Source organism: Erpetoichthys calabaricus, chromosome 3, assembly GCF_900747795.2.
Source record: "Erpetoichthys calabaricus chromosome 3, fErpCal1.3, whole genome shotgun sequence".
In the NCBI taxonomy this organism is placed as follows: Eukaryota; Metazoa; Chordata; class Cladistia; order Polypteriformes; family Polypteridae; genus Erpetoichthys; species Erpetoichthys calabaricus.
Genome location: NC_041396.2, coordinates 268,128,283 through 268,264,750, shown reverse-complemented (window position 1 = coordinate 268,264,750; position 136,468 = coordinate 268,128,283). Strand labels below are relative to the sequence as shown.

General features: G+C 38.6%; 2 protein-coding genes, 1 long non-coding RNA gene and 5 other non-coding genes across 8 annotated transcripts; 4 read left to right on the top strand and 4 right to left on the bottom strand.

The window, feature by feature from the left end:
- Window positions 1-2,472: 2,472 nt before the first annotated feature.
- On the top strand, window positions 2,473-2,554 carry trnas-gcu (transfer RNA serine (anticodon GCU)). Its single transcript has one exon. It is a non-coding gene; the product is annotated as a tRNA-Ser (tRNA).
- A 325-nt stretch (window positions 2,555-2,879) lies between these two features.
- Window positions 2,880-2,961, bottom strand: trnas-cga (transfer RNA serine (anticodon CGA)). Its single transcript has one exon. It is a non-coding gene; the product is annotated as a tRNA-Ser (tRNA).
- Window positions 2,962-8,605: 5,644 nt separating this feature from the next.
- Window positions 8,606-22,302, top strand: LOC114647601 (transcription factor HES-7.1-A-like). Its single transcript, XM_028796206.2, has 4 exons — window positions 8,606-8,912; window positions 12,355-12,450; window positions 17,948-18,035; window positions 21,294-22,302. Exons 1-4 carry the CDS (start codon window positions 8,874-8,876, stop codon window positions 21,794-21,796), a joined length of 726 nt encoding a protein of 241 aa, XP_028652039.1. The 5' UTR covers window positions 8,606-8,873; the 3' UTR covers window positions 21,797-22,302.
- A 6,696-nt stretch (window positions 22,303-28,998) lies between these two features.
- trnat-agu (transfer RNA threonine (anticodon AGU)) lies at window positions 28,999-29,072 on the bottom strand. The gene has a single exon. It is a non-coding gene; the product is annotated as a tRNA-Thr (tRNA).
- A 356-nt stretch (window positions 29,073-29,428) lies between these two features.
- Window positions 29,429-29,510, top strand: trnas-uga (transfer RNA serine (anticodon UGA)). The gene has a single exon. It is a non-coding gene; the product is annotated as a tRNA-Ser (tRNA).
- Window positions 29,511-36,282: 6,772 nt separating this feature from the next.
- Window positions 36,283-36,356, bottom strand: trnat-agu (transfer RNA threonine (anticodon AGU)). The gene has a single exon. It is a non-coding gene; the product is annotated as a tRNA-Thr (tRNA).
- Window positions 36,357-51,441: 15,085 nt separating this feature from the next.
- zgc:152891 (uncharacterized protein LOC767741 homolog) lies at window positions 51,442-131,330 on the top strand. Its single transcript, XM_028798233.2, has 15 exons — window positions 51,442-51,616; window positions 78,885-79,037; window positions 85,655-85,862; window positions 87,969-88,050; window positions 97,154-97,243; window positions 99,596-99,714; window positions 102,489-102,661; window positions 102,770-102,913; window positions 103,949-104,152; window positions 105,492-105,578; window positions 107,751-107,920; window positions 115,136-115,257; window positions 119,722-119,822; window positions 120,931-121,101; window positions 129,564-131,330. The coding sequence occupies exons 2-15, from the start codon at window positions 78,885-78,887 to the stop codon at window positions 129,741-129,743; spliced, it is 2,004 nt and encodes a 667-aa protein (XP_028654066.1). The 5' UTR covers window positions 51,442-51,616; the 3' UTR covers window positions 129,744-131,330.
- Window positions 131,331-133,615: 2,285 nt separating this feature from the next.
- Window positions 133,616-133,847, bottom strand: LOC127527226 (uncharacterized). The gene is made up of 2 exons (XR_007934535.1): window positions 133,697-133,847; window positions 133,616-133,647 (listed from the first exon to the last, which is right to left on the bottom strand). It is a non-coding gene; the product is annotated as an uncharacterized LOC127527226 (long non-coding RNA).
- Window positions 133,848-136,468: the final 2,621 nt, after the last annotated feature.

The following is a 136,468-nucleotide window of genomic DNA, read 5'->3' as shown; positions in this document are numbered from 1 at the left end:
ACTTTGGTTTTCCAGTATCAGACTGGTAACCTTTTTGGTGAAAAATGTCAAATGCTTTTATACAGCTTTCTTGATAAGTGAAGTACTAAATCACTATTACTATTGAATTACATCTGTATTATATACAGCATGTAGTTAACACAATGACCTGTTCATTGATGTAAAGCACATTGATTGTGGATAAGATAGATGGTACACCAAAAGACTGCCAGCTATATTCTTACAGTTGGTTCAGTTTTTGCAAAAAAACTTCTACTGCTCTTCTATTAATGTCTGGAATCCTCAAGAATTACAACTGGACTGATTCCCTGTTCGAGATGTTTTGCATTACCTGCAATGATTACATCAGACATAAGTCAGAAATATTTGCATTCCTACCAACAGGCAGAACACATGGAGATAATTACTATGGTGTTACACTGGTATATGCCTTCATGCTGTGCATTGCTACAGTTCAAACATCCCAGGTCACATTTAATACCAGTGCACTCGTAGCTTAATGTTGTATTAAACATCAGCATTAAATAAAACAAAAACTATTTAAAAAGTGAATATTTGAATTTTAAACATACTGCTTTGACTACAGTTTTTACATTTTGTTGACTATGCAAGCTGAAATCAGTCGGTCAATGTGAGGATACCACAGCCTCTCTAAGGTATTAACACGATGGCAGCAGTTCAAATTACTGAGTAGGGACAATGTAAGCCATAGAATTTCACACATGGTTCTAGGAACTTTCAGTAAGAAAAAATAAGTGGGAATTAGGCCTGGTTAATGATGTTAGTTTAAAAAAACAATATATCTGCTCCTAGTACCTTGCAAACATTCACTCTTTACTGTTTCTTTAAGGCACCTTGTGATGGATTAGACTGCAGAAATGTGATGTAGCATCACATTACTTAATTTGGGGTTACATGGTTGAGAGGACAGAGCCTTTCCTAGCAACATGTAAGGCAGGACCTCACTGCGGATTGGTGCCAGTCTACCATATGTCCACTCACACACACAAAATTACATCTGACTTTGAACCTACCATGCAAGTTTCTGTGGGTATGGGAGGAAATCTGGAGTTTTAATACATAACTGTAATTTGTAGTGCAAATAATAGAGATCATGTCAATGACTGGGCATGAAATTTGATCTCAGGATGCTGAATGATGAGGCAGTAGCATCAGCACAAAGTACTATTCCACTAAGTCAAAAATGTAAAGTAAGTTTTTCTTTTCTTTTTTTTTAATAGCATCTATAGGTTCCTCCAGGTGAATTTCAATATTGACCGACTATAACGCAAAAGAATTACAGCCATCCTTTCTTCTTATTTTTTCAGTTTATAAAGCAGGAAATGGATACAAGAATGAGACCTGGGAAACCTGTATGCTGCAGAATACAGAGAAGCCCTGACAAGCCTTTTTTCAAAAACACCTCTCCTGATCAGAGGCGTAGCTAGGGTTCAGCGACCGGGGACAACTGAAGATTTCGCGCCCCCTCCTGTTTGCCAAAATGCAATGGGGAAGGGAAATTTGGTGCCCCCTGGATGCTGCACCCGGGGACAGATGTCCCCCCCCCCCTTGCCCCCCCCAACTACGCCACTGCTCCTGATATGTGGAGATGAGTTAGTTATGATAGACATTGCAGTCTGTTCCAAAATGTGACATCACATACTGTAGCACTCTCAAATCCATTTATTCCAAATCAGGGTTTGCAGGGGCCTGAAACATATCCTTGCAGTACTGGGTGAATACCAGAACGTTGCCCTGGAGAATGCAGAGCCCACTTCCACTGAGAAACTCTTACATAGAGAGAACATACAGACTCTTCACAGATAACTATCAAATGCAGGATTCAAACACAAGATCCTAGAACCATGAGACAGCTGCTCTACTGTTCAAGGACAGTTGAGTGTATCCAAATTTTTCTTTCACAAAAATGGAGCCTGAGAGAAGCTCATTCTACCACCTCCTTACTGCATACTGAAGGGGAACATACATGTCCCATTACAAAGTATATATCAATGAATGATTGTGTCTTATTATTTAGTATGGGGATTGAGCTCACTAATTCATACACACAGGAGGGAGGGGTAGTCTGAAATCCCCACTATGCGGATGAGGTAAAAGATAATCACATCACTAAGGTATCCAGAGGAGCCCACATGCTATGCAAGCTGAACACAATTTCGGATTTGGACCAAGCTTCCTCTAATATGTTAAGAATAAATTCAGACTGAAACTTTTGGAAATACTTTAAATCGTATATTCCTACAAAAATATGAAAACACATGATCAGAGTTAAATTAGGGTTAACCATTGACCATTTCACCAGATATACTTTCTTCAATTTAGACAATGAAATGTGTAGAAGGTGGTTATTATTGTACTACATTTACAGGCTACAGTAAATGTTGTATAATAGTTGAAAACAGTAAAATTACAAATATATATAAAAAAAACTTCTCTGTTGCTTCTCATGAGGACGAGGTGGCCGAGTGGTTAAGGCGATGGACTGCTAATCCATTGTGCTCTGCACGCGTGGGTTCGAATCCCATCCTCGTCGTTGAAGGTTTTGCTGGGCACATTTCACTCTAGTAGAATTGCAATATAATATATATGGGCATGACAGCGATCAATAATTCGCTAGTTTAGTGCAGAAGAAGTTATATTCAGGAAATAATTCTTAAAATTTCAGGTAGCAAATATTCAAAGTAATGTTTCTAGAAAATGCAGAGTACTATCACAACAGTTTAAATGGCGCTGGACGAGGAAATTAACAAAGCTGTAATAACATGCTTCCAGTTTATAGTACGAGAGAAATGTGTTAATATCTGAGGAAAGGTTGCGTGGAGATCAATTAATTACTGAGCTTTGCGTTTAAAAGCAGCCGCTGCGAGCAGGATTCGAACCTGCGCAGGGAGACCCCATTGGATTTCGAGTCCAACGCCTTAACCACTCGGCCATCGCAGCTAACTTGGCCATTCATTTGTGATGTTTTAACTGATGTACCTTATTCCTAAAGCAATGCGTAGGCACCTTCGTGTAATATGGGTGCTCTGGATAAAATCGTTTAAACGTTCTATTAAAAATAATAATTTATAGACCTTCAGTCTGAGGAGAATGCTTCCCCCTCCCCCCTTTTTAAATGAATGCGTATTGTATGTGAGAGACCTACTTATGCAGCCCGATATTCTTACTAAATTTAGTAAATCATATGCTGCTTTAAGTCTTTAAACGATGAAGATCGCAACTGAAAACACGTTATAATTATTTAAGCTTAGAATACAACATACGACTGATAATCTGTTCTCCAAAACTGAATAATTTTACTCCTTACTTAATTGTCTGAATTCATTTTTTCCAGTACATGGTCTCGTCGAAAAGGAGCACACAGCGCGTTGCCTGGGAACTGAACGCGGTTCAAATATACTGTTATTTTATTTACAGTCTTTAACAACAAAATTATTTATACACCTAAAAACTTTAATATAAGTTCACTAACCGAACTGCAGAACTACCTGGCGTTACCCGAGTATATTTTCGTAATGTGTAAGGTTAAAAAGCAAATTCATTCGTGCAAAATATGTGCAACCTTTGGTCATTGCTCTGTTAAATGTTAGGTTCCCTTCCATCATCTACACTACCTCGCTATCAATCTGTCTGCTCTAATAAATTGTCATTTTAGTGTATGATTGGTTTCCGTAATTGTGGTAACACCTAGCTGTAATGGAACCATGGACACTTATTTGTATTAGATAGTTTACTGTCCCCGTGACCCTGTAGTTAGGATATAGCGGGTTGGATAATGGATGGATGGGATGGATACTTTACTGTGGTTTCACAAATAGAAGTTTAATCCCGCATTAATAAACTGGATGGCTTGTTAAATAGTTGAATAACTTATTTGTAAAGTAAACTGTGCAAAACTACCATTTTTATGTTGTTTCCTGTATTCCACCCCTATTCATGATGAATCCTTTGAAACTCCATATGTTAAGCTGGACTAACTGTAATACAGGATACTGCAAATTTTCATGAACATCCTTTCAACTGTTTAGGAATAATGTATAGTTTTTTGTGGCGGTGGCCCAATGAAGTTCTTGAAACTCCATGAAGCATATACATCACTCAAAAAAATTAAGGGAACACTTAAATCACACATTGGATCTAGATAAACAATATATTGAAGTGGAAAACCTTTCCTGAGCAATACTGTGTAATTCATTGAGAACAAAAGGTATGAAAGGTATGCCTCCTAGTGCCATCAGTGACCCACTGCGAAGCCAATCATTCTGGATGATGTTGCAGGTTGCATAACAATCACCAAGGATTCTCCAGACTGTTTCACATCTGTCACATCTATGCTCAGTGTGAAACTGCTCTTATCTGTGAAGAGAATGGAGCACCAATGGAGAAGCTGCCAATTGTGGTATTCTCTGGTGAATGTCAATTGAGCTGCACAGTGATGAGCTGTAAGTACACTTCCCGCTAGAGGTCGTCAGGCTCTCATGCCATGGCTTTAATGGTCTTAATTTTAGGTTACATCAACAGAATTATGCATGCAAAATTTCATGAACTTCGACTGAGCTGGTTTTAAGTGATGTATTTTTTTTGCCACACCCAAATTCTATTTTCTTGATGAATTGTTTAAGATGCGTCATTTCTTGGATTTTAAGTTGGTTTGGCTTTAATCTTCTTCTCCTGTTAGGGGTTGTCACAGCGGATCATCTTCTTCCATATCTTTCTGTCCTCTTCATCTTGTTCTGTTACACCCATCACTTGCATGTCCTCTCTCACCAAATCCATAAACCTTCTCTTAGGCCTTCCACTTTTCCTCTTACCTAGCAGCTCTATCCTTAGCATCCTTCTAACAATATACCTAGCATCTCTCCTCTGCACATGTCCAAACCAACGAAATCTCGCCTCTCTGATTTTGTCTCCCAACCGTCCAACTTGAGCTGACCCTCTAATGTACTAATTTTTAATCCTGTCCATCCTCATCACTTAATATACATGCAAAATTTCATTACGATCGACAATTTAGAAATAATGCACAGTTTTTGGGTTGACAACCCGTCTACATTACAATCCTCCTGCTCAGTGAAATTTTTGGAATGTAGTTTATTTTAAGTTAGACCAATGAAATTGAAAATTTAGTGAAAATTGATTCAGTTGTTATTGCATTATTAGTGAACAAACAAACTGACAAGGTGTTTTCTGACGGTTGAAATTAGGCCTTTAGTATGCAAAAATAGCATCTAACAAAGCCTAAAACTTCAAAAGACAGTCAGAGAGTGTTATTATTTTACTTATATGCACTCCTAAAAATAATTGTTCTTTAATGGCATGTTATAGTTCTGTATCGGGTTGTGTGGTTCCTCTTGATGTAGCACCATTTCATTCTGGGACAGATTCTTTGCATATGAAGTTGGTTCTTTGTGCTTTGAAAAACTACATAACATGTTATATATATATATATATATATATATTTTTTTTTAATGTATAATTGAGTATATCTAGCATGACACCAACAGATTAAGAAAACTGTGACTTAGCCAGTGTTATTGTATGCGGAAGGAGTCTTTTTAAAATTATGACTCATTGATATTTCGCAGCTATGTTATGATCTATTCATGGTTATTTACTAGACTGTTATGGATCTAGGTAAATCAAAGGTTCATTCTGAAACCTTCATGTGGATGGGTCTTTTGGGAGCCAAAAATGGTTCCCTTATGGCATTGCTCTAAAGAACCACTCTGACACCTACATTTTTGAGTGTATGAACCATTCCAATATTCAAATGTCCATTTCTCCAGAACAATTCCCAGCAGCAACAGGCAAAATACTTCCTAATTCCGATGGGAAAACCAAGATTAATATTAATTTTAAAACAGGATCTATAACTAAATCCCAAATAAATCTACAATGTGCTATACTGCATCATCACATACTTTGTAGATTAAAAATGACAACTGAAGTGTAGTTATATTAAAACGATAAAAGGTTTTATTTTTTTAATGCAATAATAATTTAAACAATATTACCAACACAAAAGTTATAATTCCAAATGAACCGGGAATATTTTATACGAATGCCATCGAGTGAGAAGGCGAGAGCCGGAAAACCTACACGTGTGAAATAGGCGCCTAAACACCTCAAAGAACAGATGACCTTTGTCATGCAGGTCAGCGTGTGTTAGCAGCGCTTTGCCACATCTTGCAAATATTCAAACCTTCTGGCCAAGAAGATGCCGCCTTTTGATGCATCCCTCAAAATGCTTAAACTCACACTTCAAAATTGCCAGCCTGACACGATGAACTATTTACATTTGGAAGAAGTCAAGGGTTCCCACGGGCTAAATTGCACTTCACTCTTTAATGGTGGAGATTTTGCTTTCTCGTACACAATAAGTGAGAGGTAAGAAAAACATATTCCGGGAATCCAGTCTGTGGCTGCTTTATTACATTGCAGGTCCTCATCAGCCTTCAATACACTTTTTGGTAATAACAATAAAAGATGCAAAAGCATTCATAACATCACTTATGGCACATTTGAAACAATACGCCGTTATTAATGCTGTACGTGGATGCATATGACCTTATAGGTTTTCAATAGGAAAAGCTAAATTAACTTTATTACAGAAATATCGAATGCAAAGAAAATCATAAAGAGTTCAAAAAGCATGAGATGCTTTAATGAGAAAAAAAAAAGAATGAATACAGGTCTAAATAAAATTAAATCTGTAGTAAACCATAATAGAATTACGAATCGAAGCGTTTAATGTAAGCTGCTAAACGTCCACTTGTGCCCATTTGAGTTTTACGACATTTAGGCAGCCAGTATCTTCTATCACTTTAAAACTTTCCCACGCGTTCCTTTCTTTGTGAAAGGTGTCACGCTGGTAGCCGCACCTTCTCCTATCCTTCTGGAAGTCTTTTATAACCTTTTCTTCAAAGCAACTCACAAAAGTTGTGTTTCACGGAGTGGTGATAATGTTCTCAACTCGTCTGTAGCTCGTGGCTGAAATGTATTGCCGCATTTACAACTGCCAAATTCTAACTCTCACATGTCCTTGAAGTTAAGAAAAGAGCATATTCCCAGGGTTAAGCATTTCTAAAAACATTCCCACGGAACTGATCCACCTGTAGCATTTTCTACTAGAAGGATATTGCTAATGATACCAGTTATTAACAATTTTTAAATCAATAAATACGTGTATTCAGTAAATATTGAGCGTTTGGATAGCTGATATCTAAGAATTTTACATACGTAACTTGTAATCCGAAATCTATTTGTAATAAAAACGGGTATTTTAGTGGTATCCATTAATTTTAATAGAAACAACCATAATTGCCATGTTTAATTCTTTCGGGTATTCCGATAATAAAACTCTTTCTTTCTTAACTTCTTGAACATTTCTTCTCGTACAGACCCATTGCTTGACAAAGAACCATTTCATTCTGAAAAGGTTCTTTGCATATGCAGTTAATTATATGGATTTTGAAAAGGTTCCTAACATATGGATAACAATGAAATATTTCATATATAGCAGGGTACAAGTGTGATATAACATATCAAGAAAACATCACAACTGAGCCTCTGTTATGCAAGAGTCCTTTTAAAATCACGAACCCAATGGTATTTCACAAATCTGTTAGCATCTATTCTTTGTTATTTTTGAATATATATATATATATATATATATATATATATATATATATATATATATATATATATATATATATATATATTCAATTTGGGATGGTCCATTTGTGAACTAAAACAGGGTCCCCTATAAGGAATCGCTCTGAAGACCTCCTTTGGGACCTTAATTTTTAAGAATGAAGATAACAACAACAGCAGTAATAGTAGTAATAGCACGGCTGACACGTTGCCGTGTAATTGACTCTTTCTTGATTCTAACATTGAGCCTCCGCGGCCCTAAAACGACTGGATAACTTAGCCATAAGCTAATCAAAAGTGTTGAGTGGCTTCCTCTTTGTGAAACTCCATTCATTTAGATAGATAGATAGATAGATAGATAGATAGATAGATAGATAGATAGATAGATAGATAGATAGATAGATAGATAGATAGATAGATAGATACTTTTATTCTGCTTCTCATCCATACACCAGTTCAGGGTCACTGAATCAGATCTTAGCTTCGAACGCATTATGCTCAAGACTGAAATGAGTAGAGTATTAGTCAGTCCATGCGCGTGCACACACTCAATGCTAATTTTGCATAACCTATATAATTTTCTCTTTTTTCATAACAAGTTCCATTAGTATACAACGTTTTCGTGAGTGATTATTTACGACCAACAGATAACACTTTCAATTTAACACTAACTCAGCCTACACAACATTTCTGAAAGTGTTTTCATAATTGCATTTACCAACTCTGTTTTGGCGATCGGATAATTAATAAGTATTAGTTTGTTAACATAAGTGCTGCTGTTGTGTTAAATATCTTTTCCATTGTACGTTGTTTACTTGTATTTTTGAGATACAATTATGCACTGGCTAGTAATCACGTAAAAGCGAATAAACACATCGCATGGATATAATGAAAACGACAGGAATTGTTTTGTCATGGAAGTGTGACTTTTGGCATTGGGGTTTCCATACATGCCAAAAGTGTGAATCCCTATACGAAATGCAGGAGTCTCAAGCCACGCTTTCACACCTTGTTTTAGCACGTGTAATCTTAAAAAAATCACACGACCGTCCCCAGGTCATTTGCATTTGTCACCTTGTGAAGTGTGCTTGAAGCGTTCGACGAAGCAAACGGCTAGGTGTCCTCGCCATATAAGCCTGGTCAAATGTACTTTAACCTGATTAGCCTGGAAGAGCAAGGAAATCGGTGAGGTTCTCAAGATGTCCAAGACAGTCGCAACATTCAGGACTTTGAAAAAAGTAAGGCTTGCATACGCTAAAATTAAATAATAGTATAAGGATTATTTTACTCATGTGATCATGTTCAAATATTTTTAGCAATTTGGTTTGTTTTTACCCAGGACTTGCTTTTAAAATACTAAGTCAGTAGTAGAAAGTGGGGAGAAACAAGGCAGTAAATTCATATATAATAGATCAAACAGAGAGAAGGATCTAGATGCATCCCTGTTTTCAGATCACTTTATTAATGGATAGAGTGTTCTGAGTTTGAATCCTTTCTCATTATATATGTGGGTCGTCCAGCCGCTGCATCTCCAAAAACGTATTGTACAGATTAGTTGAATCAATGAGTGAGCGAGCCCTGCGATAGGCTGGCATTCTATCCAAGACCGCGTTCTTTTTGCGCCCAGTGCTGTTAAGAATAGACCCGGGCTTCCCTAGAGTTTGAAATGGGTTTTTAGGGTCTGTGTCTGGTATTCTCAGATCAGGTATAGCAGGTTGACATCACATGGATATATTAAGCGCTTTTATCCTTTTTTGCACCGTATATGCTTGACTTGGCTCTAAGGATGTGCCGTGTTACACTGCTCAGCAGCTTTCAAAATCAGGAGTGGTGCACATTTATAATGACATTCAAACTTCGGAAACTTGATCTGTAAAAGTGCAAGTAACCGATGTACAGCAAAAAATAAGCCCTATGGTTAAATTAACACAATTCTAAATAGCTAAATTTCCCGCAAATTATTTGTAGTACTAGGGTGTTGTACCGTGTTAGCCATTATGAATGTAGAGAAAAGCCAAGCAAAATGACACCTTGTATTAGCTAACTAAAAAGATTACAATATGCAAGCTTTCGAGGCAACTCAGGCCCCTTCTTCAGGCAAGATGTAGCTTGCATATTGTAATCTTTTTAGTTAGCCAATAAAAGGTGTCATTTTGCTTGGCTTTTCTCCGCAAATTATTTAATGCTTAATTAACATCTGTACATAACCGAATAATCATGGACAGAAAACGGTGCTAGAGTGGCGCAGTGGTAGCGCTGCTGCCTCGCAGTAAGGAAACTTGGGTTCGCTTTCCGTGTCATCCCAGTGTGTAGTTTGGATGTTCTCCCCGTGTCTGTGTGGGTTTCCAGTCCAAAGACGTGCATTAGCGATCCTCAGTGCATGGTGGGCTGGCGCCCTGCCCGGGATTTGTTTCTACCTTGCGTTGGCTAGGATTGGCTCCAGCAGACCTCCGTGACCTTGTGTTAGGATATAGCAGGTTGAATAATGGATGGATGGATAACAGATGATGAATACAGTTTTTGCCTATTTTCGTATTTTGATAAATACATTTTCTATGATTCTGTAAATGCCACTACCGATTTTAAAAAATATTGTACTGAATAAATCAGATAATCAGATACCTTTAAAATGTAATTTGGCACATCTCAGTCGCTTGTCATTTCAAAGAAGATGAAAGACGTGCCTTTGTGGGCTACACATCAACTAGCCGAAGGTATGGGGTTCTTTGTTTACTTTTGCGGCGTTTTTTTTAAACCAGAAACTAGCCCCACAAGTACTGAAAGACTAGTCCCATATATAACATCCCACTTAAACTCACCACAGCGAATCGTGTTCTGCAGGGGTGCCCAACTCCAGTCCTGGAGGGCCACATTGACTGCAGGTTTTCATTCTAACCCTTTTCTTAATTAGTGATCTGTTTTTGCTGCTAATTAACTTCTTTTGAATTCATTTTAATTGACTTGCGGTTTTTAAGAAATGTTTCACTGAATTTCTTTATCGGTCCTCTGAATTGATTCATTTCTTTCCTTAAATGGCACCCAAACAGAAATGAAATGTGAAGTGAGTGAGCCAACAGAAGACCAACTAAGTCAGGGCCTCAAACTCCAACCAATTTCACTCCAACCAGATGCTTAATGAGGCGCTGAGTCTTGTTGTTAATTAAACCCATTTTTTTACTTCCATGGCTTGTTGCTTCTCTCATTGTGCAAAAGCCGTCATTTCCAAAATTGTAGATTTTCTCTTTTCTAAGAGCAGATCAGCATTCCTGAGACCTTCACCTTTCTTTATTTTCAGATATTGTATGATGGACACAGTTTGCTGGTCTTGTTCTGGCTCATTTTGTATCTCATTATTGTTTGGATGCTAATTAAGAAAAAAGAAAAACATTGAGGGGTCTTCAACAGCAAGTCAAATAAAATTAATTCAAAAGAAATTAATTAGCAACAGGTCACTAATTAAGAAAAGGGTTACAATGAAAACGTGCAGCCACTGGGGCCCTCCAGGACTGGAGTTGGGCACCCCTGTTCTAAACAATCCGAAATGCCGATTATGCGGTGACATGCGTGAAAAGTGGTCATACTGCGAAATTTAATGTAAAGCGTATTTGTTTGGAGTTACTGTGTACCAACTTAATGCAACTAAAGCAATGGGAAAACAGTAAAATAATAACTTAATGAGTATAAAAAACATGTTCCTTTATTTAATGTAGTTGGGTATGTGCAACAGTACTCGAGAGTTAAGTCTTTATTTTAAAGGCAATGAAATCGGATGGCTTTTTTTTATTGTCAATTAAAATTGTTAATGATGTTTGCGAGATTTGTGTCGATTGTGTTGGAAACGAATACCTAACTCCACCAAACATAGCCATTATAATTAAAGAGTCTTGAGCTACCTACTGTATATAAAAACAGAAAATCATAGCATAAAGGGCCATCCTTAATGAAAAACCCGAAACAAGTCGTGACACTGTAAAAGCAGCAGCTCATTGAATCTTCTCCCATGTAAAATGATCTTCTCTCTAAAAATGTCAGTAAACAAATGTATAAAGTCGGTTAATTCACCAACATCAAAACTTTAACTTTTTTAAAAACTTGAATCAATTTTATCTTGGAGAATGGTATGAAACAGAGGGTTACAATTCCATTTTCAGAGTAAGGAGATAAACAAAGTAAGTTTGAGAACATGTAACAAGTAAACATTGTTTGCGATAACTTACAAATGTGTACAAATGTATGAACTTACACGTGTACTGTTACCATCTGTTCATGGCTACTCATCTAATATGTTGCTGATCTAAAAAAAGAAAAAAAGGTTCTTTCTGGAACCTTCATGTGGATGGTTCTTCTGGCAGCCAAAAATGTTTTTCCACTGTCATCGCCCTAAAGTATCTCTCTCTCCCTCTATGGTACAGTATATATGTATCTATGTATTTGGAATGCTTGATCATTAAATGCAGCTTGTCGTGATAATTGTTGCTCATATTGGAAAGGAATATAATGGCTTTAAATGACTATGGTTAACACAAAGATTTGTATAAACATTTCACCCCTGAATAAATTACATGCTATTTATTCACAATATTTATATGATGCTGTGACTTTTAAATGTTTCTTATTGTTGTTTTAAGTTGCATTGTGCCTTCGAACATTTGTGTTTCTTAGTCTTTTTTCACTATGTAGATTTTAAAGCCTCTCACAGAAAAACGGCGGCGTGAGCGAATCAACGTGAGTTTGGAGAGACTAAGGGTTCTACTGCTAGAAAACACAAATGATGAGGTCAGTATTATCTCTGCCTTCCATCACAATATTAGACTCTTTAAATTTCAACAAATCTTAATCCATTCATTAGGGAAGGTAACTACTATATGTTGTCTACTTAATTAGTTTTGAATTCTGCACCCCATTTGTTTTGGTTAATGTAACTTTTCCTTTAATAATTGTTTGCAATTTCTGTATGTGATTGTGAATGGGCAGATATTTATTATTGAAGGTGCAAACACCATTATACAATGTTCACCAGTTCCAAACAAACTGTGTGTTTGGAACATCAGGAGGGTTATTATGTAAGCTTAATTCAAACATAAGAATGCCTGCATATTAAAGTAAATAATGGAATTTTTTTTTTTTTGGTAAGGGTATAGTATGGTATTTGAAAGTATCATATAACAGATTTGTGAAATTTCAACAGGTTCCTGATTTTTAAAGCACATATGGTGTATACAATAACACAGGTTCAGTTCAAGTTTTCTCGATCTGTTAGTATCCTGCTTAATTGCCTATTATAGATTAAAGATTTCTTATTTTGACTACATGCTAGGGACCTTTCCAAATCTTGGAGAGTTAATTTCATATGTAAAAAATCCTTCCTAGAATGACATGTGGTTCTTCAGAGCAATACCATAGGAAAACCACTTTTGATTCTCAAAAGACCCATCCACATGAATGTTCCAGAAAGAACCTTTATTTATTTGGATCTGTAACAGGTTTCACAAATACCCATGAAAAGATGGCAACAGATTTGTGAAATACCAATGACTCATGCTTTCAAAAGGACTATTGCTGCAGACGTAGTGTCCTGCTAGGTCACCTACCATACATTAAAGATTTCTTTTCTTTTTTTTTTTTTTTTACATAATAGGATGTTTTTAAAAGCACAAAGAACCAACTTCATACACAAAAGAACTCTTCCCAGAATAAAATGGTGCCTTGTCAAGCAAATTTGCTATAAGGAACCGCACAACCCAATTAGGAGCTATAAAATGTCATTAAAGAAACATTATTTTTAATAGTGTAAAGTGCCATTTTAGAGCCATTACTTTTAATAAATGGACCGGAGCAGAATCTTTAATGTACAGTAGACTACCTAGCAGGATACAAACAGATCAAGTAAACCTGTGCTGAGCCTCTGTTATTGTATGCAGTAAAAATCCTTTTAAAATTAAGAACCAGTGGCATTCGCATATCCGTTATAATCTAGTCATGGCTGTTTATGGAGCCCGTCACATATCTAAATGTACAAAGGATCACTCTGGAACTTTCAAATGTATGGTTCATTTGGGAGCCAAAAATGGTTCCCATAAAACATTGCTCTGAAGAACCACTTTTGTACCTTTATTTATAACAGGGCAAGTGCCTATACAGCCCTGTTCCTATGGGGCAGATGAAAATTGGTAATGTCTGTTCAATAGCATGATAATACGCCTGTGGCATACCTTGTATATGTCTGTGTGTAGCTAATGCAAAGTGGGTAATTCTTTTAATCTAAAATGATAAAGTTATGTGTTTCAGTCCTAGAACTTTATGTGATACTGCAAAAGATAGTCTGCATTCTTTAAAACATATATTTTAAACATCTCTGAGGTGTTGCCATTAAAGAACACACCCAACCCTTATATGACACTGATAATGAATGTCTAATACAAATAAAGACATTAATTGCTAGTAGCTTTGAATATCTGGTATGCAAAATTTTGAGTTGTCTTGTAGTTTAAACCAGGCATGATAAGATGAATAATTAAAAGGCATGGCAACAAAATGGTCAGCACTGCTACTGAGCACTTCCTGATTAAATTCAAGTTGACTCATCTTCTATTTGTAGTTTCAAGAATCTTCCAGTATTTATAAGAACATTCAGTTTGGTCCTGTGTATTCACAATGACACACATATAAGGTGAAAGTAGTGTGCGTGATTGTGTCTTGTGATGGATTTTCATCTCTTTGATAGTTTATTCTTTCTCTGCACTAGAAGTTGCTGGGATAGACTTCAGTTCACAGATATCCTGTAAAAGCAGGTTTCTGTTCTGATGTCAAACTACAATTGCCCAGCACAAAATTACAAATCTAATCTAAAAACATTAAGGAGCTGACTCAGTGATTTATCTTTGCTGCAATATGGTTCAGGAGATCCACTGTATCTGCTCTTATTTTTTGCAAACTACCTGTTATTAAAATTTGTTATCTAGCTCCGACTTCAGAAAGGATAAATCTTTTTCAAATGTATGATTTCTTCTGTATTGCTCACAGCAGCACAACTCAGCATACAGATGAAGAAAATCTTTCACAGAGGAACTGACTCAGTAATTTATATGAAAAAGCTTAAAAAGACAGTGGTTCCTGTGTGTAGAATTAAAGCTATCCCAGTCCATCTGTACATTTTTCAGCCCATTTTTCCAAGCTCATGGTAGTAGGTTAGAGGTATTTGCCGAGAAGCAGTTTGACCTGCAGGCAAACAAAGTGTAATATAAAATTGGAGCCTGTGAACATCTGTATCCCTTTTTAATATTGTGTGCATATGTACATCAGTTCAAAGTTGTAACTGCCAGTATGCAGCTAAAAGAGACTGTAAAACATACAAGCAAAGAGGAATATTTTGTTTTTATTTTCCCAAAGCTCACATTGCACTTAAATTAATTAATGTTCATTTTGTAAATTAAAAGTAATTTTAAAAGTTCTATTTTTGGTAGTTGTTATGTTGATACAGACAGCTATCTGGTGCATAACACTTTGATGGGTCATTTCCACCTAATTTATTTCATGTACAGTAATAAGCCATTTTTCTGAAACATGACATTATCAGAATCTAACACCGCATAAAGTTTTAAATAGCAACAAATAACATGGAAGTGTATTGTGTACCTTTTAAATGATATAATCTAAAAATTAAATTAATCCACTTCAGTCTTTTAGTCAATAAGTTTGCCTGTTTTGGGCTTTCATTTAGAAAAGTAGGAATTCTGTATTTATTTAACACTAGACCCTACAAACATTTATTAATCATAAAAAAGAAAGCATGAATAAGCTGGCGTGTAGGAGATCATGGGTTTGCACCATGTGCTTGGTGCGTGTTCAATGAATGTAACATGTATCCAAGCAGGAATTTCAGTTTTATGACCATCATCAGCTTTCAAGCAGATAATAGCTTTAAAAATCAAATATATTTATGTGTTAACAAAATGCATACTGATTGAAGAGAAGGTTATGCTTTACAAACTGACTATTTACAGTATGTAAACATGTTTTAAAACTAAACAAATAGCAAGTCATAGATCATAAAATTACCCAACAACTAGTCATGCTGGTATTTGCATTTAACTGCTAGTCTGTGGGAGCAATGCAGGTAAAAATATCACTATTCTGTGTGTATATGGTAATAAACTTGTATCTATTAAAGTAATACAATAGCATACACACATAATTATGCTCTAGAATAGTGTTTTTCAGTTTTCCTCCTCTGTAAGCATTTTAATAGGCCCGCGTCTCTGATATGGATATGAGCAACACTGGAGCACCATATGAGGAACAGTCCTGTCTCCTTTTTTTCTGCACACTTTACACCTCAGACTACAAATATAACACAAGGTCATGTCACTTGAGATATTCTCAGATAATTCTGCACTTATGGGGGGTATCGAAGGTGTATGTGTATAGGAGTCAGATGGAGAACTTTGTTTTTTGGTACCGAAAGAATTGTCTGCATGTTAACATCAGCAAAAGCAAAGAACTGGCTATTGACTTTTGCCACAACAAACAGCCTTTACATTCGTTCACTATTTAGGGAGTGGATGTGGAGGTGGTGCATTGCTAAACTACTTGGGGGTCCACATCAATGAAAGGTTGGACTGGTCTAGTAACCCAGCGTAAGTACATAAGAAAGAGCAGAACAGGGTCTTTTTCTTAGGAGATTGCGTTCCTTTAATGTAAATAATGACATCCTTCATACAGTATATTCTTTATAATGGCCAGTCAGATTTTTCTATGCTGTGATGTGCTGAACCAGAAACATCACTTCAAGAAAGGCCCTCTGAGTCAACTAGCTAATTTAAAAGGGTAGGCTAAGTTAAGGGATGCACTCTGGACCCACAGAAGTAGTACAGGAGGAGAGGATGAAATAAAACTGAGTACCATTATGAACAATGCTTCACATCCTCTCTCTGACACACTAACAGTGTGGATTTCCAGCAAACAAATTATTCAGCAGAAGTGTCAAGAATTGCTACTTAGGCTCCTTTATACCAACAGCAATATGCCTGCATAATGTCTCACTGTAGCTTTAATCGCCAAGTCAGAAGTTTTTTTCTTTTTAGTGATTCTGACCTGTGTTCAATCTGTAGTGTGTTTGTAAATACTAATATATACGTGTGTGTGTGTGTGTGTGTGTGTGTGTGGTTTGTGTGTATTTATTTATGGGGTTGAAATCTAAGTAATTACTTTATAACTCAGCATACAGTATTCAGCATTAACGTTTGCAGTTAACCATCTATTGGAATGCATTTTGTGTTGCATGCAGAGACAAAATGCCTTGCATTTGTCATTCCACAGGTGACACATCATAAACATTACACCACCTTTTCCAGTATATATCTCTGCAGCCATTCACCCTGGAGCTCCAAGTAGGTGGAGATGGCTCCAATGGACACCAAAAGAGTCTAGCTGCAGACCTCAGAGTTTTGCCCGCTTACACTGTGGTTAAGATTAGGGTTGTTGGGAGGCTTTTCTGACTCAAATAATGATGACGTCCATTAAGTCAAATACATGTACATGAAGCTGCAGGGTGGAGGCTCCTCACTGCAGAGATTACCAACTCCTGGCTTTTTGAATTGTATTTTGTAATCCATGTAGTAATAAATTGCATTGCATTTTTCATTCCAATAGTTGACATATCACAAACATTAGCACTGCTTTTACGAATCCCATACCAAACGGCAAACAACATAGAAACAGCAACTGGACAGTCACAGAAATACCCTCTAGACACATACATAGACACCTATACTTGTATTAAGGTGGATGAGCTTTTGCTAAAAGCCAAATTTTTCCTTCAGGTACAAATAAAGTTCTATATAATTTCTAAGAGGAGCAATTACGTAATGGGATTTTGACACAGCAGATAATTAAAATAAAAGATAAAACTTAAGAGAGAAAAATCAATAAACTTGTTTAGAAGTGCCTGTGTTTAAAGATTATAAGTAATGCATTGCTATATACTTTCAATATCATTAAATAACTGCAAAAAAACAGGCACTGAGTTTGAAAAATTCAGCTTAAGGCAAGAACATTTTTTTTAGAATATTGGTGAACATGAAAACATGCTCTTGCAGTGGTTGTTAAGGACCAAAGTTGAGGATTTCTCTTTTAGGGAGGTGGCGGCTCTGAACAGGTAAAGACATTTTTTTTCCTATAATCATAGTGTATTGAAGGCTATCAAGGGAGGAATATCATTTGATCACCAGAATACCTATAGAAGTATTTTTGTGTATTTTTGTTTTGTGTGCAGCGGCTCCAGAATCCCAAAGTGGAAAAAGCAGAAATTCTAGAATTGGCAGTTCAGTTCATTGGGAAGAAAGAAGCTTTAAAATCTCAAGGTATGTTGAAAAAACCCAAACTTTTTCATCTCTAAAAAGTGTAAATTGTAAAATAGATCATGTAAAGGTTAAATTCATGCTGTTGAATTGACTGACAACCCTAATAGGTTCATTGTGGTAGTGGGTGTGAGATTGCCCTACAATAGAGTAATATCCAGTTCTGCATCAACAGTCCTTGTGGCGCTGTACAAAAAAATACCATAGCAAAGCATTACCTACAATGACATGCCATGCCATACCTTACCATTTTATACCATGCAGTCATATCATACCATTTTGCAAGCCTGAATCCAGAGGGCGGCAGCATGGTGGCACAGTGGTAGCGCTGCTGCCTCGCAGTAAGGAGACCTGGGTTCGCTTCCTGGGTCCTCCCTGTGTGAAGTTTGCATGGTCTTCCAGTGTCTGCGTGGGTTTCCTCCCACAGTCCAAAGACCTGCAGGTTAGGTGCATTGTCCCTAGTGTGTGTGTGCCCTGCAGTGAGCTGGCTCCCTGCCCGTGGATTTGTTCCTGCCTTGCCTGTGTTGGCTGGGATTGGCTCCAACAGACACCCATGACCCTGTGTTTGGATATAGCAGGTTGGACAATGACGGACTGACTGAATCCTGAGTGGGGTCACGAGGAAGTACAAAAAGAGTAGTCTAAGAAAATGTAAGGGAATTTTATTCCTTTAAAATTTCTATTTACTCTTTTATATCAGGAGTCAGCAGAAATAAACACACAAAAAATATGCAAATCCATTTGTAAGACATCTACAGTGCATCCGGAAAGTATTCACAGCACATCACTTTTTCCACATTTTGTTATGTTACAGCCTTATTCCAAAATGGATTAAAAAAAAAATCATTTTTCCCTCAGAATTCTACACACAACACCCCATAATGACAACGTGAAAAAAGTTTACTTGAGGTTTTTGCAAATTTATTAAAAATAAAAAAATTGACAAAGCACATGAACATAAGTATTCACAGCCTTTGCAGTGAAGCTCAAAATTGAGCTCAGGTGCATCCTGCTTCCCCTGATCATCCTTGAGATGTTTCTGCAGCTTAATTGGAGTCCACCTGTGGTAAATTCAGTTGACTGGACATTATTTGGAAAGGCACACACCTGTCTATATAAGGTCCCACAGTTGACAGTTCATGTCAGAGCACAAACCAAGCATGAAGTCAAAGGAATTGTCTGTAGACCTCCGAGACAGGTTTGTCTAGAGGCACATATCTGGGGAAGGTTACAGAAACATTTCTGCTGCTTTGAAGGTCCCAATGAGCACAGTGGCCTCCATCATCCTTAAGTGGAAGAAGATTGAAACCACCAGGACTCTTCCTAGAGTTGGCCGGCCATCTAAACTGAGCGATTGGGGGAGAAGGGCCTTAGTCAGGGAGGTGACCAAGAACCCGATGGTCACTCTGTCAGAGCTCCAGAGGTCCTCTGTGGAGAGAGGAGAACCTTCCAGAAGGACAACCATCTCTGCAGCAATCCACCAATTAGGCCTGTATGGTAGAGTGGCCAGACGGAAGCCACTCCTTAGTAAAAGGCACATGGCAGCCTGCCTGGAGTTTGCCAAAAGGCACCTGAAGGACTCTCAGACCATGAGAAAGAAAATTCTCTAGTCTGATGAGACAAAGATTGAACTCTTTGGTGTGAATGCCAGGCGTCACGTTTGGAGGAAACCTGGCACCATCCCTACAGTGAAGCATGGTGGTGGCAGCATCATGCTGTGGGGATGTTTTTCAGCGGCAGGAACTGGAGACTAGTCAGGATAAAGGGAAAGATGACTGCAGCAATGTACAGAGACATTCTGGATGAAAACCTGCTCCAGAGTGCTCTTGATCTCAGACTGGGGCGATGGTTCATCTTTCAGCAGGACAACGACCCTAAGCACACAGCCAAAATATCAAAGGAATGGCTTCAGGACAACTCTGTGAATGTCCTTGAGTGGCCCAGCCAGAGCCCAGACTTGAATCCGATTGAACATCTCTGGAGAGATCTTAAAATGGCTGTGCACCGACACTTCCCATCCAACCTGATGGAGCTTGTGAGGTGCTGCAAAGAGGAATGGGCGAAACTGGCCAAGGATAGGTGTGCCAAGCTTGTGGCATCATATTCAAAAAGACTTGAGGCTGTAATTGCTGCCAAAGGTGCATTGACAAAGTATTGAGCAAAGGCTGTAAATACTTATGTACATGTGATTTCTTAGTTTTTTTATTTTTAATAAATTTGCAAAAACCTCAAGTAAACTTTTTTCACGTTGTCATTATGGGGTGTTGTGTGTAGAATTCTGAGGAAAAAAATGAATTTAATCCATTTTGGAATAAGGCTGTAACATAACAAAATGTGGAAAAAGTGATGCGCTGTGAATACTTTCTGGATGCACTGTATATTAGGATTACATTGACCAAAGTGTTTCCAGCAGTATTGGGGGGCAAAGCAGGAACTACGCCTAGATGGGTAATCAGTCCTTTACAGGGCACATTGCCACACATACCAGAAAAAATGCATGAAAGAAAAGTTACAGGTTTTAAAATATTTAACTTCCTAGTTTAAATTCACCTGTAGCCCATTTCATTCCATGGAAAACAAATGACTAGAATTAAATTAAGACAGGGAATTCCAAATATATTCACGTGAAGAGGTTGAAAGGGGGCTCTTTCAGGATTCTCAGGGTACCTAAAGCATTCTATATCATAATATGGATTGTTCATTTCGGTTTTGTAAGATTTTCTGCAAGTAACTGGAAAATAGAGACATTACTGCATTTTGATCATTTTTATGGCATTTGAATTTAAAGGTGCCATTTCAATACCTTCCTGTAAGTCAGAGCAGTATTCTGAGCAAGTCCGTTAACCTGGCTATGTTCAGAATGTTGAAAATGTATCCTATACAGTATGTAAAAGCAAATAAATAAATAAATAAATGTATTCTGATTTTTTAATATGTCTTGGGTAAAGGCATATGCCAAAAACTGAATAATAGCTGTATTTAAAATCTTAATGCTTACCATATTAAAGAAAGCATGCTATTACAGTTTTTAAATAAACCCCTTTTGAAAACAGAACTCACTTTATTTTATTTAATTAGAAAGAAGGAGTAAAATAATGTAAAAAGCTAACAATAGCATTGGGGTTTCTATTTAGCTGGCATAAGTTTTTCTTTACAGTGTGCTGAAATTGAAATGATGTGAGATTCCATTATAATTTTATCTTACACAGCTTTTATTTTTCCAATGGTGTTAACATTTGTTGAAAAAATGTTCTTTGGTAGTTACAGAAAATTTACAGGACATCAAAGAAGAAAGCTTCAAGAAAGGATTTAAAGGGTGCTTGAACCACATGTCCAGCTTTCTGAAAAAAACAGACAAAGGCAGAGGGCCCAAAGCAAAAAGAAAATTGCTTTGGCACAATTTTCCATCCCACCTCCACAAAGATGAGAACAGCTTCTTAAATACAAGCATTGACTTTATGCCACTTTCCCCAAGTTTTCAACAGAATCAACCTGGACTAAGGCAGTGTAAGGTGCCTGTCCCGGCTATGTCACCTTTTGAACCCATAGATGACTACAGGCCAATGAATCAAAGGCCCATGACTTCAGCATTCTGTCATGCCACACAAATCGCATGTGCACCCTTTACGCTAAACACAAAACACTCTGAGGTACCTACTTTTAAAAACAGTCCAACAATGAATGACACAAACAGAAATGGCACTTCAATATCATTGATGGGAAGAAATATTCCTTGTCATAATGTGTGGAGACCTTGGCCATAAATGATCAATTCAGTCTCTGGCACATTTTTAGTTTTTCTGTGTTTCTACTAACTTCATATGTATATATTTAAATGTTCTGTGTTGTATTGTGAATTTGTTGCCAATGATATTGTGAAAAAAATGTCTTAATTGTTTATAGCATTTTTTAATATTCTGGGCTGTGTTACGTGTTTGCAATTATGACAATACTATTGTTGATAGTGATGTCTGGCTCTGTGAGGGTAAGGGTTTTTCAAAATGCAAAGAACTTTCATTTAGGCAGAATCCTAAAATGCTCAAATACTGCTGTTGTCTAAACCCAGGAGTGTGTTTTAGTGTTAATTTATAGGGATGGATGCCCAGAGGATCTGCATTCATGTATCACTATTGAGTCACTGTGTCACCCAGATCAAGTCAAGAATAACTTGCATAAACAGGGATCTCTGTGAAAATTGTATTCTACACATAAAGCACTTCTTCTGTTGTGTGCACCATGGTGAGTGTTAAATAATAAATACTGTTGCATTATATTGAGTGCTAAATAAAAATAATAAATTTCCTGAGTGTCTGTTTTCTTACTAATGTTCCTTCCCTGTGACATTTTTTTTGATTGTAAAAGTAATTGAAAATTATTACCCAATGCTTACAGTTAAATAGAGGCATATAGACAAATCTCACCAGCTTTGAAATAAAAGTAGCTCGGAGAAAAAAAACTCACAATTTCTAGAAACATTAGACATTGTTTATATTTATTGCAGCCCGACAGCAAGCACTAATATATTATAAACCTGATTGAACTGGACGTTTAGAAACATATTTACCCAACAAATGTATTATTACTTGGGAAACAATCCATTTTTTCATAAATAAATAAGGCACAGTAAAAACTGACAACTTTGCCTTGGACTAGAATAACTATAGATGTTGGGGGCAGCAGGTGAACTTTCAGCTGACATTAATGTTGAGTTGATTGCTAGACCAAGGGCAGCTGAGTTATGTTGGATTCAGGATTTTGTGTTGTAGATTTAACTTTAAATGGATAAATATGCATTTTTTCCTGTCAATGCATACTAAATAATCAATAATGTCAAAGTGAACTTATATTTTCAGAAAGGTTTGAAAATTTATTAAAAATTAAAAACTGAAATTTCCGATTTACTGTATTTAAGCATTCAGACCTTTAATTCAGTACTTTGTATAAGCCGCTTTGGCAGCAATTGCAGTTTAAGCTCTTCTTGGGTAAGCCTGTACAAGTTTTGCACACCTGGATTTGGGCACTTTATTTAATGCTTCCTGGGAGAACTTCAGATTGGATGGGATGAATCTGTGAATGTTTGTCTTTAGGTCTCACCACAGATATTCCATGGGGTTTATGTCTGTGCTTTGGCTAGACCACTTAAGAAAAATCAGAGACTTGTTCCAAAGCCATTCCAGTGTTATCTTGGATGTATGCTTGAGGTGATTGTCATGTTGGATGATGAACTTATACCCCAGTCTGAGGTCACATGCAAATTTTTCTTCAAGGACCTCTCTGTATTTGGTGGCATTCATTCTTCACTCAAATCTGATCAGCCTTCCTGTCCCTTCCACTGAGAAGCGCCCTGATGCTACCACCACCACGCTTCACTATAGGGATGGTATTAGGTATCCACCCGACATAGCGCTTGGAGTTCTACCTCATTATACTAGAGAATCATTTACCTTGTGCTCTTAGAGTTAAATGACATTTAGCAAATTCCAAGTGAGCGTTAGCCACTCTACCATCAATATCTGATTAATGGAGTTCTACTAAGATGGTTCTCCTACCTTGAACATAGGAAAGGTGCAATATAAATAAAATATATTATTATTATTATTATCTCAGCAGAGGACTCTGAAGATCTATTGAAGTGACCAATGGGTTATTGGTGAACTTCCTGACCATGGCCCTTATTACTTGAGTAACCAGCTCTAGGAAGAGTCCTGTTGGTTTCAAACTTCTTCTGTTTCACCATCATCCGAGCCACTGTGGTTCTGGAAACACTCAAAGCTTTTTTAAGTGTTTTTAAAATACTTCCCTGTTTTATGCCTAACCACAAGTTCATTACAGAAGTCTACAGGGAATTCCTTGTGCTGTATGGCTTCTTTTCTCTCCTGTATGCAGTGTGAATTGTGGGACCTTCAATACACAGTTGTGTGTGCCTTTTCAAACAATGCCTAATCAGTTCAGTTTTTCACAGGTGAACTTTAATCAAATTCTTGGCACATCTCAATGATAATTAAAGCAAACAGGATCCACCTGATCACAACTGTAATGACAGATTTCAGTTTTTAATTTAACTAAATGTGCAAACCTTTCTGAAAACACATTTTACTTTGTCATCATGGGTTATTGGGGTAGATTGATTGGCAAAAATTGAAATTATATCAATTTAAAATTAAATCTACAACAAAATAAAGTGTGCAGTAAGTGAAGGGGTCTGGATACTTTCTAAATGCACTGTATGTATCAAGAAAGTAACATAATCTTGTAAAAGATCTTACATTGTCCTAATTGTCCTAATCCTAAAGTGAACTATGTTTACTAAGATGTGTACACTATGTGCCTTAACAGGCTGTAGAATAGTTGGTTAGGCGCAGTAGAAGGCTGAACTGTGTCTCTTAGGGTTACAGATAGGTATGTTTTGTCCAGATATGAAAGTGTGAAGCTTTGTCCAATTGGGTGCTCTTGGAATTTTAAAAAAGTCTCCCCATAACTCCAAATTTAAGGGTCTAGACAGTATCTTACTTCGCAGCTGATTTTAAAGGATCAGTCTCTCCAGTGTTTATGCTGTGTTCACATACTATGGAAGATATAGGAAGTGCAAGCACTCTTTTGACTGCCCTGCAACATGTTATTTACCATAATACTTTCTTACCAGGTTTTGCCAAGCTGCAATGTAAATTTGACATCTCTCCTTAATTTATTGTACAAAATTAGAAAAAAATGGTATTGTATTTAGATGTGGAAGATTGTGGGTTCGCTTCCCGGTTCCTCCCTGTGTGGATAGCGCTTTAAGTACTGAGAAAAGCGCTATATAAATGTAATGAATTATTATTATTATTATTATTATTGTGATTTTTGCCTAACGAATGTTCTCTATTTTTTATTTTCATTACAAATTGAGGTCATATCTTTAATTTCAACCTTGTTTGTTGTCTGCCATTTTGTTCTCCCAAAGCTCCAATTGGATATGTGGGTAAACGGAATGAAGTATGATGTCACACATGGTAAAAAATTCACACAAAATTTGAATGCATCATTACTTAAGTAAAGTCCACAGTCAAAAGCATGTGTTCCTCCTTGTTAGGAAGGTGATAAGAGAGTAAGAGCTGAAGGAGAGGTGGGGAGAAGTTGTTATTGCCATTTTGGCATGAAAATTCTGAGGGTGGGGGCTGGACCACTATTTTCCTTTGTGATTGTGGACTCTATGTTAACATTGATTTATGTAATTAATAAAACATGTTTTGCTTTTGCTAATGACTCCGTAGACGTGGAAGTTAGTACACAATTCATGTCACAAAAAGAAAAAAAAGAAACGAAAAAAATTAAACAAACAACGGGATGCTAGTGCCTGGTCCATTGGCACCAGATCATTGTAATACCATCTGACATCATTACCTGAAAAATACTGCTATGTAATAAGTAAATTGAGAGCCTTGTTACCATCCACTGCCCAGGAAAATTTATTTTGCTATGAAATGTCTCAGTTGAAATAGCAAGACCTCCATTTTAGATTTGAATGGGTTTGATGTGAAAAAGGAGAATAACACAGAAAGAACATGCAGACTACACACACTGCATGACTCAAACGTGAAACTCTGGGGAATCCCAATAGTAGAGCTAATCACAACGTGACCAGGTTTTTGCTGCAGAATTTGGCAAATAATTGAAAAAATGATTGGGTTAGTGCTTCTTTCCCATAAAGTGGAACAATGACTTGTTAACTTTGATGGATTTTTCAGTGGTGGATGAAGATCAAGATGCTGCTGAGACCCATCAATGTAATGACTTGTGTTCAATGTGTATTAACCTTTGGCTACTTTTGAGGGTACAAATGATGGTGGGCTTTTACTACATCTTCACTGGCTTAGGTTTCATAGCAGCATAGGTGCAAATGTATAAAGAAAGTACAGTAATTCCAACAATCAGGAGACTTCTAGCCTTCTAGCCTCATGCTGCACAACCACACACACCCACACAAGATTACAGTAAATGGAGAACACTGTATGGCCAATAGAGGTAGCCCCTTCAGTCAAAACAGACTTGCAACACACAGTATACAATAATCACAATTCCACATATTACAAAAACAATATTTTCCAAAACAAGAAATTCTGAGCATATGATATAAAATTGGAAAATTTACATATTTACCAGGGGAGCTGTTCAGGTATTTAAACACACTCTTTGTTCTTCTGATCAGTTATGATTTGTATGTCAAGTGTAAACATAAAGCATCCTCGACCACCTTAAGTTTAGCTGACTTTTGACTAGCAGTGATCCGCTATCCGTACAATAAGAAAAATGTGAAATTCTGTCAGCAGGTTTGTCTGCTGACGTTTCCTGTTGGAAGATGTATAAAATGTGTGCATTCCACTTAAAAGTACAAGAAGAAGAACCTTGAAAAAAGATGTCTGCATGTCATTTGTACTATGATTACAATGAGAATGCAGTCTGGATCAGAACAGGCGATTTGTTATCAGCCATTGAGTGAATGTGTTTAAAGCTTGCACAATAATATGGAAGTAAGGACTTGCAAAGTCTTCTATAAGAATTTGAATTTTCATTATATGCGTCTACGTTACTAAAAATTAATCACTGTAAAATGCACCGAAGCACTGTAACTTTTATCACTATGTGTAGAGTGAGGTTACTAATGTTAATCAACTCTAACAAAGCTCTGTTGTTGTTAATTTTTAAAAATGCAGCACATTTATGAAAGGCGCAGTTGTCTGAAAACTAACGGGCGTGGTTCATTTTTCCTATAGGGAGTATAGTCTGAGATTTGTATTATAAAGTTCAAAGTCTCCTGTTCAAACCACTCAGCAGAATATAGACGAGCACAGGAAGGCACCATAGTCAATAAAAGAGTGAATGTTTCACGTAAATCTAACTTACAACATTGATTTTCACAATAGGTTTAGAATAGTGAAAAACAAAAATTTAATGATTGAAAAATAATTTTTCAGTGTGTTCTAAATGTTGTTTGTGGTTATGCAAGCTTATTTATGCTGAGTTGTTTTCAAAATACTGACAATACAATACAATACAATTTATTTTTGTAAAGCCCAAAATCACACAGGAAGTGCCGCAATGGGCTTTATCAGGCCCTGCCTCTTGACAGCCCCCCAGCCTTGAATCTCTAAAAAGACAAGGAAAAACTCCCAAAAAAACCTAGTAGGGAAAAAATGGAAGAAACCTTGGGAAAGGCAGTTCAAAGAGAGACCCCTTTCCAGGTAGGTTGGGCGTGCAGTGGGTGTCAAAAGAAGGGGGTCAATACAATACAATACACAGAACAGAACAAATCCTCAATAAAAAATTTTTTAGAAGTGCGGAGCAGAATTTAACAGTAGATGATATCACATAATAAGATTTAGATAATTTTAGACTCCTTGGGACCTCATCCATCAAGCTGCCTCCCCCATTTGGCCATTCCACGGCTGAAACAGTGTTGGGCCAGCCAATCTGATGAAAGGACCCCTCTTTCTCACGAATTCTGTGATCCTCCATCAGGGATGACTTTGACTTAGGCAGGCAAAACAACTTGGCAGGTGGGCCGTGTCACCAAGTGCCACATTTGAGTACTGAGAAGAGAAACAGAATAGGTGAGGGTTAGTATCCAATTCTAACTATCATGTTACTTATGTTTTAGTGCTAATGACTAACAACAGAGATGCAGTCTGTACAGTTAATCAGCAGCTCTAGTCAGGATATACTAAACTGAAGTAGTGAGTCTTCAGCTGGGATTTAAAAGCTGAGACCGAAGGGGAATCTCTTATAGTAGAAGGCAGACCATTCCACAGTTTAGGGGCCCTGTAACTAAAAGCTCGACCTCTCATTGTTATTTTATTAATCCTTGGAACCTTGACAGAACTGTAGCATGTTATATTTCAGAAAGGCAACATTTCTTTCTCCTCTGGACAACATGAATTTCTTTCTCTAAACATTGGATTACAATCAATGACTAACATAACTGACTATTGACTTCTTTTGAAAATATATATTACCGTAACTGCGGTGGGTTGGCACCCTGCCCGGGATTGGTTCCTGCCTTGTGCCCTGTGTTGGCTGGGATTGGCTCCAGCAGACCCCCGTGACCCTGTGCTTGGATTCAGCGGGTTGGAAAATGGATGAACGGATGGATGGATGGATATTACTGTAATTAAGTGCTGTTGTTAAACTGCGCCTTGCGTATGGGAAAGGCGCTGTATAAATAAAATATATTATTATTATTATTATTATTATTATTATACCGAGAAAGGAAATTGGTATTGAATGTATATTATAATTTAAAAATGACATAATTGAATTATTTAGCATGAGATGTTTTGATTCGGCATAATTGTAAAATGGAATATAAAAACGGAATGAAACAGTTTGTTAACTTCAATGAAGATAGAATTGCAGTTGTTGACTTCAGTAAGTATTATGAGAGAAACCGTACACTGGTCAATGCTCCTGACAGTTTTTGAAGGTTAAATAACAGACAGATGTCTTAGTGTTCTGAACCGTGATCTGTCAGATTGCAGAGGACTGGTACGGGAGTCGGTTCGTACAGTTTCCCAGACCAACAGCTCGCAGCCAGGCACAATCCCCCACCTTCAGTCAGTGTGGAATGTCTATCCTTAAATTTCTGCTTGTTCTCTTCCCTTAAGGAATACCTGATTCAATTTAAATACAATAAAGTCATGTGAAAATACTGTCCATTTTAATACCCAATTTGAAGCTGGAATTTTCACAACGGAATTACTTCCCCATCCCCACCCCAAAAATGTATGGCGATTACTAAATAAAAAGTATCCACTTAAGTGTTTGTTTCTTATTAAAGTAATATTACCTTCAGTACCTTGATTTTATTAAGTTCCTTTTCCTAGATACCGTGACGTCTGATACTTAAAGACACTGTTCGTTTGGTATTACTACGTTTAATTTCCTAGATACAGGGACGAAAGACATACAGATCTGATATAATCAGTTTAAAAGGCACCGCTGGGATTCGAACCCAGGATCTCCTGTTTACTAGACAGGCGCTTTAACCAACTAAGCCACGGCGCCATTAATAACAGTATAAATCCATTCTTATCTAATTTCTTACCTATCTGTCTATCTAGAACTCTATTTTGATTTCCTTGTTATATTTTCGGGTCAAGTAGATAGGTGTGTGATAAAATTTGCAAATGATGAAGTGCTATGTAACTTTTCAATTGTCTCTTCATGATGAATATTACATGACGTTTGTTAACAAACGTCATGAGAATTAATCAATCAATCAATAATCCCGGACACCGTAATGGTCCACCTTTTATAGATGTAATGAAAAATCACAAAATACAAAATTCAGAACAAATCCCAAATAATCAATAAAAAAATGAAACCTGGTTATTCTAAGTGGAGTTTGATGGTGTCGTATGGCTGTGATGGCCGAGTGGTTAAGGCGTTGGACTTGAAATCCAATGGGGTTTCCCCACGCAGGTTCAAATCCTGCTCGCAGCGAATCTTATGTTATTAATGCCGGCTTTCAACGGCAATCATCAAAGATGGTGAAGCATTTCCTTAATTTTAAATTTGCACTTTTAATAACACTGTTTCATTCCTGTTTTACAACACACATATAATGGCAACTCTTTCACGTTACCTTTCTTGTTGAGCTTAAATTTATATCACAGTGTTGCAATTTAATTTGTTGCTCTGAGCACAGTTTCTTAAAGTATGTGCTGCGTTGAGGCTTGCGTGTGTTAGTTGAGGTATAGCTGTGATTCTTGAGCGACGATCTACCAGAAATTACTTCAGGGATGCTGGTTCAAATCCCGCTCATGGTATATTACTGAATGGAAGAATATATCTCTAAAATAAAACAAAAACTCTCTTCAACGAATGGTGCTTTGAATTCTACTTTGCAGATTTAGTTGTTTATTTTTCTTTTTTGATTAAACAAAAACTGTTTAATGAATGATTGATTCGTCAAGGAACACATGAACAATAAGCATAGTTAAAATCACAATTAAACAAACTGCCTGCAAATTCTATTGAGTCATAATTATCCATCCATCCATCCATCCATTTTCCAACCCGCTGAATCCGAACACAGGGTCACGGGGGTCTGCTGGAGCCAATCCCAGCCAACACAGAGCACAAGGCAGGAACCAGTCCCGGGCAGAGTGCCAACCCACCGCAGGAGTCATAATTATAACAAATAATAATGCATTTCACTTATTTATATAGCACCTTTACCAGGGTCGCTAATGGTCCTGACTCGCCGTTGTATTTAATAGGAATGAGTCGCGTACGGTTTACGAAGTGTCTCGCGATGACTTTCTCAGGATCTTTATGAAATCGGCTTTGACTGTCGGCGGGGGACCCTAACCTTACCTCGAAGACAGCAAGGGTCGCGAAAAACAAAGTTTAAGAAAGTCTGCGCTACAGTTTTACATTTGCTTCAAGGAAAAAAACACTGCAGTAAAACAAAACATTCCTGTTTAGTAATTACTGTATTTCGATTTTATTGGAAACACTTCGATTCTATTCTCAATGAAAAAAATAACATAGTTTGAATATACTTGTGACAAAAGAGCTTGAAAGTTATTAATGTTCATTTTCATGCTGAAAAAAGAAGACTAAAGGGACTATTTCAACCGTCAAGCATTCAAACATAAGAACAAATATATTCGAATGAGTCATACAGTCAATTAATTTGACAGTCGTTAATTTGGATGCATGGTACGTTCAGACTCCATTTATTCATTCATTTATTTATTTATCTATCTTACTCATATTAATCAAAGGTTTCATGTAACTTTCTTGATTATTTAGCCTGTTAACAAGCAAGTTTTACTACGCATAAGCACAATTTTGTAAGCATGTAGACCGATGGAAAATATAAATCAAAACCAAACTTATACAAATACTGTGACCGTGCAAAAATTCGTTCTTTTCCTCTTATACATTTTCGTGTTTCTTGATTTCCTGATAAGCCTGCTGGTGAAGGGAGTCCGCTATCTCACCTTACCAGAATCGAACGTCAGTTGTTCTTGGTTCTCGAGTGACTTTGGTAGCGTAGCAGGGGAGTGCTCGATGTGTAGGAAGGCACTCATAGATGGTCACCCCAGTTTGTGGACAACTTGCCATTTTTTTAATAACACAACGGTGAATATACAACACTGAGATACCCAAGAATACTTCTCCTCCCTTCTACAGTTTCACTCACTAATTGCTCCTCTTTCATTTTTTAAAAAACATCACTAAGTTTATTAAAACTTCCTAACATGAACTACTACGTGAACTACATTCTTAATGAAACACGCAGATTTAAGTTTCAGTGACGATCTCAGACGTGAAGAACGCAATATGAACTTTATTGCAAATTGGAATTTATTTAGAAAGTGTAAACGTTCTGAGATGGTTTATGCAACCATATGCTCTCGATGCATCTGAGAAGATCTGAATGCTTGGGTTTCTCGAAAGACACGTAGCGCTGTGTACGACGTTAACTTTTATTTAAGTACGTGCGTGACTAGAAAAGTGTTTCCCCAAAACTCTTGGTAACTAAAGTAATAAGTTAAAGTCATTCGTTAGTTACATTTGACCCGGCTCCTAAAGTATATAGTACAAACAAAGACAGACAGAGGCTTCCAAAGAGAACGGCAGGAAGTAATTGCATAACACATTGCAGTATTAATGTGTCACATTAAAGTATTAATTAAGGAAAACCTTGCATATACAGGAGCATCTCAATAAATTAGAATATCATCAAAAAGTTAATATATTTCAGTAATTCAATTCAAAAAGTGAAACTCATATATTATGTATATTCATTACACACAGAGTGATATATTTCAAGCGTTTATTTCTTTTCATTTTGCTGATTATGGCTTATATCTAATGAAAACCCAAAATTCAGTATCTCAGAAAATTAGAATATTAAGAAAAGGTTCAATATTGTACAACAACAACATTTATTTATATAGCACATTTTCATACAATGTAACTCAAAGTGCTTTACATGATGAAAAAAGAGAATAAAGACAAAATAAATAATTAAAATTAGGGAACACTTATTAACATAGAATAAAAGTAAGGTCCATGGCCAGGGAGGACAGAAAAAACAAAAAAAAACTCCAGACGGCTGGAGAAAAAAAAAAATCTGCAGGGGTTCTGAGGCCACGAGACCGCCCAGCCCCCTCTAGGCATTCTACGTAACATAAATGTCCTCAATCAGTCCTCATGGTATTCAGGGTTCTCATGGAAGAATTTGATGATGACGGTCATGGGGGCTTCTGGCCTTTAATCCATCAATGTAGGGACATCACGGTGCTTTGATTAGGTGGTAGTGGCACAGATCGCCACCACAGAAAACCAGAAAAAGAACAGAACAGAAAGTGGGGGTTAGTACGGATTTTGGAGCCACCAGGAATGATAATGATAATTAATTGAATATACAGAGCATCAGGATTCATGTTTCCCTCTGCTGACAAGCTTTATGGAGATGTTGATTTCATTTTCCAGCAGGACCTGGCACCTGTCCACACTGCCAAAAGTACCAATACCTGGTTTAATGACCATGGTATCACCGTGCTTGATTGGCCAGCAAACTCATCTGACCTAAACCACATAGAGAATCTATGGGGTATTGTCAAGAGGAAGATGAGAGACACCAGACTCAACAATGCAGACAAGCTGCTGAGCTAGGCTTCCATAACACCTCAGCAGTGGTACAGGCTGATCGCCTGCATGCCACGCTGCATTGATGCAGTAATTCATGCAAAAGGAGCCCCGACCAAGTACTGTATATGAGTTACACTTTTTGAATTGAATTACTGAAATAAATTAACTTTTCGATATTTTAATTTATTGAGATGCACCTGTAAGCACCTAAGCAGACACCTTTGCTGTATTCCTCTGACTCAATGTAACTACAATATAGAAACTATCACCTGCTCAAGAAGGAGACAATCCCTGAAAACATATACTTCAAATACTGTCTTTCAGTTTTACCTTTTTTGCCCAAATGTACATGAACACGCACAATTTAATAGAAACAGAAGTAGTAAAAAAAATCTGCCCACTCCTTCATCGTATTAATTTCCACATAAACAATATGAATAATAACACATCACAGGGAGTGTTTCTGGACCAAAGACAGAATTTAAACCCCTAAATAAAGGAGCTAAACAAGTTTGTTGACAAACTGCTTTGCTACACTGCAAATGCATTGGATAAACTCTGTAGAAGTTTATCAACATAGAAGCAATGCTCTATGGAGTGGTAGACATCTTCACCCTGCGTACTACTGTTGAAAATATTAATCATTGGGCAAATGTAGCACAGCAGGTGCCACATGTTGTGCCAAAGGGTAAGCTATGCCATTTGTACACATCACGTGGTGCACTGTGGTTCTTGTCACACCAGAGAAATCATAGAAGGTTGTGTCTTGAACATACCTTTTATGTCAATACTATTCCCAAAAGCAATGAAGCACACCTAGACAGATAGATAGATAGATAGATAGATAGATAGATAGATAGATAGATAGATAGATAGATAGATAGATAGATAGATAGATAGATAGATAGATAGATAGATAGAATCCCAAGGGGAAATTCACATAGCAAAATGGAGCCTAAGGTGCTCATTCAGAGTCTGACCTTTAAACATGAAGGAGCAACTAAAATCTATATTGTTTGCATTGTGGTGGAGTAAATAGCATGGGATGTACAAAGAGTTGCTGCTTCTTTGTACACTCTTAAAATAAAGTTGCCATAGTGGTTCTTCAGAGAGCATTGTCATTGTCATAAGGGAACGGTTATTTCTTTAGATCTATAAAAGGCTCCATATTGTGAATAACCACAAATAAATGGTAACAAATTAGTGAAATTCCAAGGGATTTTAAAAGGATTCCTGCTGCATAGAATAGCACAGACAAAGTCCAGGTTTCTTTACCTGTTAGTTCCCCGCTAAATAGTCTACCATTCATTCAAGATTTCAGGTTTCTTCTACAATTTAGGAAGTTTTTCAAGGCACAGAGAGCCAATTTCATATGCAATGAACTTGTCCCTGAATGAAATGGTGCTTTGTCAAGCAAAGGCTCTTCTGAGGAACCACACAACCTAGTAAAGAACTGTGTAGTGCCATTAAAGAATCTTTATTTTTAAGAGTGTACTGTGACATTTTTTTTCCATCCAGGAGCTTCTTAAATTTCTTGTTCTAGGCATCTGCACACTCTCTATACTTGACAGATTTGTTTTTCAGTGCCACATAAATGGCCTTACACAGACTGTTTAGGGGTTTGAAGAAGTGGAGGATGTTCTTTCCACAGAAGCGGTGTGGCATAACACTGAACCACATCTACATCCACACTGACTGTCTTTTCCATCTGCAATGTCATTGCAGGTGCATCTTGTTTTGAGTATGTAATCAGTTTCTTGGGATTCTTTGAATCTTTGGATTTGAAAAGGTTTCTAATATGTGCACAAAACAGAAATCTTTACCTTATATTAGACTATGTGGATGGATACTGACAGATCAAGAAAACCTGAACTTAGCCTGTGTTATTAAATGCAGCAAGAGTCCTTTTAAAATCATGAACCCATTGGCATTTCACAAAATTTATTATCATCTATTCATTTATAGAACCTGTTACAGAAAAGAAGGTTCTTTCTGGAAGGTTTGTGCTGGTGGGTCTTTTAGGAACTAAAAAAATCCCCTATGGCACTGCTATGATTTTTTAAGAGGGCACAGATTTGTCTGTTAAACACAGTTTTGGCCACTGTGAAACACATTTCTATTAGAATCATGCAAAGTTTGTTTTCATACTCTTCGAAACCTGCGCTCTGTACTTGTGCCAAACCTTTTAAGAAATTTTTAATTGTGCCAGTGGAAAAATACACTCACTGAGTAAATTCTTAGGATCACTATACAGATAATGGATAGAACCTGATTTTTCTCTCAAAACAGCCCCAGTTCTTATATGGTGCAGGTGGATTATCGTGCTGAAAGTAACCATTAGAAGATGGGAAAGCTGTTGCAGTTAAAGGATAAACATGGTCAGCAAAAATGCTCAAATATACTGTAGGCTGTGGAATTCAAGCAATGATTCATTGGTATTAATGGGCCAAAAGTTTGTCAAGAAAATGTTCGCCACACTATTACACCATTACCAAAAGCCTGGACTATTGACACAAGGCAGGGTGAGTGCATAGATTCATGCTTTTGGCATCACATTCTGAGCCTACTATCTGTGTTTCTCGTCTGAAATCGAGATTCGCCAGACCAGGCTATGTTTTTCCAGTCTTCAGCTGACCAGTTTTACTGAGCCAGTGACCACTGCAGCTTCAACTTTGTGTTCTTGGCTGACAGGAGTGGAACCAAACATGGTCTTCCGCAGTTGTAGTCAATCCACGTCAAGGTTCAATGTGTTGTGCATTCTGTGATGCTTTTCTGCTCATCACAGTTATACAGAGGGGTTATCTGAGTTATCATAGCCTTTGTGTCAGTTTGCACCAGTCTGGCCATTCCCATTCTGTCATGAATAAGGTGTTTCCATCTGCAAAATGGCCACTGAATGGATATTTTTTGTTTCTTGCACTGTTATGATTAAACTGTAGAGTCTGTTGTGTGTGAAAATCGCAGGAGATCAGCAGTTACAGAAATACTCAAACCAGCACGTCTGGCACGAACAATCACATCACAATCAAATCAGTGAGATCATAATTTTTCTCCATTCTTGTGTTTGATGCAGCCATTACCTAAAGTTGCTGACCTGTATCTGCATGATTGTATGCAATGCACCGCTGTCACATGATTTGCTGATTAGATAATAGCATGGATAAGCAGGTGCACAGCTGTTCCTAATACTTTGTCCACTGAGTATATTTCTTTACATATTCACAGAACAGTTACTGGGACATTGCTTTGCCAATATCTTTTCAGGTATGGTATTATTGACAGCAATCAACACTTATAGCAATCTTTGAAAGTTTTGTTTCTGGCTACCCCTGCTTATAAAAAAGGCTAATGTATCCCACACATAATATGTAGCACTATGGGACTCCTTGCCCATTCACACTCCACTCCTACCTTCCACTTAAAATTTGAAATCCCTCCCTGGCTGTGCAAAGATCTCTCCTTGGCTATGCTGTACAGGTTCTGCACGTTACAGTTGTAGGAAGGGTCATTTACAGCAACTGGTAATAATGAAGAGATGTCGTTCTGCTGATGATCATTAAGTGATAACCCTTAAAGGCATCGCTTTAATTGTGAATAATAACAAAGGCACCGCTGGGATTCGAACCCAGGATCTCCTGTTTACTAGACAGGCGCTTTAACCAACTAAGCCACGGCGCCAACCGGTCAGATATATTGAGGCTTTTTTCAGTTGAATTCATTTACATATCGGGTCTGCTTCGCGAACTGTCCAGATGAATTTACATCAGTGTGCTATTGTTAGGTAGCTCATGTACGATACCAAACACCGTCATATTTGGCTTATATTTGCATATATTTATTCAGCTGAGTTTTCATCCAGAGAACAATGCAATAATTGTTTTTTTTTTTATTTATACAGCTGCAGGATTAACAAATTAAGTCAGACGCTCGGTGTGACACTGTGACTTACCAGTAGGCTACATCTGAGGGTTAACATACAAGGCATTCTTACATTCGAAAGATACACATATATCATTAATTAATTAACTTTCGTAAAATTACCTTTTCGAGTTCACAGTTCTGATGGCTTGTGGGCCAACTCGATAACATCTGGCGCAAAACAGGAAAAAAACTGTCGACGTGCTGCCAGTCCATTTGAACCGAAGATGCACCGAGCGATATGTTCGGCTGAGGCGACGGACCCCTAATAGTTACGCTGATAATCCAGGGGCACACGTTTGACCTTAAGGGAACACTTTGGCAGCCAAATCTCGACATAAACCTGAAATTCTCAATACCAGTTTTTTTATATGTAGACAGTAAGAGGGCTATAGGCAGCTTCACTCTGTTGGTTACACCCGGCACGCTTGAGGCAGCAACAGTCTGCAACAGCGCCCAAGACGTCTAAGCGCAATTCACCACAACTGAGCGTTTGCTGCCCTCTTGAGGTGTTACAGCTAAATTGACGATTTAAACATGTTTTTCGGACTAAAAAGTAAGAAATGAAATTGAAACGGAACCATATAAATAAATGGACAATATTTACATAACGTCAACCTTTATTAATTAAAAGGTGTTTAACACTACATACAAAATGTGGCCTGGTAAATGTAGCAGATGGTGCACAATCAAATACAATGGTAACTGTTGCATACTCAGCAGGGTAATAAGAGGATAGTTTTAATACTTAAAAATAATTTATCGAAATGATATATACGGCATAAAACGGACACAATGCAACTTAAATCGTTTCCACTATTCTCCACCCAAACAGGTACAGTATAGCCTTCTCTCATGACGAATATAAACTATTTACCAAAAGTAAAAAAAAGAGAGTGTTGACTATTAACCAACGCAGTATAATAATAATAATAATAATAATAAAGTCATAACCCCAGAAGCCTTTTCTCCTAACACCAAGTCCACGGTCATTTGATTTTAAGTACTGTAGCGACCTCACCGTGACAGGATCGACAAGGAAGAAACACAGCAGGACGAAGAAGGGACTGCCGAACAGTTTACTCAAACAGTCAAAAAAGTACACGAAGGTAAAAGCAAAACGAACAACTTTGAACTTGAACTATTTACATTAATCTCTCAACGTTATGGCCCTGACAGAAGCCGTCAACGGACCAAACAAACAATAATAAAAAAAAACCTCCGGTTCCACATCCGTAACCCAACCCACTTACCAAGCTCAACTCCCCCTCCCTCTCCTCCTTTGTTCCTCGAACCATCCAGAAATCACTGTCCCCGCCCCTCCGTTCAGGGTGCCGCCACTCTTCTTCTTTTCTATTACTGTCAATCAAACCCCCAAAGTCAGTCCTCCGCCCCGTTCTCCGCCCTTCCCGCTCGACCCAACAGTCACTTTCCCTCTGGGCGGCACCCCGGCCGGATTGTTCCAGTACCTTGGAGTGGACTCTACGCATTTTTCACTGGCTGCTCAAATAATTCTTTATACAGCTTTCAGTTATCTCAAATTGCTACTGCAAGAAATATTACAGGAACAACAAGACATGGACACATAACTCGGTTTCTCAACTTTTTACACTGCCTCCCGGTTAAGTTTTGGGCAGGTTTCAAAATCCTCCTTTTAATATATAAAGCCATAAATAGCCACGTCTCTGCTTACTTATCTGAATTGATCATTACTCATAAACCAGAGTGCACATTAGGATCTCAAGATTCTGGTCTCCTTATACTGTAATTGCAGGGATTAATAAAATAACAGTGGGAAGTCAAGCTTTTACTTACAGGGGCCCAAAACTGTAGTGTGATCTGCCTGCTACTATAAGAGGTGCCTCTTCAGTCTCAGCTTTCAGTTCCCAGCTGAAGACTCACTACTTCAGTTTATCATACCCTCAGCAGAGCTGCTGATTAACAGTTAATATTGCATCTCTGTTATTAGTTGTAAGTCTTCTTCTTCTTCTTTCGGCTGCTCCCGTTAGGGGTTGCCACAGTGGATCATCTTCTTCCATATCTTTCTGTCCTTTGCATCTTGTTCTGTTACACCCATCACCTGCATGTCCTCTCTCACCATATCCATAAACCTTCGCTTAGCCCAGCGTTTCTTAACCTTTAAGTATTTATGACCTGAGTTTTCATAACAGTTTTAATCGTGCCCCCCTAACATTTTTTTGAAAGGAGCCCACTAATACCAATTTATTCTTTTTAAATTAATGATATACTGTATCATTGATGCGTATTTTATTATACCTACTTAACTTTTATCGACATTTATCTAACTCTATATTTATTTTTCTAGTATCAGAATGTAGTTTAAGTTAATTTGTTTTGGTTTCAATAGATGTATTTTTCATATTTTCGATTCTTGTTTTCTTTTTTTCACATCTTCGCACACCCCTAAGGGGACCCGCCCCACAGTTTGAGAACTTCTGGTTTAGGTCTTCCTCTTTTCCTCTTCTCTGGCAGCTCGATCCTTAGCATCCTTCTAACAATATACCCAGCATCTCTCCTCTGCACATGTCCAAACCAACGCAATCTCACCTCTCTGACTTTGTCTCCCAACTGTCCAACTTGAGCTGACCCTCTAATGTACTCATTTCTAATCCTATCCATCCTTGTCACACCCAGTGCAAATCTTAGTATCTTTAACTCTGCTACCTCCAGCTCTGTCTCCTGCTTTCTGGTCAGTGCCACTGTCTCCAACCCATTTAATATAGCTGGTCTCACTATTGTTCTGTAGACCTTCCCTTTCACTCTTGCTGATACCTGTCTGTCACAAATTACTCCTGACACTCTTCTCCACCCATTCCACCCCACCTGCACTCTCTTTTTCACCTCTCTTCCACAATCCCCATTACTCTGTACTGTTGTTCCCAAGTATTTAAACTCATCCACCTTCGCCAACTCTACTCCCTGCATCCTCACCATTCCACTGACCTTCCTCTAATTTACACACATGTATTCTGTCTTGTTCTTACTGACCTTCATTCCTCTCCTTTCTAGAGCATATTTCCGCCTCTCCAGGGTCTCCTCAACCTGCTCCCTACTATCGCTACAGATCACAATGTCATCAGCAAACATCATAGTCCACGGGGACTCCTGTCTAATTTCGTCTGTCAACCTGTCCATCACCATTGCAAATAAGAAAGGGCTCAGAGCTGATCCCTGATATAATCCCACCTCCACGTTGAATGCATCTGTTGCTCCTACCACAGACCTCACCACTGTCACACTTCCCTTGTACATATCCTATACAACTCTTATGTACTTCTCTGCCACTCCCGACTTCCTCATACAATACCACAGCTCCTCTCAAGGCACCCTGTCATATGCTTTCTCCAGGTCCACAAAGACGCAATGCAACTCCTTCTGGCCTTCTCTAAACTTCTCCATCAATATCCTCAGAGCAAACATTGCATCTATTGTGCTCTTTCTTGGCATGAAACCATACTGCTGCTCACTAATCATCACCTCACTTCTTAACCTAGCTTCCACTGTTCTTTCCCATAACTTCATGCTGTGGCTCATCAGTTTTATCCCCCTGTAGTTACTACAGTCCTGCACATCCCTCTTATTGTGAAGTTCCCCTTGGGATTAATAAAGTATCTATCTATCTATTCTTAAATATTGGTACCAGTACACTGCTTCTCCACTCCTCAGGCATCCTCTCACTTTCCAAGATTCCATTAAACAATCTGGTTAAAAACTCCACTGCTATCTCTCCTAAACACCTCCATGCTTCCATAGGTATGTCATTTGGACCAACAGCCTTTCCATTCTTCATCCTCTCCATAGCTGTCCTTACTTCCTCCTTGCTAATCCGTTGCACTTCCTGATTCACTATCTCCACATCATCCAACCTCTTCTCTCTATCGTTCTCTTCATTCATTAGCCTCTCAAAGTATTCCTTCCATCTGCTCAACACACTCTCCTTGCTTGTGAGTACGTTTCCATCTTTATCCTTTATCACCCTAACCTGCTGCACATCTTTCCCACCTCAGTCCCTCTGTCCAGCCAATCGGTACAGGTCCTTTTCTCCCTCCTTAGCGTCCAACCTCTCATACACCTCATCATATGCCTTTTCTTTAGCCTTCGCCACCTCTGTCTTCACCTTGCACCTTATCTCCTTGTACACTTGTCTACTTTCTGCATCTCTCTGACTATCCCACTTCTTCTTTGCCATCCTCTTCCTCTGTATACTCTCCTGTATTTCCTCATTCCACCACCAGGTTTCCTTTTCCTCCTTCCTCTGTCCAGATGTCACGCCGAGCACCCTTCTTCCTGTCATCCTTACTACATCTGCTGTAGTTTCCCAACTTTCTGGTAATTCTTCACTGCCACCCAGTGTTTGTCTCACCTCCTCCCTAAACTCAGCCTTGCAGTGTTTCTTTTTCAACTTCCTCCATTTGGTCCTTGGCTCTGCCCTCACTCTCTTCCTCTTCTTGATCTCCAACATCATCCTACAGACCACCACCCTATGCTGCTTAACTACACTTTTCCCTGCCACCACTTTGCAGTCTTCAATCTCCTTCAGAACTAAAATATAAGTAATATGATATTTATAAACTGTTATTCACCTGCCCCATTCTGTTTCTCTTTTTGGTATTGTCATGTAGCACTGCTCTACTGCAAAGTTGTTTACCAGAAGAGAAGTCATCTCAGATAAAGAAGCTCTGGAAACATGGAGTAGAAGAGTTCTTTCATCAGATTGTCTGGTCTAACATTCACTCAGCTGTAGAATGGCCAGTGGAGAGGAGGCTGTTTGTTGGTTGAGGTGTCCAGGACTCTGAATGTGTCTGGCTTGTCTGAATTCTTTTCTACAATCTGGCAGTGATTCCATAATTAGCTGATAGACAGATATTGCTGTTTTTCATTTATGTTAATTCATTTCTACTTTGAATTTGATGTACAGGCAGTCCCCGGGTTACGTACGAGATAGGGATTGTAGGTTTGTACTTGAGTTGAATTTGTATGAAAGTCGGAACAGGTACATTATTTTAATAAATGCTATTTTTGACCGACTGTAACCAAGTGCTCTGCCAATGAATGATGGAGTTTCACCTCTCTCTAATCTTTTATTATTTCTACTTTATTTTCAAAGGTGATAGTTTTTCTCTTCTTTACTGTATCACCAGCACTTGCATCATATTTGTGTTTCAGAGACATTGTTGAAGGGTGAAGACAAAAGGTTAAGATGAGCTCTTCTGCACAGCACTGTACACGCTATCACAGCAGGAAGGCACCAGTCATCAACACGTCTGATGTACTGACAAGAGACAACTTCCTGCTATGTGTGTAACAATACAAGCAGGCTTGCTATCGAGAATGAATGGGGGCGGCGAGGGGCGGTTCATCACCAGCCCACCTCACAGTCACCTCCACTACAGTATGCTGTAGGACGAACACGGTGCAGCCAAAGGCGAGCAGTGAATCGCCCAACCCCAATACAACAGGCAGTCATCCGAGGCACACTACAATGCTACCCCTGCCGCCCCCGTTCAGCCACAACCAGGTCACCGCTTCCAGCATTACCAGCCGTATGTGCTGGGTGGGCAGTGAAACGCCCCACTCCGCTCCATCCAGCCTGCGTCCAGTCTGAAGCAGTAGCTGTGGCGGCATATTGGGCGGGCAGCGAACCATCGTCCTGCACACGAGTGATAGCTGTGGCCCCGGTGACTATGGACCACGGGTCACCGCTTGCCGCCGGGAGCTGCCCGAGGGACACTACACTGCACGAGCAGCGAAATCGCCCCCCTCCAGCCACCGCTTGCAGCATCCCTAGGCGGAAGATGACGGAGCGGCAGTTACTGAGGCGCATGCGTTGCAGCTGCGTCCTCATTCGTAAGTCGTAGGTCGGATGTTCGTAACCTGAGGGCTACTTGTATTTGAACAAATCTGTATCCTCATATGTGATAGTTCTGTATTAGTGAATTGTATCATCTGTTCTTGCATTTTGCCTTGTAGTCTGTACATTTGTATTTTATTTCTGAGGTGACTATGATAGACTGGCCATTGTGAATGAAAACACAAACTTTGTATGTTATAATATTTTGGCAATCACTTGGGCTTACATGACAAGCTGTAGGATTTCTGGAGGAGGCCAGCGGTGTAGCCTGCAGGGCTCCGAAAGATAAGGGAAAATGAATACTTAGCTAACAAGCCGCATGTAGACAGGAGTATGAGTGTAAATGGGGGAATGAGGCTTTAACTAATTAGAGTTAGGAATATGAGGCATCCAGTACATGGCCAATGCATGAGTTTTGTGGTTTAACAAATCAGTGAAGCATTATGCTGTCTGATCAAGGTGCCTTATTTTTGTAGCCAATAAGATGTATTCTTTTGTATTCTAATGAGATATGCAAATCTGTTATGTGAGTAGGCATAAATAAGACTCTTTACTGACCATCCCTCCTTCTTTTCCATTAGCTGAAGGGCCATCCCTTTTCACGAAAAGAAATAAAGAAGCTTCATCCTTCTTGGTTCTTTGGTGTGATTATTTGCACCAAGTAAATTTTGACCACACTATCTATCTCAGTGAAATGGATTGCTTATGTTCTGTTTTGTGTATTGTATTTTTTGACACCCACTGCACACCCAACTTACCTGGAAGAAAGTCTCTCTCTGAATTGCCTTCCCAAGGTTTCTTCCATTATTTTTCGTACAAGATTTTTTTTTTGGGACCTTTTTTCTTGTCTTGGCTTGGGAGCAGTCACCAAAAGGGCCTGTTAAAGCACATTGAAACATTCCTTGTGTGATATGGCTATACAAGAAATAAATTGTTGTTAAACACAAAGGTTCCTTAATGGCTCTTTATTGGGCCTTGTGGTACTTTGTAGAAGCATTTACATATAAAGAACTATTTAATTCTGGGGAGGGTTCCTTTGGCTTTGAAAAGGTTCTTAATACATGGGCAAAACAGCAATCTTTAATGTGTAGTAGGCTAACTAGCAGGGTAGTAACAAATCAGGAAAATCTGAACTCAGCCTGCGTTATTGTATGCAGAAAGAGTCTTTTTTAAAATTATTAACTCATATGTATTTCATACATCTGCTATCATCTATTAATTGTTATTTACTATATGGAGCAGTCACAGATCTAAATAAACAAATGTTATTTGTAGAACCTTTCTGTGGATGGTTAATTAGAGAACCAAAAATGGTTCCCGTATGGCATCACTGTAGAGAACCACTCTGGTGCCTTTATTTGTAAGAGTGTATTTAATTGCTCTGATTCCTATCGCTTTGTTAATTTACACAAGAATATGTTATGAAGAGGGAGTGCTGGCAACCTAAAGTAAATCTGTGAAGTGACCACCGACATGTGTTGTCAAGATACACTTGGACACCATTGGCTTGATTATATATCATATTGCATGACTATATTTGCTGTGTCTTGTGTTAAACAAAATTGCCAGATATTGTACTAAAATACACAACTCCACTTCAAAAGCATTTAAAATGAAATAACCAAGTTAAAATATATTAGTCCACGCGGCCCGCATGGCAGATCCTAGTTAGCACTAAACACTGTGGTACCCGGATGGGTGTGGTACCCAGCCGGGACGCCCGAGAAGATCGGAGGAGGGCTTGTGCCTCCTCCAGACCTCGAGGGGGTGACCACCCTGGGGGCCGCGGGTACAGAGCTGGGAAGCTCGACCCTGTAGGGGCCCATGGTCACCGCCAGGTGTGGCGGAAGTGCTGGGGGGAAGAGGAAGAGGGACACCCGGAGTGCTTCCGGGGAGACAACCGGCACTTCCGCCACACTGGGGCGTGTCGGTGGGAGATTGCTGGGAACACACCTGGAGCACATCTGGGTGCTTATTTAAAGGGGCTGACTACCTTCAGAGATGGACTTGAGTCGGGTGGAAGAAGGACAAGGTTTCTGGAGGAGAGAAGGAGGTGGTCTGAAGAGACAGAGAGAGAGAAGGCATTGTGTTGGCCTGGACTGAGGGGTATTGGGGCTTGTGTGAGTAGTGATGGAGTGTATCATGGAAACCCTAAATAAACGTGTGTGGGGTAATTTAAACGCGTCTGCCTGTCTGTGTCCGGGTCATATTCCACAACTTGTACAAAATGATTACTATCGTTTGTGATTGAATCATTCTGTATCTTTGGTGTTACTTATTGACTTTTCTTACTTCCACCTTCTGACAAAAGCGCGTTTTCCCATGGTATTACGGTACCAGAAACATCATCTGCTAGTATAGTTGCAGCTGCGGCATCAGCTCCTTGATACCCTAGGCATGACACTGCTCCAACTTGAATTACTGAGCAATGAATTCAGTGAGTGTTTTCATGATTTCAGACTGTCCCGTTTCACTGTTAGTCGGGGATAATCTGATTCAAATATGTTGTGTTGTCCGTATGTGTGGGGTTTTTGCATGATCTCGAGCGTTCGTTTTTGGTTGCTCTTCCGTTTTTGAGCCTCAATCTCGGGCTCGATGGGTGACCGTGTGTGGAGTCCGTAGTCTGTCCCGTTTCACTTTGGGGTGTGTGTCTGACTCCTCTTTTTTGTGTAATATGGGCGCGTTGCCTCATTTCTTATTTCTGTTACTGGAGGGGTGCTTTGTGTCTCATTTCTTATTTATGTTAGTGTGTGAAATCCGTAGTCTGTCCCGTTTCGTGTGCTATGGGCTTTGTGTGGCGCTTGCGTGTGATTCCTTGTTTTTGTGTGCTAGGGGCGCGTTGCCTCATTTTTTATTTCTGTTAGTGGAGGGGGGCTTTGTGTGTCGTGGGTCTGAATCCTCCTTTTTGTGTACGTCCCGTTTCGTGTGCTATGTCCGTAGTCTGTCCCATTTCGTGTGCAATGGGCTTTGTGTGGCGCTCGCGTCTGACTCCTTTTTTTTTGTGTGCTAGGGGCGCGTTGCCTCATTTTTTATTTCTGTTAGTGGAGGGGGGCTTTGTGTGTCGTGGGTCTGAATCCTCTTTTTTGTGTGGGTCCCGTTTCATGTGCTATGGGCTTCGTGTGGCGCTGTGTGCCATGGGTTTGTGTGGCGCCTGCGTCTGACTCCTTTTTTTTGTGTGCTATGGGCGCGGCGCCTCATTTCTTATTTTCCATTGCTTGGAGGGGGGCTTTGTGTGGCGCCTGCGCACTACGTCTTTTCTTATTTTCCGTTGCTTGGAGGGGGGCTTTGTGTGGCGCCTGCGCACTACGTCTTTTGCGTCCATGGCCCATGTCCCTGCGTCCATATCCGGTTTACCATTCTCGTTTAGTAATATGGATAAGCAAAAAAAAAAAAATTCAGATCATCAAAGAACACTTAAACACATAACACCGGAGGAAGTAACATCAAAGAGAGTTCTGCTAACTATGATGTCATCTTGTTAAAATTAGACATTAACTCTGTGGTCTTCCCTGCACCACTGTGGTAGCACCTTCATAAATCATTTAAAACTTCTATTAATTTCAGTGAGATTTCTTGACAGGTGGTCATATTAGACAGGCTGCTGAGCTGGTGTCTTCTACACATTGACTCCTCTGCAGGTGTTTACTCATAAATCACTTATTTTCTTACAAAATTTTGTTTCTCCTTGAAGTGATTGAAACTTCTCCTCCCTTCTTACTGTGGTCAATTTAATTGACTGGACATGATTAGGAAAGGCATAGAACTGTCTGCATAAGGTTCCATAGTTGATGATGTGTATCAGATTAAAAACAAGGCCATAAACTCAAATGAATTGCCCGCAGAGCTTAGAGACAAGATTGTGTCGAGGCACAGCTGTGGAGAAGGCTGCAAAACAAAAAATAAAAGAAAAAAGGAAAAAAAAATCTATAGCATTGAATATTTACAAGAGCTGAGAAGGCTCCATAATTCTTAAATGGAACAAGTTTAGAACAACCACAACTCTTCCTAGAGCTGGTCATTTGGCCAAACTTAAAAATCATTGGAGAAGGTAAGAGAGGTGACCAAGAACCTAATGGTCACTCTGGCTGTGGTCCAGAGAACCTGTGTGGTGATGGGAGAAACTTCGAGATAAACAATCATCATTGCAGCAGTGCACCGATCTGGGTATTATGACAGAGTGAGACACACAGAAGACTCTCCTCATTTAAAGATATCCAGAAGTCTGCTTAGAGTTTGGAAAAAAAAAAACAAAACAAAACACCTAGAAGACTCTCAGACTAAGAGAAACAAGATATGATGTGTATGATGAAACCAAGATTAGCATCATTTCTTTGACATTTTGTACTTTGAGTTGCATCCAGTGTATCAAAATGTGCTATAGAAATAAATGTTGGTAAATAAAAGGAGAAAACAAGATATAAAGGGGCAGATTACTAATAAAAGGTTTTCCATGCCTTATTTGCACTCACTTGAAACTCTCTATTCATGTTTTATTTAGTCTGGATGAAACCAGGCACCACTCATCACCTGTGTAACACCATTCCAACAGTGAAGAATGGTGGTGGCAACTTCACGCTGTGGGGTTGTTTTTCATCAGCAGGGACTGGGAGAGTACACAGGGTTAAGAGAAAGCTAAAGGAGCAAAGGATAGAGATATCCTTAATAAAAACCTACTCCAGAGCTCTCCAGACCTTAGACTGGGCTGAATGTTTACTCTCCAACAGGACAATAACATAAAGCAAACACAGGAGTGATTTAGGGACAGCTCTTGGAATGTCCTTGGATTGCCCAGCTAATCTAACCTGGCAGAGTTTAATAGAATTTGCAGAGAAGAATGTCAGAATGGCTTGTTGCATAATACCCAAAAAAATCCAGATACAAGAAGACTAAAACAGGTGCTGCAACTAAGCAGTGAGTAAAGGGTCTGAATATTTGTGTCAATGAAAATTTTCAGTTTTTTATTTTTAGTAAATGTGCAAAAAAAGCTTGGCAAAGTATATTATTCTGCTGAATGTTACAAACAGGGTGCAGCAAGAGAGCAAATGCCTGTAAGCCCCTCACTCCATTGACTTGGGTATGTGGTTGCCAGTGATTGCAGAATTGGAGAAACTGAGTGCAAGTTGTCCAGTAAGGCAGTGCATTGATTTTACATTTAGTCATAAGTAAGAAAACTATGGAAGTTTGGGACTGTGCGGATGCATTTAATCATGTCTGATATTGGAAAAGATTCACTTTGTCTTGTGTTTAAAAAAGGGTTTGGAAAATTAATGGACGTTACACAACAAAATTTGAAGTTTATCTCTAGCCTGCTTTTTTTAAGGAAAATTCTTGAAAAATAGCATTTCAACAGTTAAATGATTAAATAAAAATCTTATTCTTAATAAGTTTCAGTCAGGTTTTAGACTGCGTCAGCTGGAATTTTATGTATGTTATGACCATAGAATCAGACTTATCATTACAATGATTAGAGACATCCTTCCATCCATTTTCTGCCACTTTTCTGGGTACATGGTTGTGGGGGCAGCAGTCTAAGCACCTCTTCCAGCTCCTCTGGTGAAATACTGAGGTGTTTCCAATCCAGCCGAGAGATATAATCACTTCCCTGAGGTCTTTTCTCAGTTGGACATGACCCAAAACACCTCGGAAGCACACAAATGAGATACCTGAACCACCTCAACTGGCTCCTTTTCATGTGGAGGATCAACAGCCCTAGTTTGAGCTTCTCCTGAATGTATATGCTTCTCATCCTATCTCTAAGGCTGAGCCTAGACACCCTATGACCGAAACACATTTCTGCCACTCATATCCATGATCTAGTTCTCTCAGTCACAAACCACAGCATTACTGCAGACACCACTCAAATATGCCTGTCAATGTCCAATTTCCTTCTTCTATCACTCATGCACAAAATCCTAAGATACTTGAATTTTCCGTGTGAGGCAGCCTCACATCCCTTTTTCCACTGAAAACCATGATCTCAGACTTGGTGGTGCTGATCCTAATCCCAGCCGCTTTAGACTCAGCTGCAATATGTATGTGTATAAGTATGTGTAAAAGGTTACAGCTCGATGAAACCAACAGACCACATCATCCACAAAAATCAGAGATGCAATCCTGAGGCTGCTGAACGGAACACGTGACAATCCTTGGCTCCACTGCTGACAATGTGTTTTGCTGACAAGATCGTCTTTCAGGCATGTAAAAAAGGGAAGTATTAAATACAACATATTCAACAAACCCTATGTGTTTAGCTATGTGCAACTGAAAGTTGCTTTGGGCAGGACATATAATAGTGTATGTTGATCTATCAGTCCTCTAAACCCACTTATCTAGGGCTGGGAGCAGCAGGAACTTATCCAAGTAACCAATAAGCGCAGGCAGGAGCAATGTCTGGACAAGACACATTGCAGGGTGTACACAAAAACATACACACACACACATCAGAGAATGATTCACATAACCATCTTTGGACAGAGTGAAGTATCTGCAGCAAACCCTCACAGACCCACGTTCAAAATTCCTGCAGGCAGCATCCAGGACGTGACCCCCCACCAGACTCTGTTACTATGAGGCAGAAGTGCGACTATGAGTCCAATGCAATGTACCATGTACATAATTACTTGAATAATATATTTATTAACTGTGGCCTTAAAAATGAAGAAAAGCTACCCTTTATATGCATATTATTTCAGTAAACATAGTGCACCAATTTTGGAGAGGGGGCAGGCCCCTTTGGCCTCTTTTTAAACTTCACAAAATATCAGTTATACCTCAAGTTCACATTCACTGAATTTTCTCTGTTCTCCCATGGTTTGAAATTAAACATGTCACTCGGGAACATGGCCACATTTATATGGTGACTAGTTCCTGAATATTCAAAATTGGTATTTTAACACCATACATGGTTACTGCTTGGAGGTGATAAGCAGTAGCTGAAAGTATGTACAGCATGGTATTTAGTTCATTTGAGATTTACAAAGGAAGTTGTTTTTTCAAATTTGATATTTTGATATTTTTTGTGCATATGCAATTTTTACCTTTCTAATATAAACAAAATTTCAGTATTCAATCAAAAAGTCCAAATCAGTATTCATAAAACAGAAAATTAAAAAGGTACTCACAAATATGACAAAGACTTTACATTCCAGAAAACATGAGCAGATTCAAATGCCTCAGCTTCAGCATTCACACTTTTGCAGGCTTACATTATATAGGCCTGGAGAGTGGTCTCACAGCTGCACCAACAGCAAGCTCCATATCCTTATCCCCAACATAAAGTGGATAAGGAATGTAAAACAGTAGATAATATTAATTAAACAGGAATGCAAAATAAAAACATAAAGATAAATACACAATATATGTGTGTATTAAGATCTCAAGATGCCCGTCTACTTAAGATTCCAAGGATTAATAAAATAACAGTGGGAGGTTGTTTATAGTTACAAGGCCTTGAAGCCGTGGAACCACCTGCCTGGTTCTATAAGAGATGCAATTTCAGTCTCAGGCTGAACACTCTTGAAGACACTCTACACTGTTTTAGTCTAGCATACCCTAACTAGAGCTGCTGAGTAGCTGTGCATGCTGCATCTTTGCTTGTTAGTCATTTAAAAAAATATAAGGAATATAATACTTATAAACTGTTACTAACCCTCTTCGGATTTCTTTCTTTTCTATGTATCCTGCTATGGCACTTGGTGTCACTGTTCAACTGCTAAGCAGTTTAACTGCATGTAGAAAGATATCTGAGAAATTGGGAGCCTTGGAATCAATAAATGAAATATATTCTGTCATCAGATTAGATGGCCCAGCATAGTAGAATACCCAGGAGGGGTTGGCGGCCAGTTGGCTGAGCTCTCCAGGACGTTACCTCTAGACATTGACTATTAAAATTGACCATACACCCCACAGAGGTTTGTTTTTCCCAGGGATGCTAATGAGTGCAATTTTTGTTTTCTTTTCCTCCATTATCAATTAATTAAGGGACAGATATTGTTTGGCTTCATTTATGTTAATTAGTTTCAAAACACAATTCCTCCTAACCCATTAACAGCTGTGTTCGGTGTTCTTCCAGACGGACTGGAAGTGGAGAAGGACAAGCAAACGGTGATTGCATTCACTACACTTTTGGCACGCAGACTTATTTTGTTAAATTGGAAGAATCCTAACACTCCTCTGATAAGTCAGTGGGAAACCGATGTTTTATATTTTTTGAAATTGGAAAAAATCAAATTCTCAGTTAGAGGATCTGTACAAAATTGTTTCAAAACCTGGCAGGATCTAATCAATATTATTTTAGAATAAGAGAAATAACTATTACCGCATTTAATTCCCTTCTTCATTTTTTATTTACCTATATATATTTCTCCCTTTCTTTTGTTTATTGTTGCCTTATTAAAAAGCCCTAAGCAATTCTCCTTTGGCTAAGCTCTCCTTCTCAGGGGTGGGGTTTGATTTGTCCTCAATTTTGTTTGGTTATAAATTGATCTGTTTGTATGGAATGATTACAATAAAAAGTAATAAATAAATTAAAAAAAATAATAATAATTAGTTTCAAAACTAGAACTAGAGCCAAGTATGAAATTCTATCTGCGCCATAACAGTTTTGCCATTCATTTTCTACCACTACAAGCTGCAGAAATACAGTAATAAAGATTATAAGAGTGAAATATTAAGTAAGGTAAACAACTGAACATTGATGGAATTGACCTCTTTTGTATCTGTAATTCTTCTTCTTCCATTCAAAATAAAACTGCATATTCAATAATAGTGCTTTCTTTTTACCCAGAATATATTTTTGAGTCTGTGTTTTCATAGACTTTTAATACCTGCAGTAACTAAATGCTGAATGTCTGAATGTCTGAAACAAGCCTGTTTCCTTATTGAACAATACTCCTAAAGCTAAAATTGTTTAGCTCATGAGGAGGAAGTAATGGCTAAGTTGACACTGCCTGGTTATCACTGCTGCGTGGGTTGATTGGGAGGATGATTTGCAACATTAGCAGAAGAGACACAATGCACCCATTATGAAGACGCATGCTGCTGTGTTTCAGATGTGACAATATTTAATGCAAAATATATATAAAAGAATATCAGGAAGATCCAAGTCAAACTGCAATTGACATCAAACAGGACCAGACACATAGAAAAGGTAGGATTTGGTTTGCCTCAGTTACCTGTACAAAAGAGACTAATTTAAAGCTGTAAAATAAAATGTAAGCTTACATGGAAGGAAAATGCAAGCTGAATGTGCAGACTGTAGAAGGAACTTCATTTGCATTTTTGTTCTATATTTATTTTCTTTGATCTACAGTATATGCTATTTCCTTTACTGGAAATATTATTATGTGGGCTTTATATAGTAATCAGTGTTATTCATGTACAGTACAGTAGAATTAAAAGAGATAAAATAGTAGTTAACACTTGCAATTAACAGTATTGAATGAAGTGAAGTTTAAATTACTATTTACAGTACATACTTGACAAAATACAAATAGAGCAAATTATTTTTCTGGATTAACATGATTTTTAAACGATTAATTTAAAAATTTAAAAAGTTAGCGTTTCTATCTGAATTCTAGGAACACATTTCACATGATTTCTTCCTAATGCTGGTGCTACTGCATGTTAAGCGGGAAAATACAGACAAGACTACATGATCACACACCATTCACTCAGATTTCTTTCATGGACTAGATCCATACTAATAACAGCAAACAAAAAAGGAATTTAGGGGACTTGTGCAGAAATTACTCAAACCAGGCTTGTGATCTTTATTTTTTATCTTGCCTCTTGATAAATATTCAGAATTTATTGGAGTACTGTGTTCACCAGTGGTTGGAATTGACTCTTTCCTTATTTACAAAAAAGTCAGCAGACTGTATTTGCATGAAATGGTCAATATGGATACATGTTCTATCTTGCATTTCACACTGGGTGACATCCCTGTTGCCAATAAGCACATACATGAAGGACAACAGACAGGTGTGGAAATTCACAAACTTATTAATCAAAGCTTCAAATGCAGGCTAGTCTTCAGTTTACAGTCATGCCGATCAGGATCAAAAATACAAGTGGTCTGAAATAAATAACATGGAGGCTTGTTAAATTATACCCTACACTTTCAATTACATTGCATTTCACTCGGTGTTAAATGACATAATACATAACATCGTTATTTTAGTATAGAGTGATTCTAGGTTGACAATATCACCCAAAATATAGCCCCTTAAGAGCACCTAGACTTCTAAAGAGATGTCAGATATCCTCATGTTTGTGTGAAGACTCCTCAACCTCAAATCTTTCCACACACATTCTGCTATGATCATTGAACAATGCTGAGGAATATGATTCTGTGAAGTTTGTGGTTTGGATCCATCCTTTTGTTCTTTGTTATAGGAAAAGAGAAGTAACAAATATTTTTAGCAATTTTTTAAACACAGTTTGGATGAGACGTGCAGTTAGGTGTTTGGCACTGCTGCCTTTCTGCTCCTGGCACCTGGATTAGATTTCAAGAATCCAGGATATGCTTTTGCCTATGCCTATGTGAAATTTACATATTCTGTAGACACTTAACGTTTTCTCCAACATTTCAAGGTGTTTATGTTAGATAATTTGGCACCTGTAGTAATATTGACATTGAATGAGAATGGGATTTTGTGTGATTCTGTACAGTAATGAAGGCTACTGCCTTGCAGTAAATGCTGGTGGTATAGATTCTGATTACCCACATTCTGCTGGGTTAGGTTTGGATTCTCTGCAAAAATTGAATTAATTATGTGGTGAAAATGGTTAAATGTATGAACATTTCCAATAAAGGACAACTTTCCTGTCAATGAGTAAAGCTACTGACTCTCAATTTTAGTGATTTAGACTGGATTTAGCCTACAAGATATAGAGAGTCAATGGATTCTTCTCAAGTTCACATGGGTTTTCTAAGGAGAGCAGTAACAGTTGCAAGGCAAGAATTATACCAGAGCAGGCTACCAGTCCATCACAGAGCACACTTTCTCACGCCCGCATATCTCTTTTCTCTCTACATATATAAAGATAAAACATCTGCTCTCCATCCATAACCAAGTGCAATGTCATCCAGCATCCACAGGAGGGTTGGAATGTCAGATGAATAAAGGCAACAAGATGCATAAGGAAATAGAGAAGTAAGGGCTAATATCCAGTGAACAGAGGCACTTACCTATGTACTATTGTGGCCTTTTTTAATAAACAGGCATTTCGCTGTGCTAGTATTAAATATTTCTAATATCTTTCAGCCTAGAAATAGCAAATGCTGAAAAAGCATCAGACAAACAGTTCACCTGTGATAATTCTGTCTTATTTTGTGAAAATTGTGAAAGAGGAACAGTGCCAGTAATACATAATTAAATTGGGGAAACTGGTTTTCTAATAGCAACTTCAGTTTTTGTCTATCTAAATGAACTCTGACCTGGATTATAACAAATGTGTTTGACTTAGAAGTGATATTCATTAACTGTCTATGCTTCTGAAACTGCTCATAATAAACTTGAATTAATATTTAGCTAAATAAATGCACAATTTTTATTTCTAACTACATTAGTTAAAGTTTTTGGAATTTCAATGCAAAATGCCTTATTTATTTAATCTTATGGTCTTAACACATATCTTAATCATGATGTATCATCCATAATTGTTTCTACTTTCATTACAGTATTGTTGGTGCCATTGAATAATCCATAAGAAACGTCAATATTTCATATTATGATTTATGTTACAAACATTATTTGCAGCTATAATAAACATTCTAGCATATTGGTTTTCAGATACCATATTCTGGCCACAGTTGTTAAAACATTCATACATCTTTGTCCAATTCAGTGTCATAGATCTAAAGCCTATCATCTATAGTTTCTGTTGTCGTGTATTTGTTTCTGAAATTCCCTTCTAGCAACAGAAGTCACAACACTCATCCATCCATCCATCCATCCATCCATCCATCCATCCATCCATCCATCCATCCAAAAGCCTTACTGAATGATACCAGGTGAAAGGCAGAAACCCAATCATGAACGGATGCCAGTATATTACCGGGCACCTCTACACACACATACGACCTCACACCACACTTACACTGGGTCTTTTTAAGTCATCAATTAGTCAAACATGAAGGAATGATTGTAGAATCCAAGAAAAACAGAAACAAACAGAGAGAGGACATGTAAAAGGAAGAATCCCCCACATCAAGTAAAGGGTCCTCAATTTTAACCCAGTATCCTGTGCCACCATGTCCATAAAGCTCCAAAAAGTGATTTACAATTTCCATGCACTTTGAAAATATACCTGAACTCTTACTGCTGCAACCTGTCAAGTTCTGGGTTCATTTAGCAGCAGCTTATTGAAACGTGTTTCATGGTTTTAAATAAGTACACAGTTTTAAGTAATTTTTTGTGACACTTTTCTGATCTTTAACATATCAGGATTGGTCAACTTTGGTCCTGAAGAGTTACAGTAATTGCAGGTCTTTACATTTACAGTATTTATCCTGTGCTTCATTTTCTAAATCATGCTTGGTTTTGCAAAAACTTGAGGAAGTAACAACATTTTCACTTATCTACTTTTGCACTGAAAAATAACTGACCAGATAAAAATTGTTTCCTCTGTTATATAAATGCAGCTTTGTTTGCTGTTGCAGCATTGGCTACAATTAGAGAAGTAATAGGCCAGTTTTTAATAGTAAGTGGCTGGGATTGACAATTCAAAAATACATTCCCCAAAACAACAAACTCCTTTGCAATTAATGCTTTTTCAAATTGCAACTGATTATTGGAGAGAAAATACCCCACAATAGGTCAATTAATACTGTGATGTAATTTAAGTACTAAAAAAGCAACACAGATCAGGATTATTATTCTATAAGAGAAGAAATCTCACATTGCCAGCTACTCTAAACATAGATGTGACTCAAGAAAGCATTAATAGATGATTAAAAACTGTAAGACTGCTGGAAATCTTCAGCCTTTAAGTATCCCCAGAGATTTTTCTGCCAATTGTCAAGAAAGAGAAAATTCTTATACTTAATAATTTTGTAATTTAAAGGAAGTCAAAATGCCTTGTAGTTCACCTTAGCAGCTCATTTTAATCTTTATCAGAATTACTATGAATTAGAATTATGTATTACTTAAATGTATTAGAATGCACTACATCTGTGCCAAAAATCCAACATCAACAACAAAAAAGAAAAGAAACAAAAAATAAAACTACAGCAGGGTTTCTCAAATTTGTCCCCAGTGGATGTAAGTGGCTACTGATTTTATTTTTAATCCAGTTTCTTATTTAGAAGCAAATTGCTGCTCAAGGAAAAAAAAATGATGCTTCTTTTTGTTAACTCACTTGTAAACCACTATCCATCCATCCATTTTCCAACCCGCTGAATCCGAACACAGGGTCACAGGGGTCTGCCGGAGCCAATCCCAGCCAACACAGGGCACAAGGCAGGAACCAATCCTGGGCAGGGTGCCAACCCACCGCAGGACACACACACACACTAGGGCCAATTTAGAATCGCCAATCCACCTAACCTGCATGTCTTTGGACTGTGGGAGGAAACCGGAGCGCCCAGAGGAAACCCACGCAGACACGGGGAGAACATGCAAACTCCACGCAGGGAGGACCCAGGAAGCAAACCCAGGTCTCCTAACTGCGAGGCAGCAGCGCTACCACTGCGCCACCCCTGTAAACCACTAACTATGTCTTAAAAAGTAGCATTTATTATTTTTAATTTCTTATTTTCTCAACAGTTTGCCACTTATCAATTAAATACAGCTCACTGTCTAGCATTCATTTATTTACAATTGTGTTCATCACAAAGATTTAGTAAAATATTTGAAAAGAAATTAAAGAGAAAATGTGAAGAACAAGGAAATACTAAACTGTGCCTGTCCATAAATTATTTGATGTTTACTTGGTAAGTATTTCATCATCAAAAAGGACAAATCTACACTATAACAATGACCCAACATGACAGAATGAAAACACTAAAAAGACGTAACATTTTAAAAGGTCTGTTAGATTGGCTTCTAATTAATCAATTGGGTTGGAAACAAATTTGCAGCCACTGCGATGATGCATTGCCCACTTTAGTTTGCTTCGGCCAACAAGTCCATTGCTTAAGATGCAGCTTCCAGACCCTCTTTCATCAGAATTTAACTTCAGCTCAACTTTCAGCTCTCTCATGTCTTTGGAGTGCAGTTTCTTGGTTTTGTTTGTAGGACTAATCAATCACAGATAGCTGACACCCAGAGATGTCACCATGATGCACCATTTAAACATCTGTCAGTGAACACAGAGCCATAAGTCAACCTTTGCACCAACTATCAACCAAAAGGTTGGGCTTATGTGCTCCCAAGAAATCAACAGCAAAATGGCCTCTTCTTCCTTTATAACCCATTGCAAGTACTAGATCTGGGCTCTTTGTGCTGTCTCTGCTCTCCGCATGATGGTCCATAGCAGGACCGCTATTGCCTAGGGTGTGACCATAACAAAGACAGAAGCAATTCATTTAGTCAGAAGGACAACCTTCTGCTGGACCATAAGAATGAAGAACATACATGATGGAGTTGAATAAGGATGGTTCTAGTCAACTCCTTGCTAAAGTAAAGCTAGGTGCACAAGCAAAAGAGACTGCATGTAAAGCAACACATTTGTTTTGCTGAAGAAGGAAGTTAATTGATTACATACTCCTTAACAGGTGAAAGGTTTATGTTAGTAAAAGAAGACCACTGTGTATGGAACCTGAAAGACAAACTGCAGCTGCACCCGCAACCATATAGTCCGATCAAAGCAAAGAAGCAGAAAAGCTTACAGACATAGAAAGAAAAATTGCTCTGAACATCCTTCCATGTGTACTGGAGAAAGCCAAACCTGAAGGAATCAGGACAAAGCATTGCCTACACCTGAAGCAACAAAAAACAAACTAAAAATACACCTACTTTGATTCTGAGAATATTTGACTGTAAGTTTGTAGGTAGGGAAAGCAAGCTAATGCATTCTGGGCTTTGGTATTAGCTGTTGTAACTTTCTCCTCCTATATTCAGTAGAAGTAGCTGTGAAAACACCACCTTCACAATGCAGGCATTGGAAACTTTTCAGCTAGCTAAGAACTTATCCATCTAACTGGTTGAAAGACCACAATTCTGACTAGAACATTTTAAATCCTGTAAGGAATATGTCTTCATTCAAAAATTGCACCGATCTCTTTATAGTTCTGGTGTCCCGGCTAGTATATACCCCAGTGGCTGTCCATGACTGAACTGGTGAGCTGAATTCTAGGAATTAAATACAAAGAGAAGGGAAAACACCATCTACAAACATGAACTAACATCATAGGTAATATATTAGATTCCCCTCACAACAAAACATAATATTTCAGGTGGGTTGGCTGGTGGGTTATGCTTTGGGGATTCCCTTGTTTAATGTTTGACAGCACTTCAATAGGCATAACATTGGCGGTTAGGGACTCCTCTTGTCAAGTTTGTTTGGTGTAACTGACTATGAGTTACAGAGCTCTTCACATATTTCCAGATTGCTGTGATTTTAATTAGTTAGTGTGCCTGATCCAGCCATTATCATTCCTAAACTTGTATGATACATACCCTAATTGTCTAACAATAGTTGCTTGAGCCCACTGTGTCCCAATTTCATAATTTCTTGCATATATGGTATCACTTGCTTCAAACTATCTAATTGGATGTGAACTTTTACACTACCACTAGCAGTACTACCTGTCTACAATGTTACGAAATTCTAAGTAATCAGTGTAGACCTCAGCATTAATTTTTGTAATGCACCATGCAATGCATATGTCTCTGTTATATGCCATGTGGTGTGGAGTTTGTAAAAGCAGTGTTAATGTCTGTGAAGCACCATCTATTGGAATGACAAATGTAAAGCATTTTCTTGTGAAAAATGTTGGTGATGTACCATCTTTTACAATGACAGAGTCATAGCAACCAGACAAACACACAGACAATTATCCTTTTATTAAGGTGGATTTTCTGCATAAATCAGACTTGAAATCAGAGTGATGATGTTGCAGATGAAGCATTGCTTTTAACAGTTTTTAAAAGGAATCAATAGTGACAAAAAAGGCCTGTCTTTTATAAGGCCCAGCAAAATCAATGTGTAGTCATGTCTAGGGATGGGAATTGATAAGATTTTCACGATTCCGATTCCATTTTCGATTCTGTTTAACAATTCGATTCTTTATCAATTCTCCTATCGATTCTTATTTTTAAAAAAGGAGAACACACAGGTCGATTAGCTTAGAACTTTGTTTTATATCTTATCTTTGAACAAGGTAGAAATTTAGGAGTAGCATGACCTTACAAACCCAACAGTGAGATCTTAAGAGATCCACAGCCTACGGCTCCTCGATGGGGTGCCACGGGGTCCCCAGAAAAAAATGTGTAAATGTAAAATAATAATAAAATAAATATTCTTCTGTAGCAATAACAAAGTATAACATAAATTATTCTGTGGCAATTACACAAGAATGTCCAGTAACATTTACACTCTCCTTTTTAAAAGTATATATGAGCTGAGCACTCAAAAATAAAACTACATCAGCCAGCAACAAATACAATCAACTCAAGTCCAATGGAACTGTGCACAGTGCAATTCTGCAACCATCAACTATTTTGACAGCTACATCCATGCTGGCCGCATTATCAACAGTGGCTGCCACAACCTTGTCTTTGATACCATACTCCTCCAAGATCTCATCAGTCTCCTCTGCTACAGCTGTCCCTGTCTGTTAGTGATGTGTCGTTCGCGAACGAGCCGGCTCTAAGAGCCGATGCTTTGAAGCGAACGAGAGGAGCCGATGCCCGTCGAGCAGAGCCGAAGCTCCAGCGGCTCCTGCTCAGCTCAGCTGAAAATCCATTCGGCAGGGGCGGGACTTTACTTATATGGGCACACAGAACATTGGCTCATAATGCCGGCTCGTTCACGAATAACACATCGGACTAGGATCGTACCATTATGTGAAAGAAGGAAGGGGGGCAGACGCTCCAAAGACAGCAAGTGTTGGTACAGGCCAGGTACACAGAGCGACAGTCGCTGCGACAGAGGAGGAGCCAGATTTAAATGCAAGCGCATCGTGAAGAAAAAAAAAGAAGAGTGAAGAAATGAGTGAAAGCCGAAAAAGAAGCACCATCTGACTACATTTCAGTGATATTGGAGACTGCAAAGCTAAGTGCAGAATTTGTAATATGAAAATATCCGTTAGAGCAGGGTCAACAACAAACCTGCACAGACATATAAGAACCACCCACCCATCCGTGCTACTGGAGGAGAGCGTGCCCACTCTCCTGCCATCCACTGACCCTGGAAAAGAGCCAAGTACTTCTGCTGCAGCATCCACTGTCTTACCGAAAACTGCAGGTATAACACGGTCTTCAGTTCAAACCAAAATAAGCACATTTATTCCAAAACAAATTACACCAGACAAACAAATAAGTGTCGACGAGGAGCTGGCTAAAATGATAGCTAGCGACTTTCAACCATTTTCCATTGTGGAGGACAGAGGATTTACAACTTTTGTACAGGCCTTAAACCCCATGTATGTTCTCCCTAGCAGAAAAACTTTGTCCCAAACAATTATTCCTTAACTATATATCTGAGGATGGAGTACAACACTGTGCTATCAGAAATCACTGCTCTGGACCCCCGGTTTAAAAAGGTAGCATTTAATGACAACAGAGCTGTGGATGATGCATTTCAAAGAATAAGTGCAGCAGCAGCAAGATGCAACCCCAGCAGCCTGTCTGCTCCTCCATCAGAGGGCCAAGAGGAAGAAATTGGAGTAGGGGCGTGTTCACAGGAACCACAAGCTTCTGCTGTGTGGAGGCTCTTTAATAATAATAATAATAATAATACATTTTATTTATATAGCGCCTTTCCCATGCTCAAGGCACTTACAGAATATAATAAAGAACGGCAGAATATACAGTATATAGCATTGTACAAACCAGATAAATAAATAAAGAAGATTAAGACAGTAAATTCTGAAAAAAAAGCAGACAACATAATTGATGGTATCGCACACACACATACAGATTACATTGGCATCTTGACAGAGAAGTAAACTGAGAGAAAGGTAATAAAGTCAAGTAGAGCTAAAAGCCTTCCTGAACAGATGAGTTTTGAGTTGTTTTTTAAAAGAATTCATGGAGTCAGCTGACCTGATTAATTTTGGTAGGTCATTCCAGAGTCTGGGCGCTACACAACTGAAGGCCCTGTCACCCATGGAGTGTAGATTAGTGAGGGGCACAACAAGATTACCAGAATCAGAGGACCTTAGTGGGTGGGCAGGCATATAGTGATGGAGTAGGTCACTGATGTAGTTTGGCGCGAGGTTATTTAAAGCTTTGTAGGTTATTAGTAGGATTTTATATTCGATTCTGTAGGACACAGGGAGCCAGTGAAGACGGAGCAGGATGGGTGTGATGTGCTCGCTGTTGCTGGTTCGAGTAAGGACTCTTGCAGCTGAGTTTTGAATAAGATGGAGCTGTGATATAAGATTAGAAGGGGCACCTGCCAGTAGGGAATTACAATAATCGATGCGGGATGTGATAAAAGCATGGACAAGTTTCTCAGCATTAGAGAAGGAGAGGAAGGAGCGAACACGCGATATGTTATGGAGGTGAAAGTAAGAAAGTTTCTTAATGTGATTTATGTGGGCGGAATAAGTGAGGGAGGAATCAAAAATGACACCAAGATTTTTTACAGTAGAGGCAGGTCTGATGAGATCACTGCCAAGATGGACTGGGAAGGAGCTCATTTTATTAAGTTGCATTTTAGTCCCAATTTGCAGGAGTTCAGTTTTATTGCAATTTAATTTTAAAGAGTTCTGCTCCATCCAGATTTTAATTTCACTAAGGCAGGTTGTGAGCTGAGAAAGCTCTGATGAAGTTCCACTTTTAACATTGAAGTAGAGCTGGGTATCATCTGCATAAAAATGATAACCCAATCCATAACTACGGATAATATGGCCAAGGGGAAGCATATAAATACAGAAAAGCAGAGGACCAAGGACAGAGCCCTGAGGGACTCCTTGTGTGACTGGCACGGAGTTGGATCTGCTGTTGCCAAGACTAACAAACTCTTGCCTATCAGTCAGATAGGACTTGAACCACTGGAGGGCAGTGCCAGAGATACCCAGCATGTTCTCCATTCTGGACAGTAGGATGTCATGTCTGACAGTGTCAAATGCTGCACTGAGGTCTAACAGAATTAATATGCTGGTTTGTCCAGAGTCTGCTGCCATAAGCAAATCATTGGTTACCCGTAGCAGAGCAGTTTCACAGCTGTGCCGCACCCTGAAACCAGACTGAAAGGGTTCCATCAAATTATTAGAGGTTAGGTAATTGGTGAGTTGGGAAGCTACAACACGCTCAAGAACTTTTGACAGGAAAGGTAAGTGGGAAATAGGCCGTAAATTGTTAAGATTGTCAGCATCAAGGCCAGACTTTTTTAACAGAAGCAATTTTAAAAGTGAGCGGCACGGAGCCAGTGTCAAGGGATGAGTTTATTATTGTTGTAACAGTCGGGATTATGGCATGAAGGCAGGATTTAAGTAGTGTGGTGGGGATGGGGTCCAGTACACAAGTAGTCGGCCTCATCTTACAAAGCAGGTTATTAACAAACGCAGAAGTGACTGGTGAGAACTTAGAGAAGGAGCTGGATGGAGTGGGAAAACAGGGAGAGATATAAACAGATGATATATTTATGTTAGTTGAATTATTTACATCTTTAATTTTGTTACGGAAAAAGTGGAGGAATTCCTCACAGACTTCAGTAGAAGAGGTAGTTGGATAGATGCGAGTTCGAGTAGTTTATTAACTACAGAGAACAAAACCCTTGGGTTATCATGGCCACTTTCTATTATTCTGCCATAATGGGTGTTCTTGGCAGAAGTTAGTGCTTCTCTGTAAGCTCTTTGGTGGTCAGAGAAAACCTGGATGTGCAGGGTGAGGCCAGTCTTACGTGACATTCTCTCAAGGCGTCGGCCAGCTGCTTTCATAGATCGCAATTCTGAGTTATACCAAGGAGCTGAGCATTTAAAGGAAACCTCCTTATGTTTTAAAGGAGCTGTTTTATCTAATGCTGAGTGAAGGGCTGTGTTATAGTGATCAACAAAACTATCTAGTGTTGGTGGAATAGGTGCAGACAGTAAAAGATCAGAAATGGATCCAGAAAGGATAGAGGGACAGATATTTTTAAGGTTTCTGTAAGAAATTTGTCGTTTACAGGTAAGAGGTGGGATAGGTAATGAGACAGTGAAAAATACTGCTTTATGGTCAGAGAGTCCCAAATCAGTGCCGTAAATGTTGGCAACAGATAGTCCAGCAGTGCAGATCTTTCTTTTACGAAAGATGAACAGGAGACACTGCAAGGAGAAATCCCACAGCTGATGTTATGCTGAAGTTGAGGTCCTATCTTGAGGAGCCCCTCATCCAATAGAGCTGAAGACCCATTGAGCTGGTGGGAGGCCAAGGCTGCAGTCTACCCACGCCTGGTTAAGGTAATGGTAGGAAGACTTTGCATTGTCGCTACATCGGTCCCCTCAAAAAGAGTCTTGTCAAAAACGGGACAAATAATCACGGAGAGGAGAAATCGCATCAGCCCATCTAAGCTGAGGCATCTGGCATTTCTGAATGCCAACCTGGCCTAAAAACTTTTATTAAATGAGTCATAGTGTTGTGTTGTTGTTGTTGTTGAGTTTGGCCTTTATTTAATTTGTTTGCTGTGTTTGCTGTGGTTTTGTGTTAAGTTGTTCATTTAAAGCTTTTATTAAAATGTTAAACAATAGTAACTGTGTATTTTTTGTAATGAGAAAATGCATAAAAATACGTAATGTCTGAAAACAATGAATGAGAAATTGCTTATACACAAACTATTCATAATTGCTTAATTAGGCTAAAATATAAGCATCCAAGTGATACTAAACGAAGAGCCATTCGGGAGCCGTAAGAGCCGGCTCTTTAAAGGGAGCCGATCCAAAAGAGCCGAAGCTTTGAAAAGAGCCGGAATTCCCATCACTACTGTCTGTGCCTGGTACACTAGTTTGGTTTTGAGGACTTTTTCTTGAGCCTGGCCATTCCTGACATAATGCAGCGTTACTGTGAGGTAATGATCTTGACTAAAACTTGCCCATCCATCTGCAGTGACGGCTGCCTTCAACACATGTTTCAGCTCAGAAATGGAAACGGATGAAACATCTGGTAAGAGGAGAACACGCAAATTTGACATTCCCTGACTTAGCCTACGATTAAACACATTCACTTACCGAAAATCGGGGGCATCTACTGTGGCAAATGGGTGCAAACCTTTTACCACAAACTTAGTCACTGCTCGGTGACATTCGTCTATCCTGGCCTGTGTCAATTTACTTTTCCCCGCCTCTGTGAAAGGAGAAGCTACCGGTAGACTGCAGCGAGAACTGCCAGCATCTGAGACAGTCAGACTCTGTCTGTCTCTCTCGTCATGGTCATCTAAATGCAATGCACAGCAATAGCAGGTTTTGCAATAAGGCAAATCGCGCTAACATAATATGCAATGTTAGTTGATTAGTTACCTGCCGTATTAACGGGAGAGGACCTGCAAACGTTACCGCTGCTGCTGGGTTGAGATTCACTAGTCCGGAGCGGATCAAAAACACAACATTCATTTAAGGTTATCGCGTGTTTTGTGTGCAAATGCTTTTGCATATTCGTAGTGTTTCCTCCCTTTGATGAAATATCTACTTTGCAAGTATTGCAAGTTGCCCTGTTGTCATCCTTTCTCGTAAAGTATAACCAAACTTTTGAGCATTTGTGCCGCTTAGGCGCCATGTTTCCTGCTGGGTAAATGATGCTACGCAACGCGGTGACGTCATTCGAGGCGACTGGAATCGATAGGGGAATCGTTTGCAAAAATGGCAAACAATTCCGAGGAATTGAAACAGTGGGAACCGGTTCTCAACAAGAACCGGTTTTCGATTCTCATCCCTAGTCATGTCCATGGGATTTTGGTTACCTCCCATTAATCAATCACAACCTTACTTGGGGTTTGACATGAGGCAGAAATAGTTGTCCATATTTCTATTTTCTCATTCATCTTGGGTCACCGCCCATACAGTGGCTTCTGATGAGAGCCTTCATATTTACAAAACTAGGAGTAGAGTGCATTGAAGTTTGTGTCTCTTGAGATATTATGACTCAGTTTTCCCACAAAAGGCAGCCCTTGTATGCTGAGAGTTTATACTGATGGCTTCTGAAGGGTTTTAATCCCTACTCTAATGTCACCTTTGCTCTCCACCCCCAACACTGAACCAACACGAAACAACACTGAATTTGTTACAATCATGCATGGACGATGTGAGATGTCTGCAAACAGGGTGTGGAAACAGATTCCAAAATAAGAATTTTAAACATTGGAGGAATTTCAAACAATGGGTTTCTGAGGGGTAGGTCGCTTAATGCAGCAGCATTAGTTGTTTCTTTTCCTAAACAATACTGTCAGTTATAGTCATATGCTTTTAAAAGTAATGATCATGGGGGGCTGAATTATTTGTAGTATAAGTCCATTTGTTTTAATGGTTAATATTTCATAATAAAGAAATTCCTGCCATATAGGTACTTGCACAGTTGTTTGACTCCTGCAACATAACCAGGGCTTTTTTGTTGACATGTGCTTTATTTCTCTCAGTGATGATCATAGTCCTTAGATAATATGCAAAATAAGCTCCATGACTATCGCTTACTGCATGACTTAGACCAACATCTAGACTGTAGTAGGAAGTATCACTGGTAAAATTAAGTGATGTTTTTAAAGTGATGTTATCCAATAATACTAAATTTTTAAATCACTCAAGGTCCTCTCCTGAATGGCTGACCATTTCCAGATGGCATTTTTATGCAGCAGTCTGTGAAGTGTCTATCAGAAATTAATGGCAAAACATAGCAGGACTAAGAATACTTGCAGCTCTTGTTTATTTATTATTTTTTTGATCTTTATGAGTGGCTTTGAACTTTGAGGCAGTTAGATGAATTCCTTCTGTATTTATCCTGAATTCTAGGAACTCTACACTTGGCATACCAAACACAAACTTGCCTTTTCCCAGCCTCAATCCTACATTTGCAAATAACTGTAGTAATACACACAGTTGTTTTGCGACAGCTAGTTTGGTTACAACTTCAAATAAAACAATACCAAAACAAGAAACTAATCCCAAGAAATCTCATAAAGGGTAGTCCATCAATTTCTGAAACAAATTCCATGGGTAATACAAACCTAGCAGGCAAGAGTCTCAGAGAATGTTTTGTTGCCTACAGTGATCATTTGGGCATCTGCTGTTGCATCACTCACTACCAATTGCTGACAAGCTTGTGGTAGGTCTAATTTTGCAAAAAAACTTTTTTTGCTAAAGTAGTGAATATCTGATTGTGAAATTGTACTTAATATACGGCATCCGGTGTAAAATTTTGCCAAATCAATATGCAGACAAGATGATCCGCTGTGGCGACTCCTAATGGGAGCAGCCAAAAGAAGAAGAAGAAGAAGATACTGCATTTCAGGACTTCATTATTTGGTTTTAATACAGAAAAAGGAGTGGCTTAATTGGGACATGTAACTGCTACCAGTGCACATTGCCCCACCAGACAGTCAAGCTCTGCTTCTGTTTTTTGTCATAGAGCAAAAGCAGTGGGTATCTGCTTCAGGCATTTAGTTCTTGCATCAGGGTCCAATAGGAAAGAGACTGGTATTATTTTAAACTTTCCTAGTCCCTCCTCAAACATATACTGTAACTGTAATTGGATTGTGGCATGGTTGTGGATAGGATCATTATATAGGAACCTATGGATTTAAATCACTCTGCCCCAAGTAAATTGTCTCTTTGCCTTTTAATAAAAATAAGGCTCAAGGCTAGTTCTACCATTTAGGTAAAGTAGGTGCCTAGGAAGGCAAAATCAGGAAGGGACATCATTTTTTTTAAATACATTACAGACACTGGCTTACAAACATTTGAACTCAATACAATACCAAGGAGGTCTGCTCTCTGGTCTAATGTATGTACTGTATATAACAATATCTATCAAAACTACAAGGTGGACCTCCTCGCTCAGTTAAAAATTTGTGAAAAATTTTCAATGCATTGAAAGATGGACCAAGAAGCCGACAAAAAAAAAGAGTCTACCATTACTTAACTGTTTCCACTTCAGGTACTGTGCATAAGGATATACACGTAATGTTTAGAAGCACTATTTACAGCTTCGTGTAGGGTACCAAAAATGCTAGAGTCAGCTCTGATAATGCCTTAACATAGTGTTTGCTATAGTCCACAAGATGACACCAATAGGTCTGCTCTAAGATTAATGTTCACATCCTGAGTGTACCTCCATCTTGTATAGAACTTTACAGTACAGTACAACATTAATACATGTCTTGTGTGTGGTTGTACAGACTCATATATTTTTTAAGATTCCTGCTGAATAACCACTTGTACCACAGATAAGCCTTATGAACACTGAAAATCCAGAAACCTATCATTAGTTAAACATGTATTTCATAGAATACTTGGCATAGTAAACTAATCCAGTAATATCTTTAGTTTGTATATTCCAGTTCACAAACATTTAACAAAACTATAAATGTTCAGTTCCCTAACATTTTAAATTAAATTCAAAATCACAGAAGGTACAGAATAATTTTACTATTGCCAGTACTGAGTATTTTAAAGTAACTGGTCACCTAATTTGTGTAAATGATCCACTAATGCTAAGCACTCCAACTATAATACAAAGGAACTTATGTTTATTGTCTGTTAATGGCAATTAATGTTATGTTCTAAGATTTTTCAAGTAAGGAGGAATGAAGTTTTGAGTTCAGGTAGTTGTGCTTACTAATTATGGCAACAGCCAGTGGTAACATTTTGCATGTTTGATTAGCACAAGAAGTAAGAATTTCACTCTACTCTGAACATGTGATGGTAATGACCCTTTTAACCTATTAACCCATCAGGTTGACCTTCAGAACTCTGTGGGTGCCCTGGCTCTCTGTTTATGACAGAAACTTGCTGTTGCTGGCTTGTGTTTCACATGATTGTCTCTTTGGTAGAGTCCTCTCTGCAGATATCTACAGAGTTTGCATTTATAACACACAGCTTCTCTCTAACTACAAATGTAATGTCTGTGGTTTCCCCCACAACTGCTTCCAGTTTTCTTGGACAGGGCCCACAGTGACTGAGTGGAAGGAATACAATACTGTATTTCTTTACTGTCTTTTTCTTTCATTTAATAGGTGTCTGGTGTGCACCATTTAATAGAGGATTCCTATATTTCTTTTGAGCACTGTGTATCAGCTTCATATGCAAGAACATCTTCTTGATCTAAGGGAAAGGTTAAATTTGATATTACTAAGAGCCACCTCTGTCGAGCCTCACTCCAGACCTGGTATTCAATTCTGTCTCTTGGTATATAATCCAAACTGTTATTTAAACTGCAATTTCCAGAAAGCCTCCACAATTCTGTAATGTAAGCTGCAATGCTTTCATCTGGATTTTGATTCTTCCTTTTCAAATGAAATTGATTTGTTGTAATTTCCTGGTAAGACTGGTCTGTGGGTTTCTCTGGGAAGATGAGTGACTTCACTATTTCTAATGCTGTACTACCATTTACAACCAGCAGAACTGCATGTTTTTTTTCAGCATTGCTTTGTTAGCCTCCAAGAAAAATCTCATGAGAACTTGTTATGTTGTACTCCTGAATGTGGCTTGACCACACCATTTTAAATTATTGTATAGTATTATATGAAACAAACTTGCTACATATACTGATGATTGGCTGATTGATGGAACATGAAAATGTAACAACTGCCACAAAGCTGAGACAGAGTCATATAAAGGTTTGGGGCAGCCACCCATATAATTTGTTTCCTGGCTGCAAAGTTGCTTCTTTTAAAGTATACAGCACTGATGTGCACACAACCGAGTCCAAAACAAGACTGACTAATAGGGAAAAGGGGCAGGCTTTTAAAGGGGAAGACAAGAAGTGAGGTCATAAGGATCAGGCCCATGTTCTTCAGCCATTGGTTCGAGCCCGGACGTGACATCACAGGGGCTGGAGCCGGTAAGGCCTCCTTCCATTGGCTCAGTCCCGGAAGTGATGTCAAGAGAGCCAGATGGAATCTCCCGGGAATGGTCTACAGGAAAGGGAGAAAAAGAGTCAGTGCACTCTGCCACATCCCGGCATGCCTCAGAACTGCCTTCACTCAAGCCCTTTAGCTGCCTCCCATGCGCACGTGTGTGACACAACCTTGAGGAGTACCAAGTCGCATCTTAGTAGAAACTTGGCATACAATAACAGGCTACATTCAGGTTTTCTTAATCTATTAGTATTCCGCTGGTTAGTTTACTATACATTAAAGATTTCTGCCTTTTCCATGTTATTGGGAGCCTTTCTATAGTCCAAAGATTACAAAAATATACAATAAACTGGTATTATTGTTTGAACTTAAGTTGCAACTTCCTTTAGTAGTACCATGCCAGTTTGTACTAGTTAACAAGAGGGTCTTCATGTTACAGAGAGGAACACCTTGACTACTACTTGTGCATATACAATTAACACCTATTTAGAGACAGTGGATTGTTTGCTCAAAGATGTGCTACCAAGTGACTCAGTAGTCCTAGTGAGAGATGTAAGTGCTGACATGGAGAATGACAAAGATGCAGAACCTGGAGGAACTTAATTGGGCAGAATGACGTGCCCGATCTGAAACAGAGTGATGGAGCAATTATTATTGTTTCTGAAAGAAGGTTGTACACTAGTGTAGGGTTGTTCAAGTTCAGTCCTGTTTTATCATTTTCATTTTGATTCACTTTATTCTGTGGAGTGCGTTGTCTTAATTATATTTGAATACTAACAATAAATGATCAGCAAAGCAGATACAGGTGCAAATGATACTTATTCACTTAGCAAATAATGGTTTGAATAACCTAAACTCATAAAAGGGTGTGGCATGATAGCGCAGTGGTAGTGTTACTGCCTTGCAATAAGGACACAGGGGCTGACATCCCGGGCGCTCTCTAAATGAACTTTGCATGTTCTACCCATGTCTGCGTGGGTTTGCTCAAGGTTCTCAAATTTCTGTTTAAAGGAATGCAGTTTAGGTAGATTACTTTGCCATACTGGCCCTAGTGTGTAGGTGTGCATGTTCACCATACCATAGACTAGCACCACGTCCAGGGATTTTTCTGTCTTATGCCCAACCCCAATTCTTGGGACAGACTTCAGCTGCCCTGTGCCCCTTCCCTGGATAATCAGGTCAAACAAAATGATAACTTACCAAAAAGCAAAATAATAAACAGATGGATAAATAAAACATTGTTTATGCCAAAGGGGAAATTTAAATTTAAATAAGTACATAAATAGATATATAAGTAAACAATTAAATAACTAAATATACACACATACTTAAAATACATACAATCAGCAAGGTAAAAGAATGAATTTATCCTGATTTTATACACATAAATGCTTGCTTCATCCCGGTATCATTTAGAATCAACAGCTTGTAATTTCCAGAGTAATACAAAAACACAGAAAATGAGGTATGACAAGTTGTTTAATTACTGGACTGAACTTGAAAACTCCTGCACTATTTTACATACTACCTCAGCACCTTGGTCAATGATCACATTTGTAGTTGATTCATCTGATCTGATGGTATATATACTGGATATTCAGGAAAATAGAGGTGTTGAGTTGTCAGGTATTCAATACTTGTTGATTTGTTGGCACAGACAAATGTAGCTTCTGCTGAACAGAATTGGAAGGCCCATTTTTGTAGTAAGATTGCACTGGAGAAAACCAGAAAATGGCTCTATTTCAAATCAGTTCTATTCCCAACACAAGAAGAGTTTCTTCTCCATCTCAGAGAAGATCAGAGATAGAGAGTCTTGTTAGATGCTGTTCAAAATCTTGCTAATGTTCTTGCTTTATCTTTTCCTTAATTGCTTCCATGAGTTTACTCATAATTTATGTTATACTTATTGTGCTAGCCTATGGTTACTTTGATCAGCCTGATCACCTTTTTATATAATGGGATAATATTTTCTATCCTCCAGTTCATAGGAATTCCCTGAATGTAATGGTTTATAAACACTGATTAGCCACCACATTAAAATCACTGACAGGTCAAGTGAATAAATTGATAATCTTGTTACAATAGCACTTAGTCAAGGGGTGGGATATACTGTTTTAGTGTGCAAGTGGGCAGTCAATTCTTGAAGGCGAAGTGTTGGAAGCAGGAAAAATAGGCAAGGTTAAGGATATGAGAAACTTTAACACTGGGCACACTATGATTGCTAAATGACTGAATCAGAGCATTTTTAAAACAGCAGGTCTTATTTGATGTTACCAGGATGCAGTGGTTAGTGCCTAACTAAAGTGGTCTAAGGAAGAATGACCAGGTGTACCGGCAACAGAGTTATGTGTGTCTAAGGCTTATTGTTGCACATGGGGAGCAAATATTAGTAGCTCTTCCACAGATGAGCTAGTGTAGTACAGTTTGCTGAATGACGTAATGCTGGCCCTGCAAGAAAGGTGTCAGAGCACACAATGCATCGCTACTTGCTGTGCATGGAACTACATAGTTGCAGACCAGTCAGAGTGGCAATGCTGACTCCTGTCCATCTCCAAAAGCACCCACAATGGGCATGTGAGCATCAGAACTGAACCATGGAACAATGGAAGAACGTGGCCTAGTTTGATGAATCACATTTTCTTTTAAATCATGTGGATGGCTTGGTGTGTGTGCATCATTTACCTGGGGAAGAGATGGCTGCAAGATGCATTATGGGAAGGAGCCAAGCAAAAAAAAAAAAAATTCCAAATATAATAGACTCTCTTTACCACAAAGAAAAATAGCAGAATTGACTCAATTATTATTAACTATTCTCTCAAAGTTGGGGAGTACATTATGAAATATTCAAAACCACCAACCGCTATTTACACTAATACATTTACACTATGTGCAACACCATAACACAAGTATTAGATGCCATGTGGTGTGCCTTGAATGTTTTTTCTTTAACTCACTGAAGTTCATGAAGAAAAAACAGTCATCGTAATCAGAAACTATTAATTCTTGTAGAATTGTAATAGAATCAACTTATTTCAAAATTCCAGACTATATTTCTACTTCTTATACTAAATTCTACCAGCAAGAGTGAAAGGGAAGGTCTACAAGATGGTAGTGAGACCAGCTATATTATATGGGTTGGAGATGGTGGCATTGACAAAAAGACTGCAGAGAGAGCTGGCAGCCAAAAGCAGATATTAACATCTAACTTGTACAAATTAAAAGGTTTCTCTTACAGGTGCTGTACAGTAACTCCTAAATGCTTCACCTCCCAAGACACATCTTCACTCAGCCAAATAATTCAAATTAAAAGTACAGCTACCAATATTTGTTTACATAGGCAAAATAAAAGTTATGCCAGCTTAAGCTACACATAGCATAATACATCTCTCCATTAATTTATAAATGTATAAAATCTAAAGAACTCTATAAATCTATAAATTAATAAAACTACATACAATTAATAATAATAATTATATACATGTGTTATACATATATTTTAGAAAGCAGCTTTAAAGTAGGTTACGACAATAACATAAGAAATTCGACAAATGAGAGAAAACCATTCATTCTGTCAAGCTCATTTGTTTATTTAATAGCTAAAGCTGTCTTTTTAAAGGTTGTTAAGGTTTTTGCTTCAACTACATCTCTAGGTAGTTTTTTTTTCCAGATTCCCGAAACTTTTTTCATAAAAAAGTGCTTCACGGCTTTAGTCTTATTCATTAGTCTATTTAACTCAAGCAACTCTTCTGCTTCTATAATTTCATAATCACAAAATAACCTCCTTTAGTAATCACTGCTCCTATTGGAAGGTTATTGACATCGTCGCAAGTGTAATTTTCATAAAAATACAAGCTTAGAGAAACTCTAATGTACTTTACTTCCTTCCTGACAGTTCCTTTACAAGTGAAATACTGCCAGAATTTGATTGTTGCCTTTTGCCTTTTCCACAAATATTTCTCTTTAAATACCTTTTATCTTTCCTAATATCTTTTTCAACAGTTGTTCTCATACCTTCATAAACCCTTCATAAACCCTTGGGCTAGTGCTGGAATTATTTGCAGCTCATTTATCTTTCAAAGAGGTCTCCTTAATTTTAATGATGAACTCATCCTACATTGTATGTAAAACATTTTTAAATCTAATCCACTACTCCTTGGCTGTTTCTACACTTAAAAGATAACCCAGTTCATCCCTTTCAGACTTTGTTGCATCTGAACAGTTCTATCTTTTGAATATGCCCTATGCAAAAACCACTGTGAAATGTAATAATAAAAATTCTTTACATTTATATAGTGCTTTTCTCACAACTCAAAGCGCTCTCCACACAGGGAGGACCCAGGAAGCAAACCCACAATTTCCTTACTGCAAAGCAGCAGCACTACCACTGCGCCACCTGTGAGGATGTATTATATTGGGGTCACTACTTTCTAATAGTTCTATGACATCTATCCATGAATTCTATTCTGATATCACAAAATACTAAATATGGATAGGCTTCCCTTGTTGTTGGTGCTTTAATATACAGTGCTGGGCTAAAAAAGAAAATGATATGTCTAAATGATGTCTAAAAACTGATTTTTCATGCTTCACTGTTTATAAGGCTAGCTTAGTCATAATTTGGGTAATTGCAGTTTTCTATGAAGATAATCTCTCTCTGTACTTTCATTTTTAGAATTATTAAAACAAACTTTATTAACTCTATGGGGTCTATAATCCAATCACAGAAAACATGCATTCCAATAATTGGTGACTCCTCCTCTTTATCATTTTTTCCCATCTTTCCTAAAATTGCATAATTCTCTCCAGTATGTCTGGGATCATTTATTAGCATCTAATAACCAAATCAGGCCAATGTGCAAGTTTTCTCTGGCCCCAGAGCCTGATATAAGCACAACCATGCTCGCACTCAGCTAATTTGGGATTGTCAAAAAATGTAACGTGTGTCTTTGGGGATGTGGGAGGAAACCTGGAACACCTGCTTTAAAAGTCACACAGGTACAAGGAGTCTATGCAAAAATCATGCAGACAATAGCTATATGGGTTTCAAATTTAGAAAGCCTGATTCATGATGCAGGAGCACTAATTACCTCACCACCATGATATATATAGTAGCTATGTGTGACCATACCTTAACTTATTAAAGTCAGCCTTTACTCTATATAGTATCCTTCACAAAGCACAGCTCCACAAGACAAAGAAGAAGAATACATTTCAATGGATCTAAATAAAATTCAGAAAGTATTCAGACACCTTAGCTTTTTTCACATTTTGTTATTTTGTAGTCTTAATCATGTAGTGCTTAAATCATTTAACTTAATTTTCTTTTTCTCATCAACCAAGACTCAATGCCATAGAAGTTATAAATATATTAAATATAAAAAACTGAATATCTTACTGAGACAAGTGTTCTGGCCTTTTATTCACAATTTACAGTAGCTGATGCCCCTTTGGCAGCAATTATGACATGGAATCTTCTTGGTATGACACAAGTTTTGCACAAACGAATTAAAATATTTTTTGCCATTCTTCTCTGCAGATCCTCTCAAGCTCTTTCAGGTTGGACAGCTATTTATAGGTCTCTCCAGAGATAATTGATTGAACTCTAGCTGGGCCATTCAGGGACATTCACAGAACTGACCCTAAGCCACTCCTGTGTTGTCTTTGCTTTGTGCTTAGGGTCATTGTCCTGTTAGAAGGTGAACCTTTGGCCCAGTCTGTGGTCCAGAGATCCTGGAAGCAGGTTTTCATTAAGAATATCTCTGCACTTTGCTCCCTTTAGCTTTTCCTTGACCCTGGCTAGTGTCTCCAGACCCTGATGCTGATAAACAACCCCAAAGCATGATTGAAAGCATGACTGGAATGGTATTGTGAAGGTGATGAGCAGTGGTTAGTTTTCTCCAGACGTAATGCTAATTTTTGTTGCATCAGGCCAGAGAATCTTGTTTCTAACAATGTGAAGGTTTTTAAGTTGTTTTCTTTTCCCCAAACTTCAAGCAGACTTTCATGTGTCTCTTATTGAGGCGAGGCCACTCGGTCATAAAGCTCAGATTGGCGGAATGTTGCCTGTGATGGAAGTTTCCCCATTCTCCACGCAGGTTCTCTGGAGGCTCAGCCATAATGACCATTGTGTTCTTGGCCACCTCTCTCACCATGACCCTTTCTCCTGTGATTGTTCAGTTTGACCATGTGGCCAGATCTAAGAAGAGTTGTGGTTGTTCAGACTTTGTTCCATTTAAGGATTATGGAGGTCCATGAGCTTTTGAGATCATTCAGTGCTACAAATTTTTTGCAGCTTTTTCCAGATCTGTGCCTTGACACAATCCTGTGTCTAAGCTTTGCTGGCAGTTCCTTTGAGTTTATGGTTTGGTTTTTGCTCTTATACACACCATCAACTGTGGGACTTTATAATGACAGGTGTGTGCTTTAACTAATCATGCTCAGTCAAATGAATTGACCAAAGGTGGACTTCAAATAAGATGTAGAAACATCTAAATGACGATCAGTAAAATGGGGTTCACCTGAACCACATTTCAAGTGTCATAGCAAAGAGTCTGAAGACTTGTGCCAATGTGACATCTGAGTTTTTATTTTTAATAAATTTTGAAAAGGTTTCTAATATAGTGGTTTTAGTTTGTCATTCTGGGTATTAAGTGTTTCTTGATAAAAAGGGAAAATTAATTTAAATAATTTTACCCTAAGGCAGGGGTGGGCAAAGTCATTCCTGGAGGGCCGCAGTGGCTGTGGGTTTTTGTTCCAACCCAGTTGCTTAATTAGAAAACAATCCTTGCCAATAATTACATTTCATGACTTGTTAGTGCTTTAACTCTGCTATGTCAAGTCATTCTCCGTATCCTAGATTTTTTTTTCCATTCTAAGTATATCATCCAAATACTTTGAAGTGTAAAACGGATGGGTAATTCTCAATCCTTCACTTTTTTCTCTTCTCTTTCCTTCCAAGTATTTAATTAAACCAAATAGTGCACGATAAATACACACAAGTGTAAAGGGTAACAAGCAAAATGGATAGCTGCTGTTTTTTTTTGTCATTTGCATTATTTGTCATTGCTTATTGCTAATAAGGAGCAATTAAAAACCGAGAATGAAGCTGTTTAAGACTTAAATAAGCAATAAGGGTTCAAAATCTTAATGAGGGAGATAACTAAAATGAAGCAGAAGTGTTTCTAGAGCAATAAGTGCTTCTTATTAAGCAATTGGGTTGGAACAAAAACCTGCAGCCACTGCGGCCCTCCAGGAATGACTTTGCCCACCCCTGCCCTAAGGGGAAACTATAACAAAATTAGAGAAAAGTCTGAATACTTTCTCAATGCATAGTATGTGATCATTTAATGAGTGATAAATTATGAGAAAAACTTAGAATTGTCTACTGCAGGTAAACATGAACTGATAACGCAAGGGAGTAGTTTCATAATCTGAGATAACAGTACAGTAGAATCGAGAAGAATACAGTTGATTAAATATAATATATTGATATTGCAGAATATATTTAGGAGTACACTGTATTGCCAGTTAAAATGCAAAAAAGAAGAAGCAGCTTTTTAAATGTGTCCAATGATGAATCTTAACAAAAGAACTGCAAATCTAACTCAGGACATCCAGAAATTGGCACAGTGAGTCTCTGGAATAGTGAGAAGGCCAACCTCAGCAGGGACATGTCATCATGAAAAATAATAAAACTAATAGTGATAACATAAAATAAATGTGTCCACTAGTCTGTGCTATAAATTTGTTTTCTGTATGGTTCCCATAATTTTGATCATTGATATAGTCAAAATCAATATAATAATAATAAATAAATTGGCGCATTTCCTGTTCAAATACAGGAGAGAAATGTGAGGTTTGGCAGCGACGAGCCTCACATCACCTCGGACTGTGCTGTCCCTCACATACTGGGCTGATGCATGCAATTGGTGCATGCCTGTTGCTTTCTCTCTGTATGTTGCCAATATAATGTTTGCAGACACGTTTATTATACACCCTGATTTTTCACGGTCTGGCTAATATCTTTAATGAATGTGTGTGACATATTTAGTCTTGCTGATTGGACATAAAATTACAGTGAAAAGGCACAAGGTGAGGCAGACAGCACCGTGCCACACCAAAGGGGGCAGATGTGAGCCCAACAGGTGCTTGTGGCTGCTGTTCTTTTACGTGGAGTCAATAATTTAACGGTATTAGAAAGTCAAGTGCACTGTAGCGGTCCATTTATTTTTATTTTTTGTTCCGACTGACTGCCAAAATGAAACATTAAGATTTTTAAAAGTAAAGGAAAATAAGGAGGACTTTTACAAGAAAGTGACAGAGATTTTGGTGGAGAAGGATAGGTGCATGGACTTCATTTACAAATAAAGGAAAGACCATAAACGGTTTTCAATTTTATAAAAAAAATGGGATCAGACTAAGAAAAAACAGTCCAATATTTAAAAACTAAATTTTGTCCTTAAATTAAACATTCTTTTGTTTTTCTTGTTATCCTTTTGTTGAACAGTCTGTATTAAAATTGATTAAAGCATTAGAATTAAAAGCAACTAATTATTTCAATTAAAGTCAAAATTGAAATCCATTTTTTTTGTACACCACTCTATACTTTCATTTGTGTTGAATGAGTAGGAATTGTGGAATTTCAATGGCAAATTTAGAACACATTGAGGGCAGTGGCGTAGCTAGGGGTGGGTGGAGATAGTGGTCTGCACCGGGCGACACATTTTTGGGGGTGGCATTATTGGCCAAAAGGCTCAGTACAATTCGTTTGTAAGTAGCAGGGTTCAGAAAAATATCACTTATGAATGAAAAAAGTAAAATTATCTGATTTTTATCCACAAAATGCTTCAAAAATAATTTTCAGACTGTCCTTCTGTGATGGCATCAGACACAGCAGTTAAAATTTAGGAGGCAATAACAAAAATAAACATAAACATTACGCTGATAATAATCTCTAGGAAGATGAACAACTAATGTACAATTTATAATTTTGTTTCATTATCAATTCAAATGCGTTCTTTCTTTGCACAGAAAACATCCCCACCTATCACTTGTACACTACACTGGTTCTGGTTTTCGCAGCATAATTATATTAAACTAATAATTAGAACACAGCTTATCAGTGCGTCTATACTATATGCTTGTGTAGTTGATGCTTATGAATAATTATATGTGAAAAATTATTGCGGTTTCTCTATATATGAATAAATCTATGCAAAATGTATCTTAATTTTTCTCTATACATCATTTAAATTTTCTATTTAAATAGGTTAACATATTCAGATATGTTGGAGGGTGGCAAATTGAAACACCACCCTGCCCCGAGCGGCACAAACTCTAGCTACGCCACTGATGGAGGGTGCAGAGCAAATGCGCTCTCTCCGCTCTCTCTTGTCACTATAAATATAATGTTCTTTCTTAGAAAAAAATATGTACCTTACCTACGTGTGTGTGTAAAGAATGCTGATGAGATATAAACCATAACCAGCAGTCAATGTGCAAGCTGCCAATTGAATAGAGGAATAAGCTACTTTTGTGGGTTCATACTGTATATTTATAAATCTAACTCTGAAGGAGTCAGTGCCTCACCAGCCATGAACCTCACCGCACGTCACTGAACCTCAGAGGATCTCAAATGTCCAGCTGTTTGGTTTTAAGCAATTTTGTCATATGCATTATCATATAAATGCTGTTGTTGCCATTTACACAGTAGTCTAGAAGGCGTGTGTTCATTACTAACAAGAAATTTTTAATTGAAATAATTTTATGGTCAGTAGAATGTCAATATACTAAACATGCTTGGTAAAGACTGATAAATAAATGTTTTGTTATCAGACCTTACTCAATGAGTGCTACTACAGGATGCTTCCAGAAACAATGAAGTATACAGCAATACAGTATACAGTAATAATCTGGACTGCAATGAAATTCAAATGCATATTTCAGCACCAAGCAAAACTGAGACAATGGGAGAATTTTAAAACATTCCATTACTAAAGACAGACTATAAAACACATCAAAGTGAATCCAATATATACAGAAGACGTTTACAATAAGAATAGTGATAGATATGAAAATAGTGTCAGTATGACACAAAACAACCAATACAGAAACATATGATTCAAAGTGTAACAGAGTAGATGAGAGTTTTCAGGAGATATTTGAATGTAAGAATTGATGATGTCTCACCAGGATACCAGGATAATACATTAAAGTTGCAATGTTTTTTTGGCTGTTTTTTTAATATATTTACCTATTTGCAGATGAAAATGATGGATTATATCATCTCTGTGGTCACCTCCAGGAAACTTGATGCTGGCACATACAGCCGTGTCTTTGTGTCACTTATTGGGACAGAGGGAACCAGTGAGGAGAGTGAAGTGGGCAGAGAAAATGACTACCTGTCACCAGGATCAGTAAGTGTGTGGCATGTTTATTTTATTTTTTTAATGATTCAGACTGGTAGACTGGTTCCTTCAATTTTCTATTGGGGTAACAGTGCAAGGGGATAGGGTGGCAGTTTGGTTGCCTTTGATCCCAGGTGAATGGAGTGAAGTGTAAGGCAGGTGGACACTGGTGGGCATGGTGGAAACAACCGCTGAAGAAGCTCATGGTACTTGTTAGGGCCATACTATTTGTCTGGTATAAAGTGTAGTGCATAATTATCACAACAGAATGGCTTTCTGTCTGATGTGATGGTATTAAAGAACAAGAGTTTGTGCCAATCCACGAGCCTACTATTTACATAAAAGAAAATTGTAGCTTAGTTGAATTAAAGCAGAGAATATATCCAAAACATGTTTGAGAGAGCCATGTGCTTATAAGCATTTCTGCCAGGTAGGATCTAGTCCTTGGTATATTTTTTAAAGACTAAATTAAAAGAAATTTATTTGATGCAACCAGTCCTTCAGACTGATGTTTACCTAATGATGTTTGTTGACTTCTTTTGTAAATTTCCTTGCATTGACATATCTGCTAAGTGGATAAATGTAAATGTACAATTTTATGATGAATTAGTAACATGATAATAAATAAGGAGGTATGAGGAACTGTTATATTAAAGACAGGGCACTCAGAGACATTAGAATATGATACATAGAATTTGTTTTTAAGTACATAATAGTGCTTTAGATTGTGTGGATGAGTAAGCCTGAAAGAAACTTTGCATAATAAAATCTTACCACAAAACAGGAAAATATTGGTTTCAGAGGGGGAAAAACAAAGCAGCAAAAACTCATGTGACTTCATTTGTACAAAAACCTTGAAACAAGATACCAAGAAAGAACCAAGCATTGTTCTCACTCCATGTTGCAAATCCTTACGTTATCATCTATATATATATAATTCTCTAAGCCGCCACCAGAGCGGCACGACACCTATGAAAGCACGCAGGAAGGAGCCATGCCCACCAACTCTAAGACCATTGGATACGACGAAAACTCGCACAGCCACGCCCACCAACTCGGACGCTACGCCTCAGAAAACATGCCGTCATTTCTGTTTGTCTGTGCTACAGTCCACATGCAGCTCTGAGCCACGTTGACTTTTCATTAGTCAACCTCAGTGGAACCTTGGTTCACACAGAGGCAGCACCAGAGAGAGACAGAGGCACACACACAGGCAGCCCGAGAGAGAGAGCCGCACACACACACAGGCAGCGTGAGAGAGACAGCCGCGCGCACACACAGGCAGCGCGAGAGAGAGAGCCGCGCACACACACAGGCAGCGCGAGAGAGAGAGCCGCGCACACACACAGGCAGTGCAAGAGAGAGAGACGCACACATACAGGCAGTGCCAGAGAGAGACAGACGCACACACACAGGCAGCGCGAGAGAGAGGGCTGGACTCATAAGGTAGGAAGGCAGTTAAAGAATGCACTGGGCTTGATTTTGTTTTCACTTCTGTTTACAGCGATCGGTTCGTAGTGTGCATTGTTGCAATGTTACTTTTCTTGGTGGTTTATTAAATTACGGATTTTTTCATATGTTCATTTTTTTCCCTGTGCTTAAAACTCATTAAAAAAAAAAGTGTTTTTTTGCCAGCAGTTGGTAGTGCTATAGCGCAAACTATTGCAGTGTTAGTTTTCTCTGTTGTTCAAGGTTTTCTCAGTGTTATTCAATGTTTTTACATTTAGTTTACTATTATGCTTTGCATTCTATGGTTTAATCTATATATATAATTCACTATGCCACCGACAAGTAGACACCCATGGAAAGCACGCAAGACAGCCACGCCCACCGTGTAAAACAGTTTGCGAGGGGTATCCCATGGGATCCTTAAAACAATCCTTTAAAACTGAGGTTAAAACACAATGAAGGAAGCAGTCTTTAAAAACCAATAAGCCCTGTGCCTCTTTTTCATTAGCGTCTCACCTGCTTCACCAATGCAGGCCCTGCAACAGTCGAGATGCTCTCTCAGCAGCTGACCTTCTCTGTGCCTGACTCCACTACTGTCAGTCGCCTGATTAAAAATGGCCTTTTGAAGGGGAGTTATGGACCCACTATACCACAGGAACACATTGCCTTCGAGCCTGCTCTCGCGCACTCTAAAGTACTGGCTTTCTCTCTCTCCTCACTCGCTTGCACACTGCACAGGGGAGAAATGCCCACAGCACGACTCCACCCGGAAACCGTTTCAGCCACACTTCCATGCCCCTCGCTACGCTGTGAGTGCGATGATTATTTATTTAAAAATGGCCTTTTGAAGGGGAGCTGTGGACCCGCTATACCACAGGATCACCTGTGACTTTGCCTTCACATTGTTTTCCTTTTATTTATGATCCCGTCAAGCAGATCAGACACCCAGGCAAAGAACACTGAATAATCAATAGCTGCAACTACTTTACCCGCCCCAACTCCTCACCTGAGTCGGTTTCGTCTGTGTTCAGCAGTGTTTCCCAAACTCGGTCCTGGTGAACCCCTGTGGATGCAGGGTTTTGTTCCAACCAGATTCCTAATCATTAATGCCGGTGAAACTCATCAGGGATAAGTCAGTTTTTCAAATGCAGCCGTGTAGCAGATTAGTCTAGCAGGATGTAATAATCCGAGATGAATGCGCGCCCCCGCGCTGAGTGAAAAGCCAATGTACAGTATATTGAGTCTAGAAAACATGATCAGCAAGTCTTTGATAGGCTGCAACAAAATGATGAAAGAACGGGCGCATTTTTTCTCGCAAGCTGGGTGGGTGGGTGTTAGTTACTTAGTTAATTAGTTACTCGAAGGATTTCAAGATTTAATATGCACAAGCGGTAACACTGCAAAAGCAGCCCAAACCAGAAATGACGGCTGGCAAAAAGTGGCCGACAAATTAAACGCGTGTGCATTGTACTTACTGAAAGCAGCGTTACGGATTTTGCAAATGTTCATTTTTTCCAAATGCTTAAAAAACATTAAAAAAGTGGCATGATTATGCGGCGTAGTACGCCGCGCGTTGGTATGCAGCGTGTAAAACAGTTTGTCGCGGATAATTTGCCTTTTACTTTAACACGAAGACAATTTCCTGTTAGATTTGCCTTTGCGATGACAATTAATAAGGCACAGGGCCAAACTTTCAAAAAGATGTGCATGTATCTGCCAAAACCAGTTTTCAGTAACGGACAGTTGTATGTTGCTCTCTCCAGAGTTCCATCTTTTCATTCACTTACTGGTATGCCTGCAGGAACACATGCAGTGAGCGAGCGAGCGACACACACACACATACAGGTGCGCGCGAGAGAGAGCGAGTGCTGGACGCATAAGAATAATAATACTTCATTACATTGATATACCGGTGTTTTCAGTATTCAAAGCGCTATCCACACAGGGAGAAACCGGGAAGCGAACCCAAAATCTTCCACAGTCTCCTTACTGCAAAGCAGCAAGACTACCACTGCGCTACAAGGCAGTTAAAGAATGCACTGGGCTCGATTTTGTTTTCACTTCTGTTTACAATGATCGGATCGTAGAGTGTATTATTGCACTGTTACTTTTTTGGTGGTTTATTACATTACGGATGTTTCACATGTAAATTTTTTTCCCTGTGCTTAAAAGACATTAAAAAAGTATTTCTCAACTGTGACTCCGGAACAACTCAGTACACAAGCTATATTAAGCATCAACAACGAAGACTCGCTACACCTTAATGAACAAGTGCTGAAACTTATCCCTAACAACAAAGAAACTTTCACCAGCGTGGCCTCCATCGTCACAGACAATTGAATGTTGCTCTCTCCAGAGGTCCATTTTATCATTCACTCACAGTGGTATCCACAAACCCACCCCATTTGGACAACTGTGTCGTTCAGCAAGTGTTCACCCATCAATACATAATTATGTGGCGTATGCTACGCCGCGGGTTGGCTAGTATACAATAAAACAGCAAGCAAATACTATGGAACCATTTCCTGCATGCAGGTCCTTTACTGGTTAAGTGTCTGATTGGTTTTCAGGAAAAAAAATTTTTGTATAATGTAATAAGCAAGGTATTAATTTTTTTTAAATAAGTGAAAAGCAGCAGGTCTGGGTTTTTCTGGAACTCTCAAATTAAACAAGCATGTTGGAAAATAAATAGATGGGTAGATGTCCGCATCCACAATGTATCTAAATAAGTGTGAAGTTACCATTTCTCAATTTAAGAGACAGTTATTATAACAAGATACACAGCTACAGTTTCAGAATGGCCTTATTCAAATGAACATTGCATTAAATCCACCCTGGTTAGTTAGAGACTGTGTTGAGGACACAATAATATTTTAAACCTACTACACTGCAACACAGATTTTTCAGTTTGATCTGATATTTTGGCTAACAGTCTTTTAATATATTTGCATTTCAGTTGTAACCAATTTCAGTGTTTGCAGAAGTAATATTTCAAAATGAATGTCTGGTTTATGCATTTTAAAAAATGCAAATGGAGAAAGAAAAAGAGTTGGAGCTCCAAGTGACACTCTGTTTAATGTCCATTAGTCAAAATGTGTATAAATCAGAAGTAAAGTTACATGTGACATCTAGGTCAGGGTACAACTGTCTGAGCTGTATGAAAGTCTGTTTTCTTCAAAAACTGGTTCCCAAATGAACAGGGACTTCTGGGATGATATAGGTTTAAGTAATGGAGGAAGCGCTGCTAAGGTCAAATATCTTCCAGGGTGTTCTCCATTCTAAAGTAAACCAAAATTGAGTTAGTGGCTGTCTGACATTTTACTCTTCCACCTTTGTTTCTTTACACCTATAAGTTAATGGACGCTAGGTGGCACTATTGCCCACCTTTTTCCCCAACAGATAGATGCTCCGAACACAGGTTTAAAAGCACTAAGAAGTATTTTTAATTTTCTTCTTTAAAATAGTGCTTCTAAAGCACCACAGCCACAATAAACACACAATGAATAATCACAATAAATTTCCTTCTCTCCTACCAGCAGCTCTGTCACCCTCCCTCCCAACTCCGGCTCACCTGTTGGGTCTCCATCAGCCCTTTATATAGTCCTTGACCCGGAAGTGCTTCTCCTCTTTTGTTCACGTGACTTGTCAGCACTTCCGGGTCAGATGGAGAATTACATTTTTCTTCAGCCCGGAAGTACTTCTGTTCTTCCGTCCCCATGACTTGGGAGTACTTCCGGGCTATATGGGAAATGAAAATCCCAGTGTCTCCCTGCAGAGCCACACAGTGGCACCCACGGTACTCAGCAGGGTTGTGAAGCCAAACTCCATCTCCCATGATGCCCAGCGGGAATCCGGGGAACCTCTAAGCTGCAGGGAAGATGCCATCTAGCGTCCTGGGTGTGTCGGTCGGGATGAGCTGCTGGCCGTCCATCATTCACACCTATACCCATGTGACACTCCTGATGCTCCTGTGCGTGGCAGCATATTAATATCATAACATAACAGTCTATGAATGGCTGTAGTACTAGGGTGCTGTACCGTGTTAGCAATTATGAATGTATTGAGAAGTCAAGCAAAATGACACCTTTTATTGGCTAACTAAAAAGATTACAATATGCAAGCTTTTCAGGAAACTCAGGCCCCTTCTTCAGGCAAGATGTAATCAATTACATTACAAATACATTTACATTACATCTTACCTGAATAAGGGGCCTGAGTTGCCTCAAAAGCTTGCATATTGTAATCTTTTTAGTTAGCCAATAATAGGTGTCATTTTGCTTGACCTCTCACTACATTCTATGTATGGAAAAAAGATACCATGAAAAAAAGCTTTTTGGGGGCTTTTTGGTTTTCATTCAGTGCTTCTTGTCTGATCACATGTAGCCCCTTGCAGCAAATACCAGTTGATATTTTTTCACATAAGGGTAACTTCTGGTATTACTTATTTTCTATTCATATATTTCCAATTTTCTGCTTTACACAGTAAATTTTTCCAAAGTGAAATATAACAAATGTGTATTCCTTTTTATCCAGAAAGCTATAGATTAGTTTTCATTCTTCACTGTCTATACACAAGGGTACAAGTGGATGCCATGATGATCTGCCAAACAGTGAAAAAAACAGAAAAAAAAATCTTAAGAATTGAATATGCTAATTCAAGTTGAATTCTGAGTAACAGAATCATACCATCAGAATCATAACAGACATCTGAATTCTGATTCAAGGATGTGCATCAGATATGCTGAAAATGAAAATCAGATCAAAAAGAATCTGTCAATGTAAATCTAATTTTGTATGAGTTTGTCTCTACTGCCAGTATAACATAAAATTCTCAGATCTGAGCAATCCATTTCAGGGCTGAACGGATCAAGAACTTGTCCAAGCAGTGCACAAGGCAAGAAACAGCCCTGGGCAGGGTACCAATCAATCACTGGTCCCAAAAATGCACACATGCCAATTTGGATTCACACATCTTAGGTAAAGTTGGAAAAAATCTGGCATACCCAAGTGGAAAACCCCACACAGACGCTGGCAGAATGTGAAAACCTTATACCAACAATGCTTGATGAGCAATTTGAACCAGGGCACTAAATCTATGAGGCAGTCAAACCTACTTTGGTTAATATGCTAAATGAAATCTACTTTTATTAACTTTATATACTAATCTCTACCTACAGAAATGCTCGACCCAAATTTCCTGCCACCACAGTTTGGGCAAGATACTACTTGTCAGTCTACGCAAAGAGCAAGTAGTAAGCTTTCCAGATCTGAACTGGCACTGCCAAGACATTTGGGTGGAGGCTCCGAATGGACAGAAATATTACTTTCCCTGCAACAAGTGGCTATGTAAGGACAGCAACACCATAACTCTAAGAGAAGGATGGGGTAAGTGTCTTAAGACAAATTCTGTTAATAAGGGCCACTTGGGGCATTTTGACCAGCACAATCATGGAGCTAAGGTGGACTCTGGCATTCCAAGCTGCTCAATCAAAGAGTGTGGGAAGTTTTTTCTCCGTGGAGTTTCAAGCAACGTGAAACTGTGGGGGGCAATTAGTATTTTGAAGCAACACACTAATGAATCTGCATCATATTGGGGGAATGAAGCAACTTTTTTTGTAAGTTAAAAAAATAAATATTTAAAACAAAGAGGTCCAAAAAAAACAGAAACATGTAAAACATGTTCCAAAACCATAAAATCATAACACTTCCTGAGCATGTGCTAATGTAGAAACTTCTGAATCTTTCCAGCAACAAAATCAGAACAAGTCCTAATTGTCATAAACTTGAGAGTTTCTAGACACAACATGTCCCAAAATGACTAATTTGCCCACAAGAGAGGTGAAAACCAATAAACCCATGCTAGTCACCAAAAGGGCAAATTTAGAATCTTAATAAATAAAGAGACTTATTGTTTCAAAAAGCTCCGTTAAACAGTGAAGTTTAGAAGAGCAAAAAAGTCACAGTAGGGGTTGCCTGAAAAGGCAAGGGCAATTTAAGGAAAACAAGTCCTAAGGCAGAAATTCAGAACACAAAGACAAAAACAAAGCATAAGATCAAACATCCAGTGCATTCACAAACAACACAGAATAATCATGCAAAAAGCACACTAATGCTAGTGCATTCAGTAAGTCGTAAGGTACTGTGGCTTTCCCTCAGTCTTTATAGTGCTTTAGGAGGACCACTCCCAAAACACATGGTAAATATAAAAAGATACTTTCACAAAAAGAAACTAAATGAACAATGTTAACATAAAAAAATGGACAAAACAGACATAAAAGGGACATTTGGACCCCAGCCAAGGGGGTAACCCAAGCTGAAACATAACACTGTGGTGCCCTGAGTCATCCTCCCCTATTAATTGGTCTTTGTACTTGCTGCATGTTATTTTGAAATTTATTGTTTTCCCCTTTTGAATGTAATTTTGTATTTTACTTATACTGTATTTGTAATAATGGTCATCATAATTAGAAGTGCTGTTTATAAGCTAGAATGCATTGAATTGAATTGAATTAGATCCATCACTGAAGCCTTTTTAGGTGCATTGACATATAGTGCAGAAAGCACTTATTTGCATTTGCCATGTCTGCCTGGGTCTGTCTGTATTAAGAAAAGGTGTTTAAAATTTATTCAAAGTGAATACTGTCAGTTATATATTTAGTAAAAAGCTGAAGAGAAAGAAAACTGATGTAAATTTTACCTTAATAAATGGAGAATTTCTTCCCAAGGTTTTTCTCATGATGGCAGCAAGGTGATATAGTGATTAGTAATGCTGCCACATACCTCAAGCATTCTAGGTTCAAATTCTGCACTTAGTCTCTTTGGGGTGGAGTCTGCACATTCAGCCTCAATTTGCATGGGAATTCTTTCCAGGTACTAATCTTCCTTACATATCTTAAATACGTGCATGTTATGTGAATTGGGAATCTAAATTTGCCCAGCGTGAGTGTAGGCGTGTGGATGTGTGTGCTCTGCAATGCCATGACACTCATAGGTGGATGATTTCTATCTTGCCTTCAGCGCTGCTAAGATTGGGTCTGGCACCATGCAACACCAAAATGGATGAGTGTATGAGAAGGTAATTTAAATACAACCAAGAATGGTGTCAATTGTGAAGAATGGCAGTTAGGTACAACTGAAGTTTCCTGTTTCAAAGTGTCCTGTTTGCTCATTAAGTGTTTATTCAAGCCATTTTACAGTTCTGTACATTACTGGCTTCCGTCTGCTTTCTATAAATAAAAAATTAACATTCTGTTTTACTTGCATTCATTCACACGTAGATTGTGCAAACATATCTCTTCATTTTCCCCTGTGTTGAGGGTACTAGACTTCATTGTCACCTAGGCATCATGAATTGCCTCCTGTATACTTAGCTTTTTGTCTTGGTTTAGGCAGTATGGTCTTATTTTGTTAAGACCTCTGTACTGAGTGCACCACCAGCTATAATTATGATTGCACCGTGTCTGATGACAATACTTGTTTTTAAACTTGCAGCCAGGAAAGTGACCGAAGATGATATAAAGCAGCTGCAGGATCACAGAATCAGAGAGTTGGAGGAGAAGAGAAAGATGTATAAGTAAGTGGACTTCGATGAGCACTGATAGCTATACTGTAACAAAGTTTTATAGTAATGGCTGCATGCTAGTTCTGCTCTTACACAACTGAAGTGCAGATTTATTTAAATTTAGTGGAATGATCGTGAGCCTGGGCATATGTAAGTGTACACTGTAAGGTTTCAGCATTCTGTCCTCCTGAGTTTATGATCTCTGGCTTTCAATAGTTAATTTTGAAAAAATGGGTTCAGAAAATTGATAGATGGTGTTTTTAGCTGTTTACTCATATCACGCACTAAAGAGTCTTTGCTCAGAACATAAAAATGCAAATTTCACAAACTAGAGGAGACCATTCGGCCCAACAAGCTTGTTTATTTAGTGTACGTTCTTTGGTTTATTGAATTACAAAAATCACAGTAGTATAATTTGGACAGCCCTATCCTTTTTCTTTTAGATTATCATTCTGATTAGTAAAAATGACCCTCCTCCCCTTTTACAGTGTAGAATAAACAAGTTAAAATGAGGGCCTGCAGTGACATTAAGAGCATACAACAGCATAGCTAAAATGATCCAAGGGCAGACTTAAAGCATGTGGCAAAGAAAAGCTGGTAAATAGGGTACATGTCTCACAGGTTAGGTACAAGCCTGACTAGATTTTAATATGAGCTTGGGAAAATGAGTGTGATGTATTTTATTTTCCTAAGCCAAATGACTGGTTTAGGACAGGTAACAGAATACATTAAAAATATTTGCTATGTCCTTCCCTATGTACCTTCAGCGCATTTCCTCAATATTCTTGTTTGTCTGAACACCTGTTAACTGGTGTTCCTATAATGCTAGCTTCTCAGATGCTTGGAGCCTCCTGTCCACTTTTGTACTTCTCATCTTTGAAGGCAACTCTCAGTGTATCTCCTAAGCCTTCACTTCCCCACATGTGTCTCACGCTAACACTGCCTCTTTCTATCATGTCACCAAAGCCAAACTGACCAATGCACATGCACACATACACCTAGCATTTTATTATATAATAGTAGATTGTATTAATCTATGTTGAGCACAAAGTGAGCAACAGTGTGTTCTTTAGAGAGCAGGTTTGTTTAATGTAAACGTCTCCATGTAAGACAATTTTTGGAGACAAAATCTTTAACTTGAAAGCAAAGAAAAAATGTTTTTTGTGAAATTTAGATTTCTTACAGAGTGGTTTGAATGACATGAAAATATCTCCGGAATACAGTTCATTTTAAAGATCTTCACAAGTTTGATGGAAAGTAAATGAATACTTGGTGAATAAACAGATAATGTAACTTGCAGTTAAATGTGCGGTTTAGAGAAGTAACACAGATGAAAAAGCAAAAAACAGCACTTCTTGAAACATTAAATAATAACACTAGTGGTTAAACTTTAATTCATAATTTAAAAAAAAATGGCTGTTTACCTGCACCTGAGGATTTTCCATTGTAAATTCAATAGCACAGACAATTTCAGGAAGTGTTAATGGTTGATTTGCATGTTGGTATTTTATGTGCAAGTTTCTGTTGAGTTTCTAACAAGCTATACATGGTTTGTAAGATTTTGAGACACAAGGAACTCATCTAGAATATACCCTGATAATAGTATAATATTTAGCAACATCTTATTGCAACACCATTGTAGGAAAGTGTTTCAGACTTCTTCATAGTAATCCTTCCTATAATTCCTTGGGTTGTACTCATTTATGATATAATTTTAGCAACAATGTAAAAGGTATCGGAGCTTGATGCATAAACGTCATTTGGCTGCATAAATAACAATCTTTATTTTGTCCTTTCTGGTTTTTGAAACTCTGCTCTGGTTTTTGATTATTTGATCATATATTGGTTTTGATGAAAGATATCTTCGTCCCCTTCTTTCATTCATGAATCTTCCTGTCATTTTTATTTTTTTTCACTGTGTCTTGTTAGTAAGTTCAGTTATAACTTGGTTCTACAATACTAAACTATTAAACAAGCTAAAGAAATTGTTTATTTAAGCCTAATTACTATTAGATTTAAATTATTATGACTTTGCACAGTAATCATTTTTGTAGTTATGCTGAGAGTGACATTAAATAAGTAGCGGTCAGGTTCTAGTACTTTTTTGTGGAGAAAAAACTCAAAGGCATTAAATGAGTTTATGTGCATATTTTTGAGAAGGATTCTGTAGGTGATGACATTCTGTTTAATTTGAAAGATTTCTAATGGAGATGTACATAAAATATCCTGAGAAGAGTTGGTCTCAAGAAGGAAGTCAATCTGTCAGAAACCGCATGTTATAAAGTCATTGTCAGGTGAGGAGGAGTGAATTAACATTGAAAAGACTGATCTGTACTAAGGTTTCCATAGTAAATACAGTATAATATGGAAAGAGAGTTCAGTATTGAGCGTGAGAATTCTGTGGCTATATCAGAAATACAGTTGAAATTGCTAGTTTTCCATTAAAATATATTAAAAGGGTCAGTACTGACATTCAATTCATCAGTCATTGCATATTGTATATTGTATATTTTATACACAAAGCACTATTAGTAGCTTGCATCTCCACAAGTTGATTTACAGAGTAAAGATGATTATTGTAAACAAGGAAATTTAGACGAGGCCCATCTTGAAATTGTAGTGAAGTAAAGCAAAGAAGTGTCCAATAATTCCAAGAATGCTGTAAGGCAAGAATAGATAAATCATGTATAGTTTGCAAATTAAAGGTATATTTCTGGGATTCATTCATGATTTAAAAGAACCTCATTATAATGCATTTGCAAAGGAAAAAAAATCTGAAAGATCAATGCTGAAAAAAATTTGTGATTTAGAGATAAAAGTTTCAGCTGTTGAACGCTCATTGGCTATGTGCAGAAAATGGATCAGAAAACAAGAAAGATAAGACAGAGCTAGGGAAGAAATTAGTACCTTGTATACATCCTTAAGGACCTGTCACATTCCAGTAATTTTCTACCGACTGTCAGGCACAGACTTTATTCACATAATCTTGGTGAATTGGTAGTATGACTGTCATGTAGTCGGGCATCCCCAGAGACTCAGTCCAACCAGTCTTTGACTCTCCTGCCCTTGTTAAGTCCTAGGGGCAGGCCCATGTGTATACGAGAGCTGATAACCAATGATCAATAACCTGAAAGTACCTGAAAGGACTAATGACTGCAGGTGTTTTGGACTTCACAAAACAAAGAGAGGCCATTCTGTCTGATGTCTCAGGTTTTACATAACATGATAGACAGAATGGAGAAAAAAAACAGATATGATTGGGGCTGAACTCATCATCCCTGGAAAACATTTACTCAACATGAGCTTTGTCATGAAGCTCATTTTTTGCTGTCAGAAAAAATCTCAAACAGTGCTGAAAAGTCAACTTTTGAGAAATCTAGGCATGTCATTTGACATCCTTAGGTGATGAGATAAACAACTGCAGTCATAAAGTTAGAAGTTGTGTATGATATTATGTATAAATTCTGTAAAACACATTTTCATGTACAAATAGTTAATGTGAAATTTATTGATTCTGGAAAGATGTTCTGCAAACACTCAGAGCAAACACTCAGCAATATAATTTGTTATTTATAACAGTCTCGAATCAAATCAAATTTCATTTGTCACATACAAATTATACTCTACATACAGTATGCTATATAATGAAATGCTTCTATCATGTTTTGTCGTTTGAGTTTCCCCTGTAGGATGAAGACTCTTTTACATAATTTCATTTAAACAAATACTATATATAGTTGGAGTGAGTCTTACTTAAAAACCTGGTTCAAAGCAAACAACCTGTATATACTTTTCTGTTAATGACCATTTCATCAGTAGCATAATTAATGTGGTATTCTCTCTCTGAATTGTTCAGTTTTAGCTGAGGTGACATGTAAAGTACAACTTTTTTCTTTTGCTCTTCATAGTTTTTTCTCCATTGTGTACTAACCTCTTCCTGATTCTGACTACATTTCCTTTTACTTTACATGTCTGTTTTCTGTATTATGACCATTTGTGAACTCATGTCATACAATCTGTCATTGCCCACTGCATTTAACTTTTGTCTTAACAACCATAGAGAGATGGAAGCTCAACGAACATTCAGTCATCCCCTGAGCATTATATGCTGACGATGTCAATTGAGATGAACAGAGTGTTTTGCATGACTGTCAACATTAAACTATTCAGAATGTCTAAGAATTAAAGTAAAATAATCCTATCAAATGTCTTATAAGATTCTTTTGCTATTACATTGTGGGCTGCCTATAGGTCAGTTTGAACTGTGTGACAGTAAAGGATTTCAATTGTCAGAAGTGCCATAAAAGTGCATGAATTAGTTCATGTGTTTCCTGCACAATATAAGGATTCAGTTAATTTATTAATGTTCTCTTTATTAATATTAATTTTCTGAAATCAGTTTTTGAAATACCGGGTAGCAGAAATTGAAACAAGTCCTTGCTGCACTGTACACAAGGCAGGAACAGGGAATTCATTCATCCCTTAAATCTGCAGTATTTCTGAGCCAATGAAAGTAAATACTTTACAGTGAAATATTATAATTAAAAACAGATGAATTAAATTTCCAGTAAATTCATCCAGTATAGAATGTGCTTATTCCAAATCAGAGTGCCCTCCTGATAAGGCCATATGCCAATTCTCAGTAGTGAATCCACAGGTAAAACTTTGCCAATATAGAGTGCTAGTTAATCTAAACTGCATTACATTGAGATGTGGATGTGCACTACCAGGGGAAAAGCCCACCCAGACATGGGTGTATGCAATGTGCCAACCCCACACAGACAGTGACGGATGGGATTTTAACTCAGTATTGGAGCATTGTATTTTTAGGTGGGGAGAGGGAGAACAGCTGAAAATCCCACTGCTCTTTTAATATTGGTATTGTATATTATGATAATTCCTTAACACAACTCTCTTTTACTTAAAAAATGACTTAGAATTACTAACATACTGTATATTTGATCCTTCATAAAATATGCATATAGTTAACTTTTAAAAAGAAACACTTGATCATATCATTTCTCAGTTTTATTTTAGCTGACTTTATTCTAGGCTTCAGTCAGTACTAACTGTGAAACCACTAGTCATATTCAAATTTTAGCACTTTGGGTTTTTGCAAAACATTTTTGGTTTTTCATGGCTTTACATGTGTATGATAAAGTGCTTCTCATTCTAGCTGGTAGTGCATTGTAAAATGAGTGATATCTAGCTTATACAGTAAGTTGTTAAACATTTTGTATGTATTTATTTGTACTATTAAAGAGATAGGAAGCTGAAGAAACCAGTGTCCTATCCCCAGAGTTTCATTGATACAGAAAGCACCATCTGGGCCAGTTTGATGGCCTAATTGTTCCTTTTCTTTCTAGTCTGTTCGGCAGTACAGAAAACATTAGACTAGGTGAAATTAGACAGTTGTTTCAAACTTGCATGAACTGTGAATATTACACCCACACTTTAAAGTAGCTGAACTGGGATGGGGGTTGTTCATGAGCTATATCATTGGTGAATGGCCTCAGAAGTATTCAAGGGCATGTGTGTCAGAGGCTGTGGAAGAACAATAAAGAGAGAGACCAGCAAAGGTATGCGGTTTCTCTGACCACCTTGCCATGAAGAGAAGACCATCTCTCTGTTTCTTGCCATTCCTCCATGAAGAGAACAGAGTTCTGTCTCAGCCACCATACTGAGACAGGCAGGCTGCTTGGGCCTGTGCAAATGATGTGCTGACCAGCAAGAATCAGATGTAACTACAAGTTACAGAGGCACCAGTTACTGAAACACTATAAGAAGGGCTATGTTTTTTCCTGATTAAGAATTAAATTGTTAATTGTTGTGTGGTAATCCAAACCTACCCTAAATGGCTAGGTACAATTAATTAAATAAACTGATGTGATAAACTTGCCCTACCTGGGTGTAGTGGTTGGTGCTTCAAGCAGGCAAACCTGCTCTGGATTCAAAAGATGACCTCCTTCGTTCAATCACCCTACTTTATAGGCTTGGGCCCTGGAAGGGTGGAGCCGATGCTACCCTTTGTGGGTGGGACTAGGATTCCACTCTTGGTGACCGATCAGAACAGGAAATATCATTAGCGACAGCGCCTCCTCTTGCTTTGCAGCAGTATTTGTTAACTTACCAGGACCATCAAAACAATCTCTAAGCACACATATGTGACATTGGATTACCCAAACCATATTCATCATTCAGAAAAGTGAGCAATTTCCCTATATCACTATGAACAACTTTAAAAGGCCAAAACCTGAATAAAATAAGTATAAAAAAAGCCTGTAATTACCCAACCTAGACCTAAGGAACCACAGAACCAGGAAAGAAAACCAAAACATTAGCCAAGAAAGAAAGAATGAAAGTAAGAAATATAAGAACAATCTCCAAGTAAAACAAACCTAATATAGCAGAAACAAAGTAACTAACATAAGAAATAAATTAAGTAATAGGTTAATGCCCATTTCCTAAGGGTGAACAGTTGAAAATGTGTGGTAGGAACATTGTTGGAATATTCAGTCCATCACATGTGATCAACAAGCTACTGTCTATTTTAGGTCATTTTCTCAGTGGGAACAGGCACTGTCAGTTGAACAGTTAACTGTTGATCAGTATACATTTTTGTTTCCAAATTGAACATTTCATGAACTGACTTAGCACTGCATCAGCATTTGTTAGATAATTCAGTCTGACTAGTATAGTAAAAAGTCTAATGTTACTCTATTTTGTCATCTTTTCAAAATTATTTTTTACCTGAAAGCAATGGACAGTTTTAATATGTGGCTTCTTGATGCTTTCAGCACACAATCAGGTACATTCACTAACTTGGTTGTGATGCTTCCCCTCCCTACAGTGACCGAGCCTTTGCAGCCGCTGCTCCATGGCTCTGGAATGCCCTACCAGAGAGCCTGAGAACACGGCAGATTGTGGGCTGTTTTAAAAAACAGCTAAAGACTTTTCTATTTAGGAAAGCATATTAACAAGAATGCTATAATTATTGTTATTTTATCTGTGTTTTTATCTTGCCTTGCCTTTGTTTAATCTTTTTATGTTGCACTTTAATGTAAAGTGCCCCTATAAATAAAATGCATTATTATTATTATTATTATTATTACTACAGTCAAAGCAACTTTGTATAACATCTTCCATATTTGCTCCACTAAGAAAAGGTTTTCCAGTATTTCAAAAGTTATTTTCAATTTATGTTTGTCACAATGCTGCTTGTAATAATATAATCAGTTTCACTTGCAACTAGTACCTGTACTGAAGTAATAGTGGAACAGTTTGCCTTGTTCACTCCTCTTTTTTTAATTCATTGCAAAGTTTGTCTTATTTATTACTTTATTAAAATCATGGTAAACTAGAGGATACAATTAACTTCTGGCATTCTTGCCTTCACTGTCACAGTTGTATTACAGATAATGCTATTGTTTCCTTTACTTGCTTTATGGACTTACTGTATAGTTTTGTTATATTACTCACTATTGTGTATGTGTGTGCAGACCAATTAACCAAAGGTGATGAGGGAGGGAGAGTATGATATCTTGTGAGTGGGTTACTTGCATGATGGAGTGATGCACTTCAAATACTTTTGCATGCCTTCCTTGCGCTTTGATGACCTGTTCTGTCATGTTTATCCCTTGTTTATCATTGATGCACATATGTACTTAGCCTTTCCTTGAAATTCACTATTTAGGGTACATGGTGCCATGTCCACATCACCGCATAGTTAGAAAATATTCTGCAGACAGCGCATGGTGAAAACTCCATGTCTGCAAAAGATCAAGGGGGCAGGTCATGGAGTCAAATTAAATCATTTTTACTATGCTGCCCTCCTGACTAGCATAGAAGCATCAAGTTTAAATCAATATTTAGATAGTGGTTATGGCAATCTGGCCTGTTATAGGCAAGACTGAATTTTATCATTAAGGAAGTACATACAATCTGCAATGCCAACATTTGTAGGTATTTCACATTGTAATTCATGATTCTCATTTCTTAGATTAGCAAGTATTCCAAAAAGTATATGAGAATTTTCTAAGGTCATCTGTTAACCAAGAAATGTAATCAGAGTAGGTCAGAAAAATAACTTTTTCCATATACTTTAACACTGTCTGTCTATTCATTTTGGAAAACTTACATTTTTGTCGTTCTCCACCTACACTCATTAAACCAGAGATGAGGTTCACTGTGCTTAAATTACTTTTGCTTTAAAGGTTGTCACTATAGCTAAGGTCCTTTTCATTTGTAAAGATGAACAAAAAAGGCAGAAAAATGTTTGGGGAACCACCCCCTATATTGTAAAGCGTACAAATCAAAACAATTTAACATTTCAAGAAATGGCTCCAGAGCAACGTCTGGTTCCATGTTCAAAACGGGGACAACTAAACACAAAAGGAGTTGGGCTTTTATAATAGCCAGGGAGGAAGAGGCGGGGTCCAATAATTGAGGCAGGAAGTGACCTTGGTAGGAGGCGTGGTTAAGCAAGAGAAGCAGAAAGTATTCTATGTTTTTTCCCTTCGGGGGATCTGTAGGAGAAGGAGAAGAAAGGTTAGTGCACTTTAAAAAAACCTGCTCTTGTTTTCCACCCGTGGTTAAGTCTTTAGCCTGCCTCCGAAGCGCACGTGTGTGACAATATTATAGTTATATGTTAGATGAACTAGATTGATCTCTATAATTAATTTGATTTTCTGAAAATAACTACAAATTTAATGCAGAGTTGTAATGTATATGTAACTCTAAGTAACATTAAGTTACTAATACAGGTACCCCTAATGAAGGATCAGATTTTAAGTCATGGTCTAATTATGTTCTTTATCCTCTGGTTATCAATTGATTTATTTATTTTCATGAAAACATTTATAAGATGTTCACAAATTGGATTTTAGGTACCAGCTACAGAACAATTATAAAGTGGGATTAAAAACAGGGTGCAATTTGTAATCAAAAGGCTGTGGCCTGGATGGTACTCTGATTAGTCAGCAAGGCCATTTTGCTGCTATATTTTAGAATTAGCAAAAGATTCTTAAATGTGGTTGGTTTTGTGAAACCTAATAGATGTTCTAATTTCTTTCATGTTTCACTATACCTGATTTCCTGGCTCATTTGATGAGTAAAGATGGTGCATACATGTAGAACATGTTTCACACTGTGTGGATGTGCCAACAGTGGAGCAGCTGAGCCCAAACATCAAATACACAAGACTTGGGTAAGAAGTATTTTTTTTATTTCAATTCAAGCAACCCTGCTTAGGTTTAGAAAATGAATGGATGTATGGATGGCTGGAAGAATCAATTGATGGATAGATGGGGGGATGGAAATATGTATAGTCAAGCCTATCTCAAATACACACAATAAAAGAGTAACAGGCTAAGTCAAAACCTTAAAACACACACACACACAAACACACAAAGAACTGGTTTCAATTAACTTAAAAAAGTGATCATACTGCTTAATAATGTAATCATTAATGGTACAATATGAAACAAAAAGATTATATGATGCAAATTATAAATGAGCAATATTTTGCATTCACTCTTGCAACAGTCTTCTCATATCAATGATGTGTGTCTTGTTGTTCTATTTATTACAGTTACAGTGTTGTGAACATTGTGATCTTAGAGTAGATTTATTACAAACACAAGCCATCAAAGAAAACTCTTAAAATTCATACAAAGCATTAGAAAATAAGAATATACAGTTCTTTAAGAAGAATAATCCATTGATCTCTTTTGATGAGCAAGGAAAGATCGCATTATAGACACTTTGGGCAAAAGAGTGTTATTGTACAAAAAAACTGATATTTATTTGTGTTTAATAAGACAACAAACACAATCTTATAATTAATTAGCTGAGTCAATAGCACATACTACATATTTTTCACAATAATTTGTGTTGGGATTAGAGTGCTTTACTTGAAGACCTGGTAATTGGGAAAAAACACATGTAGGGGTCTCTGGCATTGTGTGTTTTTAATGAAAGCAGTGCCGCTCAGTCTTGGTGGGTGTGGGTGCGTGCCACTGGAAAGCTGTGAGGCTGTGGTGTGTGCAATGGGGAAATTATCAGATTGCTTACTTACGTACACATGTGATCAGCTCAGCCAGTTTACACATTGATGCTCTGTGGGTCGTTTAGCAAAGTATGTACACCCACAGAGTATTTAAGGGATTTAGTAGGGCAGAAAGAGAGATAAAAAAGAAGACAGAGTAAAGAGAAGGAATGAAAAGAAAATCAAGAGTGAAAGCTTCTAAAGAAGACAAAAAGTAAGATCAGGAGAGCGAGCCAGTGCGGTAAACAGGAGGCAAAGTGCTCGAGAGACTCCACGGTGAGTGAGAGGAATGGTGTTCCAGGGGTGGGCTGTTCCTTTTGAGCATAGTGGGAGCTGAAGTGATCAATGGCTTCATAATCATCCTTTGGAACTTGGGATAGTGATAGGATGATGATGACTTGCTTTGGGAATCCCAGTGGATTCCAGCTGAGGTGGCTTGGATGAAAGCTGAATAATGGAGGACCTTGCTTGTCAGTGTTTCACCCTGCTGAGGAGACCTGATTGCTGAGCAGGAAAGATGAAAGAAAGAGAGAGACATTCTGAGGCTACAGGAGAAAAGTCAAAGAAACTTGGTTTTAACTTTGGGGAGTTATTCGGGTTTTTAACATTCCTTTAGATGTAATTTATTCATTGATTGATTTTATCTCCCACACAAGCACTTATTTTTATGGAATATTTATTGAACTATTTATTTAAAAGAAAATTTTTCACATTTCACATTTTTTTATGGACAATGATTGTTTAGAATTGCTTTGGAATAAATGCACAATGTGCCACTGTTGCTTGCTTATGTGTCCTCAGTGCAATAGTCTATTTTAATTTTATCACTATCACTGTTCCAGGAACAGGACGATGTCAAGAATACTGTAGAACTACAAACAGTAATGTTACAGTATTCAGCATTTTGGTATCTTCATTTAATATCTTAAATCAAGAAAACCAAAGCAGCCCAACACCGATCACCAAGTCTAAATACAGTAGAAAGCACAACTAAAAGAGACATACAGGTTAATAATTTAAAAATCAATTCTGTTACCTTACAGAAACTGCTGTCTTGCTTCTGTCTTACTGTGTAATACTGAAAACTGATCACTGTAACCCTCACTCCTGGGTTCAACTTAGTGATCATCCCCTGATTTTTGGGCAGGCACATTACGGGATCCATATATGGCTAGAGGACTTTGTTCTCAAAATTAATTTCCTTTACAGAATAAAGCAGTAAGGACTGACTGTGTGTGATGCTGACAAAGCATGTGTTCCACAGTGCTGCTGGAACATTTTATATTTGTAGAGCAAAATGCGGTGTTTAAAGTCACAGATATGGACTGATGTTTTAAAATATGGCCCTCAAAATCCTTTTTTGGAAGGCTAAAGGCTTTATTTAGTGCATTCAAAAAACAGATGTATTTTCAAGTAACCAAGGTTCTTAATGATTTTTTAAAATTCTTGCTTTTTACTGACTTCCAAATATTGACCTACTTTGCTTGCTTCTTTTACCTCTGCTTCTTTTAGCCCTGGGCTGAATCTACACTATCTGAGGGGTTTCACTGAGTGCACAGAGTCATGGAGATCAATGGAACAACTGAGCAAGTTTTTTGCTTTAAACAAGTACCTCTGTTCACCTGTTGCTGGTAATTGAGTTTAAATCTTTTTCAATTTGAATTCTTGCTTCAGTAACAGAGACAGTTATGGAATTGGAATACAGGGAATATATACAGATTGTAAGAAAGTTAAAGGATAAGTCTGGTATTTTTCAAGTCAAAGTTATTTCTTTAAAATCATAGTATATATTAATTTGCCACAGGAAATTACATTCTAAAGTGTATGCATTTTTTAAATATTTAAAAAAAAATCCTAGCCTGCACTTAATGGAGGTTACAGAGGTTACTTGGGTCCCAATGTGAAAAGATAGATAGATAGATAGATAGATAGATAGATAGATAGATAGATAGATAGATAGATAGATAGATAGATAGATAGATAGATAGATAGATAGATAGATAGATAGATAGATAGATAGATAGATAGATAGATAGATAGATAGATAGATAGATAGATAGATTTTCCCCAAGTGGAAGTTAAAACTTTACAGAAGCTCAAGAGAAAGAGAGAGAGAGGATATACTTTAGCAGTCTAGACGTTCTCCTGAGGGATCCATTTCAGAGGTTGTGAGTCAACAGACTGAGTGGCTCTTTCTGTTCCCCAGTGGTTTTATGTGGCTGTTTCCTGTAAGGGGCGGATCCTAATAACGTGGGCCCGGAAGTTCCAGCACTTGTCTTCCAGACGACATTCCCCTGAACTGCGGAAGGAAAGAGATGATGCATTAATAAGGTCGCCCCCTCTCCATCTGAGGTGGTAGTGCTTACCTGAGCAGAGCTCTGAGGATGCCTTGAAGTCACACATGACTAGGAAGCATACTATTATTGTAAATAATAAAATAAATAACAAACACCCAAACACACATAAGAACTTCTGGCTTGGATACTGGAAAGCTGCTGCTGTCAATAACGGGCTTGCAGGTGGCAGTAAGATGGTCAGACCTGTCTGAATGTATTAACATTTGAATACAACAGGTCCAGCCTGTCATGTCCAGAAAAGGATCATGACTTTAGGAAGTATTTTCAGAATGTCTCACCATTAGAGTCTTGATTGCAGACTGAACTGTTTCAGTTACCAAGTTTAAAAATAAAAACCAGCAAGATGATGCAACTCCCTTCTAGGCAGTAAGATGGACAAATTGACTCACCGTTTCAAGATCATGTCTACTTGATTATGTCAGCTACTATCTGTTGCTGTTACTGCGAAATTTTCAAATTGCCTTTACTTTTTGATTTACCTTCATACATGGAGAGAATGTGCAAACTCCATGCAGACTCTGGGGCTACCACTTCACCTGTGCTAAAGCATTTGTACTAAAGTTACATTTAGTTTTATTCAGGTTGAAATTAAGTATCTCTTTAACATCTTGTCAACTGATTGCACACTGCACACGTGCTCAAACATTCTCTCACTAGACCACTGAAGTACAGTATGTGCATGCTTTATGATACTGGTAATAGCAGGCAATATCTTTTTATCTTTTTGAGTGGGGGGAATAAGCTTCCATATAGTGAAAGACTGAGTGATTTTGTGACTTTTTTCCATTGTTATTGTCTAGTTGTCTACAGAATAGAGACAGCAATTCACATCTGGGCATACAACATTCATTGTTGTCAATAATAACAATTGGAGATGACTCTTCGAGGTGATAACACACCCCTGGCCCTGAAGGGTGCCATGGAAGAAGATGAGGAGTGAGGCGAAATGCATGGGTAGTCTCTCTTTGGCTGAATCCCATCAGAATGTTTTACATTTTCCAATTTTTTTTCCTATAACAACATTGATAGGCTGCTTTGTGTGTAATCCCAAGATGCGGATCAACACTTGTGAACTCTTTTGGCTTTAAAAATAATTTTTTTTCAGTAAGTTTTAATGCTTTTTACACATTGGGACCTTGGTAACCTTTACCTGCATTACAAAATGCAAGAGCAGGTAATGGATTTTTAAAACTGTTTCAAAAATGCTACACTTTAGAAACCAATTCCATGTGGCAAATTAATATACTGTTTAATAAGCTTGTGAAGAAATAACTGATTTGAAAAATATCAAATGTATGTAAGTTAGTGTGGCATTTGCCCCATCAAATGTTGGCTTTTGACTTGCTTAAAGTGGTGCCAGGATAGGTTCTTCCTCTTACAATCTTGAACGAAGCAGGTATAGGTAATGAATTAATATGTGTATTTATTTTACTGCTTTATTACAGAGAAATTTCTAAGATGCAGGAATTTGATAAGAATACTAACAGTGTCTATTTTAAAAAACACATTTCTATATGAAAATAATATCCCAGGTTCCTTTAGATAACAAATATGTAGTACAACTATTTGTATGCATTTTATTTTTATAGCTAGAGAATGGGGAGGTTAACTCTCTTGTCACACAGCAAATCAGAGGCAAGGATTGTAGCAGCATGGGGTTTAAAGTTCAGTGCCGTAGCCACCTCGTTCATGACTTAGTTCATCAGTTTGGTAAGGATAGTTGTTAGAAAGGCAACAGGAATGTTACGTGGAAGCAGGACAGATTTTATCCAAGGTTTACGGCCTGGCATTGATTTAAATATTTTAGGAATACTAAGATGTGTTGAGATCATCAAGGGTGTACCTATTTCAGAATTCAAACCCAAGACAACATTAAAATTAAAAAACTACCTGATGGTCAGGATTAGTTTGCAAGGATAATTTTGTACATTTCCTAAATTAATTTACTTATTCAAATGTATTATATGTTTGAGGAAAATACATACATTTAAATGGAACCAGCATTGTCATTGTGCATGAGTTATCCAATGTCCATTTTCTTCACACAGAGTATGTTAAGATTCACTGGCAGGAGGATGCATTTTTTGGATATCAGTTCTTAAATGGCTGCAACCCATACATTGTATCTCAAAGTCGCACGCTGCCGAGAAAATTTCCAGTCACAGAAGAGATGGTCAAGACTTTGCTACCAGCTGGCACGACTCTAAAAACAGAGCTGGAGGTCTCAAAATTTCTTTCTTTAGACATTCTGTAGTTTCATTTTCCAGGAGAATAAGAAGATATGGGTACTAGATTACATAAAAATGTACATAATTTCTTTTGGATGCAGAAAGGAAATATATTTCTGGCTGACTATGAGGTGCTACAAGGTGTTCCTGCTAACTTCGTGAACGGACGGCAGCAATTTCTTGCTACCCCTCTTTGCCTTCTCCACAGAACTGAAGAGGGGCAGCTGCTCCCAATTGCTATTCAGGTACATCTCTCTAAAAACTAATTTTGAAGTGACTTGATCAAATTATCTCAAACATATTTTACTACTTTATTTTATATTGCATTTTAGATCTTGATTTAGATTCTATTGCTCAGTTTAATCCCTCAGGAAACAACTCTTCTGTACCCTCCTATACTATACTGAAATGTTTACTGCCACCATATTAGCACAGGAATTATGTCCAGTTTATTCTTATATAAAACCAGTAGAGAAGGCCAGGTTTAGAGCTGATTGGAGAATTCTAAACATAATGAAGTAACATTTAAATACAAATTGCTGTGCTCCATAAACATTTATACATTTTCACATGCAAGCATTAATATACAGTATTTTAAAACTCTTAAAGACATTTAGTTTTTTAAGTCTCTTTAAACTGGGAAAATATAAGAGGAAAACAAAAAAATCAGTTTAGATACATCTAGGACAGTGGTTTTGAACCTTTTGTGTGCCCCGCACCCTAGAAAATGTTTGATGTATGTTCACACCCCCTACAAAAATAATATTACATTTGAACATTACAGTCAAATTTCTCATTTTTGAACCACAAATTGAACCACCTATAGTAGCGCATGTGAACAAATTGAACTCAAAGAAATAACCTTCCCTACATACATTCTGTGCTCACTGATTTATTTTTAAACATATAGTTGCACTTGTTTTTCTTCACTTTGACTTTTATAGTTTTAGTTAATTTGTACATTGAAATTTACTTTTATTCATTTAAATAATTTTATGTAAAGTGACTTACAATAGAGGTCAACATAATCAAGTAAACATCAGCATGGGGTACTGTTTGAGAAACAAGTGCCACAGGACAAGGTTACAAAATTGATCATCACAAGATCATCTCAATTAGTATCTGAATTCTGTTATTTTTTTGTGATTCATGTAATCATGTTTACTTTATAATTGGCTTTGTAATAATGATTCTTAATGCAAAAGTTATTTAATTCAAAGACAATTACATTTAATACAATTAAATGATTGATTTATGAGTTGATGTATCCCTTGTTGCAGCTAAATCAGACACCAGGCCCTCAGAACCCCATTTTCCTTCCATCTGACTCTAAACCAGATTGGCTCCTGGCAAAGATCTGGGTTCGGAATTCTGATTTCTTTTGCCATCAGATCCTTTCTCACTACCTGAAGACTCATATGTTGGGAGAAATGTACTGCATTGCCACCCTCAGGCAACTTTCAGAAGTACATCCTCTCCACAAGGTATGCTAAAAATGTAATCTGCTTTCATGTTCTCTGCTACTATTAAAGTATAAACTTTGTGCTAATTGTCACCAGTTGTGGAGGTAACCCAACGTTATTACACAGTTGAAGGTCTGAAACTTCAAAGTATACCTTTATGAGAAAGATGTAGGAAATCATAGTGGACTCGTCTCTATCTACATCAAGACAATGTATAGAGGTCATTAAGAAGTGTAACAGAATGTTAGATTACATAGCATGATGTGTATAAAGTACAAGTCAACGGAGGGGAATGTTTAAACTTTATTGTGCACTGGTGAGGCCTCACCAGGAGTAATGTGTATAGTTTTCATCTAAGGGTTACAGAAGGATATAGCATACTAGAAAAAGTCCAGAGACGAGTGACTATGCTCATTCTAAGAGTAGGTGTTTATAAAAGGCGCTATATAGGCACCTGACCCGACACAGACTCACACTGGAAGCACGTATTAAAAACAAAAAAACTTTTTATTTTTCTTCATCTGTGGGGCACGCCTTCCCCGTGACCCCCACAGGCACAACACAGTCCCCAGTACACCAAAACACACACTTCTTTGGCACCACCACTCCTCCTAAAGCTTCGTCCTCCTCCTCCCGACTCTGGCCATTGAGTGGTGGCTGCTGGCCCCTTTTATAATCCACCCAGTGAATACACTGCCCATACGGACTCAGGAGTCCCAGCTGCAGCACCCCCTGGTGGCGCCTGCGGGGCCCAACAGGGCTGCACCCAACTTCAATTCCCATGGAGCACTGTGGGAAACCGAGGCACTGCTCCAACCCAGAGGAGCGGCCATCTAGCGTCCAGGGGGAGGTATTGCATAGTTCATGGCTGCTCCCCCTGAATATATAACAAGGGGGCGTCCAGGGCGGGCATGGATCCCGACCATCCGCCACAGTGTTGAACATTTTCACTTTAAGCAAACTGTGATTAAGAGGTGGTATGAATTAATTTTTTTTTAAAATTATGAACGGATTTAGTACAGGGAATCCAGACTGTTGCTTTAAAATGAGTTTAACAAAAAATACAGGAACACAGTTGGAAACTTGTTAAAGATGAATCTGTCATAAACATTTCAAAGTTATTCTTCACAATGAGAACCATAGGCACATGGAAAAATTAGAAAGTAGAGTGGACCTTCAAAACTCAACTTGATGTTATTTTTGGAGAAATTAAGCTGGAGAGGATTTGTGAGCTTTGTTATGCTGAATGATCTGTCCTTGTCAAAGATTTTCTTATGTTCTAATGTTCTCCCTGTTTTAAATGAGTAGCAAAAAGCCCTGTTTGAAATTATATTGTTGAAACTTACTTTTTATATTTCAGCTTATCATATGTCATGTATGGACAACTTTGCAAATTAACATTCAAGCCCGGAACTCTCTACTGGCTAAGGGTGGTGTCTTTGACAAGGTATGGCCTTTATGGAGTGGTGCCCACATAATCTAACAAACTAAGGCAGTAGAGCATAGGTAACACTCTGAAGACATTTAAGTAAAGAAGCAGCACTATAAAAGGCATGCATAACCTGGATAATTTAGATAATTTTCTCAATTAGTCCAAACTTCTAACATACTCTGTACATTCCACCACTCATTTGTTATATTATTAGTCAGCATAAACACACATAGACATAATTTAAAATTATCTATCAATGAAATAACATGAAATCACTTTGTATTATTTGAAAAAACTTAAACCTTATGGAAAATCAACCCATAAGAAGAAAGAACACATAGACTCCACGCATAACAATACTGCTGATAATCAAACTGGCATCCAGGTGATGCGAATTTGTGAATCTACATACCATGCCATAATATATTTATAATATTAAATAAAATAATCATAATAATAATATTTACATAATATTTATAATACATTTTTTGACGAAAAAGTTTTTGTGAGGTCTCAGAGGTACAATTGGTGGTCACAACAGTAAGAAAGTTGGGGCTAGAGGTTACAGTGGTGCATGCTGAATCAAGACTTCACCATGGAATGCTGGTTGGAGCAGTGGCCAGGGAAATAGCAGACATGAGTTGCTTTGAGTTTTCCTTCCTTGACTAGGCAAGAGGAAAGGAGCACTGTGACCTGATCCAGACCGAGGTTAGAACAAATGCTGAGGACAAAAGTACCAACAGAGCAGTTGCAATAAAACAGGAAGAGGCCTGGGCAGAGATGGGAGCATGCAACAGATAGAAAGATCATGTAGAATTACTTGTGGCGGGCGAAGCCATACCATGTGAAGCTCCTGATCCAAGCAGTTTATAATGTTCTTCTAAGCCCATCTAATCAGCACTTCTAGGGAAAACAAGACTGCCCCCTCCGCCCAAATGAAGGAAATGCCGAAGCACATTCTCAGATGCTGTCCAAGAACTTCAGCGGAAGATTGCTATAGGTGGTGGCACGACAAGGTTGTCCTGACTATAGCAGTTACAATCTGTGGTGCATTCAATAGTGGATGGGAAAGGATTCCTGGGAAGAAACATCATCTGTTTTGTCAAAGGAGTGAGACCATCAATGGCAGGAATACAGAGAGTAGTGGAGCTGCTCCACACCAATTAAGACAGACAAATAAGTGCAGATCTGGTAGAGCAATTAGAGTCCTTTCACATATCTGTGAGATATTTGTTAGGACTCACATACTGCTCTGGTTAGATTCAATAAGGCACATTGTCATGGTCAGGTTAACGGTGCCATGAGAAGAACAGATGGAACAGTATGTAAACCTTGTTAGCAACTGCACATTTTAAAGATGGGAAAGCGAAGTTTTGGTCTGTGAGGGTGGAGTGTTGGGGTTTTTCAGTAATGTCTCTCTGCATGGCCTTTGTCACAATCTGCAACACAGGAGTAAGGAAGTGAGAGGAGCTACTGATGCCATCATGGATACAGCATCACAATGGCTTTGAATAAAGTGAACAGATCCTTGGATTGCTGATGTGGCACAGGCTCAGAACTGATTACTCCCAGTTAGGTCGCCTGGGATGGAGTGCACAATGTTCAAAACAACTGAAGCGCCCAATCACCCCAGGTAACATCAATGATGATTCACCCTAGTGAAGGATCAAGTGAAGTTTCAAGAATAATGACTGTAGTTTTTTTCCTTTAAAAGATGTCTGGAAGGTGTAGCCCACCCCAGCAAGGTCAGGCTAAAGACAGGAACCCTGGACAAAACACTAGCCCACTGCAGAGCACAATCCTGTGCCTACTCACATATATTCCTTAAGAAGTAAATCCAGATTTGCCAGTTGCCTTAACATGCGAGAATGTGGGTGTGGGGAGTAAAGCTACCACAGCTAGGCAAGAAAAAGGAAGAATGTACAAGGTTTGATACAGTAGCAGTCATACTGATTCAAATTTGTATGGGAAGCAATTTTGCTCACTGTGCCAACATGCCCACTTTATACAATGATGCATTAACTCTTGCATCTGTTTTCAGTGATGCATTAACTCTTGTATCTGTTTTCACTACTTAATCATCTTAGTACAGCTTTAGGAAGTAATGTTTCACAATACAAGAATGAAATGTATCCTTTGAACAAACACAATATGTGTTTTTCACTTAATTGTTTCTTTGTTTTTAAGTCAGTTGGTTGTGGACTGGAGGGAGTAGGTGTGCTTCTTCAGAGAGGGATGAGCCAGTTACATTACGATGACCTTTGTTTACCGGATGACCTACGACAGCGGGGCTTGGATCAGCTGCCCTCCTGCTATTTTGCTGAGGATGGTCTCAAAGTATGGGGTGCTATACACAGGCAAGAATTTATTTCAGACTGTTATCACTGTGTCATGTCATATGACACAAAGATAAGAATGTCACTTTTAGATCAATCAATGTGGTGTAGTGGTCAGGGGGTTTGGACTGAGGTTGTGAGTTTAAAACCCGCTACTGACACAGTGTGACCATAAGCAAGTCACTTCACCTGTAACCAATTGTATCTCAGATGTTGTAAGTTGCCTTGGATAAAGCTGTCAGCCAAATAATAAGTAGTAATAAGTAATTTACCAACCACTGCACAAGGGTACTCATAACCACAGCTGTTCTTTATGTAATACTTTAGTTTAGGTACTGCAAAAATGCAGCTATTACTCATTTACTCTTGCGTAAAAAGACAAAGGCTTTTTTTGATCTTGTAACATTTGTAAAGTATCAGTAAATGTGTTATTTACCTCTGTGCAGCATGACATACTGACATGACAGTAAAATGACTTGTTAATATGAAGGATTCACATGTTTTATGCCAAATATGTGATCCATATTACTAAACGAGAATGGTAAACCGGATATGGATGCAGGGACCTGCCTGTGGACGCAGGAGACATAGTGCGCAGGCGCCACACAAAGCCCCCCTCCCCAGAGTGAAACGGGAGAGACTACGAACGTGCGCAGGCGCCACACAAAGCCCCCCCCCGCCCCAGAGCAAAACGGGAGAGACTACGAACCGTCTGACATGCCGCAAGCAGGATAAAGCGAGGTCAGAAATAAAAGACAGAGTAGGAAACAAAGTAAAACGGCATAAAGAGGTTAAAGAACGGGGCCAAACACATGGAGAGCAGGTTACAGATGATGAAAACTGGAATGCAACAGCTTCAAAAAAACCTAGGTACGAAACACATGCACAGCGAGGGACAGAATATAAAGGCGGAAACAACGACAGTTAAACGTCCACACCACACAGTGGAGGCAGACCCGGAAGGTGCAGGTGCCTACATCGCGCGTTGGAAGGCACGGGAAAGTACGAAAGGCAAAGGCACCTACACAGCATGGTGAAACCCGACATAATACGGAAGGCGCAGGCGTGGCCGCCATATTGTGAGTGGCACTAATGCGTAGTGAGGGCGCAGGCGTCACCACCATATTGTGCGTGGCACTACTGCTGAGTAAAGTTAAGAATAATGTGCTGCTTGGTGTGCCACACAAACCCCCCCACAGACTATGGAGTCCATGGAGACTACGAACAACATAACCACACAAACAACAGGAGTCAGCGCCCAACCCCAGTGTAAAACGGGACAGAATACGGAGTCGAGAAAGGGTCACAAATCAACTGGAGTACGGAAAGCACCAGACAGTACGCAAACACACTACACATGCATAATCCACGCACCTCTAATAACCCGCAAGCAAAAACACGATATAGTACAGAAACCCCACAAATACGGACTCCACAACATATTTGAATCACATTACAGTGATACAATATTAACAGTGCAACCACACAAGACACAGGCACAACTCCTGATGGGTAATAAGAATAAACGAACACTCCGTATTAAAGGTTTGTCATCCTCACACGTGAAGACTATACAGCATAAGTTAATCATCACATTACAGTCATACATTTTTAACAATTCAACCACAGAAAACGCTACGTATTAACAGTAAGTACAATCCATTATCCATATTACTAACGCTAAACAAGGAAGAACTAATGGAGTTGCGCTCACGCCTCCAAAACAATAGACCAGATACCACTGTTAACGCGACGGGCTATATTATGTCCAAAGAATATTGATGTTGATCACATAAATAACCAAGTCATTGCATTACTTCCTGGAGAAAGCCGCCTCTTTCCAAGTACGGACAAAATTGATTCTGAAGACTACATTGAACATCTTAATTTCCCTTTACAATATCTGGACACTATTAACCCAGCCGGATTGCCACAACACAATCTTAACCTTAAAATCGGAAAAATTGTCATGCTATTAAAAAACCTTAATATTAAACAGGGTTTATGCAACGGTACACGTTTAGTCATCAACACCATGACAAACAATGTTATTGAAGCATATAAATACTCCAATACCAAGGAAAAATCATTCAAGGACAACAAACCATCTTTACTACAAATATTGTATATAAAGAGATATTCCAATAAATCTTTGGGATTTACCATACAATGCGTTCTTTACTTCCTATCCACCGTCTGAAACTGCGGAGGAAAAACAGGCACGGGTTCAAACCGAACAAGCTCAACTGATGGATATACGCCTACAACGCGCGTCTCAAACTGCAGAAGCAGGGCAAGCACGGGATCAAAACAACGCAAACTCCTACAACGCGCGTCTGAAACTATGGCTGACCAGCGGGCACGGGTTCAAAACGCCGGGGGTAGGCGAGCGAAGCGAGCAGGGGGCGGAGCCCCCTTGTATTAAGAGAAATGAGTCTCAGTTAAGTCAACTCAGACTGCTTCAAAGTGAAGTTTTGTTGGCAGGTCACATTGCAGAGATGAATAAACACTTTATTTATGCTTTTTAAGGTTTATGAAGATCCAAAGAAGTATTTGTTAAGGTCTTGTTACATAATAATAAATGAGTAATAGAGTAATAATGAGTAATACCATTATTAAGATTATTATCATTATTATTAAGATATAAAAGATTATTTATATATATTTATACATAATAGTAAATGTGTAATATAGTAACAATGAGTAATACGATTTTTGCAGTACCTATTCTAAAGTGTTATTTATATCAAAAAATCTTGGTACACTATGATCAGACAGAGATATCTGAGAATTAATAATGATGAGAAAAATTCAGACAGAAAAACAGACTGAAAAGTATTATATCTGGATATACAAGACAGACTGACAGAGCAAAATGTCCATGAAGAATTAAGATGAATAAGTCTATACAAAGAGCTTTATTATGTACAATACATTTTAATAACCATATGTATCAATTTCACTTTATGCCTTTATGAATAAGGCATAACCTCTGTTGGGATACAATTCTATAAAAGTTTAATCATTCAATGCATCTTTTTTATATAACATCTCTGTCATCAAGGAACTGACAAAGCAGTAATATTAGTAGACACAATGAATAAAACAACAGAAAAAGTGAAATTACAAGTTGACTCAAGTAGGAAGTAAAGCAAATAAAAACAATAGGCAAATCATCAGATCATCATCATCAAAAAAAAAAATCTGAAACAACGAACAGATATGCTTTGTAGCAAAAACACAAATTACTCAACCCCAAACACAGTTACTTCCTCTGCCACACTGTTCTGAATTCAGCACTGATCATGAATCAACTACTATTGTGCTACCTTGCAGTATCTGGAGTTTATAGTCTTCTAGTCTCCAAACAAAGAGGAAGAAGAAGATTATTTGGACTCCGTTATATCATTACAGAAGGACTTGGATAGCACATAGGCTTGGGCAGATTTGTGACAGATGAAATTTAATGTCAGTAAATGTAAAGTATTACACATAGGAAGTAAAAATGTTAGGTTTGAATACACAATGGACGGTCGGAAAATCGAGAGTACACCTTATGAGAAGGATTTAGGAGTCATAGTGGACTCTAAGCTATCGACTTCCCGAAAGTGTTCAGATGCCATTAAGAAGGCTAACAGAATTTTAGGTTATATAGTACAGTGGTGAGGCCTCATCTGGAGTACTGTGTGCAGTTTTGGTCTCCAGGCTACAAAAAGGACATAGCAGCACTAGAAAAGGTCCAGAGAAGAGCAACTAGGCTGATTCCATGGGTTGAATTATGAGGAAAGATTAAAAGAGCTAAGCCTATACAGTTTAAACAAAAGAAGATTAAGAGGTGACATGATTGAAGTGTTTAAAATTATGAAGGGAATTAGTCCAGTGGATCGAGACTGTTATTATAAAATGAGTTCATCAAGAACACGGGGACACAGATGGAAACTTGTTAAGGGTAAATTTCACACAAACATTAGGAAGTATTTCTTTATACAAAGAACGATAGACACTTGGAATAAGCTACCAAGTAGTGTGGTAGACAGTAAGACTTTAGGGACTTTCAAAACTCGACTTGATGTTTTTTTGTAAGAAATAAGTGGATAGGACTGGCAAACTTTGTTGGGCTGAATGGCCTGTTCTCGTCTAGAGTGTTTTAATGTTCTAAAGTAGCCAGCATTGTGTCACCCTAATGTGAAAGTTAGGGGTTCTTAACTTAACTGAGCTGTGAAAATGATGTCTAGGTACACATGTCTACCCTCTATTATAGCCAGCAGCATGCAGCAGCATTTGAAGCTGCTAAAAGTCAAATACAGTGGAACCTCTAGATACGAGTTTAATTCGTTCCAGCACTGAGCTCATATAGCGAATTTCTCGTATCTAGAACAAACTTCCCCATTGAAAATAATGGAAATCCAGTTAATCCGTTCTGCACCCCCAAAAATATCAACATAAAAATCAATTTTCCTAATAAATAACACTGGTAAATAATATAACTGTAGTTTACCTTTATGAAGAGTCCTGGCTGGCTTGAGGGAGACGATAGGGAGTAAGTAAGTTAATTTCAACGGCCATGGCTTCCTTTTTTTTCTTTGCAGCACTATCTGAGGCAACAATCTTCTTGAGAGGCATCGTGGAATAATTATTTTCACATTAAATGCAAAAAAAACCAATGAAATCACAAGCGCACGCTACAGGAGAACAAGGAACACTGAGTGAGCTGACGGGCGGGCAGCGTCAGCTTGGGTGAATCCCCGAGTCGAGGCGGATCGGGAAACGCGTCACGCATACCCACAGCCTGGCTCGTGGCTCGTTAGGCGAGCCAATGCTCGTATTTAGATCTGAATTGTTCGCTCATACTTTCCTCGTATCTTGAATTTCTCGTATACAGAGGTGATCGTATCTAGAGGTTCCACTGTATAGATATTCTTTATAAGTTATCCCCTGAGACGTCTTACTTTATAGCAACATTTTTTACACTCACAGTCCTTAAAAGAGCTGGGTGGTCTGAATGCAACATTTCCCTTGTACACAACTTCTGCCAGCCCTCACAAATTTTCAAATGCATTTTAATGCCTATGTGCAAATTTATATAAAATGAATACGGGTTTGAGCAATAAGATCTCAAAACACGGTGGTTAGTATCTGGTGGTCAATTCTTCTGATGAAAGACTACCTGAAAAAAAACATATGCCAGCACTTCAACCTCAGAGACCCTTTCTTTCTCCAAGTATTTGTTCATTTGGTGTGCAAGCACATGAAGCAAAAGCAACTATGTGTATTATACCAATGAATCTCCGATTCTGACGTCAGGTCTGAGGAATTGTAGGTAAATAGATTAAGGGTGGGATTCCTGAATTGCTACTTCAAGAGTGAAGTTTTCACATGCCATTTAGTTTCTTTAATTATTTGCACCAATGGCTGTCACCTAGAGCCGAGCTGCTTCATTCCTTAAGGTACCCCTTTTTTCAGACATCATAGGACTTTTTACAGACAGATAGAACATTGTTAATGATTAGGGCATTCCACAAAAATGTTTTCTGTATTTACTGACACACACAGCTTGGTGTCTAACTTAGTCCAAACAACATGTTTTTAAAACTGAAAGTCTTTGGATGGGTTTCAAAATAACAACATGCCTTCACTTATCAAATGCAGTTGGACTTGTACAGTAAGTAGCCTTGTGCAAGGGTCAGCTTTCTCAAATTTCTGAGGGTGCTTGAAATAGGCAAGTTTTGATCACATACTGTATTTTTGCAAAATTGCCAGTAACATTCATTTTGCAGGCAAGCGCAAAATGTGAAGCATATTAAATACATTTTTTGTGGGTTTTAAGGGGAATTTCAGGTGGAAAACAAGAAATACAGTCTTGTTCACTCTTCTGTGTTCTCTTCTGCAACTGTGTAATGCATGTAATTCATAATGCAGTAGCAAAATTGTTTTTATTTATGCCATTCATTCACATCACCATAAAGGAGTGCAGTATGTTTTTTAAAAATGTCACATGTTGAATATTTTTCACACAAAGACAAATCTAAACACATCATCATTAACTTTATGGAGTTTTTGCCACTGGAAAACTAATTACATAGAAAGTTGCTAGTGCTTAGCCACTGAACATCAATTCGTTTCACAAATATTTTATGAACTGAAACATTGAGTTTCACTAAAAATTTACTCATAAAGAATCCGTGGAACTGAACTTAATATACATACTTGACCACATCAAGTTTCACAGAGACACTATGAAGCACTTGCATGCAAAAGTGGCTGTTCAAATCTATAAAAACTCCCCAGTCTTACAGTTGAAGCAGAGACCCTAAATACGTTTAGAAAACATCTCTCTGTTATAAAAAAATCTTGGGAGGGAGACTAGGGAGACGAGATGTGACCTTCTCAGAAGACAATTTGACGTCCTGCGAGAGACTCTTTAATGTCAAGCGAGACAAGGCCGTTAGACAACATTTAAAACAAGTTCACAGACATCTAACCTAGCAGTTCTTGGAATGCTTTTGGCAGACACGTTTCATGTGCTCCCAGCTCTTTAAACAAGGACAAGCAGAACACGCAGCTCGTCAGCAGCAGCAAGCCAGCAGATGATCGGACCATTTCTCCTTAACGTGTGTTCAGCCCCACCCTCCATCCCCTTCACAATGCGAGCGGCAGAGACGCGAAGTGGCAAAAGGACAGCTGCTATACAGGCTTTTAAATGATCGACGCACAACGTGACAAGCAGAACACACAGGTCACCAGCAGCGGCAGCAGAAAGACAGCAGCTAATCCGATGTCATCTCCTTACCGTGTGTTCAGCCGCCCCAACAACACAATTAGTGGTATACGTCCTGCAAGAAAGAGATTTAACCATGCCCGGGGCCGGAAATAATGGACAAGTATTGTTTTTACAAAAGTTTTAAAGTAAAAGTGAAAATAATGCATATGAAGCAATTTCCATGAAAATAACAATCACTTTAAATTGTATAGTATATCTGGAAAAACAAACCCGGGGTGGGCGAGTGAAGCAAGCAGGAGCGGAGCCCCCTAGTATTCACGAAAATTATTCTGGTAAATAATCAAACAGAGGACACAACAATCACCTCACAGTTGTACAAAATCTGCATATTCTATCAAATGCACAAGATTTATCAAACAGAAATATGCTGAAAAGTGTGGTGGCACTCTTAGTAACACTTCTTGATGTCTCAGTCCCTGTCTCTCACTGTTTGATTTCCTCATGTTGAATGCCAGGTTTGTGGAGAAACTGCTGCAATTTTTCTACCCAAGTGATCTTGCTGTCCGGAATGACATAGAATTACAAAGATGGATTAAGGAGATTTTCACAGAAGGCTTCCTTGGTCAAGAGAGTAAAGGTAATCTTTACAGAGATATAAACTTAATTCCTTAATACTTGCTCAGTCTTGATTAATGGAAAAGAAAAAGTCTAAAGCAAGACCATACCATGCAAAAACATTCAAGTACATGTTCCCTGTATTTGATATCTTCCATTAACTGGTTAGGAGCCATGGACAGCAACTAACTTTGGTTGGTCCAAAGAGAAGAAAACTTCTTTACAGGTGAGTAGACTGTTCTTATATAGCTTGACAGACACTTTCATATTTTCACCTCTCAATTCAAACAACAGGCATCAGTTGTATTATAAGACATGTCTTAGAAAGGATCAAGGGAATTTAAAAAATGGGGAGTCTCAAAAGCCTGCCATCTCCAGTGTTACTGGCTTTAATGGCTGTCTTAACTTTGACAGTCTCTCACCTGTACAGGAACCAAAGTGGTATAAATATAAGTAATATTGCTTGCTGGAAGCAGACATTCTTGAGGCTTCTCAGTCTTCAGATTGGTGGACAATCAACACATTGTTTAACTCTTTCAACCCATGGCACTACTCTGATAAAAAAAACTAGTGTGGTGGCTTTATTGGAGAACTTTTTCTCCTGAGCCTATGAAGTTAAAAATAAGTTCTTGTTCATGAACTCAAAAATAACAAAACAATACAGTGCACTCTAATAGGAAAAGAAAGATGTACAGTACTAGACAATAGTACAAGACAAAAATAAACATGCTGAAAAAAAACGGGAAGCAGCAAATGCCTCGGTGAAGAATTCTAAATGTAGCATCTGGCTCTTTAATAGCTCAAATGCTGAACACAACTATGCTAGCTTTCCTTTTTAGTCTTCTCATTTTCTTGTTGAGATTTTTCTCTTTATATTTTCAAAAACTTTTATAAGCATGGATATCAGAAACCATGCACAGTATCTTACCAACAAAACTGGTAATTCACTGTTTATTGTATTCATTCTCTGCTTGTCATTAAAGCAAAAAAAAAGCACAAAAGCTTAACAAATTAGTATCAAGAGCAGACTCTTCAGCTTAACTCATATTGAAACTCCCTATACATACAACATTTGCAAAATGTCATCAAAAAGAAATTTGAAGGGTCCCAAAATACACTCAACTTTATCATTTAATAATTCCTTGCTGATATAGCTATATTATCATGAAAATTTACCTGTACTTTATATAGCTGTTTTATAGCACCCTGTGTGTACAGCATTACCTGTATTTGGACATTTGCTTCCAGGAAAGAGACTTACTATCCTGGCATAAGCAGACCAAATGTTGTTTTCAGACGTGAGCTATACCTGTCCCACTAACCAGAGCAGGTGCCCACTTACTGCACTGCTACTTTTTCAAAACACCTTTTCTTAGCCGCTAACCCATGTGGGAATAAGGAAGTCTTGCATATCAGCTGCTCTTAACACTACACCTTGAGTGTATTCTCTTGGAAGTTGCTCTGTTACTGTTAACAAAGTTGTTTTGTATTTGTATTAGATATATTTACTTTATAGCGCCCTATGTTTACAACTTTACCTGCACATGGACTGCTGCTTGAAACAAAGATACTTAATGGCTTGGATCTAACAGATCAAATGGTTGTCTTAAGACCTGACCTGAATTTGTGCCAATCATGAAAGCAGATGCCCGCTCATTGCACTACTTCCAATTGAAGGCGTCCCTTCTCAGCCGCTCAAACCTGTGGGAATATGGCAATCACCCACATTCTCAAACAGTATACCTTGACCCAATAAAACAATATAAAATCAACATTTATATAAAGCAGAAAAAACAAACAACAACAAGAGGTGAAAATATATTTGAAAAGAGTCTTATTGAAAAACAATTATGGTGAAGATGAGTCTTTTCAAGTCTGCATTAATAGTTTCTTAGGATTTTTTGCATTGAGGTATTTATCCAGAAAACATTTTGGGGAAAACGGAAGTTTTGTCTAGGTGATGATCTTCTCTCATCTGTTCTTTTTTTCTCTTTTTGTAGCTAGCATTTCCAGAAAATTTAAAGGGCTCTCTTCATGTAGATTTAACAACGATTACATGATGATCATCAATCTTAAAACCAGTGTTTTCTTTCTCAGGCTGATTGTCTATTTTGAAATTGATTACTCCAACCTGAAAAAATAAGTTTCTAAACAATAAAAATTCAGTCAATACCTAGCAGTTTAGAGTCTTTAGAGTCCTGGTGCTTCCTGACTTGCTATATGGTTGCGCTATTCAGTGACCTGAGGCGAAGACTGGATGCTTTTGGTACTGTGTCTCTTTGGCGAATCCTTGGGTACCGTTTGTTTGATTTTGTGTAGAATGAGTGGTTGCTCATGGAGTCACGAATGAGGCACATTAACTGGCTTGTGAGGGAGTGTCAGTTACGGAACTACAGCCGAAGGTGATCCAGCTCACAGGATCCTCATTATTGAGGACTGGAGTGGTTGGGCCAGGCCAAGGGGACTCAATCATAACACCTGGCTGCAGCAGATAGAGGGTCATTTCTGGAAGGTGGGACTGGACTGCATGTCTGCCTGGGGGGTTGCCAACCAGGATGCAGAGCTGTTTCATTGTGTGGTGGGTGCGACAATGCACTGTACCAGTGCATGCTCCCCAACCTGACCTGACTATCAGTTTGCACTAATATCAGTTAAAAGAGGCAAATAATAAAAGGATGAACATGTATAATTATGGCTTTGTACAACATTTAGGTATATTTGAGATGACATTCAGAGTTTAAATAAGTGTGCTGATGAATTTTGAATACTGTAGGTGGCAAATACAGAATATTTATGATTGCTTTGTAACACTGATTCCAATTGACAAACCTTTCTCTAGTCAGTGCGCTCCCTTTCTTAAAGATATTACTAAAACCAGTGACTCCCAGTTTCACTGCAATTATTTTTATTTACTGTGTGACTGTGTTTCATTAGACATACTGACCTTTTTTTCTTTTGTAAACTATACCAATATTGACATAACTACTACATACTTTGTGTAGTAATTTTAATTTTTCATTTTTCTTAAAATACTATGTTTTTTTATTTTTCCTGTGTATATATAGTACATAATGCCTACAAACCCTGCAGTTATCCCATGTTACTCAGAATGGTTCAGATTTACAGGTTTTGTGCTAATATCAGCAAATATGGTTCACATCATTCATTATTGTAGGCCCCATGTTTCAATCTGAAATTGTTTTTATTCTATCAGTATGTGGATTTTCCTTTGCATCTCTTTACAGATTTTAAAAATGAAAAAGATATACAGTACTGATGAATCTTGTTTTTGATATATGTTGGTCTCCATTTCAGCCTGATTTTTCTTTCTTAGCAAACCCAATAGTTTTAAAGTGGACAAAACCATAATGACACTTTCAGGAAATCCATTATTAAATATGTTGTCAAATTTGCTTTTATTTTTTTTTTTTGGCAGCCTAAGTATTAAGAATATAAACTATCTTAACAACTTGTAAGAATTAACAGTAAAATTATTGGTTTGCAGCAGTCCTGTGCCACTGAGCTGTATTACAAACAGGTTAGAAAGAAGGCTGACTCAGTTCTGTCACCCTCTTTTCTTTGAATTTCAGATGTTGCCATCAGGTAACAGATTTAGGTTTCCAAAGGTTAAGAGCAACAAATTCTAAGGAACTCCTTTATTCCTAGAGATATCATCATTTTGAATTCTGTTACTTGTAGGGATGCTGCTAAATTCTAAATTTCTGAATTATTATTATTGTGGAGTGCTAAAGGTAATAATTAATCTTTGTGATAATCTTGTGTGTGTTTACTTTGATATCACTGATTGTCAGTTGTTGTATCTTTGCTTATTTTCTTGTATCTGTGTAACAATATCTTATGTGTTTTCACTTTTCTGATGTGACAAGTCTAGCAAAATGACACTTTTATTGGCTAACTGAATAGATTACAATATGCAAGCTTTCGAGTTCAGTTAGCCAATAAAAGGTGTCATTTTGCTTGACTTCTCATTGCATCCATAATAGCTAACACGGTACAACACCCTACCACTACTTTTCTGCTGCAAACACATTTTCCTTCAAGATAATACAAGTCTTCCTATCCTAACCCTTGCCTATATCACAATCACCTTCCAGTAGTCATTAGACCAATGTTTATTTATTTTTTTATCCTAACAGTAGCTGAAAATAACACCTAGTGGAAAAGAGCATTAAAATGCATTTCAACATTGCAATAGTGAGTATTTTCTGGGAAGCTTTGAAGCGTGTGCTATAGTAGAGTTCAGTATGAGCGTGTCAGAAATAATACACTAATGCCACAGTTTCCACAGACTTTTTGTAGATGACAGGAATTCTACTTTAGCTCACTCTGCTGCTAAATTATTTTAAAAACCTAACTGAGAGCTAGAGAGTGTTAGTTTAAGATATCACACATTCTGGTAAACAAAATGATTTAAATAAAGATTTCTTCCTTTCCCAATTCAGTATTTTTTTCTTTTCTTGTGCAGGATTTCCCCAATCATTCAAAACAACAGCAGAGGTCGTCAAGTTTGTTACGATGGTTATCTTCACCTGCTCAGCGCAGCATGCTGCTGTTAACTTCTCCCAGGTCTGTCTGACTTGGTTTCTTTTACTTTAATATATCATTTGATCACAAGTGTCGAAATGTATTTTGTGGCCACTATTCCCTGCATAAATAAAGAGTCTTTAAGTCAGTTCTGTAACTAATTAGCAGCCCGTCCTGAAGAATAACTACAATTATGTAAACAGCCACCAATTATCTCAAAGAGTAGATCATTAATGTGATCAACACACACTTCACATTCCACTTTTAATCCAGTTTTACTTGTAAGATTTCTACTGGGAATATGCCACCGTATTCTCAACAATTGTTTGCAGTTCCTCCCCTAGAATTCCTGGCTTGCAGGCCATTCAGAACATATAGCAACATGTCCTTCATCCTTTGCCTGGTGGCCATTTCTTCTTCACCTAATATGGGAGAAATTCTGGGGGCATTCTAACTGCATACTCAAGCCAAGTTATCTGGCTCCTCTCAATTATGAGAAGCTGCTTTTCTACGACATTGAGGTAGTCCAGCATTTGTGAACTTCTCATTCTGTATCTAAGATTTAACCCTTCAGTCCTTTACAGGAACCTTATTTTAGCTGCTTATATTTGAAATTTCATTCTTTCAGGCACTACTCAGAGCTCAAATCAATCAGACTTAGAATAATTGATGACTGATTACAAGGGCTTTTATTTTTAACACGATGAACCTGTAACAAGATATGTTGCAATAGTTTTCTTAATTTCTTTTGAATACTAAGAGATAATATGAAAAAGTGAAAAAAGAAAAACTTAAAGGGCCAAGTTAGCAACTAAGCAAAACAGACAGATGTGTATCAATTAGCTGCATGGAATTTAATGGGATTATTATAAGAAATATTATCTAAAAATGCATTATTTCCAGTAACTTGTCTGTGCATCATGATTACTAAGGCTGCACCTTTCCAATTTGTTAAATTACATAATAACTTTTATAAGAGAAGTCAAGTTATTGATACTTCTATCATAAGTGTTAGAGGTCTTCAGAGCGGAAATATGAATCTGCATAGGTGCAAAGATAGATGGATATAATAAAAGTATAAAGTTATATAAGAATTACACCTTACTCTTAGATCTGAAGCTCTTTTCCAACTTGTCTTCTGACTTTTCAGCTGGACTATAATATTTGGATGCCAAACTGTCCTGCCACAATGGGAAAACCCCTTCCAAAAGTCAAAGGGGCACTTCAGATGGAGGACATCCTCAGCTACTTACCTGACGTCAATGCCACCTGCTCTGTTCTCCTCACTCTCTCCCTGCTGTCTTCTCCATCAAAGGATTTTGTAAGTATTTCCCAGTTTAGACTTTGCACATTCAATGATTAGGTTCCTGACAAAATAAATGCAACACATTAGTCTCACTCAGTAATGTGACAGACCACATCTTTGAAATTATAAAGTATATCTGACACTTTTTCCAGCATTCCATTAGACAGTGATCTGAAATGTTTCTGTTTGTTTCATGGATTTCGTTTGGTTCCCAAAACTAACACTTATTCCCTAATTTTTCCTGGAACTCTGTGACCACCATCATTGTATGCTCCAAAAGCTTGTCACTCAAAATGGCTGTACCAGGTAGCTTCCTTGTGGCCACCATAATCCACAGCACAAAATCCAAAAAGGGGCCTTTAAAAAGTTTGATTTATTAGGTATAAATAAGCAAAAGAAAGGAAAAGTAAACACACAAAAGGATAGGATACATAATGAAAAATTTTAAAGCAATTAAAAGTAAATAGTAAGGAAACTCTGGCTGAAACACTTGACCTAACTATACAGGTTTGAACTTTGCCTGAAAAATGGAATGGCTTTTCCATAGGCCAACTGTCCAAAATACTTTGGAGAACTGGATAAATGTTGCTGTTACCACACAAGCAATCTCTTTTTCAACCCACACTCTGGCCACCTAAACTTCATGTCATGTTCCACCTCTATCTACCTTGGAGATACTTCCAGAATAATTCCTAAAACTATTTTCCCATAGAAGTCACTATAGCAGCTTCAAGTATGTGTTTACTCTTGAGCACTTAATGTAAAACTAAAAACAGATCTCTGCAAAATGTTCTAAGTTAATTACAAATATAAAATACAAAATAATAGATCACATAAGTATTCATCACTTTTCATATGACATACCTAAATCAATGTAGATCTCCTGTCAGTTAATTATAGTGTAGAAATAAGGAGACAAAACTGCACATAAAGGTTTGGGGTTTTCCGGCCCCGTATACTGTACAGAATTTGCAAAAGAATTATACAGTCCAGAGTACATTCAAATCCACTACTACTGAACGACAAGATGGCGTAATGGGGGAACATTTTTAGAGGGTACCGGAAATAAACAGAGGAATGTTGGGTAATGAGTTGTGGTGCATTCTGAGATCCTGATGTCATCAGAGGGAAGGATGATGCGGAAGTGGAGGAACGGGAGGCGGCTCAGGGTGTCGGCGTTTCCTTCTTTCTGGGAAAATAGAGAGAAAAAGGTTAGTTGCCTGTCCGTCCCGTATGGTTTTCGGTTTTCGTGCTATGTCCCGGGTCGTTCTGCGACTCCCCATGCGCGCGTGCGTGACAGGGCCCCCCCCTCAGCCCAGCCCCATCGGGGCGGGCGGACCGGACCGAGAGGTCGTGAACCCGGGAGAGGGCGTCGGCATTGGCCTGAAGGTTACCTCGCCTATAAGTGACGGTAAACTTGTAAGGCTGAAGGTCCAAAAACCACCTGGTGACCCGGGGATTCGACTCCTTATGCAACACCATCCACTGGAGGGCGGCATGGTCCGTTACTAGGGTGAACTCCCGGCCCAGCAGGTAGTACCTCAGATGTGTAACCGCCCACTTGATGGCCAGGGCTTCCCTCTCCACTGCCGCATACCTGGTCTCCCGGTCTAACAGTTTCCGGCTCAGGTAGAAGACGGGGTGCTCATCGCCATCGATGCTTTGGTTCAGGACTGCTCCCAGGCCTGTGTCTGAAGCATCAGTCTGGAGAAGAAATGGAAGAGAAAAATCAGGCGTTTTTAATATAGGTGCCAAGGTTAGGGCCGCTTTTAAGTCACGGAATTCCCGTTCTGCTGTCGGATCCCATACCACGTACAATGGAGCCCCCTTCCTTGTTAAGTTAGTCAAGGGTGCTGCCCTTTCAGAGAAGTGGGGTACAAACCGGCGGTAATACCCCGCCAGCCCTAAGAAAGCCTGCACCTGTCTCTTGGTATTCGGACGGGGCCATTCCAAGATGTCTTTAATTTTGGAGCATTGTGGCTTCACCTGACCTCGCCCCACTAGGTAGCCTAAATATTTGGCCTCTTTCAACCCGAATAAACATTTGCGGGGGTTTATACGAAGACCGGCTTTCGCTAGTGTGGCTAGGACAGCATACACCTGCACTATATGTTCCTCCCAGGTGCCGGAATAGATGACGACATCATCCAGATAGGTGGCACAATAGGACTGGTGGGGCCGTAGCACTCTGTCTACCAGACGTTGGAAGGTTCCTGGTGCCCCGTGCAGCCCGAATGGGAGAACCTTATAGTGCCAATGTCCACTAGGGGTACTGAAGGCGGTTTTCTCCTTTGCGGATGCCGTTAAGGGAATTTGCCAGTACCCTTTGGTCATGTCAAGAGTAGTCAAGTATTGGGCCGTACCCAAACGCTCAATAAGGTCATCTATCCGGGGCATAGGGTAGGCATCGAATTTGGAGACCTGATTCAGATGTCTAAAGTCATTACAGAATCTCCACGAGCCGTCTGGCTTAGAGACGAGGACGATAGGACTGGACCACGGGCTGTGACTTTCCTCAATGATGTCCAAGTCCAACATCCGCTGGATCTCTAATTCGACCTCCACGCGCTTTGCCTCCGGGAGGCGATAGGCTCTTTCCCTGACTACCACCCTGGGATCTGTACTGATGTCGTGTTCAATCAACGAGGTGCGGCCCGGTGTCTCGCTTACCACCTCGGCTCCTGCCGTTGGGTTGGTAACAAATCCGGATCGAGGTTAAGAGGCATTTTCTTTGAGAACAGGGAGAGGGTTGTACCGGAGATCGGGGCTTCCTCCCAAACTCTCCACGGCTTCAGCAAGTTCACATGATACACCCTTTCGCGTGGGCGACGATTTGGTTGTCGGACCAAATAGTCAACCAGCCCCTTTCTCTCTATAACCTCGTAAGGCCCGAGCCAATGGGCCAATAATTTGGAGTGGGAGGAAGGCACGAGCACCATCACCCGATCCCCAGGCTGGAATTCCCTGAGGGTGGAGTTTTTGTTGTAACACCGCGCCTGTGCTGCTTGAGCACGCGTCAGGTGATCTTTGAGAATTGGCCTGATGTGTGTTAGTCTATCTCGCAGTTGCGCGATATACTCCACAATCTGATCCCAGTTCCTACCGTCCGCGCTGACTACTTTGCGTAGCATTTGCTTAAGCGTCTGATTAAATCGCTCGACTAAGCCGTCGGTCTGTGGATGGTAAACAGATGTCTTAAGATGCTTTATTCGCAGTAACTTGGCCACTTCCCTGAACGTATCTGAAGGAAAGGGAGTACCTTGGTCCGTGAGGACTTCTTTGGGTATTCCCACTCTGGAAAAAAAGATTACAAGTTCCCGTGCGATTGTTTTGGTATTAGCGGAGCGCAGCGGAACCGCCTCTGGGTAACGAGTCGCGTAGTCTACCGTGACCAATATATATTTATGGCCGCGGCTTGAAGGCTCCAGGGGACCCACAATGTCAACTCCGATCCTTTCGAAGGGAATATCGACTAGGGGGATTGGCACGAGAGGAGCTCAAGCCCTCCTAGGGATCTGGCGAATCTGACAATTTGGACAGGACTGGCAGAAGTGCCAGACCTCCTCATTAATACCGGGCCAATAAAACCGGAGTTTTATCCTCTCCAACGTTTTCTCGGCCCCGAGATGGGCGCCTAAGAGATGGGCATGTGCTAGTTCACACACCTCCCACCGGTAGGTCCGTGGGACTAGCAACAACTTCCCCACCTCGACTTCATGAGTCGCGACTTGGTACAACAGATCATTTTCAAGTATAAAGTAGGGCTCCGGTGGTATGGGATCGCTTGACAAATGGCCATTCACAGCAACAACAGCATTCCTGGCAAACTTCAGGGAATCATCGTTCCACTGCTCGCGTTTAAAGGAGGCCGGTGTAGCCCTATATTGATGCTCCATCCGGCCTAAGGGATCGTCCGTCGCTGTATAGGGGTCGATGCCCTGGCTCGGGCCCTCACCCAGAGGTTCCGGGTCAGGGTCCGACACCTGAGAACCTTCCCCCTGGCCACCTACGTCATCATTGTTCGCCGCATGGCACGGCGTGGGAGTCGCAGCGAGTATATTTTGCTTGCTCACAGCTAGACCCAGGTTATTGTAAGGAGTGGTTTCACTTTTACCGCATTTTATTTTTGACCAGTCGTGCCCTAATATCACCGGGAAGGGAGGCTCTGGAAGAACAGCGACCGCCAGTTGAATCACCTCTCCCTTCCAGGCAATAAAACAGTTTGCAGCTCTATACGCCCTGGTCTCTCCATGCACACAGGTAACCCTTAAGCGCTGACTTATCCACTGTCGCGGTAAAACATAACGGCGAGCAACAATTGATTTATTACTCCCGGAGTCAAACAATGCCCTCACTGAGTGTCCATTTACCAACACCACTCACACATTCGGAACAGCCAAGGGATGTGACAAAGCACCATACCTTTCTGTAAGCGCCACGCTGCAGTCCATTGCCTCCACATGTAGGGGACAGGCAGGTAAGATGTGGCCGAGCTCACCACACTTGAAACAGCATGGCTGGGCTGTCTTCTCCCGGGGCTTCGCTGGTGCTTCTGCCGCGCGGCAGTTGGGCACGGGGTGGCCAGCGTGTCCCTGTCGGGCTCCACGAGCTGGCCATTCCGGCCCCCCCGGATCGGTGGACCGCGAGCTGACGCTCTAAGACCTCCAGGAGGCCTTTCATATCCTTGTAGGGGTGCCGCCGGACCTGCTGGGCAAGATAATCTGGCATGGCATTTATGAGACCCTCATACGCTACCTGTTCAATGACCTTCCGTGCGTGCGGTCCTTCTGGCCGTAGCCAGCGGCCCATTTTGCCCCAAAACTCAAAGGCTTGCGCTCTGGCCGGGCCCTCAGGATCGAAGCGCCACAGCCTCCACTCACTTGCCTGCTGGTCCGGCGTGACGCCGTAGCGGCTTAATATTTTGGATTTTAGATTGTCATAACTCGCGGCCTCCTCCTCGGGGAGATCGTAATAAGCCCGCTGTGCAGCGCCTTTCAGGTACGGTGCTAGTATGGACGCCCAATCCGATCGTGGCCACTGGTTTCGAGAGGCAGTCCTCTCGAATATTCCCAAATACGACTCTATATCATCAGCCTCCGATAGCGGTACGATAGGCGGAGGCGGGGGCTGTGCAGGCTCCGGTCTTACCGCGTCTGGTGAGTCGAGCCTAGCTGTGGTCTCATCCAGTTTCCGCTGTGTCGCGGCATGCTCCACCTGCAGCTTCTGTAGCTGTGTTGCCAGAGTCGTTAGTACCGTATTCAGGTCTTGTCCTTCGCTCATTTTCGGACCTTTTCAATCCTGCCGGCTACGCCACTGTAGAAATAAGGAGACAAAACTGCACATAAAGGTTTGGGGTTTTCTGGCCCTGTATACTGTACAGAATTTGCAAAAGAATTATACAGTCCAGAGTACATTCAAATCCACTACTACTGAACGACAAGATGGCGTAATGGGGGAACATTTATAGAGGGGACCGGAAATAAACAGAGGAATGTTGGGTAATGAGTTGTGGTGCATTCTGGGATCCTGATGTCATCAGAGGGAAGGATGATGCGGAAGTGGAGGAACGGGAAGCAGCTCAGGGTGTCGGCGTTTCCTTCTTTCTGGGAAAATAGAGAGAAAAAGGATAGTTGCCTGTCCGTCCTGTATGGCTTTCGGTTTTCGCGCTATGTCCCGGGTCGTTCTGCGACTCCCCATGCGCGTGTGTGTGACAATAGTCTAAATGCGAGTTATCTGGAAGGTCCAACCAACTCCATGAAAGGTCATAGAAAAGCACAAGCTGGGGGACAGATACAAGAAAATATCCAAGCCACTGAATATCCCTTGGAGATCAGTTAAATAAGACTAATGAAGAAGGAGAATTCTGAAGGTGTTACAAGCTACAGTGGCTGAGATTGGAGAGACATAACAGATAACAACTATTGTCCTTGCTCTTCACCAACTGCAGCTTTAAGGAACAGTGGTAAAGAGAAAGCCATTGCTAAAAACAACACACAAAATGTTTACCAGAAGTCACATTGTATACTTTAACATCAGCTGGAAGAAGGTTCTGTGATCTATGAGTTTTTTAGCTATCAGAGTAAATGCCATGTTTGAACACTGCAGTTTATCAAAAAAGGCCATCCACACCATGAGATATGATGGTAGCAGCATCGTGATGTGGCAATGTTTCTCTGCAGCAGGACATTGAAAGCTTGTGATGGTAAAATGAGTGCTAAAAAATAAGGAAAAATCTGGGAGAAAAACCTAATACAGTCTGCGAGAAGCTTGTGCATTGAGAGAAGATTTGTTTTCCAGCAAGAAAACAGCCTCAAGTATAAAACCAAAGTTTCAAAGGAATGGCTTCAAAATAGCAATGTTAATGTCCTGAAGTGATGGCAATTGCCAAATGCACTGTGACTTAAAGGTGTGGATACTTATGTAATCAATTATTTACTGTTTTATATTTGTTATTATTTTAAACTACTTTATAGAAATATGTTTGCACTGTAATATTAAAAAGTCTTTTTCTTTTGATCAGTATCAATGAAATTTACTTTAATTTAATGCTGTGTTAAAAGAAAATATGAAGAGGATTTCAGAGATGATCAATATTCTGTCTTTCTCTTTCTCTCTCTCTCTATTATATATACAGTATAGTGTATACATTTTACTACTGTAGGCAAATCAACAAAAAAGTTTTGAGTGAAGATTATTTCCGAAATAATAAAATGAATAGTTGTTAAAAATAAAAAAATATATACTATTAACAATAGTAAACAGTAAAAAAAACTAAATCAAACAAGTATATGGTGTAGATGTCTTTTCTACAATAGCCCCAAAGGGCAAAACACCCATCCATCCATTTTCCAACCCGCTGAATCCGAACACAGGGTCACGGGGGTCTGCTGGAGCCAATCCCAGCCAACACAGGGCACAAGGCAGGGACCAATCCCGGGCAGGGTGCCAACCCACCGCAGGACACACACAAACACACCCACACACCAAGCACACACTAGGGCCAATTTAGAATCACCAATCCACCTAACCTGCATGTCTTTGGACTGTGGGAGGAAACCGGAGCGCCCGGAGGAAACCCACGCAGACACGGGGAGAACATGCAAACTCCACGCAGGGAGGGCCCGGGAAGCGAACCTGGGTCTCCCAACTGCGAGGCAGCAGTGCTACCACTGCGCCACCGTGCCGCCAGGGCAAAACACAAAAACAAAAAAATCAAAGTGTGAAATTAAAAGAATGCATATAAAATAACAAAAAGCAGTGTATAAAATAAAAAGTGCATGAAATAAAAATAAGAAAATAACAACTGCATTAAATGATCAAAAAATGAATACATGAAATTAACATCAAAAGTGGGTATGTGGAATCAATATTAAAAAGCAAATGCATGAAATCAACATCAGAAAGTGAGAAGTGAGATATATAAGTGTCTTGCCAATAACTGAAGCAGCTTCCTGCACAAACAGTATGAGCCCTGCAATTCCGCTAGCTCCTCCAGTGGTATTGATACTCAGACAGTGGGCTGTGACTCACTTTTTCATGTCGAGTTTGATATTTGACTACTTTGCGACTTTCTGAACTTGAACTTTTGAGTGCCTCTGCCATGCAGTGCCACTCCATTAGTTTCCTTTTGTTGCTTACACCACTGCATAAGCCACCAAATAGTACATTTTTCCTTGCCTGCACTTCATTGAGCAGGGCCACCATTCACATTTGCTGAAATTCTTTTTTCTATGTGCTTTCCATGTGGGGTGGTGCTTTGGGCTTGTACATGTGTGTTAAAATTCACATTGATTTGGATTTATAACGGGAAAGTGCTCACAGTTTTATACATCTGAATCTGAATCTGAAGCAGGGAACAGTAGGGGCTTAAAGGAAGCTTTTTTTATATGGCTTATTATTAGCCTGGCAAAGAAGAAGATATGGGATGCCAGATGTATTCTGATAAAGCAAAATGTGACCAAAGATGTGCAGTAGGTACAAAAGAGTTTGGATAAGGAGATAGAAGGGAAAGTGAAGAGACATAATGAATACTGGGGATCCTCAGCTAATAAGAATAAATGAAAGAGTTTGTGGATATTGAAGAATGGGAAATAGGGCATTTACTGGGAATTGTTTTTAAATCAAAGATAAATATATGCAAAATAGACATTGGTCAAATATTTTGGAAAGAAGAAAATGTGAGTTATGGGAAGAGAATATGGGAATATAAACGTTTTGTGTAAAAGAATATTTTCATTATACAGTAAAATGGAATAGGATATGCTATAGTAGCAATTGTAATTCCTTAGAGAGTGATGATATAAGCAGTGGGAGATTTGAAAAAGAAACAGGTTAAAAAAAACTGTCAGCACATGCATTGGAATACCCTTGTGTTCATCTATTATTTTATTGCCTGGATTTAGTTTTACAATATATGTATCTCTGTGAACAATACTGTAGAATCAGCCCAGTATTCAAATGCTGTCTTCCTTCCTTAGATTCCCCTTGGTGGCTATCATGAAGGCACCTTCTCTGAGGAGACAGCCCAAAAGCTGATCTTGGAATTCCAGGCAGAGCTGGCGCACATTGTCTCAGAAATCAAGCAACGCACTACCAAGCTGGAATTACCTTATGACTATCTTCGGCCAGATCTGATTGAAAATAGTGTGTCTATCTAAGCCAGCAGTTAATGCTTTGCTTTGAAAGAGCTCTTTTGAATGTTCCTTATATACCTTGAGGCATACATAATATTCAAAATTTCTTCAGTTTGATAGTTGATTTATTTAAATAGATAGATTATACTGAAGAGTGGCAGACAAGCCAGTGGCAAAACATTATTGTTGCTTTCATAAGTGACAAAGCTCTCTTTTCTATCATATATACTATCACACCTTTGATAGTGCTATAATCCTTTTTACTAACCAATAAAGGACTAATTACCAAAATATACCATATTTTGACATGGACAAATTTGTTGGTTCCCCTGCAGCTTATTGAAAAAGTGCTATATCCTTCCTGAAAAGTGTCAAATGAAAAGTCATTTTCCCATGTATACCAACATGCCTTTGATAATGTATGTCATCAAGTAAAGCAAAGCAAGTGTGAAAAGATATCAAGTATTGCTTATTCTACAAAGATATTAATAAATGGCCTGGACACATTTGCCCCCAGAAAAGATCATAAATATCTGCATTTGAGTGTTTTTTCAAACTGTCTTCCTAAATGTGGCGGCAAGTGGAAAATCAACCCCAGAATGGGCACAAGGATAGTGAGAATAGTAGACAAAAAGCCAAGTTTTTGAGGTTTTTGAGTGACAGTGGGCTCAATGGAAGAAGACCCAAAAGGACTCCACTGTTGAACGAAAAACATAAAAATACATATTGACATATTGACAAGCAGCAATACTCCCAGGAGAATGTCCCTTGGACAGATTAGACAAAACTGGAGCTTTTCGGTAGGTCACATCAGCTCTATCTCCACAAATGACAAAATGAAGCTTTCAAAGAAAAGAACACCATGCCTACTGTGAAACATGGAGGGGGCTTTGTTAAGTTTTGGGGCAACTTTGCTCATCTGGCAGGGGTGCCTTGAGTCTTTGCAGGAAACAATGAAATCTCAAGAATATCAAGACATTCTGGAGCGAAACGTACTGCCCAGTGTCATAAAATTCTGTTTCAGTCACAGGTCATGAATCCTCCAATATGATAATGACTCAAAACACACAGATAAAAGCATCCAAGAATGGCTAATAAACAAAACATTGGTTTGTTCTGAAATGGTCTTTTATGAGCCATGATTTAAATCCCTTCAAACATCTATGAAAAACAATTAAAAATGCAGTTTGGAGAAAGAACCTTTCAAACCTGACACAGCCGAAGCAGCCTACTCTGGAAGAGTGGGTCAAACTACCTGTTGACTGGTGCAGAAGTCTCAATGAAAGCTACAGGAATTGCTTATTTGCAGTGATTGCCTCTAAAAGTTGTACAACATAATATTAGATTAAGTGTCTCATCATTTTTGTCTATGCCATTTTCATTTGTGTCATTATTTGAAATATTCTTTTGAATCAAAACTCTCAAAAATAAAGCCTGATTTTTGTTAAATACAGAATAAATAATGATGGGTGCAAATTACTTCTGTCAATTTCAAGTTGCTTCAGAGACAATTTGGGTTCTTCTTTTTACATGGACAGGTGCCAACAAATTTGTATGTCTGTGTGGAAAAATCTGTATCCTTTATGCACTTTAATAAACATGTAGTGGTTAGCGTGTTATTGGTAAGATGTTAGCAAATTATTTTCCCTGTTTGGTCCTCCAACATCCCCAAAGAAGCCCTACTATTGCCCCCATTTAAATTTGTATTAGCCTAGTCTAGGGATGCTACCACCCTTATGTCTAGTGTTCAATATAGGTATGGACACACCACCTTGCCAACTGTGAACTGAATTATGCATGTCGGAAAATGTTATTTATAAGGAAACATCCATCCATCCATCCATTATCCAACCCACTGAATCCGAACACAGGGTCACGGGGGTCTGCTGGAGCCAATCCCAGCCAACACAGGGCACAAGGCAGGAACCAATCCCGGGCAGGGTGCCAACCCACCGCAGATAAGGAAACATTTTATGTTTAAAATCCTTTACTTCCTAATGCATACAAGGGACCAAAATTTGATTTAAGTTACTCTTCAGAAACCTTTTGTTTTAAGGCAGAGTGTTAAGGTTGGAATTTTTAAAAAAGCTGTAAGTTCAGTCTGTATGGGAAAGCAGGGGCGCCCTGTTGAGGTTTTGTTCCTGCCTTGCGCCCAGTGATTGGTGGGATAGCCCTGTCACAGCCCAGCCCTGAATAAGTGGGTTAGGAAAATGGATGGATGAAAATGAAGAAGATAAATAAATCAACAGGGCTAAACCCCAACTGGAATGGTGTTTGAGATACTGAAGACAATGGAAGGTCCTGCAGTTGGGAGACAAACATGTGTAATAAGATTATGTGTGAAGAGAGGACTCCTGAAGATTGGAAAACAAAGGTGCTCATTCCAGTATACAAAGGAAAGGGCATTCTATTGGTGTATGGGTCATATAAACTGAATTACATTTTTGGAGTACTTAATGAAAGTGGTTGACAAAGTACTAGAGGAAAGAATCAGGAATCAGGTGAAGGTTCATAAAATGCAATTTCATTTCATACCTAGGAAGGGAACAATGGAAGTAAGCTGCATTATACATTTGCAGATCTGGGGGATGTGTTTAAGCGGGTATCTCAAGAGTTATCGAGGTGGCCATTGACAAAGTTAGGTATTATAGAATGGATAGTGTCTCCTTTGATATGATTGTGTGTGAAAGCACAAACAGTGGTCAGAACAGCAGTTGGGGTTAATGAAACTTTTGAGCTAAAGATGGGACTATACTATGGATCTGTTCTGTATCCATTGTGTTTCTTGATAGTGATTGATATAGTGACCAAAGAAGTGCATGAAAGATTTCCTTTGGAACTTTTGCAAAAACATGAAGCAGAATAATGAAATGGAAAGCTAGTTGGGATGTGAAAGGCCTCAAGGTAAATGGAAATCATGGCCCAAAAATTTTAACTCAGGACCAGAGCTAGAATTCAAACTCCCATTGATTAGGATGATGTCAAGAAGGTTGTGGACCAGACAGAACAAATATACATCTACTTCTGTCCTGCATGCTTGATCAACTCTAAAATTCTATTACATGATTTTAATGCAAGCAACAAACTCTGAAAATTGGCCTACTGTATGTTATTCCATTCATCCAAACTGAATATCAAAAAGCCTTCAGACTGGTTGCTTTAACTTCTCATGGACATCCTTTGACAAGTTTATTAAGAGAGAGCTGATTAACAAAACTGAGGCCTACCTGGACACTTACCAAATTGTGAACAAAAGAAAGATGGAATGGAGAAGGCCACCTATACACTTCAACTTCTACCATATAAGTACTTGGAAAGTTTCTAAATTAGTGCCAGCATAATATCTATTCATTTTTATCTGCTTAAAACATCATCCAGCCACATATCTTAGTTGAGCAGCAAATTGATTATTTCTGTTTGGACTTGGATGGTTGGTTACACAATTGTGTATGAATGGCTGCTTCTCTGATGCACTCCATCATCTACTAGGTCACCTCGAGACTTTGGTCTACAGTATATCCTCTTTCTATTACGTATACAAATGGATGCTAGAGTTCACGCAAGGGCAGACGAACGGTATATTAAATTCTTCAGATGACTCATTGTTGGACTTTCACATTTTAAGGAGGATCGTCATGAACCTATTGATGATTTAGTAAAAGGTGTGTTTATACAGCTAAAGGGTAACACTGAAGATTTTAATGCTCCCCCCTTTGCCCTCTCCTAACAGTTAAACAAAGTAGACAGTACAGATGGTTAATTATTAATTAATTAAGGGATAATTATTGATAATAACCTGAACTTTGACCTGAATGTAGAACATATCATTACGTAGAGGATGAAAAGACTGTTCTTATGAAATTTAAAGTGAGCAAACCTATAATGTCATTGTTTTATAAGTCTTTTTTAAATCCATTGTTAACATCAGCTTTTCACATCCATTCATCCATCCATTTTCCAACCCGCTGAATCCGAACACAGGGTCACGTGTTTTGGGAATGTTAGAATTCAGAACAAAAACTGTCTGAACAAATGTGTTAAAATTGGTAGTCAAATTATTGGTCTGCTGCAATTCTGTTCACCTAATTCTCCAAAATCATAAACATAAAGTTTTGAAGATCCCTAAAGTACTACCATCTACAACACTACGTGGTAACATTCCATGCTATAGTAATGTCACGTGCACAAAGTGCAGTAAACTTATTGCTTGAATACTAGAGCAACATGCCATGATTAGGAAGAAAATATAAAAATACAGAACCTCATGTTAATTAAGAGAGAACTCAGATCACCTTACCTGATGTAATCCATGTGTCTATAGTCCCCAGTATGAAGAACTAAATTGATTCATAACATTTTTTCATCTGTCTCTATGTTCTTGTTAAAGACTTCATTTTAAAAGAACAGTTTTGACCTACTCTACTAATTCTCTACATAATGTTGAACACTTTGATCATGTTACCTCTTATTCTCCATTTACATAAAGTAAAAAAGTTAAACTCCTTTCATTTTTCCTTAACACTCATGCTAGTGGTGTCATTAAGGGGGTCTCCCTGGGCTAAAGCCTCTGATCTCAGACCTCTCAGGGACATGTATGGATGACTGATTGAAAACTCCAAAAAAGACCTCCCTAATAGCATTGCAGGGGGAGTTAAGCGATGCTCTTGGCTCATACCTCATATATTCAGTCCTGGAATCAGCCTACTCACTCTTCTCTGGTATTTCTAAAGTGCTGCTCACATTTTTTTAATAATATAGAGATCAAAACGGCACACATTACTCCAGGTGAGGCCTCACTAGTGTTTTATGTAGTTAAGCATAATCTCCTTTAACTTGTTCTCCAGTCATTAAGCTATATAATCTAACATCTTTTAGTATTAATTCTGAATGTAAAAACTAAAACCTCTACAGTGACTCCCAGCAGTTTCAAATTTCAAGACCCACACTGTGTATTCAAATCTAATAGTTTTACAGTGCATCCGGAAAGTATTCACAGCGCATCACTTTTTCCACATTTTGTTATGTTACAGCCTTATTCCAAAATGGATTAAATTCATTTTTTTCCTCAGAATTCTACACACAACACCCCATAATGACAACGTGAAAAAAGTTTACTTGAGGTTTTTGCAAATTTATTAAAAATAAAAAAATTGAGAAATCACATGTACATAAGTATTCACAGCCTATGCTAATACTTTTCGATGCACCTTTGGCAGCAATTACAGCCTCAAGTCTTTTTGAATATGATGCCACAAGCTTGGCACACCTATCCTTGGCCAGTTTCGCCCATTCCTCTTTGCAGCACCTCTCATGCTCCATCAGGTTGGATGGGAAGTGTCGGTGCACAGCCATTTTAAGATCTCTCCAGAGTTGTTCAATCGGATTCAAGTCTGGGCTCTGGCTGGGCCACTCAAGGACATTCACAGAGTTGTCCTGAAGCCACTCCTTTGATATCTTGGCTGTGTGCTTAGGGTCGTTGTCCTGCTGAAAGATGAACCGTCGCCCCAGTCTGAGGTCAAGAGTGCTCTGGAGCAGGTTTTCATCCAGGATGTCTCTGTACATTGCTGCAGTCATCTTTCCCTTTATCCTGACTAGTCTCCCAGTTCCTGCCGCTGAAAAACATCCCCACAGCATGATGCTGCCACCACCATGCTTCACTGTAGGGATGGTATTGGCCTGGTGATGAGCGGTGTCTGGTTTCCTCCAAACGTGATGCCTGGCATTCACACCAAAGAGTTCAGAATTTTCTTTCTCATGGTCTGAGAGTCCTTCAGGTGCCTTTTGGCAAACTCCAGGCGGACTGCCATGTGCCTTTTTACTAAGGAGTGGCTTTGGTCTGGCCACTCTACCATACAGACCTGATTGGTGGATTGCTGCAGAGATGGTTGTCCTTCTGGTTCTCCTCTCTCCACAGAGGACCTCTGGAGATCTGACAGAGTGACCATCAGGTTCTTGGTCACCTCCCCCAATCGCTCAGTTTAGATGGCCGGCCAACTCTAGGAAGAGTCCTGGTGGTTTCGATCTTCTTCCACTTAAGGATGATGGAGGCCACTGTGCTCATTGGGACCTTCAAAGCAGCAGAAATGTTTCTGTAACCTTCCCCAGATATGTGCCTCTAGACAAACCTGTCTCGGAGGTCTACAGACAATTCCTTTGACTTCATGCTTGGTTTGTGCTCTGACACGAACTGTCAACTGTGGGACCTTATATAGACAGGTGTGTGCCTTTCCAAATCATGTCCAATCAACTGAATTTACCACAGGTGGACTCCAATTAAGCTGCAGAAACATCTCAAGGATGATCAGGGGAAACAGGATACACCTGAGCTCAATTTTGAGCTTCATGGCAAAGGCTGTGAATACTTATGTACATGTGCTTTCTCAATTTTTTTATTTTTAATAAATTTGCAAAAATCTCAAGTAAACTTTTTTCACGTTGTCATTATGGGGTTTTGTGTGTAGAATTCTGAGGAAAAAAATGAATTTAATCCATTTTGGAATAAGGCTGTAACATAACAAAATGTGGAAAAAGTGGTGCGTTGTGAATACTTTCCGGATGCACTGTACTGGCCCATGTGTAATACATTTTACATTTTCATGTATTAAATTTCAATTGCCACAGATTTTCTCAAGTCCGAAATCAATTTGGGTTATTGTACGTTATCTGCCATTCATCCATGTTTGGGATCATCTATAAATTTAACCAACTTGTAATGTAGATTCTTATCAAAAGCATTTATGTACAGTACA

Coding starts and splice junctions, on each gene's coding strand:
- LOC114647601 (XM_028796206.2), top strand. CDS start 8,874: ATGTCCAAGACAGTCGCAACATTCAGGACTTTGAAAAAA. Junction 8,913..12,354: donor CATTCAGGACTTTGAAAAAA/GTAAGGCTTGCA, acceptor TTCACTATGTAG/ATTTTAAAGCCTCTCACAGA. Junction 12,451..17,947: donor TAGAAAACACAAATGATGAG/GTCAGTATTATC, acceptor TTTTGTGTGCAG/CGGCTCCAGAATCCCAAAGT.
- zgc:152891 (XM_028798233.2), top strand. CDS start 78,885: ATGAAAATGATGGATTATATCATCTCTGTGGTCACCTCCAGGAAACTT. Junction 88,051..97,153: donor GAGAAGAGAAAGATGTATAA/GTAAGTGGACTT, acceptor TGATGAGTAAAG/ATGGTGCATACATGTAGAAC. Junction 121,102..129,563: donor CTTCTCCATCAAAGGATTTT/GTAAGTATTTCC, acceptor TTCCTTCCTTAG/ATTCCCCTTGGTGGCTATCA.